The 104,349-nt window shown below is 41.9% G+C and overlaps 1 protein-coding gene across 1 annotated transcript; it reads right to left on the reverse strand.

Annotated features, from left to right (window-relative positions):
• Positions 1-30,023: 30,023 nt before the first annotated feature.
• BMAL2 (basic helix-loop-helix ARNT like 2) lies at positions 30,024-103,342 on the reverse strand. The gene is made up of 15 exons (XM_080661019.1): positions 103,070-103,342; positions 80,570-80,720; positions 72,176-72,333; positions 67,791-67,870; positions 66,087-66,179; positions 63,433-63,547; positions 62,195-62,338; positions 45,462-45,699; positions 44,916-45,022; positions 44,611-44,761; positions 43,341-43,399; positions 42,544-42,640; positions 34,835-34,913; positions 32,758-32,866; positions 30,024-31,053 (listed from the first exon to the last, which is right to left on the reverse strand). Exons 1-15 carry the CDS (start codon positions 103,299-103,301, stop codon positions 30,917-30,919), a joined length of 1,950 nt encoding a protein of 649 aa, XP_080517145.1. The 5' UTR covers positions 103,302-103,342; the 3' UTR covers positions 30,024-30,916.
• Positions 103,343-104,349: the final 1,007 nt, after the last annotated feature.

The raw sequence follows: 104,349 nt of genomic DNA on the forward strand, positions 1-104,349 counted from the left end.
TTGGCTCAGTGGATAGGGCGTCGGCCTGCGGACTGAAGGGTCCCGGGTTCGATTCCGGTCAAGGGCATGTACATTGGTTGTGGGCACATCCCCATTGGGAGGTGTGCAGGAGGCAGCTGATCGATGTTTCTCTCTCATCGATGTTTCTAGCTCTCTATCCCTCTCCCTTCCTCTCTGTAAAATATCAATAAAAATATATTAAAAAAAAATAATAATAAATAAATAAATAAATAAATAAATAAAGATGGTGAGTTGAAAGAAAGAAAAAGAAAGAGAGAAAGGATGTAAGAGGAAGAGGGAGTACGAGGAAAGGGAAAAAATCATGTCGTGTGCTATTATATTAAGGGAACATATTGGAATCCAAAACTCTTCCATTAGACCCTAAACCAGCCGTGAACAAACTACGGCCTGCGGGCCGGATCCGGCTGTTCTATCCGGTTCTCTTGCTCTCCCCTCCGCTCCTTTACTTTGAATTTATATTAGTTCACACAAACACTCCATCCATGCTTTTGTTCCGGCCCTCCGGTCCAGTTTAAGAACCCATTGTGGCCCTCGAGTCAAAAAGTTTGCCCATCCCTGCGCCTAAACAATAGTCGTGACAGGTTTGGAACTATAGAAATTGATAGAAAGCACATACAGTGAGAAAGAATAGGGTTGGTAGTGCCTATAGATTCACAGATACTTGGGAATAAAACATCAAGGTGAAGTCCCCTTATGTGGTGGTAACAGCATCCTTGTCCTTATTATCAAATATTCATCAGCTGCTTATTGAATCTAGGGCACTGCGCTAAATAAGGCAGAGGATAAAAGGATGTCCAAGACAGTCTCCCTTCAGTTTAGAAAAGAGAAATAGCACAACAGCCAGTATATATTGAATGGCAGATGCTGAGTGGAATATACAGTGAACACAATAGGATGTCAGAGCAAAGGGACCATTGAAAGGATGCCTACAGAGGGGTAGGGCAGCTTTTTAAAGAGTTTCCCATAGTAAGTGTGACTCAGATTGAATCTCATTTGGATAAACAAAGAATCGGAAAGTTTTCCAGGGAATGGGAACTGTCTTCAATACCAGTGTAAAGAGTTTGAACTGGAATTTGATGAGGAGATAGTTTTTCTGACTAATTTCATTGTACTTTATTCAATTGTTATTTAACTGATGTTTTACAATTAAACAAAAGAAAAGGCAATGGTAAAAGACATTTATATGAATAGTTATTTATAGCCCTATGTATATTTTTCTTTATATAGATAACTAGAGGCCTGGTGCATGAAATTCATACACTCGGGGTGGGGTCCCTCAGCCCGGCCTGTGCCCTCTCGCAGTCTGGGAGCCCTCAGGGGATGTCTGACTGACGGCTTAGGCCTGCTCCCCACAGGCCTAAGCTGTCAGTCGGACATCCTTAGGGCTGCCACAGAGGCAGGAGAGGTTCCCGCCACTGCTGCTGTGCTCACCAGCCGTGAGTATGGCTCAGGGCTTCTGGCTGAGCAGTGCTCCCCCTGTGGGAGTGCACTGACCACCAGGGGGCAGCTCCTGCATTGAGCATCTGCTCTCTAGTGGTCAGTGCTCATCATAGCGACCAGGCGTTCCACCATTCAATTGATTTGCATATTAGCCTTTTATTATATAGGATTTGCAGGCTATTCACTCAAAGGTTAAAAGTGGCTATTTCAGAGTGGTGGGAATGCTCATGAGTTTTCTGTACAGTACAGGTTTCAGAAAAGGAAAAAGAAAGGAAGACAGGTGGGAAAGCCTGCTGGCAACGGGAAGTCAGCGAGGATTCCTGTGTGAGAACATGCCATGACCCACAACATGCTATAAGAATGTAATGTCAGGCAAGGTTTTCGAAAGGAATGCAAGGTTTCTAAACAACCTGTTAGAAAAGAAAGCCGGGGTTTCTGGGCTGCTGGCATGGGTTTTCCAAGACAAGCCCTGTGAGATCCACTTCATTTCCTTTGCATGACAGATGCAATTAGTCTTTTCTGCACACAAAATCTAATCTCAAACATTTAACAGTTCAATTGACATAGAATGAGAAAAACGGAATCATTGGAAACCCAAGTAAGTAAGCCATAAGAAGAAATTTATTTATTTATTTTTTTTCACAAAGGAGGTAGAATACAGATTTTCTCATGTTCTTCCTCTACCTGAAACATTGGCCATCCTGCTTCCTAGGGGAGATGACAAAATATTACATTTAATTTTTAAGCAAAAGTTCTGGTTGAAGCGTTTTATTTATTATGTCATATGCAGATTTTTCACTTAATGTGTACAAGTGCTACAGACATACCTGGCATTACACGCTTTTGATTGCAAAGAGTTGAGCCCCTAAATTGCCTGAAGTCCTCAGTCACTTAAAGCCATGATTTTGGGACCTGGATGCCGGGGGCTGCTCAGAATGCTTCTCAGGATGCTGACTCCCCAGGCCCCCTGGTTGGCTAGGGAGAGCTTCTGATACTTTGAAAGTTCACAAAAGACTCTTGGAACTCAGGATGTCTAATCTATAATCTACGTCATGACCGGCTACATCACTTGGGAGGCCCGGTGCAGGGTGAAAAGGTGGGACTTCTCATTCAAAAACCATTAAGAATTGCAAGGCTCAGACAGCAGAGCACTAAATCAAGTGTGGGCCTTGTGTGACTGCGAAGATCTCAGGCCCTTGAAGTTGCTTTATAATGAGATCAGTACTATTTTAGGTTGTATTATATTGGAATTTCACTTAAGAGTTTGGGTCAGGGGAGGAATTATTCTCCTGGGTGGGGGAGGGGGGAAACAAAAGACAAAAGGAAAACAACTGACTTCACACCTTGTATTGGAAAGAATATCATTAAAAATCCCCATAAGAACAGTTTATCATTATAAGAATTCAAGCACTATAACAATATACAGACTGAAAATAAGAAAACCTTTTACTTGCCTTATAATCCCACTTCTCTCCCCAGAGGTATCCATGTTTTGATGTGTGTTCTTCTCAGACACATATATAGTTACATATTTTACTTTACATATCCAAATACTTTTTCGTATACCATTACTGTGCTCATTCTGCACATCCTGTTCTATCACTTGCTTTTCCTTCTCAGTGTGTCTTAGATCTTTCCATGTCAGTCTTATACTTCTTCATTCTTTCTAATCATTGTGTAATATTTCATGATATGGATGATCATAATTTCCTCTATTCCTGAATATTTCATTTGTTTTTGATTTGGCAGGGGGGAGGGTTGTTATTCTTATTATAAACAACACTCCAGTGAATGTTCATGTATGTGTCTCTTTTTATTTTTGTGGCCCAGCTTATGTGGCTCAGTGAATTGAGCATTGTCCCATGGACTAAGAGGACCTGAGTTCGATTCCTGGTCAGGGCACATGCCCAGGTTACTGGCTCAATCCCAGTAGGGAATGTGAGAAAGCAATCGATCTCATGTTTCTATCGCCTTCTCCCTTCCTCTCTATCTAAGAAACAAAAAAGAATATTTTTGTAAATACAAAAGTGTTTTTCTTAGATACACACCTATAAGTAGATTTGCTGGGTTGGGAGGAACTGAGATGCAAAAAACAACAACACACAAACAAAACAACAACAAAAACACACCCCACAGCATACATATTTTAATGGTAAAGTTAAAAAGTAATAGTTTATGGTTTAAAAAAATAAGATTGGTAAAAATATAAATTGTGGTAACCTTTGAAAAACAATTTGTAACTACATACTAAATGCACTGTGAATGAATCATATCTTTTGATTCAGCAAAGGTGCATCTAGGAATAATCAGAGATCTTTGCAAAACTATAAACATGTTCATAGCTGTTCTATTTGTAATATTGATACATATCCCAATATTCAGAAAATTTGCATCAAAAGGACCATATGCGTTCTTAAAATAATGAAAATCTTTTGTGTCATTGATAAGCAGATGCTGCTTGTACCCTTCCTTTGGGTACCCCTACATTGCCTGTCTCCTGGATCCTCCCCTAGAGTTCCCTGCCATTCAAACACTAAACTAAGGTTCATGCCAGGCACACAGTGTAGGGTATCCAGAACCCAGTTCCGGTCTGACTGGCTGGTCGTTCTGATTGGTTGGTCCATGCCTGCTGGCTGTTAAATGCTTTCTATGTATTTTGAATGCAATTCCAGGGGGAAAATGTGAAAGTTAAACAATAGGAATTGGTTAAAAGAATTATGACCTGAAGACCATGCAGCTATTAGAAATGGCAGTGGAGATCTGGGGGAGGGTGTTAATAAGGGCAGAGGCTCTGCATATGGGGAGTCAGAGAGTATACGGTAAATCTCTGCACCTTCTGCTCAGTTTTGCTCTAAACCTAAAAACTGCTCTAAAAAGTAGCCTACTTTTTAAAATGATGTTCTGAAGATATGTGATATCATGCCAAAATGTTTAGAATATATTGCCAAGTGGGAGAAAAAAGGCAGCATACAAAACAGTATATCTAATATAAGCCCATGGAAAACCCAATCTACTGATACTGATTCCTAGAGAAAGGCTATGAAAAACAATTACCATGTCAATGATTATATCTGGTTGATGAGGTTACAGTTATTTCTGTCATTTGCTTTGTTGCTCATCTGCATTTTCCAACTTTTTTTTTGCAACGAGCCTGACAACTTTCATATTTAGAAGAAAAAAAAAGATCATTTAAAAATAAGCGAAAACTAAAATTGCTTAGCCAGGAAAAGGCAATCTTTCTTCTTGATTTATGCAACATTTGCCATACTTGCTTGACTACGGCTCCCTGGGGAATGAGCCAAAGAGTAAGCCAAGAAGGCTGACAGAAGCTCAGCGAAAACATCTGTAGGGAGGGAGGCTGGGGGTGGAAGGGAGGAGAGGCCAGGAAACCAGCCAACATCCAGTCTCCTCTCACTTTGTCTACCTCCTTTTGTTCAGACAGTTCATTTTGGTGAGGCCGCAGGCATTTTTGAAATTCTGCAACGTGGGGAGCTGCCACGGGCAGCCCTGCTGTTCTTTCATGTCTGAGCACATGTGGCTGTGTTTCAGAGAATACATGCAAGGGAATGTTCCATTTCTTAGCTGGGCTTCCATCCAAGGTATAGATTTACAGAACTGTGTACACAGCCACTAAAATAACACTCACGTGCCCCAGCATGGGATGGGGCAGCAGCTTTTATCTCAGCAGGCTCTGGTTAGAGTCATCTTTTTATAATGATACACGTTTAAACAATAGGCAGCAGACCCAAACCATGCTGGAGCATCTTGACCACGCTTGAAAAGTTGTCATGGTCCCGTCCAGCCAGCTCCTGGAGGAGGCACTTCCAAGGCCAGGGATCTCCTGCGATAGCATGGATGCTCAACCCCAGAATCCCACCTGGTTGAAAACTTGGGGCCAATGGACAGATATGTCTCTCCTTGGACACTGAGCCGGGAGCTTGAAATACTCCTGGGAAGCCCAGCAGGAGTGGGCTGGGGCGCTCATGCTCTGAGACTGTGGGCATCAAACAGAACTCCAGCACCATGGACTTCACGGGACATATGTTACAACCACAGGCCTGGGAAGAAAGTTCCAGTTTCCAGAACAGGTGGTCCCTCATATGATGTGATGTCAGAAATGTGCCTTCCTTACCCTCATTTCCCCTAATATCCACCTTACAACTCAACAGAATAGCAATTTTGCTATTAAAGTTGTATCCTACATCATTAAGGAACAGATTTTACAAAATTATAAATATCTCTGGAACATGTATAGATTGTATCAGCTATGATCTCTCTCTCTCTTTTTTAATATACATTTTTATTGATTTCAGAGAGGAAGAGAGAGATAGAAACATCGATGATGAGAGAGGATCATTGATTGGCTGCCTCCTGCACACCCCACACTGGGGATCGAGCCCACAACCCGGGCATGTGCCCTGATCGGAAATTGAATCATGACCTCCTGGTTCATAAGTCGACACGCAACCACTGAGCACACCAGCTGGGCTCAGCTAAGATCTCTTAAATGTGATTGGATTGACTGCATCTCATTCATGCTAGCTCACATATGTTCCCTGCAGAGAGTGGTAGATGTGAAGTGACTTTAAAAGGCGGTGGCTGGGTGGGTGGGAAGGGTCCATTAAGGACCTTGCCTCAGGAAAGCAGGCCCAGAAGAGTTCTAGAAAGGAAGGCCAAGAATGAGGGTGTTGGAGAGGGAGGCTGATGGGGAACCAAGAATATATAGAGTCATCCTCATTACTCACAGATTCCATATTTGCGAATTGACTTACTAAAATTTCTTTGTAAACCCCCAAATACTCTTGGCACTTGTTTTAAATTAAAAATATGTTTTTATTTCTTTTAGAGAGAGAGAGGAAGGGAGATGGAGAGAAACATCAATGAGAGAAACATGGATCAGCTGCCTCCTGCATGCCCCCTACTAGGGATCAAGCCAGCAACTGGGGCATGTGCCCTGACCAGGAATTGAACCGGTAACCTCTTGTGAATGGGATGAAGCTCAACAAACGGAGCCACATTGGCCAGAACAATACTCTTGGCACTTTGCAGTCATTTGTGACCTTGCACAGAGCAGTGAAAAGCGAGTCCCCTGACCACATGCTCCCAGCTGAGGTTGGACAGGTTGCTGCTCTGTCTGCTCCTTTCAGCTCTTAAATTGTAAACAAGCATCTTTGGGGGACTATACAGTACCACATTTCTGCATTTTTGTGGGGTTTTGCTGACGATTTTACTATTTATAATGTCCCCAAACGTAGTGCTAAAGTGCTGTCTAGCGTTCCTTTGCACAAGAAGGCACCTTACAGAAAAATAACAGGTATTAGGTAAGCTTCATTCAGGCATGAGTTATGGTGCTGTTGGCTGGCCCTTCAACATTAATGAATCAATAATATATTAAATGCTGTGTCTTTAAATAGAGACACAGCCATAAATTATGTATTGATTGGTTGACGAAAATGTGACCATAGGCTTAAAGGAGCCTAACCCAGTATGTCCCCCTAGGAGCAGCAGTTCAGTGTTTGCCAAGTCAGTGTTCAGCAGCAATTCTACAGAACATAACTACTACAAATAGTGGGAATCAATTGCAAGCTGAATTTTGGAAGGAGAAGAAATGGTAAATAACTATTGTTAGGGATGAAATAAATAACTGTATTTGTATCTTCCTATTATTCATATGAGAAAAGATGCAGAAAGCCTCAGCTTGGCCATTTATAAAGTTTATCAAAACCTAGAATTCCTTATATCAATGTTTTGTAAAATTCTAAAATTTCTCTTTCACCGCCCCAAGGAATCATTTAGGGAAGCGATTCTTTTCCTCTGGGGATAACCTTGTTCATGGACATGTACTTGTACTCACTCTTTGAAGCCCGTGTTACAAAGAGGTCAAGAAACTTCCACCTAGAAGGATTTAGCCCATTTTATCTTAATATTTGCCTATAATTTTCATAATTTTATTTTACATGACAGGCTAAGTTGCTATTTAGCCAGCCATTTTTAAATAACTATAGGAACAGTTCTTCACCAAGGAGCATCATGTCTCACATGCCTGGGTAACTAGGGAATTCTCTGTTTCAAATTTGGATACAGACTCGAAGTGCTGCCCTCTCCAGAAGGACTCTGGACCACAGTCCTGAGTATGCTAATCTACCCATCCTGAAGGGTGGATTCCCAAGAACCCCCAGGGGGGTATAGGTTAACATGAATTGACACAACACATCTGTCGCGTAAGTTATATAGAAGTAACTGTCCTAGTCGTCCTAGTAGTGCTGGATGCTAACAAACTTGTCTGAGTAAGAAGAAGCCTCGCCTAATTGATAACATCCACTTATGGTGAGGACACAAAGTGGTTCAGTGAAAACCGGCATCAGGAGAAAAGAGGCCAGGTCAAGTGGTGCTTGTCAGACAACCCAGCCCTGTCTGCAGGGGTGGGGGTGGAGGGAGGAGTGGGCAGGAGATACTGAAGGAATGGGGTACTAGTCTCATACCCAAGGAAGGGACAAGAAGGCCTGAATCAGGAGTAGAGAGAGGATCAATAGCCTTCAGGGGACTAGGATTAGCTGACCAGGCGTGACCCTCAGGACAGGACAGGCTGAGGCTGCCCGGGGAAATGACCTCCACGGGCCTCTCTCCTGAGAGGAACAGAGGCGAGCCCTGGCCGAGCACAGAGTCATTCCTCGCTGCGTTTGACACGATTGCCTTCAGAGGCCGTCCTGGTTGAGGGCCAGGAGCTGAAACTGCATAAACAGAAAGACTGAGGTGAGAGAGGGAAGAGGGGCAGCACTCAGGGAGCCCACTCTGGTGTGAAAAGTCCTGGAGGAGAGGCTTAGCTAGACAGCCAAGACCCAGGCAGCCAGGCATCGAAGACAAACGGGCCCACCCCTTCCGGGTCTCCAAGAGGAGAAGGCTGGCTCTTTCAGAGCCTCTGGCTCTTCTGCAGGCAACTGGAAATACCCATCCAGAGAAATGGAATTAACAGCATGCAAGGAGGGAAGGGAGCCATATTGGTGTTAGCAGTGGATTACTCAATGGATTTATATTGAGGGTTTTAACTTTTCCCCCTTCAGAATTCTTTATACGAATTCTGTGTAAATCATTTGGTGTTATATTTAACTCAATCAAAGGCACAATAAAGTTAAACCAAATTTTCTCTATGCAATAAAAGCTCCCAGGAAAGCCAATCAGAGAGAGGAGCCTCATTATTCCTTCTCAGTCTTTTAATCCATACCCTTGGTAAGTAGATTCCTATTTTATTAGTCAGGCTCTTAAGAGAAACAGAGGAAGAGGATAGATATACACTGAATGGCCAGATTATTATGATCTCTGAACGCATAATAATCTGTCCACTCAGGCCCGGTGCATGAAAATTCATGCACTGGAGGCGGGGGTGGCGGGGGCGTCCCTCAGCCCAGCCTGCCCCCTCTCACTGTCTGGGAGCCCTCAGGGGCGGGAGGTGACCCGGCAAGCAGGGGAAGGCGAAGCCCCCATCACACTTCTGCTGCTGCCACTGCCAGCAGTGCAAGCCTCAGCTGGTCCTGGTTACCTGAGCCTTGGGCAGCCCTGAGCAGCTGGGCAGCCACCATCTGAGGCTTGCCTGCACCTTGGGCATCAGCTGGGCAGCCACCATCCAAGGCTTGCCTGCGCCTCGGGCCAGGCCTGGGGAGCTGGGGAGCTGAGGGTGGGTCCGGCCACACTGTGTGCCTGCCACCCCGGCTGGGCTGAAAGGACTGTGGGATTCCGGCAGCAGGCCCAAGGAGTGGCCGGACCCACACGCCTGCCACCCCCCTCTTCCGCCCCTCGGGGCTGAGGGGACTGGGTGCCGCCATCTTTGTGATGGCTTGACAGTCAATTTGCATATTCCCTCTTTATTAGATAGGATTAGAGGCCTAGTACATGAATTTGTGCATGAGTGGGGTCTGGCCAGCCTGGCCGGGGGAGGGGACATGGGCGGTTGGGCGGCCTGCCTGCTGGTAGAACTCCTGGTCAAGGGGGACAATTTGCATATTAGCCTTTTATTATATAGAATATACACTGAGTGGCCAGATTATTATGTGTTCAGAGATCATAATCATCTGGCCACTCAGTGTATATCCTCCTTTAGATATTGGGTCTTGTCATCCTCCATAATCACGTGAGTGAATTCCTCATAATAAATTTTGGGATTAGAAGACCCAAGTCTGCAGGCTGGAGACCCAGGGAAGCTGGCAGTATAATTCAGTCCAAGACCAAAGAACTGAGAACCAGGGAGCCAGTGGTATAAATCTGAGTCCAAGGGTAAGAGATGATGAGATGTCCAACTCAAACAGTGAGGCAGAAAAAATAGGCAAATTCCTCTTCCTCCACTTTTTGTTCTTTCCGGTCCTCAGTGATTGGATGATGCTCATTGGGAGGATAATCCACTTTAGGGAGTCCACCAACTTAAAATCTAATCTCATCATAGACACACCCAAAACATTTAATCTGGGCTTCTCATGGCCAGACAAGGTGACACATAAAATAAGCCATTACACCTGTATTATTCACAATTAATTCCAATATATTACTTGTTGCAAAGAAGTTCTTTGTAATTGAGAAATCTTGTCAAATTGTTTCTATGCATTATTTTTTCATAAGCACGTGGCAGGTAATGGATAACTTTGTTCCCTACACAGATAAAGGTAACTACAGCATAAAATGTTTGTTTATCCAAATGTTTTTTATGCAAAGACCAGAGCAAAGAACTTGGTTTGGATGAGCAGTTCGAATATTTTTATGACGTTTGTGATTTACCCAGTAGCGCTAGCATTATTCTCTGCTCCTGATCATGGAAGTAGGAGGTGGCATGGTCTAGTCTTCCGTTTAGCATAAAACTTAAGACAATGTGGCTTCAAGTTAAGTAATACAGTTTTCTGACCCTTAGGGTGTCTGAGATCTTGCGTGGCCTGCCAACCAACATAGAGTCAAGTCTGCAGTAGACAGAAAGTCCACCCCCTCTCCAACCCCTGCCTTCTCTTTCTCCTTTAAAATTTCCTTGGTCCTTTCAAGCATTTGGTTCTATAATTTCACCCTTTTCTCTTTATTAGCTCAACTGCTAGATAAAGTGTGAGAGTGGAAGACGGAGGGCATTAGAATCATATGGTTGGAGAATGAGGGTGGAGGATGTTAGAGTGAACTCAGGGTGGATTATCAATAAGACTACAAGACCTTTCTCAAGGAAAACTTTAACCTTCAGCTAGTATATCTTTTTTTTTCATCCTCACCTGAGGATATGCTTTATTGATTTTTTTAGAGAGAGAGAGAGAGAAAGAGAGAAACATCAATGTGAGAAACATAGATCAGTTGCCTCCCATACTTGCCAGACCAAGGATAAAACCTGAAACCTGGGTATGTGCCCTGACCAGGAATCGAACCCACCACCTTTAGGTGCATGGGACAATGCTCCAACCAACTGAGCCACCAGGCCAGTCTCCAGCTAGCATATCTTAAGCTGCCCCACCTTGAATCATAGTATAAAAAGTTCCCTTACTTTCATTTCTTCAGGATATTGGGGAAAAGAAATGGGGAAGGAGGAATTTAAAAATGTTAATCCCAGGGGTCCCAGGACCTGGCTGGGACTCCTTGCTCCTTGTTTAAGTCTTTGAAGACCAGCGTATCTGGAGGCCCAAGTCTGAGTTTTGTCTTTTTGATACAAAGCAGAGAAAAACACTGATTCCAAGTTGATTCTCATTTTTATCAATTTGATTGTATTTTTACACTGTGGGGAGAAAATGGGGGAGGGGGCAGGGGTAAATGGCATTAAATTTAAGTATGGCCAGGCTTTCTATACCAATGAATAGCATATTCTATTAAACTAAGGTCTGGCCACTTGGGAGAACTGAGAGAGAGGACCACTGGTTTAATGTTATAACTCTGACCTGACAGGCATTGTGTTCTGGGTTTATATCTATTATATCACTAATCCTGACAGCAGCTTCTAGGTTAGTTGCTGTTATTCTCATTTCACCAGTGGGTAACAAGTTCTGAGAGGTGAATTACTTGTCCAAGGTTCTACACCTAATAAGTGGCATAGCAAGAATTTACATTCAAATCTCTTTAAACTGGAAAGCTGATGCTTTTCAACAACAACAACAACAACAAGCATTTATTTAACCAACAACTATGTATTGAGCATCTGCTCTGTGCCAGGTACTGAGCTAGAGTAGAGAGAATGCAAGGACGGATAAACACACAGCCCTGCCCCCGCCGAGCTCATAGTGGTAGAAGGTGCACACAGATGCAGCTGCTAGTTGTGAGTAAAGATTATCGTGAGGCACAAAGGAGAGACACCTGGCTGCGTCTTTGGGGCTCAGAAGCATCAAACCAGAAAAAAAAATATGTCTACAGGAGCTTGAACATAGTGCTTCTCAATTTTCAATGTCAGTATGAATCACTCTGAGATCTTGCTAAAATGTACGTTTTAATTCAATAGGTCTGAAGTGAGGCCCAAGATTCTGCATTTCTAATAAGCGCCCAGGAGAGCTGGCGTCACTGGCCCATGCATCTCACGATTAGCTGTAAGGCTAGCTAGGAAGAGGAAGGGTTAGCCAGGTGAAAGGTGTATTGGTGAGAACTTTACCGGTAAGGATGCAGAATGTGCCAAGACTCAAGGAGAAGAAGAACAAGGTCAACTTCAGGGAATTGCTGTCGTCCAGATTCTGATAATTTCTGACGAAAGCCTGGATCGTAGGGCATGAAGTGGTGACAGGGCCTGGCGTGGGGCTGCAGGTGGCAGAGAGAAGTAAGCTGGGAGTACATTACGCAGGCCCTGTAAGACTTGGTAAGAGGCCATGTATAACCCCGAGGGCAGTGAGATGCCCTTAAATGTTTTCAGCTGATAAGCTCCTTTCTCAGATTTAAAAAAAAAAAAGCGAACTGGCTACAGTGTGGAAAATGCATTAGAGCAGGGTTGTCAGCCTTGTTGCTTAGAATCACATGGGGAGCTCAGTCCTCACCCCAGACAATTGAGAGATCTGTAAAGCAGGGGTTCTCAAAGCGTGGTCCTTGAACAGCAGCAGCACCTGAGACCTCGTTAGAAATGCAAATTCCCAGGCCCCGCCTAGATCTACTGCCTCAGGAGGGGCCCACATTCTGGGTTTTAACAAGCACCCAGCTAGCTCTGGTGCAGCTAGTATCTAAGAACCAAACATTGAGGGAGAAAAGTAGGGTGAGAAGAGAGGCTACTTTACCAATCAGGAAGCAGAGAGACCACGGTGTTATTGTCTCAAAGCGGGGCCATTAGGAGGCTAATTAGTCTTGGGGTGGTTTCTGGGAGTGTGCGTTAGCAAGTTACATTTGGGCAGGGACTGGCCCAACTTATAAACTAGGTCAGTGGTCGGCAAACTGCGGCTCGTGAGCCACATGCGGCTCTTTGGCCCCTTGAGTGTGGCTCTTCCACAAAATACCACGGCTTGGGCGAGTCTATTTTGAAGAAGTGGCGTTAGAAGAAGTTGAAGTTTAAAAAATGTGGCTCTCAGAAGAAATTTCAATTGTTGTACTGTTGATATTTGGCTCTGTTGACTAATGAGTTTGCCGACCACTGAACTAGGTAATTTTCTGTGTGGTGGACTGAACTGTGTCCCCCCAAAATCAAGGGTGGAAGCCCTACCCCGAAATGTGGTGGTATTTGAAGATGGGGTGGTTAGGAGGCAATTAGATTCAGATGAGATCGTGAGGGTGGGGTGGGATTGGTGTCCTTATAAGAAGAGACGCCAGAAAGCTCGCTGCTCCTTTCTCCCTTCCCACAAGCCAGAAGCAAGCTCTCACCTGAAATGGTCATGCTGGTACCTCTGTCTTGGACTTCCCAGCCTCCAAAACGGTAAGAAGATACTTCATGGTCTTACCCTCGAGCATGAGGTCTGAATGGGCTTCAGCTATAACAAATTGCACTTAGCTTGTGTTGCAAGTTACTGGTTTTGCAATTGTGGCTTCTGTTTAATCTTTGAGTGTCCTAAGGCAGTGGTATGAGTGATTAAAATGGAAACCTACAATAAAGTTGCCAGGTAAACTATAGGATGACCACCTCAATTTGAATTTCAGATAAACAGCAAATATTTTTTTCATATAAGTATGTCCCAAATTGTTCATGGGTTATACTTACACTAAAAAATTATTCATTAATTGTCTAAAATGAAAACTTAACTGGGTATTCTGTATTTTTATTTGCTAAAAAAAATTGATATGGATAATGAATGTTTACTGACTGAACGGTATGAGTCATTAGATGTGCAGGATGAGCGAGTGCTGAGCCATGATGCCTCACAGGTTTCTGGCTTGTAAACTGGGTGAATTCTGGTGCCATACGGGAAAATCAGGCACTGGAGGAAAAGCTGATTGGGGAGGAAGGGCAAAGTGATGAGTTACACTTTGGACATGTTGAGATTAAGGTCTCTCTGGAACATAGTGTCTAGAGGCCCAATGCACAAAATTCGTGCAAGAGTAGGCCTTCCTTCCCTGGCTGCTGGCACCGGCTTCCCTCTGACACCTGGGACCCGGGCTTCCCTCGCAGCCCCGGCTTCATCTGGAAAGACAGAAGGACATCTGGTCTAATTAGCATATTACACTTTTATTATTATAGATATAACCACATGGCTGTTGGGTATATAGTTCCGGAGCTAAGAAGGAAGATCAGAAGGGAATCGCAGGTCTAAGAATCATAAGCAGTAGTGTGGTAGGAAGCTCTAGGAGTGCTGAGATCACAGAAAACAGGCCGAGGAGAAAGAAAGAGGCCCAGGACTAAGCCTGAAGGAATTCCAATGTTGGAAAAGCCAGAGAGTTGAGAGAGAAACCTGGAGTGAGAGATCAGAGAGCTGAGTAAGGCAGATTCAAGGAAGGAGGAAGTCGCTCTGGTCAGTGCTGTTCAGTAGATAGAGCATCAGCCCACACACCAAAGGATCTGGGGTTTGATTCCAGGTCAAGGGCATGTACCTGGGTTGCAGGTTTGATTCCCAGCCCCGGTGAGGCACGTGTGGGTGTGTCTCACTTCGATGTTTCTCTCTCTCTCTCTCTCTCTCTCTCTCTCTCTCTCTCTCTCTCTCTCTCTCTCTCTCTCTCCCCCCCTCTCCTCTCTCTCTCTCTCTCCCCACACACTCACTCCCTCTCCCCTCACCCCCACTCTCCCTCTCCCCCTCCCTTCCATTCTCTATAAAATTCAATGGAAAAAATATCCTCAGATGAGGATTAACAAGAATAAAAAGGAAGGAGGAAGTGGTCTGTAGTGAGGAATGTCAAGAGAACTGCTGGAGACAACAAGAATTTTAAGGGAGGTGTGTGAGCCAAGCAGTAAATTGGAGGTGAGGAAGTGAAAGCAGAAGTGTGGCAAGTTACAAAAAAAACCCCAAAACAAAAATAAACCACCAAATAGCTTTAAAGGGGAGGATGGTTGTTGGAGCAAGACATGTGCCTATGGATAATTGTTTTGTTAATAATAAGAGTTATTAGGTTTAAGTGCCAACGGGAAAGTGGTAGAAAAGAGGGAGATGTTATGCCCTAGCTGGTTTGGCTCAGTGGATAAAGCGTCGGCCTTCGGACTCGGGGGGGGGGGGGGGGGTCCCAGGGGGGGGGTCCCAGGGGGGGGGGGTCCCAGGTTCAATTCCGGTCAAGGGCACATGCCCAGGTTGTGGGCTCGATCCCCAGTGTGGGGCGTGCGGGAGGCAGCCATCTATCTTATCAGTGATGTTTCTGTCTCTCTCTCCCCTCTCCCTTCCTCTCTGAAATCAATAAGAATATATTTTAAAAAAAAGGGGGGGGGAGATGTTAATACAAGAGAAGGGGATAGATTGAGGGGCCTGAGGCTTTGGGAGGATGGATGCAGAGCCCAAGAGAAGGGCTCTTTGGATAAGCAGAGGGAGCCCTCTTCTGTTCTGACAGAATGTCTGTGCGTGCTGGGACCTGGTAGGCGCCGTGGAAGGAAATGGAATTGTGGCAGGAGCTCTGTGCATAGACTTTCTCGCCTAAGTGACCTCTTTTCCTTTTGTGACCTGTTCATGCCTATTGTACTTATTGTATGGAATAATATAAAGTGATGGAATAAGAGTTTAAAATAAAATGATTGTTTTTATGAAAGCCAGTCTTTGAGAAAATCTTAAAAATGTAACTTGCTACTTTTTCTTTTCGTCAAAGTAGGTGTGGGCAATACAACTCTAAGAGTTTGGATGAAAAAACTGAAACTAAAAATCTAGTAGAATTATGAATTCATATTGCTTCATCAAAAGAAATTTAAATTAGATGTCACAAATGATAAATTAGTGACGGATTTCTGCAGAACTCCAATTAATGAATTCCCTCAAAAAAGGCTTGGTTCTAACCCAGATTAATAAATGCAAGCATACTAGGTTAAAACAAAGTGTTAAATTATACATGTGTTGGCCTGGCCAGCATGGCTCAGTGGTTGAGCACTGACCTAAGAACCAAGAGGTCATGGTTCAATTCCTGGCCAGGGTACATGCCTGGGTTGCAGGCTCAATCTCCAGTCGGGGGTGTGCAGGAGGCACATCATCATGGATGTTTCTATCTCTCTTTCCCTTTCCCTTCCTCTCTGAAATCAATAAAATTTAAAAAAAATACTGATAAAAAATTATACATGTATCATTTTCTTAGTGATTCCATTTGTTTTGTTTTTTAATATCTATTTTTATTAATTTCAAAGAGGGAGAGAGAGATAGAAACATCCACGATGAGAGAGAATCATGGATCGGCTGCCTCTTGCACGCCCCCTACTGGGGATCGAACCCACAACCCAGGCATGTGCCCTTGACCGGAATCGAACCCGGGACCCTCCAGTCCGCAGGCTGACGCTCTATCCGCTGAGCCAAACAGGTTAGGGCTCCCTGTTTTTTAAAATATTTTAATTTTTCAATCAGAATTGACATATATTGTTATTAGTTTCAAGTGTACAACATAGTGATTAGACATTTATATAACTTACAAAGTGAAGCCCCTGGTAAGTCTAGTACCCATCTGACACCATACATAGTTATTACGCTATTCACTATATTCCTCATGCTGAACTTTACATCCCTGTGACTATTTTTATAACTACAAATTTCTACTTCTTAATCCCTTCACATTTGTCATCCATTCCCCCAAACCTAACAGGTATGAACTGACATCTCATTGAGGTTTTGCTTTGCATTTCCCTGACAACTAGTGGTGTTGAGCGCCTTTCCATGTTGGCTATTCATGTCTTCTCTGGAAGAATGTCTATTCAGGTCCTTTGCCCATTTTAAAAATCAGGTTATTTTTTTATTTTTATTTTTTGCTATTGAGTTGTGTGAGTTTCTTGTATATTTTGAATACTAACCTCTTATCATACATATGATTTACAAATATCTTCTCCTGTTCTGTAGGTTGCCTTTTCGTTTTGTTGATGGTTTCTTTCACTGTGCAAAAGCTTTCTAGCTGGATTGTAGTCCCACTTATTTATTTTTGCTTTTGTTACCTTTGCTTTGGGTGTCAAATCCAAAAAAAAAATCATTGCCAAGATCAATGTCAAGGATCTTTCTGCCTATGCTTTCTTCTAGGAGTTTTATGGTTTCAGGTCTTACTTTCAAGTCTTTAAACCATTTTGAGTTGGTTATTGTATATGGTGTAAGATAGAGATTCAGTTCTATTCTTTTACATGTGGCTGTCTAGTTTTTCCAGCACCATTTCTTGAAGAGATTATTCTTTTCCTACCGTATATTCGTGGCTCCTTTGTTTTAATTTAATTGATCATATATTCATGAGTTTATTTCTGGGCTCCCTATTCTGTTGACCTATGTGTCATCTGTTTTTATGCCAATACCATGCTGTTTTGATTACTGTAGGTTTGTAATGTAACTTGAAGTCAGGAACTGTGACGCCTCCAGCTTGGTTCTTTCTCAAGATTGCTTTGGTGATTCAGGGTCTCCTATGGTTCCATAAAAACTTTGGGGTTGTCTTTTCTATTTCCATGAAAAATGCCATTGGAATTTTGATGGGAATTGCATTGAATCTGTAAATCACTTTGGGTAGTATGGACATTTTAACAATATTCTTTTAGTCCATGAACACGAATATCTTCCATTTATTTGTGTCATCTTTAATTTCTTTCATTAATGTCTTATAGTTTTCAGTGTATAGGTCTTTCATCTCCTTGGTTAAATTTACCCCTACATACTTTATTCTTTTTTACTTTATGGTAAGTGTGATTACTTCATTTCTTTTTCAGATAGTTTGTTAGTGTATAGAAATGTCCTTGATTTTTTTGTATGTTTATTTTATAGCCTATAAATTTCTGCATTCATTTTATTTTTTTATAATTTTTTAAATTTTTTTAATTGTTATTTTTTACATATGTGTCCTTATTCCCCCATAACCCTCCACCCCCCACTTATGCCCCACCCCCTTGTTGTCTGTGTCCATTGATTAGGCTCATATACATCTGCATTCATTTTTATCCTTTATTTTGTTAGTGTAAATCACATTAAATTTTTTTTGCATATGTTGAACATCCTTGTATCCCTAGAATAAATCTGACTTGATCGTTTTGAAATATACTTTTATTGATTTCAGAAAGGAAGGGAGAGGGAGAGAGAGATAGAAATATCAATGACGAAAGAGAATCATTGATTGGCTGCCTCCTGCACACCCCCTACTGGGGATCAAGTCTGCAACCCTGGCATGTGCCCTTGACCAGAATCTAACCCACAATCCTTCAGTCCGTAGGCCAATGCTCTATCCACTGAGCCAAACTGGCTAGGGCTGACTTGATTATTTTTAATGTGCTATTGAATTCAGTGTGCTAATATTTTGGTGAGGATTTTCCCATCTGTGTTCACCAGAGATTATTGGCTTCTAATTTTCTTGTGTTCTTATCTGGGTTCAGTTTCAGGGTAATGCTGTTTGGAAGTGTTCCCTCCTCATCAGTTTCTTTTGAGATGGATATATATTCATTCTTTTTTAAATGTTTGGTAGAATTTACCAATGAAGCCACCTGTTCCTTAGCATTTCTTTTTTGGGGAGATTTTAATTACCACTTCAATCTTCTTACTAGTTATAGATCTGTTCAGATTTTCTATTTCTTCGTGATTCAGTCTTGTTAGGTTTATGTTTCTAGGAATTTATTTACTTCTATGTTATCCAATTTGTTGGCATATAATTTTTCATAGTAGTCTCTTATGATTCTTTGTATTCCTGTGGGATCATTTGTGTCTCCTCTTTTATATCTGATTTTGAGTTCTCTCTCTTTCTTCTTGGGAAATCCAGCTAAAGGTTTTTTTGTGGTTTTTTAAAATATATTTTATTGATTTTTTACAGAGAGGAAGGGAGAGGGATAGTTAGAAACATCGATAAGAGAGAAACATCAGTCAGCTGCCTCCTGCACACCCCCTTCTGGGGATGTGCCCGCAACCAAGGTACGTGCCCTTGGCCGGAATCGAACCTGGGACCTTTCAGTCCGCAGGCCGACGCTCTATCCACTGAGCCAAACCGGTTAGGGCATCCAGCTAAAGGTTTGTCTATTTTGTTTATATTTCCAGAAGCCAGCTCTTTTATATTGTCTGTTTTATTTCCACCCTGATATTTTCTTTTTTTCTGCTAATTGTGGACTTAAACTACACATTAGATGCGATGAATCTAAAAGATATTTACAGAATATTCCACCCAATAGTAGTAAAATATACATTTCTCTCAAGCAAGTCATTTTTTTTTTCTAGTTCCTTGAGAATGGAGTTAGATTTTTTTTTTTTTTGTGACCTTTTTTATTTCTATGTAGGCATTTATCTTTATAAAATTCCTTCTTAGACTGCTTCACATAAGTTTTGGTATGTTTCCATTTTCATTTGTCTCAAGATAGTTTTTTTATATCTCTTTTAATTTCTTCTTTGAGTCATTGGTTATTCACAAGCTTGCTGCTTAATCTCCACAAATTTATGAATTTTTCCATTTTCTTCTTGTAATTGATTTATAGTTTCATACAATGGTGGTCAGAAAAGATGTTTTATATAATTTCAATATTTAAAATTTGTCAAGACTTGTTTTGTGGCCTAACATATGATCTATCCTGTAGAATGTTCTATTGGCTCTTGAAAGGAATGTTTATTTTGCTTTTGTTTGGTGAAATGTTCTGACAATATCTGTTAGGCTCATCTGATCTGATGTATAGTTCATTACTGATTTTCTGTCTGGATGATCTATCTATTGTTGGAAGTGGTGTATTGAAGTCTTACTTTACATATGTAGATATGTAATGCTTACTTTACATATATAGATACTCTTATATTGCATGCAGAAATATTTGCTAATAAATCCTCTTAATGAACTTATCTTTTCTCATTATATACAGACCTTCTTTGTCTCTTGTTACAGACTTTGGCTTAAAGTCTACTAGTATTTTGTCTGATATTAGTGTAGTTACCACCTGCCTTTTGGGTTTCATTTGCTTGGAATATCTTTTTCCATCCTTTTACTTTCAGTCTGTGTCTATCCTTAAAGGTGAATTGAATCTGTTGTAGGTAGCTTATAGTTGAGTCTTTTTTTAATTCACTCAGCCACTGTCTTTTGATTGGAGCATTTGGTCCATTTGGTCCATTATCATTTAAACTAATTATTGGTAAGTATGGACTTACTATTGATTTTGTTCATTGTACTGGTTGTTTTGTACTGCTGTTGTATCTTCCTCTCTTGTTCTCCTCATATGTGTTTAATGTTCTGTTATGGTATGCTTTGATTCCTTTCTATCTCGTGAGCATCTACTATACATTTTTGCTTTGTGGTTACCATGAGGCTTACATTAGTATTTTATAAATATTTTAAGTTGAAACCAACTTAACTTCAAAAACACACAAAAGCTCTGTTTTTGCACTCCCCCACTTTGTTTCTGATATCACAATTTACATCTTTTTACCTGTCTATCCGTTAACAAATTATTAGTTATTTTAATACTTATAAACATTTTTAGAGTATAAGTGATTTAGAGTATTGTAAATTTAATTATACATTTACTTTTACCAGTGAGCTTTATATTTTCATATGTTTTCCTGTTATTAATTAGCATCCTTTCATTTAAGCATGAATTCCCTCAAACTCTTTTAAACATCTTGTAAGGCTGATGAATTCCTTCAGCTTTTGTTTGTATGGGAAACTCTTTATATTTTCTTCAATTCTGAAGGACAACTTTACTCTAGAGTATTCTTGGCTGTCAGCTTTTCTTTCAGCACTTTCAATATGTCATCGCATTCCCTTCTGGCCTCACAGCTTCTGCTGATAATCTTATGGGGCATTGGCCTGCATGGAGAGGCCATGGCTCCTGGGTTCAGGCAGTGGAGGCACTGGTGCCCAGGGCAGAGGCATCCCTGCCACAACATCAGTAATGTTGGGCAAGGTGCTCATGGAGAAGCCATGGAGCTGGGGTCTGGAGCATAGTCAGAGTGGAGTGGCCACGTCTCTGGGGTATTGGGTATGTGCAGGGTTAGGGGAAGGGTGGCCCTGGTCCCAGGGCGGTGTAACAGCAGATCCTTCTTGGAAGAGGCATATAGCAGTGCCTCCTCTCTCGGGGGTCTGAGGTAGTGATGGCACGGACATTGAGGTCCTCATGGCAAAAGTCCTCTGCAGAGGAGGTCACTGGGGATTGCTGGCACGTACCACATGTTCATGGCCATTTCCAGTCGTCTCAGATATGCTGATCTCCCAGCAATCACTTTTGTGTGATTATTCTTGGTCTTTTGCTCCCTTGTGTTGCTGCAGGTTTTTAATTGGACTCTTGAGTGTTCCCAAGACTAGTTTTATCCATGGATAGATGTATAATTATTGGGGAGGGGAGGGGTGTGTGTGTGGGGGGAGGGGACAAAGCCTAGTGTCTCCTACTACACTATCTTGCTGACAGCACTCTGCATTATTCCCTGTTTTAATAAACCTTTTCAGCTAATCAAATGAGGAGTCCATACCACCTCAAATAAGAGGGTTTCTGCTTTATTTTCATGGTGAACATGCTGAAGTGATATGCAAGGTCATCTTTTATGAATATGGAAAAAGCAGTGACATAGAAAGTTTAAAGAAAGTGGGGGAGACCTGAAATAGTTGTTCGTGTAAATGGGAAATACAACAGGCTTTAGAAATCTGTGTAGCCTTATTCGTTCCATGCAATGCCTGAGAGGGCAGGTGAATACAGTCCATTTCCAGGACGGGCGCAATCTTACAACCTTGCTCTTAGCTAGCTTACAGAAACATACAAGGGCCAATGGAGAGAGCAAAACTATCTTTGGTCACTTTTAAATTCATAGCCAGCCTTAGGTAGGCATCCAGAGCTCACTCTCTCCCTGGCATCCACCACCCCATTTTTTCTACCCCTCTTCTCTCTTCGTAGATCCATCCTGAATATGCCCCTCCTGGTCAGGCCTGGGGAAAGGGCTGTTCCTGGCTCATTCTGGCAGGGAACGGGTGGATCCACTTGGTTGGTCATTCCTCACAGTTATAATTCAACCCTTCCAAACCCGCCCACATAAATTGTCTATTCTTCAAAGTGCAGTATTAAGGAAAAGCAAAACAAACTTGTTAACATTGAACACCTTCTCAATGTGTTAAGAGCTCCCCACTCAGGGTGCGGGTGGGAACGACTGAAGTGAATGAGGAGAAAGAAGAACCTCGTGCTGCCTCACTGAGGCTCATTGGTGTGAGACCATGAATTTATACAAACCTATGATTTTTCTCAAGTGGTATTTGGTGGTTCTACTGAAGGAGTGGGGTTGTCAGAGAACTGAACTGATGGCAGAGCTGGGATTTTCTGGAGCTGAGTGAGGTGGAAGGATAATGGGGGCCCAGGATTTGAGGACATTGACAAAGAGGAAAGAAATGATGACCTTAGAGGCCAGTCTGGGTATGGAAGGAAGACTGGAGCAGGAGGGGGGTGCATAAGGGGAGGGGATAAATAAGGGAAAATGAGAGGGATATAAGGCATTGTGGTCTTAATGAGGAAGAGAACAGGAAGATATTTTTCCTACCCTCTTTAACAAAAAGAGAAGAAAATGTAACTGTAGAGTAGTGGTTCTCAACTTGGGATGGAGAAGGGATTTTGTACTCCTCCCTCAGAGGACATTTGCAACGTCGGAGACATTTTTGGTTGTCAGTGGGGGTTGCTCCTGGCATCTCGTGGATATAGGCCAGAGATGCTGCTAATTCTACTGTGTGCACAGGATAGCCTCCCACAACCCCGAACTATTTGGTCCTAAACATCAATAGCGACGAAGTGGAAAAACCATGCTCTAGAGCAGTGGTCGGAAAACTCATTAGTCAACAGAGCCGCAGTTTGCCGACCACTGCTTTAGAGTGTCATTGCGATCTGAAAAATTAAGTGTCCCCCCTCCCCCCCCCAGTGGAAACATAACCCAAGATTTAAAAAAAAAATGCCTGGCTAGGGAACCCAGCTTTCAGCACAGTTCACATTGCTATGAAGGTGAATGTGAAGCAGGTGGGTAGATTTCAAGAATTCCTTGGAAGATGGTAGTTGTGACTAGAGCCTTTAAGCCACCCACCATGGCCCAGTACCAGCCACCTCTACATACAGACAGCCACCTACAGAGGCTGCCTCGGCCCCTGGATCTGCCTCATGGTGTGAGAAGTCTCTTGCATCCCTAGAGCAAAGATGCCCTCTTGTTTGGTTTTGAGGCAGCCTCTGTTCCTTTAAAACGTCTTCTATTTATATACGCTTGGATTGTTTTCATAGCTAGGGAATGCCTATATTATTTTCTCCTTACACAGCCACAAATATTAGTCAACTGCCTAGCTAAACGCTTATCCTGTTATTTATTTACTAGAGGCCTGGTGCACGAAATTCGTGCACGGGGTGGGGGGGGGAAGGGTGTCCCTCAGCCCAGCCTGCACCATCTCCAATCTGGGACCCCTCGAGGGATGTCCGACTGCCTGTTTAGGCCCGATCCCAGTAGGATCGGGCCTAAACAGGCAGTCGGACATCCCTCTCACAATCTAGGACTGCTGGCTCCCAACTACTTGCCTGCTTGCCTTCCTGATTGCCCCTAACTGCTTCTGCCTGCCAGCCTGATCACCCCCTAAACACTCGCCTGCCAGCCTGATTGATGCCTAACTGCTCCCCTGCCAGCCTGTTTGCCCCTAACTGCCCTCCCCTGCTGGCCTGGTCACCCCTAACTGCCCTCCCCTGCAGGCCTGGTCCCTCTGCAACTGCTCTCCCCTGTAGGTCTGGGTCCCCCCCAACTACCCTTCCCTGCAGGCCCAGTCACCCCCAACTTCCCTCCTCTGCCGGCCTTGTCACCCCTAACTGCCCTCCCCTGCTGGCCATCTTGTGGTGGCCATCTTATGTCCACATGGCGGCAGCCATCTTGTGTGTTGGAGTGATGGTCAATTTGCATATTACTCTTTTATTAGATAGGATAGAGGCCTGGTGTACAGGTGGGGGCCAGCTGGTTTGCCCTGAAGGGTGTCCCGGATCATGGTGGGGGTTCCCTTGGGGCATGGCAGCCTGGGCAAGGGGCCTGTGGTGGTTTGCAGGCCGGCCACACCCCCCGGTGACCCAAGCGGAGGCCCTGATATCTGGGATTTATTTATCTTCTATAATTGAAACTTTGTAGCCTTGAGCAGAGCCAAGCCTCCTGCTTGCTCCATGGCTGCAGCCATTTTTGTTGGGATTTACTTATCTTCTATAACTGAAACTTTGTAGCCTTGAGCGCAGGCCAAGGCAGGCCAGGAAGTTTGGCTTCCTCCATCGCTGTGGAAACCCAAGCCTCCTTCTCTCTCCAGCTCCGTGGCTGCAGCCATTTTTGTTGGGATTTATTTATCTTCTATAATTGAAACTTTGTAGCCTTGAGTGGAGGCCTGTGCCAGCCAGGGTGTGCAGAAAGCTTGGCTTCCCCCATTGCTGGGGAAACCCAAGCCTCCTGCTTGCTCCGTGGCTGCAGCCATCTTGGTTGGATTAATTTTCATACTCACTCCTGATTGGCTGCTGGGCGTGGCTTGTGGGTATAGCAGAGTGATGGATAATTTGCATATTACTCTTTTATTAGATAGAATTTATTTATTTTTGCCTTTTATTGGTTATTTATAGACCAATTATCTAAAACCAGGGACAAAAGAGACTGGATCTTTTTTAGTTCTTTTGTTTTCTTGAAAATGCTAGCAAATTTTCTTTTTGTTCTAAAAAGACATAGACCACTTCTGTAGTCTATCTCGCTACAGAGGGCATGTTATTTCTGATTGTCCCTTAGATGTTACATTTAGAAAACAAGTCTGTATTCTTCCCAAATGTGGGGAACTCCCATTGTTACTAAGATGACACAGAATGAGAAGCCTCACCATGTTTGGGTAAGAGAGGCCAAATTCACAACAGACGAGAACCAGAGCAATAGTCTCACACCTTAGCGTGTATCAGAATCACCGGGAGGACTTGGTGAGCTTCAGACTGCTGGGCCCACCCAGTGTTTCTAAATCAACAGACCCTGGGTGAGGACCAAGGATTAGCCTTTCTGACAAGCTCCTGTACGTGATGTTACGTTTCCTGGGATCACATCTGGAGAGCCGCTGCGCATTTGCACATTTATTTTGACGAGTTCTGTTTCCAGGTTAAGTTATATTTAAGAAATCGGCTCTGTATGTTTCAGCACCATATAGTATGTTACTCTGTTAGAGAAAAGCTGGATTTAGTTCTTCTAACAGGTATTCCTGTGAACACACATCTTAAAAGGAAAAACATCAAGCCTTACACTGTTTTGCAACCTTGCCCGTTCCCAGCAACTGGTGCTTTGATTTTTAATGACTTATTTCCTACTCAAAGCCCTGCAAACGAATCCATGCGCCAGTAGCTTGCTGCTGCCCTCCAGTAGCTCTCCGCCCACTGCCCCACCCTCCTGTAGCTCCCTCCATCCCCCCTGCCCCCCTCCTCATAGCTTGCTGCCCTGCCCTCTCCTGTAGCTCTCTGCACCCGCTTGTAGCTCACTATCTCACCCTCCTGCTGATCCGTGATCCAGTCGTTATGCTGTCGGTTGTTACGCTTCACGGCCTAACGACCATTTGCATATTACATCTTTTTATATAGGATGACCTGAAAAGGACCCATTTAATAAATGCTCACCAAAACTGTACCTATATAAACACATTAAAATCTAGAGTTAAAATAAGAGTCAAGCTCTACATTGTGGGCCTGAGTGGCCATGTTCCCCATTTGTATAAGGTACTATTAGATATCCATTAACAATGACATCATCCCTTTTGTTTAGTCATTCATTCATTTTTTAATCATTTTGGTTTACAATAATCACAGAAAATAGGACATTGTTGTAGAATTTCCTTTCTCCTCACTCTCTTGAAATTTTCACTCCTACTTTGAAGATGTGGTAATAGTTTTAAAATATTCTTATTTTCTATTAAAGTGTAAACAATTCATGGAGACCAAATTCCACAAGATGTAAAATAAAGTAACATTTTTCAGAGAACTATAAATCAAATGCCAGAAACACATAGCTAGACAAGATTTAAGACAACTCCTTACTGACTCTTTCTATGCATACTTACCTCAAGCAATGGAGAGTCCTTCAAGGTGACTACTGGCTAGATATTACACAGAAAAGGTGCCCACAGTTAAAAACGTGTGATATAACTTGTTACTCTCTCCACCTCCATATAAAACAATCAAAAACAAAGACTAGAGACTCACACACCTAAACTCAAAATCCTAGGAAATCATCAACTATGACGAATTGCAAGTTTCCATCACCATGCCTTCCTCTGGACCTAGGCCCGTGGTCGGTACACTGCAGCTCGCGAGCCACATGCAGCTCTTTGGCCCCTTGAGTGTGGCTCTTCCACAAAATACCTCAGCCTGGGCGAGTCTATTTTGAAGAAGTGGCGTTAGAAGAAGTTTAAGTTTAAAAAATTTAGCTCTCAAAAGGAATTTCAATCGTTGTACTGTTGATATTTGGCTCTGTTGACTGAGTTTGCCGACCACTGCCCTAGGCTGTCAGGGAGTTGGCTATTTTTCACGATTTCCCTTTCGAGGATGCCTTTAAATCCAGGTGTGGGCACGTGACCAAAGCCTGGCCAATCTGTACTTTCTAGCCTGCTGACCACAAGACAGTCCATGTGACCCAAGTTAATCCAGAGGCCCAATCAATGCACATCTTTATGTGAATCAGTAGGAAATGAAAAAGCTCTTTGCATTGAGACTGCCAGGTATAACAGCAATTATGTGCTGGGAACTTCTGAATGTCAATATGGGGAAGAAGGTCCATCAGAGGATAAAACCAGTTTAGGGGAAAGCAACGCTGAGAGATGGAAAGAGGAAGAGGCAGGAAGGGAGGAGGTAGAGAGACAGCATTGGTTACACTGGACTGAGATGTGAGCAGAAAGGAAGTTTCCTGGGGAAGCCACTGGTATTTTAGAGTTGTTTAGCAGTTAGCATATCCTGATGAGCACACCCACAGTTGTATATAGTGATGTAGTTCAATGCACCGCTCTGCCCAGTGGTTTGAGAACACTGGAGTCTGTTTCCACTTTATAAAGGCAGTGAAGGGATACGATATTTTGGAGGAACTTTAATATATCAAATAAAAAAATCCAAACTAGTAATTGTTATAAAATATAATTTAATTTCACTCTTTTCATTATTTACTACAAAATTTTAAAAATACCAATATACAGAGAAGCACGAGTGAACTGGAAAAACGCTAAAAACGGTATAAAAGACAAACCTAAGCTCAAGAATGCATGAGCAGTAACACACATACCATACACTCTCAGATGAGTTCAGAAAGCTTATTCTAGGTTGGAGGAGTTTTCTTTCTAAGGCCAGCGATTTACTAGGGCCACATCTGGAAAGCTCCCTAAACCAAAGTCCTTATCTTATGTGGGAAAAATCTTCTCTTAAAAAGCATTTGTCATGAAATAACTCATACCAGAGAGGCAGACGTATTCTAGACACAAAAGACATAAATGCCTCTCCTAAGCCCCATGGTACTTGGAAAAATTAACCTAATGAAAACAAAGCATTCTAGAAATGGAAAAGTGACACCTAGTGGCCACTTAGCAGTTTTTCTTGATGGCTTCTGATTATCCTAGCTGTCAGCCTTGCTCTGCCCATGATACCCTGCTTGGCAAATCTGAATCACCAGTTTTAGAGCCCAAAAATGACCTGCTTGAGTGGCTCAGACCTCTTTAGAGCGGGATCTGAAATGGCACCACCAAACATGGTTCAACAACTAGATAGTGGCTATTTCATTTCCCTGTGCCCCTGACTCTACAGAGATTCCTCAAAGAACATGACTCATAAATACAGCCTTTCCCCATGGTAACACTGTAATTAAGTACTTTAATCCCATTTATTCACCAAAAGTCTCTGGTCTGTACTGTTTTGTTTGTCTTTTGATTTCTCAATGGATTTCCAAATTTAATTACTACCATTAAGTGTCAACATATACCTTAAGTTTTGTTTTATTTGATTTCAGGCTATCATCCTGCAATAAAATATATGATCAAATTTTCAAGTTTACCAATTTTTAAAAAGTTTTAAATATTATACATGGATAGAGGTTCAGTTATTTGTACTAAATCAAGGATAAATACACAATTGTTTTTTAAACCACAGCATTTAGAGGTAAATATCATATTCATGGCATAACCTTTGATCTACTTTAGTAATATTCACTTAATAAAATGTTCTAGAGCAGAGCTGTTCAATAGAAATATAATGTGTGGCACATGTGCAATTTAAAATTTTCTAATAGCCACATTAGAAAAGTCAAAAGTAAAAATTTAATGTTTCATTAGATTCAGTATATCCAAAATATGATTTAAACATGGAATCCATATAAAACTGTTAATATATTTATATTTCTTTTTACACTGTTTGAAGTATGCTATGAAATTTACATTTACAGCCCTTCTCAATTGAAATCTACATTTAAAGTGCTCAGCAGCCACATATAGCTGGTGCCTATCACACAGGACCCCACAGTTCTAAACCCTAATGCGCAAGTCCTATGGATTAGAATCTCAGAATCAGAACTGGAAGTAAACTTGGAGATCAAATCTCTTGTCACAAATGAGGACACTGAGGTACAGAGAGTTTAAATGGCTTACCTGCAGTCACACAGCTAAATTTAGGCTGAGTGGGCTCTTCTGACTCTAGGCACTCCTCCACCTCACTACTTCACTCTAAGTAATTCTTGGGGGGGGGGGGAGGGGGAACACACACACAAAAAAATACATTGCTTTCATCCAATGTATAGAGATTTTCATCCAAGATTCAAGAAATTGGTAGGAGACAAAGTAATATTAAGCCATATAAACATCTGCCATTTGTAACAGCAATCAAATACAAACACAATGGGTTTTGAAAAAAAACACTAAATTTGAGATAGCTATGTAGTATCATACATGTGGGTTGGATTCTGGGTCCAGGGCAAGAAGATCTACAGAAAAACATTAGAATGGGTTATTAAAGGATCAAAGCATCCAACTGGCTATCTGCCAACTGGTCTATGGAGTAAGTCCTCTTGCAGCAGTCTGTCTCTAGAAACTCTGCCTCTCAGATCCTTGCATCATGGTTTGTCCCCTCTGCTTTTGAGGCCATCCAGCCACAATGACCTACCTGCAACCCCTGGCTAAGGCCAACTCCGCAGGCCAAGGCTAACCTGCCATAGTTCAGACCGCTGAAGTGTTATGTTTGTAAGGCAGGTCCATCTGCACGACTTAAGAGAACAGATGTGATCGTTCATGCTTCCTCAGACTTAACGACCATGCTTAGGCTGCTTCAAACCAATCTCCCCCCATTTCCTTGGGTTTCTTGGGCTTATTCTAAACCTGGCTGTCTCAAGTCCAGGAGTGGTGCCAACCCTCTAACACGTCTGGAGCACTGGGTCAGCTCAAGAGGATAATGTACCAATACGCCCTTGTCCACAGAGCCACTGTAGTCATCACGCTTGAAGGGAACACCTGCTTTTGGCTAATGCCTGTCGGTATGTTTGCCATTACCACACCTGACGGAAGTTCAATCTAGTACTCACAGCCTAAAGAAATGGGCTACATGAAATGATGCTTTGTTATGGTGAGAGGCTCAGGGCGGTCAGCTGGAAAGGTATAGAACCATCTAGAAAGAACACTGGATTTGAACCCCACACCTGAGCCTTAGGGTTTCCCTACCAGGTTCCCAGCCTATCTTACTTTCATGTAAGATAGGGGCACAAGAGAGACTATATGGGAACTTACTTGGTAAACTAGAAAGAGCTCTTAAAATGTAAGGTGATATAGAAATATGATCTTCAAAATGGTAGATATACCTAGAGTGCTTTAAATATTCTTAATTCTTGCACTCAATTTGAGCTACCTCTGTATTAATGCTCTCTAAATTTTTAATTATAGCTAGAAAATTGGTTTTTAAATTCTTTCTCATTGCCTCATATTTTTCAGGTAGTTACCATGTATATAAATGCCTTTGGTTACATGCAATAGTAACTCTAACTGCTTAATAATCTTTAAGGCCACGACTAGTTCTTGGATCAGTTAATCAATCATTTACCCAGTGAGCTCACTGCTTTCCCAAGTATGTAAAAAGAAACTGGTTTATACACAGTACACATTAAAAAATATATGAATTTAATTGTCTTTACACAAAACGTTTAATCTGCCTGGGCCTGTTTCTTCCTCTAAGATAATCGGTTACTACATACCATTTCAACATAGAAAACCTGTTCTATCTGTATATCTTGAGTGGTTACATTAATATGAAATATGCAAAAATTAATCATCAACATCTACAGCCCAGAATCTTTCCTGTTCTGTAAGCAAAGTTGAAAGTCTCTCAACTTTTCTTTTTCTGAGTTTTAAATATAAATCATCTCATTTAACAGCCACCTCAAAGTGCTCAACTGGGCATAAATATCCTGGCTCTGTGCTTGCCCAAGTCTACAAAGACTGAACATAGTAGTCACTGTGATCATGACTATAAATTGCATTGTCCCTTTAAATGTTCAAGTACTCACTGTTTTCTTAAAAAAGACATAAGCCCTGTCCTCAATTAAGGAAATATACAAGAAATGGAAATGTTCCAAATTACACAAATCTATTATTACAAGTCAATTAAATGAATCTGAGACCAAAAAAATTGCCAACATATTAAATTTCTCAAATTCAAAAAAAACTTCATAAAAAATAAATAAAAACAAAACCAAAGCAAGATGTATGTGATACTCTTGGTCAGAAATATTTTAGCAAAAAATAGCAGCCAGTGAGTTTAAAACCAGTTCGCTGAGTAAAGGGGTCTGTAGAAAATTCTGAGCAGTTCTATTTGAAGAAAAACATCACATTTCCCCAGACCCCTGTGAAAGTAGGTGCAAATCTATAAAAATTGGTAGAACCTTCATAAGAATAAAGGATAAAAAGAGTATCAATACAGTACAGAAGAACATATAGTTTTTTGTAAAGGAAATACTGTAAAACAGTTCTCATTTTTTTAGTTAAAAGTCAAATGCTAAAGGGTCCAGTGGATGTCGCTGAAGACTTCGGGGTCTCCCAGGCCCCCCTCTACTTCTAAGTAATTCATGAAGGCAGCCATGGCTGTGTCGTCATTGTCACACAGGGCATCAAAATCCAGCTGGGCACCACCACCTATAGAATAAAAATACAGGCCCGTGTAAGTACATTTGAAGGTTAAAAATGATTAGTATCAAAAAGGCAAAGCACGGCTAGAATGCCATACACTGCATTTTTTGAGGGCAGACTATAGGTCTTAAATTGCAAAAGCCAGATAAATTTGTTAATGGGTCACCTATTTTTATAACAATTTGCTGTCAGATCAATTGCACTTAATTCACTTGATACATGTAAGTGAGCTAGTGTATGAGTTTTTTAATAGAAAATAAGAGCCGGAATAGGTACAGACTCCCAGACAGCTGGAAGCTAGAGGCTGAGGTTTGCTTGCACGGCGGTGCATGTGCGTGTACTTGTGTGCAAAGGAGAAATTTAACTTTAACCTGCTTTGTGGGGGGGAAAAAAACACTTGTTTAACCCAAAAAATGAGAAGGCTGAGGCAAAGGGGAATGTAAAGCCTTAATCCTATATAATAAAAGGGTAATATGCAAACTGACCCTAAAAGCAGAATGACTGGAAACAGCCAGTCGCTATGACATGCACTGACCACCAGGGGGCAGACGCTCAACACAGGAGCTCCCCCTGATGGTCAGTGCGCTCCCACAGGGGGAGCTCAGCTCAGCCACAAGCTGGGCAGCACTAAGGATGTCTGACTGTGGGAAGAGGGCCTAAGCTGTTAGTCAGACATCCCCCGAGGGCTCCCGAGCTGCCAGAGGGATGTCTGACTGCCAGCATAGGCCCGATACCCCGAGGACTCCCCCCCTCCTCAATGAGTGCATCAATTTTCATGCACCGGGCCTCTAGTATTCTTATAAAAGGGGAGTAACCAGATTTTTTATTGAAAAAAAGGACCTAAGGAGTTACCATGGAAATGAGCTTTAAGTTAGACATAAGTACAAGGTTTTAGAAATTAAGGGTTAAAACATAGCTACAGGTTAACCAAAGTTTTCTAGATGTCTTTCGAAGTACAATAGAACTTAAGGTGATTAATAAGTGGTTCTGTGCACAGTTGATACCCAGATTCTTTAAGTTCTTTAATTTTCATTAACATAAAATTTCAGTAGATTAATGTCAGTTATGGGGAGTATGATACAGTGTCACTTGAATTTACTTGATGTGAACTTTGTATAAACATAGAATAAATAATTGCATCTTAAACTTTTTACCATTGGTACCCTTTAAAAATTCTTGAATTCCTGAGAGTGGACACTTTTTCCTGGATAGAAATACCTTAGTTTTATTTACACTGTATATATAGGAACAATACCCTGGATTCCATTGATAACTGAATATTCAATGACAGGTCTATTAAGTAATATACATTTTAAAATCCAGAGTACGGTTACTGCGTTTAGGATTTTGAATGGAAAAATCTTTTTTTTTTTTTTAAAATATATTTTATTGATTTTTTACAGAGAGGAAGGGAGAGGGATAGAGAGTTAGAAACATCGATGAGAGAGAAACATCGATCAGCTGCCTCCTGCACACCCCACACTGGGGATGTGCCCGCAACCCAGGTACATGCCCTTGACCGGAATCGAACCCAGGACCCTTCATTCCGCAGGCTGACGCTCTATCCACTGAGCCAAACAGGTTTCGGTGGAAAAATCTTAATTTTGACCTTGTTTGCTTCTCTAGAAATCTCCTATGCCTGAAAATATAGTGATGAAGGAGGAGTTTTTGGAAAAACAAAATGGTGGGCAGATGCCAAAGAAAACTTACCTAGGAGGGGTTCGTGACTGGGGGGAGCAACAGTGCTGTGGTTTTGCTTTGTGGCTTCTAGCTCCCATATTTCATATGGATTTAGTGGAATCGACTCCTTATTTGACATCTGGAAAGACAGAATGGTAAGTAGTAAGGTTCCTGCTTGACTGAAGTACTTCACAGTTACCAGACAGGGGCCTCTGGCAGCGCGGCCCCTGGCGGGCTGCATTGACTGAGTACTCTGTGCCTAAGCACCCCACGTGCATCATCCCATTTCACTTAAAAAATGTTGTGAGGAATCTGAGGCCTAAAGAGGCTAATATTCGTGCCCAATGTGTTAGAGTCATATATAATTCTTCCCCGTCTTCCTGACTCCAAAGCACACATTCTTCATAACCATAACTGAGTGTCTATACTACAAGAAAAGTTTGAGATGGGAAAGTTCTTGACCACAGTGCTTTGAGTCAGTTATTTGTTTTTAAAAAATGACGACAAAACTATATCCCATATGATACCACAAAGGGAAACAGTGCTTTGGAGTGGAGAATGGATTAAACTAGAGGATCTGACCAGAAAGTTATCATACTGTTACAGAGTTACAGGCCAAACAATCTAATGTACAATGTAGTGTATCAAAATAGAAAGTCATCTATAATAATAAAAGGGTAATATGCTAAATAGATCAGACGTCTTCTGGACGTCATTCCGGATGTCCTTCCTGACCAAGCCGGGGCTTGGAGGGAAGCCAGCCCAGTTCCCGGTGCCTGTGGGCAGCCTGAGGGAAGCCAGCCAGGGTCCCGGGTGCCTGCAGGTGGCCAGAGGAGGGAAGCAGCCTGGGTCCTCCTGGGTGCCAGAGGGGAGCTGGTGCCAACAGCCGGGGGAAGGAAGGCCTAATCTTGCATGAATTTTCATGCATTGGGCCTCTAGTTTACCTATATTGTCTTAAGTTGAGGTACTTTATTTATATCTACAGAACGCCTATATAATGTACACTACTTCGTGATTTTTGTTACAATGACTTAACCTCTGTTTCTAACAATGACTTAACCTCTGTTTCCGGCACAAAATGGGTACCCAATAAACATTTTCTAAATGTATAAAATTAAAAAATACTAGCCGAAAAGACTTATAATATTTTATGTAAAAATACATTTGCAAGTTCCCTTTTGCCCTTGGTCAGATTTAATTTCTCTTTTCTATTATATTCGTATACCACTTCGTTTATAGACCTACTTTAGAGCCTTTTATTGTCGGAGCTACATTAGAATTATGCTCCATGTGAGTTTTTCAGATATTAGCACTATGTTTAGTCACTTTTGTATATGCAGCAATGCACTTCAAATAGCTAGTATTTATTGAATTGAATTAAATAGTGTGTTATTCTTATCTTGTAGCTTATATTAAACTTTGTTACAGACCAAAAGGTGTCCACTTAATCCGCTGAATTGGAATAACAGCAGTAGTAACAGCTACCCTTTATTGAGCACATGCTGTGTATCAGACACTGTTAAGCTTTTGCTTGTTTTCATATTTAATCACTTAATTCAGGGGTCCTCAAACTTTTTAAACAGGGGGCCAGTTCACTGTCCCTCAGACCGTTGGAGGGCCGGACTACAATGTAAAAAAACACACAACTATGAACAAATTCCTATGTGCGCTGCGGGCCCGGGACGAGTCGGCTGCTAAGCAGGACAGGCAGTGGCACCCGGCGGGCCGGATAAATGTCCTCGGCGGGCTGCATGTGGCCTGCGGGCCGTAGTTTGAGGACCCCTGAAATTCATACACCATCCCAAGAAATTGGTGCCATTATTATCCCAGTTTTACAAAAGAGGAAATCAAGGCACAGAGTTTAAAAAATCGACCTGGGGTTACGCAGCAGTTAAGTGTCTGAGTCACAACTTCGGACCCAGATCATATGGTTCCAGCAACTTCACTCTTAACCACTATTCTACATGGCCTATTAAACCACAGACTAGCTAGAAAAGGGTTCATTTATTTTTTAAGAAGGCTTCCTTTCTCAGGAGAAATAATCAACAAAGAGCAAATTCTATTGTTCATTTATTTCATGAATATTATCACTTACGTTTGTACTTACATTCCTGCAGTTTATAGTGTGAGTCTCTTTCATTAAATCTGTTGGACTTGAATCACCAAAGGATGAAGAAGACTGTAACCTTTAAAAAGTGATACATAAAACATTTTCTGTACTTAATGTATTCTTAAAAGGAAATTTTCTCCTCTGAATATATCACAATCTGATAAAAATACACAGTGAAAGAACATGAGACTGAGTATCATGACAGTTTTCACAATAGACCAACTTGTTGGGTGCCAGATTTGTTTCTGACTATGGAGAGCTGAAAACACTCCATAGTAAATAGAAACATAAAACATAAAATGCTGAGGTAAAAGCCCATAAGTTAATCATGTTACTTATCTTAATATAGTGCATCACAAAGTAATAGAATAACATAACACACTTAGTTTAAATCAGGCATTCACATCAAAACTCAGTTCCTTATCAAGATAACCAAGCAGCAGAATTCAAAGATTTCCTAACATTTTGCAACCTTTAAGTAGAAAATGTGTGATATTTTTACTGTAATAGGTCATCCTCAGGGATGATAGACACATGGCAAAAATATAATCATACATGTTGATAATTAATCCCTTCAATAAGACTTAATTGTGTAGCCGAAACCGGTTTGGCTCAGTGGATAGAGCGTCGGCCTACGGACTGAAGGGTCCCAGGTTCAATTCCGGTCAAGGGCATGTACCTTGGCTGCGGGCACATCCCCGGTGGGAGGTGTGCAGGAGGCAGCTGATCGATGTTCCTCTCTCATCGATGTTTCTAACGCTCTATCCCTCTCCCTTCCTCTCTGTAAAAAATCAATAAAATATATTAAAAAAATTTATAAAAAAAAAAGACTTAAATGTGTAAAACTGACAGTAACGTATAATATACTATTAAGTGCTCAATTATGTGAAACACGTAATAGCATAAACATAACTTCATGTGTTTATGTATTCCCAAGATGGCAGTTGACAAGAAATTAAAGAGGGAGAAATTAATACAGAAATGGAATGAATTCGGTCTGAAAATGGAAGAAAAGGCCAGTGGCCTGTCTCGGGGTTTTCACAGGACAGTCAGTGTAAAGAGCCGGCTTCTCATTCTGTGGTTCGTGGCTTTCAATCACCACCTGCTCACTTGGCTGTGGCTACCCCTCCCCCTACACCAGATTAATCTTTGGAAGCATGGCTTTTTTCATGTTAATCACTGGGTAGAAATCTGCTCCTGACTTCCCTCCCTGCTTGACTTCACCTTAAACTCCCCATAGATCTCAGCAACCCAGTTCCTCTCTCAGTGAAGTCTCCTAATTGTTCCCTGAAACCACCATGCTTTCTCCCACCCACCTCTACACAATGGCTGAGGTGCCTCCATACATAAATGCCTTCCCCACTGCATCCTGGCCATTCTAATGGTACCCAACTGTCAACGTTTGGCTTAATTTCCACTCCTCTTAAAATGCCCTTCCAGCCCTAGCTGGTTTGGCTCAGTGGACAGAGCATCAGCCTGCAGACTGAAGGGTCCCAGATTCGATTCTGGTCAAGGGCACATGCCCGGGTTGTGGGCTCAATCCCCAGTAGGGGGTATGCAGGAGGCAGCCAATCAATGATTCTCTCTCAGGATTGATGTTTTTTTTTCTCTCTCCCTCTCCCTCCCTCTCTGAAAAAAAAAATTTTTTTTTTAAAAGCCCTTCTAGCATATATGGTCAAATGATTTTTTTTTAAATTAAAACTTTTTTTAAAATTTAATATATATTTATTGTTCAGATTATTACAATTGTTCCTCTTTTTTTGCCCAGAACTCCCCTCCACCTGGTTCCCACCCACCCTCTGCCCTTACCACCCCCCCTCACTGTCCTCATCCACAGGTGTACGATTTTGGTCGAGTCTCTTCCCGCACCCCTCACACCCCTTTCCCCACGAGAATTGTCAGTCCACTCCCTTTCTATGCCCCTGATTCTATTATATTCACCAGTTTATTGTTCCTCAGATTTTTAATTCACTTGATTTTTAGATTCACTTGTTGATAGATATGTATTTGTTGTTCATAATTTTTATCTTTACTTTTTTCTTCTTCCTCTTCTTTAAGAATACCTTTCAGCATTTCATATAATACTGGTTTGGTGGTGATGAACTCCTTTAGCTTTTTCTTATCTGTGAAGCTCTTTATCTGACCTTCAATTCTGAATGATAGCTTTGCTGGGTAGAGTAATCTTGGTTGTAGGTTCTTGCTATTCATCACTTTGAATATTTCTTGCCACTCCTGTCTGGCCTGCATAGTTTCTGTTGAGAAATCAGCTGACAGTCGTATGGGTGCTCCCTTGTAGGTAGGTAACTGTTTTTCTCTTGCTGCTTTTAATATTCTTTGTCTTTTACTCTTGGCATTTTAATGATGATGTGTCTTTGTGTGGTCCTCTTTGGATTCCTTTTGTTTGGGGTTCTCTGCGCTTCCTGGACTTATAAGTCTATTTCTTTCACCAGGTGGGGGAAGTTTTCTGTCATTATTTCTTCAAATAGGTTTTCAGTATCTTGCTCTCTCTCTTCTTCTGGCACCCCCATAATTCTGATGTTGGTACACTTGAAGTTGTCCCAGAGGCTCCTTCCACTATCTTCATATTTTTGGATTCTTTTTTCTTTTTTTGCTTTTTCGGTTGAGTGTTTTTTGCTTCTTTGTAATTCAAATCTTTGACTTGATTCTTGTGATCCTCTAGTCTGCTGTTAGATCTCTGTATAATATTTTTGATTTCAGTCAGTGTATGCTTAATTTCTAGTTGGTCCTCTTTCATATCCTCAAGGGTCTCGCTAAATTTATCAGCCTTTTCTAGAAAATTCTTGAAAAACCTTATAACTGTGGTTTTGAACTCTATATCCAGTCGTTTGCTTTCCTCCATTTCTTTCATTTGTGATCTGTTTCTTTGTCTCCACATTTTGGCTTCCCTGAGTTGATAAGTGGCTTTGTGTGGTAGTTGTCCTATGTCCTATAGGGCCCAGTGGCTCAGCCTCCCCAGTTACCTGAGGTGGACACTCTTGGTGCACCCCTTTGTGGGCTGTGTGCACAGTCTTATTATAGTTAAGCCTTGATTGTTGTTGGTATCACTGGGAGGAATTGACCTCCAGGCCAATTGGCTGTGAGGATCAGCTGTGTCTACGCTGGGAGAACTTCTGTGCTGGAGACACCTTTATGAGACAAGACCTGCAAAAGCCTCTGTGCTCAGCTTGGATGGGGCAGAGTCTCAGGGCAGAGCAGACAGCATTGGTTTCCCGTCAGCCCTGCCCTAAGAGGCCCCTGTATCTCAGTGTCCATCAGTAATCGCTGCAAGCACCTCTGAGAGAAAGCTGCCCTTGAGTTCCGCCCGCTGCCAGACAGTCCAGTTTCTCCCCGAATGAGTCTGGGTCCCCAGAGTCTTGCCTGGATCTGGAGTTCAGCGCAGTCGGGAGCTTTTGTCTCCCTCCCGCTTGAGAAAGCCAGCCGCGCACTCAGTTGCCAGTCCTCTCCACGCACATCTCAGTACCTCTGCCTCCTGCAGCTCCTCTGAGTCTCAGTGTGCTTTTCTCTTTCCTTCTAGTTGTAGAATTTCCACTCGGCCAGCCTTCCTGTGGTTCTAGATGATGTCCATTTTGTCTTTTAGTTGTAGTTTTGAAATTGTTGTGCGAGGCAGCAGTTTAGGTGTTTACCTATGCCTCCATCTTGGTTTCTCCTGAAGCTGGGGTGGATGCCACCAGGCTCGTGCAAATTCACAAGCTGGGTCCTCGGCGGCCCGAAGTGGAAGCGGCAGCGGCGACAGTAGCTCTGCCCCGGAGTCCCTGAAAGGAGACCGCGTGTCCTCGCCCCCCCGCCCCCGCCTGTGTCCGTCTGGTCAAATGATTTTCAACAAGGGTTCTAAGACCATTCAGTGGGAGAAAGGACAGTCTTTTTAACAAATGGTGCTGGGAAAACTGGGATATCCACATGCTGAAGAAGGAAGTTGGGCTATTACTTTACACCATATACCAAAATTAACTCAAAATGGATCAAAGACCCAAATGTAAGACCTAGAACTATAAAACTGTCAGCAAACAGCATAGAGAAGAGGCTTCATTACATTGGATTTGGCAAAAATTTCTTGGATATGATACCAAAAACACACGTAACAAAAGAAGAGATATAGTAGAAATTTTTCAAAATTGAAGACTTCTGTGCATCAAAGGACACTATCAATGAGAATGAAAAGGCACCCCAGAGATTGGGGGAAAATATTTAAAAATCACATCTAAGTGGCTAATATGCAAAATAAAGAACTCCTACAACTCAATAATAACACACACAAAAAATAACACAATTGAAAAATGGGCAAGGGACCTAAATTGACATTTCTCCAAAAAATATATACAGATGGCAGATAAGCATATGAAAAGATTCAAAACATCACTAATCATAGGGACAAATATCACAAATGAAACTCTGGACTCAGAAAACCACAATGAGATACCACTTCACACCCGTTTGGATGACTATTATAAAAAACACACAACAGAAAATAACAAGCATTGGTGAGAAATTGGAACCCTTGTGCAGTTGGTGGAGAATGTAAAATGGTGAAACTGCAATGGAAAACATAATAATAGCAGTTCCTCAAAAAGCTAAATAGAATTACCAAGTGATCTAGCAATTCTGCTTCTAGGTATACCCCAAAGAACTGAAGCAAGGACTAGAACTTACATTTGTACACCCACATTCACAGCATCATTACTCACAGTAGCCACAAGGTGGAAGCATCCAGGTATCCATCAAGACATGACAAATGTCTTACCAGTAACTTTTTTTTCAATTTAAACTACTTTTAATTTAAAAAATTAAATACAAACTGTACAAAAAGAAAATAAAAAGCAAAAATTTCTCTCTTCTACTTTTCCCATCCCACAAAACCTAGTCCCATTATGGGAGGTAAGAAATTCTGAATTGTCTGAAAAAATTACTTGTATTGTTATATATCATCCAGTTATAAGTTCCTTCTCTATAATTTCAAAATCCTAAATACCTGGAAACCAGAAAGATTTTCCATAATTCATTTAGCAGCAAAATCTGAATTGATCTGAACTCAGCAAAATCTAACCTGACTGGTATGAAGCTATTTTCTTTTTTTATCCCACTCTGTCTTACTACATGTATTTATAAAACCTCACTCCATAAATGTATTTTTAAGCTTTATGATGGAAAACTTTAAACAGATATAAAAGTAGATAATATAATGAAATCTCATATACCCACCAAACGGCTTCAATCATGATTCTTTCCCAATCTTGTTTAATGTATATACCCCAATATCTAATCTCCCCTGTCCTCCCTGACCATTTAATTTATAAATACTTCATTACAGAAATAATGATTTAATTAATTGATTATGGGGTGCTGCCCATGATATTCTCTGGAGGTATTACACATAACTCTTTAAAAACTGATTTTCAAGACACTATCTTTCTAAAATCTAAAGAAATTCTGAGTTCAAAACCTTTACTGCCTCCAGAGTTTTAGATGGGCAATTATGGGCCTATATACACACCTTTTTTTTCCTTATATACATGGGTTATTATACACACTACCCTTTTGTTATGTTCTTGTTCTTTTTTTTCTATTAACCATGTATTTTAAACAACTTTCCATATTAGTGTATATAAAGCTTCCTAATTTTCAACAGTTGCGGAGTACTCCATTGTATGAATATGCCATAACAAGTTATTGCTATGACAAATATTTAAATATTTAAAACACTACTGTAAAAAAAACGCAGCAATGAATAGTCTTGTTCATAGATATTTGCAAGGCTGTATAAGGCTATTTGCTCCCAGGGCAGAACGGCTGAGTCTAGGATTACATACACTTACGTTTCGGATAGGTGTAGTCAAGTTGCCTTCCATAGCAGCTGGACTAATATATCCCCACAAACAGTTTAAGAGCGACTGTTTTCTCACACTCTCACCAATATTGATTATCGAACATTCAAATCTTTGACAACCTTCTAAATGAAAACAGGCTTTTCTTCTGGTTTGTACATAGATGTTTTTAACTGTGAGTGGGGTTGAGCAATTTTTAGTTTCTTGGCCATTTGTATTTTTTCTACTCAGGTCCACTGTCCAACATTTTTTATTATTGAACTCTTTTTAAAAATTGGCTAATAACTTTATTCTTTATGTTATATATAAAGTTTAATACAGATTAAGATTATTATATAGTTATATAAAATATACAGTTTAATAATTTTATACTATAAACTCTTCATATATTAAAATGATTAGTCCATTTTGTCATATGAAATACACACATTATGCGCAGCTTATAATTTATCTTTTAACTTTGTTAAAATAGTTATAGTTGTGCTCAAGTTTTGAGTTTTTACATAATTTGTCATATTTTTTCTTCATGAATTCTGGATGTACGATGATCCAAACTAAGATTGTAACATTTATACCTGTGTTTAAAAATACTTTTATTGGTTTACTTTAAACTCTTTGATTTACTTGGAATTCATATTAGTATAAAGAATAAAAATGGGGTCTAGCTTTCTTCCTTTTCCCAAATCGTTTTAGAGTTATTATAATGCCCTTAACAGTTTAATCTATTTCCCCTTACTGATTAAAATGCCACTTTTACCATATAATAAATTTCCATATGTGTTTGAATCTTTTCTGAAATCTATTTTTTCATTAATCTATTTTCTGAAATCTATTTTTTTATTAATCAAAATGTTTTTGTGACTATAGTTTTATAATATAGTAGAGGTCCGGTGCACGAAATTTGTGCACAGGTGTGGTCCCTAGGCCTGGCTGGCGATCGAAGCACGAGTGTCTGTCGTGGAAGGGCAGGTCCCAGCTGACCTCTGGGCCCTGGGCAGCACCTGGGCCACTGGCCCCCCACGTACTCTCCTCCACCTGAGTCACTGGGCCCCTGCCCGGCTCCCTTAGCACCTAGGAGCCAGGCGGTGACCCCGCCCCCCACCACTGCCACTGGTCACCATCTGCGGGGCAATCGGCAGGGCGATTGGGCCCCACTCGTACCCACCTTGGCCTGGCGCTGCCTGCTCACCTGCTCCACTATCCCACCAGGGTCTTGCTCTTGCGGGGCCCATCGGGGCTGGCAGCGCCTCCACTGCTGCCCATTGCCAGTGCCACGTCGCCTACACCAGCCATGTTCTGCACCGCCCCCTGGTGGTCAATGCATGTCATAGCGAGTGGTTGAACATGTCATGGTAAGTGGTCGAACTCCTGGTCAAGCTCCCGTTCAAGGGACAATTTGCATATTAGGCTTTTATTATATAGGATTATAATAGCTGATCATTTTAGTTTCAATCAATTTTGGTTTTTTTTTTAGAATTTTGCTGGATATTCTAATATAGTTACTACCATTTGTTGGATTCTAAAAAAACATTTTGACTGGATTCACACTGAATTCATAGGTTAGTTCAGAGAACACTGACATCCTTACAATACTGAGTCTTCCCATTAAAAAACAACTTAATATCTGGAAAGTTATTCAAGTGATCTGCATTTTAACTTTTTTTTCCATAAAGTTCTAGATACTTCTTGTAAAATTTATATCTAACTACCTTTTTATCTGTTTTGTTGCTACTGTAAGGGTGATCTTCTCTTCCATTACATTGTTGAATTGGTTACTGTTTGTGTAGAGGAAACATTGATTTTGGAATATTGGTTTTATTAGCATAATAACTTTACTTGTAATATCTGCAAAAGATGAAACATTACCTTTGTAAGTCCAGAGCTTCATTTGCAATATCTGTGCCGATACTGCCAGCACCAACCACTGTGCCGGTGCACAGTCCAGGCACACCGACACAGGACTCTAAACAACAAAAGGGAAATTCAATTGAGAACTTTAAAAAAGTAAATATCTTTTGTTGATATATTTCTTTCAAATATTTCTACCTTTAAAAGAAACAGACTAGCTGCATCTTAAATTGTTAGAAACATTCATGCTTGCATTACCAACATAATTCATGATGGTTTAAGATGTTTATTCAAATGTATGTATGAATCAAACGTGTAGAGAGTCGCTGACCTGTAGCCTTTGAGTACAGACAGTTCCCACCCACTTTAATATCGATATGAAAGGCAGAGCAATATAGTTTATTTTTAATATTTCCTAATACTTTTATTTATGCAAGGGATATATTATGTAATTCCTGTGGTGAAAAACTGATACAAGCAAAAACTTCCCCTTCATGCTTTTTATTAATATGCCCAACAGATACTTTGAGTGCCACGAAGAACATGGAACTGTGCAGGCTGCCAGGGAGAGAGGATGGATAAAACACCATTCCTACTCTCAGAGAACTCAGCTGAGTGAACAACGAGTTGCAATACGACCTAAGATTATAACGGAGGTGTGACCAAAGTACTGTGAGAATTCTGAGGAGGATAACTGAACTCACAGAAGTCTTTTCAACTTCACCTTGGAATTCTTACCTCTCCAAGACAGAAAAAGATGGTAATAATAATAATAGTCTTGGTAATAAGTTTCCATCATCTAAAACTAAGCTTACCTTCCAATGATTGAGAGCTGTAAGGAAGTGACGATGTTCCTCCAGCCTCGCTGTGTCCCCTAGAATTTAGAAACAGCAGCAATGACATCTTCTTTAGATTGAGACACCCACCCAATTCATTGCCAATAAAATTGTGCTTTTCTACCATTTTTAAGGAAATTGTTAGAGTAACTGTATTTAATTTTTTTATATATGCATATTGTTAATATTACCACCAGACATTAAGGTATTAATGTGCTAAGTACCAAATGCTCAATTACCCTATAAAGTACATGCTGTCATAGTTACAAACTGTCAATTCATATATTAATGATAAGAAGGCAAGGGTTATTAGAACGGGTAACCGGATACTGCTGGAAGAGCTTTTGCTGCTTTTAAATAAAGCTAAATATTATAAATAAGGAAATAGGTTTGATGAAACATTGTAGCAATTTTTAAAAAGTATAGAAAAAGAATAAACTCAGAACAGGGCCATGCAAGCATATTGCGCAAATGAGGAAAAGCTGGCTCTTCCTTCAGGCTGGCAGCATAGACCAGGACTTGGCCAGCAGTGCTTGGGCTGGATTGCTGCTCATCCCTCCACCAAGTGCTCTGCACAGCCACCTGTGGTACCCCAGGCTTAGGAGACGTTCATGCAAAATGATATGGAGGGCAAACAACTTCTTACAGTGATATACAGTTTAAAGTCACATCCATATCACTTAGTGATGGGATAAGACACAGCCATGGAGGGTAGGAAGGAGATGTTTAAATAAAAAACTTCACTATCATATTTTATACTACGCAAAAAGGGATATATTTTATAAGGGCAAACTTTCAGCTTATCCTGAGAACTAATGCCAATAGACAGTGAGTGAATTACTCAATATACACTGAGTGGCCAGATTATTATTATCTCTGAACACATAATAATCTGGCGACTCAGTGTATATCCTATATAATAAAAGGCTAATATGCAAATTGTCCCCTCGACCAGGAGTTCGACCAGCAGGCAGGCCAGCCAACCGCCCATGTCCCCTCCCTCTGACCAGGCTGGCTGGACCCCACCCATGTACGAATTCATGCACCGGGCCTCTAAAATATATGCTGAGTGGCCAGATTATTATGCATTCAGAGATCATAATAATCTGGCCACTCAGTGTATATCTCAGTTGTAATATAAAGCCAGAGGGTCAGACAGTTTTAATGAGTTAGCAAGATGAGAAGAGGGAAGCAAAGATATTCAGTTGAAATTAATAAAATGTCTTACCAACATAAAAAAATTACTTACAAAATTAAAGTGTTGACAGACACAATATATTCCAGTTCTTTGGTCCAAGGATTTGTGAAACTAAACCACTGGCTCTTTAAAGTTACAAAAGAGCCATCTTTTACTCTGAATTTGTATAAATCTGTAAATATTTTCTCTTTACTCTGTAGAACTTAATAAGAAAAGATCATAATTAGTATAACGGTCTACCACTATATAAATCAAACTTTTGAGGATTAATTCACGTTTTGGATTTCACAGGAATGAGAAATTAAGAGTTGAAGCTGCAATTAAAACGTACCCAAACCTTACTCCTCAATGCCTACCTGCTTTGTGCTTGTTAGTCAAATTACTACGGTCATCTTGATGAAAATATTCATAACAAGAAGTTCCCAGAAGTTCCTGAGGCAGATATCCTAAAATTGCTGTTGCCCTGGTTTTAAAATAAAAAAGAAACGTGGAATTGGTGGGCAAATTCCCTTCCAGAATCCTGAAGGTCCATACAGGGTCAGGACAGCAGGGAAGTGGACTCGGGGATGAGTAACTCGGGGGCATCACTAACCCAGACCAGAGCTGCAAAACGGAATGGACACCCAGGCCCGAGGCTACTCCAGAGGACACCCAAACCAATCCATTGCCAGTAAAATTGTGGCCAGAGACCCATGCCCAGTTTCTGCGCCAATGGCTAAGAAATATTCCAAGTTTACATTTTGGCTTGAACAAATTCACTGATAATATCCATATTGTTATTTCATTTAAACTTTATTTCCTGTTTTGAAGCCTTAAGAGAAAAAGTCCAACAGTCCTAAGCCACATTTTAATCGCCTTAAATATCCCACTGAACTCTGGTCATGAAGGCATATAAATGTTACCTTTGGTCCACGTAGACAAATTTTCCATTCACTGCAAATCGGGTTATAAATTCAGTTGGTTTCACTTTAACCTCGCCACTGTTCTGTGGGACAGTATATGGATAGAATCTCCCAATGGCAACAAGGCAGGTGAAATTGCTGTCTTCTTTATTGTTCTTTTCTTCTTCCATTCCAATAATACTTGTAGGCCAGCTTCTCAAGTAACCAGTGCAGTGGACAGTGCAGAATTTCCTATGATCTAATTCAAAAGTTTTTTTTAAAGAGCATTTGTCAATTATATCTCAACTAGAGGCCCGGTGCATGAAATTCGTCCCTCCACCCAGCCTGCACTCTCTCCAATCTGGGATCCCTCTCACAATCCAGGACTGCTGGCTCCCAACTGCTCGCCTGCCTGCCTTCCTGATTGCCCCTAACTGCTTCTGCCTGCCAGCCTGATCACCCCCTAACCACTCCCCTGCCAGCCTGATTGCCCCTAACTGCCCTCCCCTGCCAGCCTGATTGCCCCTAACTGCCCTCCCCTGCCAGCCTGATTGCCCCTAACTGCCCTCCCCTGCAGGCCTGCCCCCCCACCCAACTGCCCTTCCCTGCAGGCCCGGTCACCCCCAACTTCCCTCCTCTGCCGGGCTGGTCACCCCTAACTGCCCTCCCCTGCAGGCTTGATCGCCCCTAACATCCCTCCCTTGCAGGCCTGGTCCCCCCCAACTGCTCTCCCCTGCAGGCCTGGTCGCCCACAACTGCCTTCCCTTGCAGGCCTGGTCCCTCCCAATTGCCCTGCCCTGCTGGCCATCCTGTGGCAGCCATCTTGTGTGTTGGAGTGATGGCCAATTTGCATATTACTCTTTTATTAGATAGGATAGAACTGGGGGGGGGGGAAAGATAGCATTTGAATCATTATGAATTCTTACATTTCTTACACTGACATGAGTTATAATATGCTATGAAATATTCAAATATGTATTTCATTGAAATCATCAATTGTGTTTAACCACTTTATTCTTAATGGGATAATTTCCCTCAGGAACTAAACTATAAGTACTGTATCAAAAAGTAAGCAGACTGCTTTAATTTAGGTTTAAACAGGTCTACATTTATTTATTTCTAAGTCAATTTTTAAAAATACTGTAATTTATATGTTAGAAAAAGTTAAACTTCATGCTCTCTTGACCTTAGCCACAAAGATACTGTTTTCAGCTTATTAAAATTTTGATATAATTTATATTCCTAAATGTAAAGGATAATTATGTATACATTCTTAAATTTCTTATGTTAGTATTTATAATGGTTATACTAGATTACAGACAAAATTTGGAGACCACTTGGAGAAATTTATAATAAAAGGTATTATAAAAATAAAATTTGACTCAAATTTCACTTTCAGAAAAAAATCCCAAGCTTAACTCACAGGAAAAGTTTGTCAAACAGGTCCAACTAGAAAAATAAAAAACTGAAGATAATCCATATGCTCAAATATCAGGAAATGCTTAAGAAAACAATGAAATGCAACACAGGTATAAAAGGCAGGCAGTCTACAGAGTATGACAACCCACAAAAAAAGTGACTTAAAGATTAAAAAGAAGAAAAAAAGGGCTGGTTAAAATTACTTCAACAGTGTGTGATAACATTTAGAAAAGACCAGGAGAGTCACTGTTTTAAATCGGTACTATCTGATAAGACTGTTACTACAACAATTCTTTTAAAAACATGTTTTTAAATAGAAAATGATATGGGCTGTCTTATAAAATAGCAACTAATAGTAACGGCAAAGATTTATAGCACACTTGATGTGCTATGCTCTGTTTTAAGTGCTTTAAATGTATAATTCATTTAATTGTCTTAATAGTCCTGTGAGCTGTTCTAATGTTATCCTCACTGTGTTAGGAAACTGAAAGTTAACAACAAGGTCACGGCAGGGAGGGTGGAGCCAAGGTTAACATCCAGACAGGCTGGTTCCAGAGCTCCCTTTCTGAGCCACGAATGCCCTGCTATTTGATGGTAGTGAGTGCTCTGTCACAGGTGTCCAAACAGCACTTGCCTGGATAATGGGGGGGGGGGGTGGGGAGGCGGTGTACAAAAAGGTATTCCAGTTAAGAGGAAACAGCCGCTGCAAATTGTGAGTCAAAAGATAATAGTCAGATGTGGCTGAAGCATGGTTTGCAATGGGGAATTGGCGACAGAGCAGGCAACAGTTTGACTTCTGTAAGCCATGCATAGGACCTTGTGTTCAACACCTAACACACATCACCCCCTCCATGGTCCAAAGGTACCTTAAACTACAAGTCATTCTCTCCTCCAACCCTGAACCAAGTTTATCACTTATCCCTTATCCTGTTTAATGTCACCATCATCAACCCAAGTAAGCAGGCTGTCACCAAAGACCAGAGAAAGAGGTCAAACAGAATCACAGGTGTCAGACACTGTAAACCAGATGGGATGCCCTTGAAGGGGTAGATGCTGGGAGGAACTGACAGCATCTGCCACACTTGCACAAGAAGCCAATGGATTCTGGATGCATTACTGTATGACTGATGATCTTACTAAGATAAACTTAAGAAATACCTAAGATGTTTGGAAGTAGTCACCCATCCTTCATCAACCTTTGATTTCACAATTTGAGATACATGATAAATTTTATTCTTATCTTAGAATCTTTTTCAAAGTATGAATCTATCACATTAGAATCAGGGTAGAAATAATGTTTTTAGTGTCACTCTTGCTTATTTTTTAAAACTTTTATTATGGAAAATCTCAAACACACACAAAATCAGAATAGTACAGTTGGCCCTTGAACAATGTGGTGACCAGAAGCTTTACCAATAACAAGTCAGTGAACACATATTTTGTGAATTATATGTATTATATGCTACACTCTTGCAATAAAGCTAAAGAAAATCATGAGAAAAATACATTGACAGTGTTTATTTTAAAAAAAAATCTGCATGTCCACACAGTTCAAACCCATGTTGCTATGAGTGACTGATGGCTAATTTTGGAAATAGCCTTTCCATAAATCTTAAATTCAGTTTTAATTATCATTAAAAGGGCTGTTTTCTACCCTGGCTGGTTTGGCTCAATTGATAGAGTGTCAGCCTGTGGACTGAAGGGTCCCAGGTTTGATTCCGGTCAAGGGCACATGCCTGGGTTGTGGGCTTGATCCCCAGTGGGGATGTGCAGGAGGCAGCCAATCGATGATTTTCTCTCATCATTGGTATTTCTGTCTCTCTTTCTCTCTCCCTTCCTCTCTGAAATCAATTAAGATATATATATATATAAAAAGTAAGTGAATTCTGTTTAAGAAAAAGAAGGGCTGTTTTCTACTCTCTTACTATTTAAATGTAACTAAGACAAAACTATGGAGTCAAAAGATTAGTGTTTGCTAGGGGTGGTGGTGATGAATAGGCAGAGCACAGAGATGAATAGGCAGAGCACAGAGAATTTTTATGAACATAATTTGTATGATATTATAATGATGGAGATATGTCATATATTTGTCTAAACCCACAAAATCTACAACAGCAAGAATGAACTCTAAGGTAAATTATGGACTGTGGGTGATTATGATGTGTCAATGTGCGTTTCATCCCTGGTGGAAAAAAATATATACTATTCTGGTGGAATGTGTCGATAATGAGGGAAGCTACGCATGTGCGGGGGCCAAGAATATATGGGAAATCTCTCTACCTCTCTCAATTTTGTAGCAAACCTAAAACTGCTCTAAAAAATAGTCTTATCCTGGCTGATGTGGCTCAGTGGTTGAGCATCGTCCAATAACCCAAGAGGTTGCTAGTTCAATTCCTGGTCAGGGCATATGCCCAGGTTGGGCTCGAAGGGGTGTGCAGAAGGCAGCCAATTGATGTTTTTATCTCTTTATCCCTCTCCCTCCCTCTCTCTCTCTAAAAAAATCAATAAAAACGTATTTTTTGAAATGGTCTTAAAAATAACAAAAAAAGTTAATGTAACATGTCATGGTAAAGGGGAAAAAAATACCTTTATTAACTTTCATCATTAATAGGGAGTGATCTTAAAATAGTCAATGACATTGGCTAATCATTACTGGAAAGAATGATTTAGTAGTAACCATATGAAAAATGTTTGTTTCACTTGACATTCTCCTTGGTTAAGCACAATCCAAAATGATCTCATGTGTGGGAAGTCATCCATGTGGCACACCAGGGTTCCATTGTGCAGTTAACCTCATCCTGGTCCAGGCATCTGTCTACATGTCTGTCTGTAGGCAGTTCTCCAACACCAGGCACTAAGAGGAAGGGCCTTGCTGATTGTTAACACATGCCCTTACCATTCCTTAGGCCAGACTGGCCTCATGCCTTTGGCCCACAGTGCTGGAGTGTCAAGTGAATACTTGGTTCAAGTGCTTGAGCAGATTAAAAAGTTCTTCTTTGAGAAACTATGTGACTCCCAAGTGCAGGCATCTGTGTGGCCCAGCTTGATGTGGGACCGAACCTCCATGTGTGGGCAGAAGTGCATTCCTTCAAGAGAAGCCAACCCCTAGATGTGTCTCCACTGCAGAAATTGCCGAGGGTGGCTCTCTTTCATTCACAGCCTTTGGCATCTAGGAAGCTCCTCTCATAGGTGGCATGGCAGAGTGGAAGGCATACAGATGTTCATGCTAGGTTTGATTCTGCCACTTTCTCTGTGATTTTAGACAAATTACATAATTTTTTAGGGCTTCTGTTTCCTCATCTGCAAAATGGGGTCGTCTGTACTGTTATGCAGATTCAATTAGGTACAAAATGCTTGGCATACAGATTTTAAATACTAATTTTCTTCTTGCCCTTTTATTTTCCTTTTTTTTTTTCTTCTGAGTCACAAATAATGGCTTTCATTTACTGAGTGCATACTAGGAGGCAAGCACTGCATTTAGCCACATGCAATCCTAACCCTGCTCCCTTGAGCTACAGTATACCTATCTTATGCGTCTGCGAGGACTGCCATAACAAAATACGTGGACTGGGTGAGTTAACCAATAGAAATTTACTTTTCTCACAGTTCTGGAGGCTAAAAATCCAAGATCAAGGGGTTGGCCGTTTGGTTTCTCCTGGAGCCTCTGCTTGACTTGCAGACAGGAGATTTCTCATTGTGTCCTTATGTGGCCTCCTCTCTGTGGGTGTGCATTCCAGGCGTCACTCCCTCTTCTTATGAAACACCAGTCCTACCGGGTCAGGTCCACACTCTTAGGACCTCACCTACCCTTCATTACCTCTTTAAAGGCCCTATCTCCAAGTCCCCTCACATTGGGAGCTAGGGCTTCCACTGCAACATGTGAGTTATGGGGAAACAGTGCAGCCCATCACCCCATTTTCCACAGATTGAGAGGAGCCTGCCTAAGGGGGCACAGTTGTTAAGCAGCAGATCCGACATTAAAACCCTAATGAATTCAGAGCCCAGGCCCTTTCCACTCTGTCCTAAAACCCGTTCACCAGCATGGCTGATGTGAGGCAGAACTTAGATGAGAACCTGAACATTGGAGGGACTTAAAAATATGTCAGTTCCTTCAGCTCATCACAGAATTCAACTGTGAATCAGCTTTTATTGACCATTTGCCAAATATTCCTAAAATATCTGTATTTTTTTCCAGTAAGATTATCAATATTTATTTCAAAGGAAAGAATTTTTCCCTGTCTCTCCTATAAATCTCAAGCTTCTAATAAATTTTAAAAAATCCTTTTAGAAACCACATGGAAGAACCAAAGTTTATTACATTCTTCAGGAATGATGTTTAGATTTTTTTAACCTATGACTATACACATGTGTTTTTGCTTAAGATTCAATATTTACAAGACTGCTTCAAAATACTATGACAGAATCACGTAGTTGTCTAAAGGATGTGTCATTTCTCCTTTTCGTATCTTTGCAAAGGGTTAAAAGACACACTTGGAAAGTATTATACTTCCAAGATTATCATCAGCAACTGACGTGGGCTCCCATAGCTAAGAAAAATCCACCAAGTTGTATTTACTAGGTGTACCGGTTAATAATGACGGATTTTGTAATCAAAGAAAACACGATAATTTCAAGAAAAACATCAAAAGTGTTTTATTCAAAGTAATGTCCATCGCTAGCTACACATTTCCCCACCTTTCAGGTAATTTGTGGATACCGTCCCAATAGAACTTTTCTTGTTTTGAGGCAAACCATTCAGAGACCCAATTTTCCACTTCTTCGTACATTTTGAAGTGCTGCTCAGAAAGTGCGTGTGCCATCGATCGGAACAAGTGGTAATCTGAAGGAGCAAGGTCTGGTTAATACGGCGGGTGGGTTAATACTTCCCAGGCAAGATCTTTTAACGTGTCTTTAACTGGTTTTGAAGTGTGTGATGGTGCATCATCTTGAAGCAAAATTACTTTGCCATGTCTTCTGGCCCATTCTGGTTGTTTCACGATCAAAGCGTGGTTCACATTGATTATTTGTTGTTGGTAGTGATCAGTATTCATGGTTTCACCTGGTTTTAGAAGCTCATAATACACCACACCTTCTTGATCCCACCAAACTTTGGCAGAGCATTCATTGTCTTCTTTCCAAAGCGATTTGGCCTTGCAGTCAATGTTGATGGTTGACCTGGGTTAATCCATGATTTTGTGCATTTGGGATTCTCAAAATAAATCCACTTTTCATCGCCAGTCACAATTAGATGAAAAAAGACTTTTTTCGTGCTGCTGAAGCAACATTTTACTGATGACTTTTCGGTTTTCCATTTGTCTTTTGTTCAGTTGATGTAGCACCCATTTTCCTTCCTTTAAAATCTTTCCCACTGCTTGTAAACTATGGGAAATTGTTTGCTGAGCAACATTTAATCTTTCTGCAAGTTGCTTTTTAGTTTGACACGCATCTTCATCCAATAATGCTTGTAATTGTTGGTCTTCAAACATTTTCGGTTGACCTGGACGTTCTTTGTCTTTCACATCGAAATCATCACTGTTAAAGCATTTAAACCAGCATTCACAAGTATTCAGCAGCACTTTTCTTCAAAATAAAGTAATGAATTATTACTTCCCACAAATGCTCTTTTTTTTGGCACAAAATTCAACATTTTTAAGTATAAAAATATCTATGATGTTAACACCTTCAGCGAATTTGACATATGAAGTTCTGAAGCTTGTCAATACAACAAAATAGCATACATATCAAATCGCATATATATCAACATATGTGTAACTCCCATCTATTGAAAAAAATTCACATTAACCGGTACACCTAGTATTCAGTCATATGCTGTCCTAGAATTTCACACAAAAATGAAATGAACAATCTAAGGTGACACAAAGAAGAAAGAGCCAGACAAGGTAGACTCCTACCACTGATTTGTGACTTGTAGCTCCATATTTCAAACCAAACTGTAAAGTGCCCATTGAATAAACACATTTATTTCCCATAAGCCCCCGATTCCTTTGGCTCCCACTAAAGAGCCTTTTCAGTTTTACTTCTGAGAACTATCTATAATAATAAAAGCGTAATATGCTAATCAGACCGGACAGCCAAACGACCTTCTGGATGAAGCCAGGGCTGCAAGGGTCAAGGCAAGCCGCTGCAGCTGCGAGGGCCGAGCCCCTTGCATGAATTTCGTGCATCGGGCCTCTAGTAATACAGAAAATGGTCCAAGTTGTTTGCTGTCTTAGCCTCGGCTCCCATGACAAACAATCACAGACTGGGTGGCTTAACCAATAGATATTTATTTCCTCGCAATTGTAGAGGCTAGAATTCTGAGATCAGGATGGGAGCATAGCTGAGTTCTGGTGAGGGTTCACAGATGGCTACCATCCAGCTTTGTGCTCACAGACTGTAAACTCTCAGGTGTCCCTTCTTATAAGGGCACTAATCACATCATGAGGGCCCCACTCTCAGGACTTCACCTAAACCTAATTATCTCCCAAAGATCCCACCTCCAAATACCATCACATGGGGCGGGTGGGAGTGAGAGGTTCAACAAATGAATTTTCGGGGACACAATTCAGTCCATAGCATTTGCTAAAAACTTCTTGGGATAAAAACTTTAAAAATATGTTCCAATTGCTTCTTGGGCGAAACAAAACCATTACAATGTAGATTCATTCACTGGATTCTTAACTATTCTTTGGGCTCTGAGTCAATTATGTGGTCCACCAATCAGGAACAAAGGACCGGAGACTGGTCACTTATGCCATCAGTAAATGTTGGAATATCTATGTGCGAGGAACCATGGAGAGACGAATCTCTCATTCCAGTGTGAGAGGCAAATATAAAAGAATATAATCTCAATACAGTGCAAAGGGCAGCAAATATAATAGATGCTCAGTTTTATGAACAGATTACCAAAAGTGGGTACCCAGGACTCAAGCCAGCCAGAAAGGGGAGGGTGTCAGGGAAGGTTTCCTGGGAAAGAGATGTTGCCTGTGCTTTCATGGTCCGGACCTGCTTGCATTCTCCATTCCTTCCAGCAGGATGGCCTGGGGCTGCTGCTGGTATTGTTTTGAAGATTTAAGCCTGGTAAATTTCTGGAAGGTGCCGGAGCCATCGGCTTGGCCGGCTTGATCTTCTCTTCCATACTGGGCACTTCTCAACTCAGGATTCAACTTTCATTATGGTGGGCAAGCATGTCATCAAGCTGCCCTCTTAAAACTTAAATGTGTCCACTGTTCATTCCTTAGGGTCTGCCTTATTGGGGAACACACCTTTTGAAATGTATCTCGAGGTTCTCCCAGCTGGTCTACATGTCTTCGCCCCCCCTCTAATATTAATAGGAACTCCTAAAGGAGGCATACCTAGGGTGTGTACTTTGGTTCTTCATAATATACTGCAGTGAAGGCAATGGTCACTGAGCTCTAGACCTAATACAACACAAAGCATTCTTCCTCCCTATCAGGCTAGGAGTCAGCTAAAGTGCAGAGATGTTTCCAGAGAGCACTGCCGAGACTCGTCTGTTATTTCTCTAATTTCTAAAGCAATGGCCTTCAAATATTTCTTATTTAGCATGCTATAAAAAATGTAGGCACTCTTTACATGTATAAATGATATACATCCACTTTGTACTAATATGTATATTCTAAAACAAAACTAAAAAATATGAGAAAAGGATAAAAAAATAAGAATTTCCTTTAAGAACAAATTCTATTAAAATTTGTAAAACTTTTTTCTTTAAAAATTATACATATTTAATAAAGCAATATAATTATGCTTTTTAAATTTTTAAAGTATAGTTGCCATACAATATTATTAGTTTCAGGTGTGTAACATAGTGATCACCCTGATAAGTCTAGTAAATGTCTGTCAGTGTATAGAGTTTTTATGATATTATTGACTACTAGAGGCCCAGTGCACAAAATTCATGTGGGGCGGGGGGTGTCCCTCCGCCCAGCCTGCATCCTCTCCCAATCCGGGACCCCTCCAGTAGGGTCCCTAGGCCTGGCCGGAGATCAGGGCTTTCCTTCCCCCAGCTGCTGGCAGCTGGCCCCGCCCCCACCACTGCTTGCCATCTGTGTGGTGCTCCACCCCCTTCCCCCCCCCCGCCCCCTGCCCCCCGCCACCAGTCGCCTCCCTCTGTGGGCAACAGGCGTGGGGTGCGATCCCTTGGCTGGCCTGGGACTCCCTCTGTGGGGCGATCACTGGCTGGCCCTGTACACCTGCCACAGCATTGCTGGCCGGTGGCCTGGGCCTCCCACTGTGGGGCAATCGATCGCAGGAACCCCAGATCGATCGCCCTGTAGAGGCAGGCCCTGCCCACCTGGCACAGCGCCACCGGCAGGGTAGCCTGAGCCTCCCTCTTTGGGGCGATGGCAGAGCCCCCACCCCAGTCGATCATCCTGCCAGCCGGTGGCCTGGGCCTCCCTCTGCAGGACGATCATGGGGCAATGGCAGGTCCCCCCAATCAGTCACATCGCACCCACCTTGGCTGGCCTGGCACCAGTGCGTGTCACAGTGTGGTCATCCGGGCGGTCATTCTGCTGTTCAGTCTTTTGGTCAATTTGCATATTACGCTTTTTTTTATTATAGATGTTCCCTGTTCTCTACATTACATTCCCGTAGCTTATTTTGTAAGTGGAAGTGTGTACCTCTTACGCCCCATCGGTTTGTTCTCTGTATCTATGAGTCTGTTTCTGTTTTGTTTGTTTTTATTTTTTTTAGATTTCACATAAAAGTAAAATAATACTGTCTTTGTCTGACTTATTTCACTTGGCATTAATGCCTTCTAGGTCCACCCATGTTGTCACAAATGGCAAGATTTCATTCTATTTTACTGCTGAGTAATATTCCATTGTGTATACATATACCATCTTCTTTATCCAATCATCTATCAACAAAAACCTAAGTTGCTTCCATACCTTGGCTATTGAAAATAGGGCTGCATATATCTCCTTAATTAGTGTTTTTGTTTTCTCTGAATAAATACCCAGAAGTGGAAATGCTGGATCATATGGCAGTTCTATTTTATTTTTAAGTTTTTGAGGAATCTCCATATTGTTTTTCATACTGGCTGCACCAATTTACAACAGTTCATGAGGGTTCCCTTTTCTCCACATCCTCACCAACACTTGTTTATTGGTTTATTGGTGATAGTTATTCTGATAGGTGTCAGGTGATATCTCATTGTGGTTTTGATTTGCATTTCCCTGATGACGGTGATTAGGAGCATCTTTTCTTAAGTCTAGTGGACAGCTGTATGTCCTCTTTGGAGAAATGTCTATTTAGGTCCTCTACCCACTGTTTAATTGATTCTTTCGTTTTTTTTGCTATTGACTTACATGAGTTCCTTGTATACTAACCTCTTATCGGCTCTATATCACTTGCAAATATCTTCTTCCATCAGTTGTCTCCCATTCAGGTTGTCTTCATTTTGTTGATGGTATGCTTTATTAATTTTTAAAACCATGTGATTTGAAGGTCTGGTTCTAACTTTACTTCTTAGTATTCTATTTTCTTTCTTTTTTTTTTTTTTTCATAGTACTTATCACCATCAGCAAGGATTTTGTTTTGTTCACTGCTCTGGCCCCAGCATATAAAATAGTGTTTGGGCCATAGTATGTTCTTAATAAATACAATTTTTAAAAATTATAGCAGTTCTTTTTTAACATGATACCATTCCTCCTCTACCCTATGTTCAATGACCTCATATAAGTGTCTTGAAATTAGTCAACATGTGACTATTTACATCATAGAAATTGGCAAAGCTATAAATTAGGACTTGAATTGTTTTTTTTTCCTGACTGTCTAGACCAGCCTTGGGCAAACTACGGCCCGCGGGCCGGATCCGGCTGTTCTATCCGGTTCTCTTGCTCTCCCCTCCGCTCCTTTACTTTGAATTTATATTAGTTCACACTAACACTCCATCCATGCTTTTGTTCCAGCCCTCCGGTCCAGTTTAAGAACCCATTGTGGCCCTCGAGTCAAAAAGTTTGCCCACCCCTGGTCTAGACCTATAAAAGTGACAAAATGTCAACAATGGACTAAGCTTAAAAGTGTGTACTGAATAATATTCCAGTATTTAAAAACCTATTATCATTTTCAGCAAAGTCACATATCATTGAAAAATGAGTGAAATTCCAACAATGTGTCTTCATGATTTCACTTTCATCTTACTTATTACCTAATAGGAAAATATCAACCAACCTTCTTATCAGAGCTACACTCAGAAAGCTGGTTATTCATCAGTAACCTGCACAACACTGCCCCTAGCCCATGTGAGCCTTCAAATCTGGTCCCGGCTGCCTCCCTTCCAAACACTCTCTTTGGCATCTAAGGTCTAGTCACCCTGATCTTCGTTGAGACCCCCAAAATATGAAGTTTTCCTACCTCAAGGTCTTTACCCTTGTCCTTTGGTCAGGAATTTCTTCCCATAGATTTGTGCACAGCTGACTCTTCCTCATCATCCAGGTCTCAGATCAAATGTCACACGAGAGAGATTCTCTGAGTTCTCTAAAGCAGCAGTCGCCAACCGGTGGTCTGCGGACCACTGGTGGTCCGTGAGGTCCCAAAGGTTGGCGACCGCTGCTCTAAAGTACTACTTCTTCCTAGTCCCTGTCCTCATTATCTTATTTTATTGACGTCATTGTACTGTCTGATACCTGAAATATTTATTAATTTACTTGTCAAATGGCTGCCTCCTGTCCCTCTGAGGTTCGCTAGAGCAATACCTTTATCTACCTCTTCCCAGTGTAGCCTTTGCACTTGGTATGGTGCCTAAATAGGGACTAAATAATTGCTGAGAGACCAGTTAGAGACTACTGTGTCAGGTAACGATCTCGGGCTTATCACTACCACTTTTCCTTAAGGACAGCCAATAGATAGGGAACTTTTTAGAAACGAGGTTGCTAAGGAAGCTGTGAGAAAATGCAAGTGGGGGAGAAATCTCCACCACAGTCTTGGGCACTGCTGCCAGAGCATCCCTTCTTCCCCTTTCCTTCTCCTGTGCTCCCGGAGACTCATACTGGAGAGACACGTGTAAAGCAATGGTTCTCAAAACGAAGAGAGAGGCTGAGATCAAACCTGTGAGGTTGTGAGGTTTAGGAAGCAAAGGGTAAGATGGTAGGGCACGGGTGTCGGATGAAATCAGGTTTTACAGAAGTAAAATGGTGACACTGAGCACTAGCCATGCACCCAGATGACTAAAATACTAGCACTAAATAAAATAAGTCCATGTGGAAACTCCTCTCTTCCAGAAGGAAAGATAATCTGCGATCTTTAAAACACTTAAAAAACTTTATCATTTTCGCCTCCATTCAATGTATAACTTGCATCAAACACCACAGAGATGTCAATCATGTTAAGGTAGCTGCATTGGCCGACATGTTTCTCTCTCATAGGGAATGCCGTCTGGATTAAGTGATTCAATTGTGGTTGTATTTACTCCCCAGGGCATTAGTTCGTCTCTAGTTAAATTCTAAGGGTAAAATGTACTACAGTCCAGGGTCTACATGGAGCATGACTCCTTGGACCATCCACACAGAAGAAATATTCCTGCCCTTGGAGAGTATTTCTCTATTATATGGCCATGCCCCAATATAAGATTAATCTGAGGAAGATGGAGCAGGAATCCTGAAATGATGACAGTAATGGTACTGACCATCTCTGCTCTGCACCGTCCTAAGTTTAGGTGCATTACTGCTAATAATATTCATGACGGCTTACATTAACACATATTAACTCATTTAATCCTGTTAACAACCCCGTGAGGGAGGTTCTGTTTTACAGTTGAGCAGAGTGAGACCAAGAAGGATTTAATCATTTATCCTAATTCATATAGTTGATCACAGGACAGGATTCAAATCTGAACAGTTTGGCTCCAGAATCTATGCATTTAGCCACTCTGCAAAACCAGACAGCCCTGTGAATATCCTTGCTTTACAGATAAGGAAACTGGGCCTCAGATGGATTAGGAAACTTGTTTATAGTCACACAACTAGCATCTACCGTGTTTCCCCAAAAATAAAACATCCTTCGAAAATAAGACCTACTTACAGGTTTCCTTCTGAGTGAAATATAAGGCATCCCCCGAAAGTAAGGCCCCCAGGCTCTGCCTCAGAATGAAAATTAATTTACCGTAAACTGGTCGCTAGGGCCGCCCCGACTGGCGTCTAGCAACCAGTGATGTTACGCGGAGTCCTGACGTCACTGCTGTGTGGAGGCGGAGCGGAGGTCGGAGTGAGCGGTGAGTGCGGGGTGGGAGAGAGGAGGAGACTTTCGCAGATGCGTGTAGAAGAACAGGAGGATTAGAGCGGACGGGACGCGGCGAAGGTGGTGAGTGCTGGTCTGTCTCTGGTGACACTACCTGATGCTCGTGGCCGCCTTCATGATGACTGAAGGTTCTCAGTCAGTGGCAGACCCTGCTCCAGCCCAGATCCAGGCCCCAGCAAGCCCAGTGACAGTCCCCAGGCAGGGCCCAGGGGGTAAATGTCTGATAAAGGGGTAGGGGGGATGTCTGGTGAAGGTGTTCAGTGGCACAGGGGTGGGAGGAGGGGGATCACTTAAAAAGACACAGGAGGATCAGAGGGGGCAATCAAAATGACACAGGAGGGTCAGAGGGGACAATCAAAATGACACAGGAGGATCAAAAGGGGTTACTAAAATGGTAATCCCCCCTCTGATTCTCCTGTGCCATTTTGATTCCCCCCTCTGATCCCCCCTGTGTCATTTTGAGTGATCCCCCTCCCCCCACCTTGATACCCCAATTCCTTTTTTTTTACCCCTAGAAATGAGCGCAAAAAGAAAAAGCTACTCCGTGGAGTACAAGAAAGGAATTGTGGAAGACTCTTGGGGCCAAAATCTTACTGCTTTCTGCAAAGAGAATATGTTGAGTATCCGATTGGTCCGAAAATGGCGAGCAGAGTATGGTAACCTCATTGAAGAGGTGGACAAGGGAAATGCTAAAAAGCGCAAGTGTGGATCAGGTCGGCAACCATTATTTTCCAAGCTGGAAGACCTGATCTGTGAATGGGTTGTTGACAGGAGAGCAAAGGCTTTGGTTGTGAATAGGGCTCAGGTTCAAGAATTTGCCCTTGCAATGGCACCACAGTTTGACATAGCCCCCGAAGACTTCAAAGCATCACAACACTGGCTGGATAATTTCCTTCAGCTAAGTGAACTGTCTTTAAGAAGATCTACAACATTGTTTAGGTTGGAAGATACTCAAGTTATTAAGCAAACACTTGCATTCAAGTCCTTTATTGATGATGTTGACTTCTCTAAATACAATCTTTCCAACATGATTGCTATGGATGAAATTGCAGTATTTATGGGCCAATCATCTCAAACAACAATTGAACAGCGGGGTGCCTCCTTAGCGTACATTCCCTCCACTGCTTACGAAAGTGCACGTATTTCCTGTATTTTGGCAATTCATCTGGATGGCACCAAAATCCCACCTTTAATCATTTCTAAGGGCAAGAAGGAAAAGATTGAATGTGTTTTGGGCGTTTTTATTCTTGAAACTGAAAAAGCCTGGGCCACACAAGCAGTTATAAGGAAGTGGGTCGATTTAATGCTGCCGCTTGTTATGCGAGGGAGCCAAAGAGGTCTGCTAGTCTGGGATGCAGCCAGCACTCACTGCGCTAAAGACATGAAGACATTTCTTCACGAAAGAAAAATAGATCAGATAATGATTCCTGCAGGAATGACGGCCTATCTCCAGACTCTTGATATTGCAATAAACAAGCCATTCAAAGACAATTTGCGCATGGAAATTAATGACTACATTGAAAATAGAATGGAGAGAAATCAGTGTGGAAACTTTGTGAAACCTAAACTGCAAGAAGTTGTGACTTGGGTGAAGAATTCATGGGAGAAAATCACTGACAGTTGCATTGCAAATGCACTGCGAGCAGGCTACCTTAACAAGAAGTACTCATTGAAAGACAGTGCTATTGCTAAACATGAGAGATTTGGTCCACTGATTCTGAAAGAAATGGAGTCACAAGAAATTCACCAGGAAATTCAGGAATTGGATTGTTATGATGATGTTCCAGAAGATGATGACATGACTGTCATTGAATAAATGAGTAAATTCTTGATACTGTAGGATTCACAGTTTGTCTGGTTTGTGTTGACAACTACCGTACTACCGTACCGTATACAGGTAATAAATTTCCTTTATTTTCATTTAACAATAAATGTGTACCGGATTCTTCTTCATGGAAAAATAAGACATCCCCTGAAAATAAGACCTAGCGTTCTTTGGGGGCAAAAATTAATATAAGACACTGTCTTATTTTCGGGGAAACACGGTAGTAGAGCAAACATTTTATCCCAGTCAGCTGGATTTCACAGCCTCTTCACCACAGGTCCACTGTGAGTTCAACCCTGAGACTTTAGAAAGCTAGCTCAGAGCTAAGGGCAAGAGGGAAACAACTGATGGTTTACAAACAGTCCCACCCTTAGGACTGCTGATTCACGCAGCTCTTGTTTCTTTATAGTACAGCATAAGAGTAAAGGGTTTAGGTTTGAGAGTGAATTTGCCTGTTTCACTTGATTCTAAAACAGAGGTAAGTATAGTGTTTTCACGGGTATTAAGACACTTAGCACAGTATCTGGCACAGAGTAAGGGCTTAATAACTGAGTATTGGTGATTATCACCTTAGGTGGTTGCCAAAAGCGACTCTGACCAAAACTTGTAAATAAAATGAATCTTGCAGCACTATATAAATATCCTTTTAAAAGATGTCAAATCAAATCTCACGAAAATTTGCATAGGAAATTCTGTATCTGATAGGTTAATACATTCTTAGGCAAAAACATCATGAGACACTTTGCAGTCCTTGAAATATAGCAAGTAAGTAAAATACATGAGTGTTAGGTCAATTCAAAATGTAAAGATCTGCAAGACAAGTCTATTAAAAAAATCACAAGAAAACAGAACTAGAAATATAAAACCAAGAACCACATGTCATAAAAATTAAAACTATACCTGGAACATCTTAATTAATCAAATCAGGCTCTTGTAATATTGCAGGGCTTTTTTTTTTTAAGACCTAACTTGTATATTTTAAAAGTAGTAACAGAATTTCATAACAAAAGTTTTATTTCCAGTTCTTCCCATTTGACAGCCCCCAAACTGTAATTTCAACAGCACCATTAAAATCTTGGGCCATAAAGAAAATATGTAATTACTTAATAAATTTTAAAGCTATTTCCTAAGGTGCTTTGGGCCTAAATCTTTTGCCTAAGCCATATACCTTATTTTTCCTGTACATAAAATAATTAGGACATGAACTTCACACCCACACCTTACATCACCTGACACTTCACAATGATACCTTTCTTCGTTGCATCGGGCAAGCCGTCATGCTCTTCTTTGACTGAGATTTTACGGCTCTTTATCCGACAGAAAAAGGACCGTCTGGAGCCAGAGCACACTCGAGTCCTTCTGCTATGGAAATTACTGTGAACTTGCAAACCCGCTTGCACAGGAGGAGGAGGAGGTAAGAGAATAGGTAGAAAAGAATATTTTTTAAGCAATTTTGAAATTTATCTCCTAACACTTTTCTAATCATCTGTTACATTTTTTATATATAGAAAACAGAAATGGTTATTTAAAACAGTATCACTGTAAGCCAGGAAGTGAAATATACCAAAAAATGTACTTGTCAAGCAATCATATTTTTGATAACTTACAAACTTTCAACTTATTTTTATCCCCCCCAAGGGGTGGAGCATAAAGATCATTTTAAATGAAATGAAATAAAAATTAAATTAAAAAGAAAAAAACCTCAATGTAATCAATGGCAAAAGGCATCATTATTTTATATTATAAATGATTACTTGGTACTAAGCATTTTCAGAGAAGGTAAGTATTTTCAGAGAAAATAAAGAATACTTACAACTCCCAAGCAATATTATACATGGTGTATCACAATGAATAGACCTAACCCATATCTACACTAATAAAAGAATAAGATGCAAATCGATCGTACCTTAGCAATGCCCACCAGCCAATCAGGAGTGAGTATGCAAATTAACCCAACAAAGATGGTGGGTTAATTTGCATGTGCAGGCACCAAGCGGCCGGGGGCGGGATGGGATGTTTGCATCATCGCCATGGTGACGACGCAGGCATTCCGCACCACCCCAGCCGCTCCAGGCCTCTGGGCAGCATGGGAAAGTGGAAAGGCAGCTCTGGCCGGAGCGAAGGCGGTGCTGGCAGCCAGGGGAAGGAAGGCCCGTTCTTGCACGAATCTTCGTGCATTGGGCCTCTCGTAAGAGAATAATTCTCAGCAATAGCTGAATAGTGAAAACGTCAGCAATTTTTTATCCCAAAAGATACTTTCTTGTAAAGATTTTATTAGCATACAAAAAGAGTGAATATGAAGCGACCACATTTTCCTCAAAGCATCTTCATATGAATATAGTATTTATTTTTATATGAATACAGGAATTGCCTATATAATTATATTGTTTTCAAAAATTCTAATTTTTCAAGAACACTGTATAGCTGTACTTTTAAGTACTAATTATATTTACATGAAATGGTAAGCACGCTGCGATGAGCACTTACTTTTGGCATCTATTAACTTTTCTCTTGGTGAAATGTCAGAAGACAGCTGTTCCTTTACTTTGGCAACATCTTTTGGATGTAAGAAGTCAAATAAGCTCTGTCCAGTCAAACTAGCCTATACATAAAGTAGACATTCATTTAAAATCATAACCATGATTTTCCTACCTTTCTTCTTAGACATAATACTTTCTTTTGTTAAAGTTTTTTTTAGTTAATCTCAAAGATGCATCTACTACACTGTATGATAGCAACAGTGTTAAAAGCAGGGTCATACCTGTAGATAGAAAAAGAAATACATGCACAGCCAGCCATAACTGGACACACACAAACACCTCGCCACTGGTATTCTGTTTACTCTTATTAATTCTTGGTAACATCCCCCCATTCATATATGTTACTTCTAAGTCATATTATGATTTATTTTAAACTTTACCCTTGGCACCCTAGCTGGTTTGGCTCAGTGGATAGCATTGGACTGTGGACTGGAGGGTCCTGGATTTGATTCCGGTCAAAGGCACATACTTGGGTTGTGGGCTCAATCCCTGGTAGGGGTGTGCCAGAGGCAGCCGATCAATGATTCTCTCTCATCATTGATGTTTCTTTCTCTCCCTCTCCCTTCCTCTCTGAAATCAATAAAAAAAATTATAAAAATAAACTTTACCCTTGGTACAAGTAAAGCGAGTATATTATAGTATCATATGGAAGTCACAAAATAACTGAATTTATGGTGTAACTTAGATTTACCACTGTTAAAAAAATTACCATACTATCAAAAGACAAAATCCAACCTGGGACACCTCCCACTTCCCATTCCACTTCTCCCAATATGCAGAGCATTCCCAGGTCTGGGCCTCTGCCCCATGGTCTCATCACCTGGAATTCATTACTCCGTCTCGACAAACTCCATTCCCTGGCCCATCAGCCAACTGCCTTTGATTCCCTAGATCAGTGGTCGGCAAACTCATTAGTCAACAGAGCCAAATATCAACAGTACAACGAATGAAATTCTTTTGAGAGCCGAAAACCGACTTCTGCGCATGGGCCACGAAGTTTCAATTGCACTTTACATGCGCGCCCGCACGTGGTATTTTGTGGAAGAGCCACACTCAAGGGGCCAAAGAGCCACATGTGGTTCGTGAGCCGCAGTTTGCGGACCACTGCCCTAGATTCCCTCTCTCAACCTAAAATATCTTCCTCACCTCTCTGCACATCTTAAAGCACAGTAGACATTCTACTTTGCATGAGAAATCCTCCCTGGCCCAGAGTGACCACCCCTCTTCTGACCTCCTTTACTTCCCAAGTACACATTCCTATAAAAGACAGAACACAATGGACCAGGCGATACAAACAGCCTGGACTGCTTGACAGTTAAGATACCTCACATTTTGAAAAGCTGGCAATCTGATTTATACATAGTTATTATGACTGGGTAATACAAGTCTACGCCCAGAACTCTGCTTTAGAGCAAATCAGGTTTCTGAATCTGAAAAGCTGGACTAGACCCTGCACTATGGGGATCCCAAAGTCCTCCTGAGCAGACACTGAAGTCTCTTGAATAGTCTGTGAAATGCAACGTCAGTGCCCAGTGGGATTGGACTCTATGTCCCTATTTGGACCTTCAGTGCTCCTTGCATTATCGATTATCTTAGCGTGTGTGATGTTCTCTATTTCCAATGAGAAGTCAGAATTATGATGTACTGCCCTGCTTCTGTGCCCCCAGCTATAACCAGCTGCATGATTCATTTGGTCCTCATTCCTTCTAAGTGCAGACTCATAATATCTTTGTTACTGAGTTCATTATCTATGTATGCCTTATCTCTTCAAATTTCCAAATTTTGGGGGAAGACCGGCTGACATTAATGGGAGTTATTTAAGACGAAATCTTTGGGCTATGTCAGTGGCCGGCAAACTGCGGCTCACGAGCCACAATGCGGCTCTTTGGCCCCTTGAGCATGGCTCTTTCACAAAATACCACGGCCTGGGCGAGTCTATTTTGAAGAAGCGACGTTAGAAGAAGTTTAAGTTTAAAAAATTTGGCTCTCAAAAGAAATTTCAATCGTTGTACTGTTGATATTTGGCTCTGTTGACTAATGGGTTTGCCGACCACTGGGCTATGTGATTTCTAAAAGGAGACCACAGGTGCTAGTTTATTCACTCTGTTGGATTATTTTCAGTGCTATCCTTTTTGGATAACTAGTTTAAGTTAAATGGTTTTCAGTGATGAGGACTTAAAGGAATTACACAGCTAGTTAAGTAGAAAATGCATTTCAGAGTTGATTGCCAGAACTGAGATCAAAAGTGGTTATGCACATTAGTAGCAAATAATTTGGTTCTCGGAGGAAGCAGAGAAGGGTGACTAACATTTTTCAGACACTCAAATATGACAGCCTTTACATCCTGAGAGACAGATATAGTCATCATTTCCACTTTTTATGGAAGAGGAAGCTGAGGCTCAGGAAAATGAAATAAAGGTCAGGAAGTGACCACTTGTCAGAAATGACAATCCATACTCACTCCACCTATCTGTGCATTGCTCCTGGAGTTCTTTCTAACTCGGCAGAACCTCATCCCACAGCCCAATCAGAAAAAGAACTCTGAAACCTGTTTGTTCAAAAAAACTAAGCATAGTGTGGGAAATATCCTTTTTTGCATACCTGATCATAATTAAGTATTTTGGAGACTGACTTAGAAATGAAGAGAATTTTTCCTCTTTCACAACCAACCACAAACAGGAAGCCTTCTGCAGTCTAGGATATAAAAATACAAAAGTAAATTTTTAAAATATCATTTGTATTTCTCACACACATCCATTCCCTTTCTGAGGAAACTGTTGTAGCAATAAAACCAACAGAGTGGTCATAAATGTAGTAAAATTAATTTTAAGAAATTTTCTTAAGATGTATATAAATAGCCCTAGCTGGTTTGGCTCAGTGGATAGAGTGTTGGCTTGCGGACCAGAGGGTCCCAGGTTCGATTCCGGTCAAGGGCACATGCCCAGGGTTGTGGGCTTGGTCCCCAGTGGGGGGCATGCAAGAGGCAGCCGGTCAATGATTCTCTCTCATTGTTGATGTTTCTCTCTCTCTCCCTCTCTCTCTCCCTCTCTCTCTCTTCCTCTCTGAAATCAATAAAAATAAAAAGAAATGTATATAAATAGATTTATAAAGAACATCACCTTGGACCCCTGTCTAAATAAATGTTTTTTTCACATGGGAAGTTCAGGGAACATTTAGTTAAATATTTCATAATGTAAAAATTACCTATACCAAATTCCACACTACTGAATACAGAAACTCTGTAGAGATACCAATCAGTAACGACTGCCTGTGGAGGTGTGGAGGTGGAAAGATGTGCAGACTGGGGATGAGGAAGGCATGGAAATATTTCACTGTAAATCTTTTTATACTTCTTGAATAATGATAAGCTATCAATCAAAACTAAGTTTTAAAAATTTTAATAGATGGCAACTTCCATAAACTATACCCAGAAAATCCCCTGTGAAGCAACCTTGGAAATGGATATGTATGGACAGAGGGTGAGTCTAGCACTCCCACCACATTTCTTAAACTATGTTTACCAACTAGAAACAAACATGGCGTGAATTAGGCAGGTGTGTTCTGGGGGTTATATTAAGTTATGGCTAAAAAAAAAAAAAGCACAAAAATTGGTGAGAAAGCTTCCGAAGCATACTATATATTTCACCGTCTTTAAAAATACTTTTGTTGTCTGTAAAAAATCCATTATATTCCTATCAGGAATATTATATTTAAATTCAGCTGTTCAAAAAGAGGGACATGAAGAATCTTTTTGTTTAATCAAACTATAGGTTAAAGCCCAGTAGTCATAGCACAAGATTAAGACACTTAGTCCTGGGGCAGGATGAGCCAATGACGTGGTCAACTTTTCCATGTCAAATAAACCAGTGAATAGACGGGTGAATCCAAAAACCCATGCCAAAGCATTGCCTAACAACTCAGTAAGTAAGCAGTGGCTGGCTAATGGGCAGAGAACAGGATCCTGAAGGAACAGCATACAAGACAGACAGCTCTGCAGGAGGTACAGGTAAGGAATAGATCCTACCGTATGGGAGGTGAGTGCACTCAGCAGTGTGAGGGGCTTGGCATTAAAGACAAGCCTTGCTCCATATTTTAGGAAGCACCTCGCTTCCCTCTCTACTTTCATTAGCCCAAACTAATAAGACATGGTTACTTGTGTAAGTTAAGTTTTATATTAAAGGAAATTTGGTGTAATGTAGAGTCCTGTATGTTTGTAATAGAAAGCAAACTAAAGAAAATCTGCCTCCCATTCAAATATAAACGAAAGGGCAAATACAACTTAGGCAAATATATTTCTTTACTTACCTTAAGGACTAGGTGTCTGAGCTCATTATCCTGAATAAATGAAGGTCGATAAATATCTCCTGCATAAGAATTTGTCATACCTAAAAATAAGTCAAAAAGTTACTAAAAATATAGTAGGGTTGGGTTGTGCATGTAGTAGGTACTCAATGAACATCAGCGATGGCTGCCACTGGTGAGAACAGTGATGGTACTTTCTCTTCTAGCGCATCCTGAGACCTCTTCTGTTATCATTCTCATTCTTTACTACTAGATTAAAAATCCCTGCATTTAGAATGTAAGTTCTTGGAACTACTATTCCTTTATAGATTAAAATGTGTAGATAGTAAGAGCTATATGTAAAAAAAAAAATCAACTAATACATCATCTATAACATTATAATAGGTAACAATATTCAAAAATCTAGTTATTTTTATATCTTAGCTTAATAAAACTAATCTCATATGAACTACCTTGAATGGGGTGATTCTGGAATTCTAAACAAATTTCATAGATTCACAGGATTTTGCATATGACCCTTTAAAGATCACATGGTGACTTCTGCTACAATACAGTAATATATATATAATAAATTTCTGCTAATATAAATAAAATAATTCCTTTTACATCCTTAGCACAGAGCTTGTTGTATTAAAATGAAATTCTCTAAAGCAACTGAAGAGCTAATGAGGAATTATCAGCTCAAAACAGGAATGCTTGAGGACATCCACCAATCCTGACACAGGAAAGCCCTTCATGGCCACAAGGGGGCGCAGGAGACAGTCCACCAAGCCAAGGTGTGCTGTCCCCAGATAACTCTGAGCGAGGGTGATTCCGAGGTAAATCAATGCTCTCTCCTTTAGACTTCCTAACCTCCTTACCACCAACACCCTCCTTCTGAGGACTGCAAGGAAAGTTGCTTTTGCAAGAGAAATTTTAACCACAAATTGACTCTTGAATGGATTTACAGCCCAAACTCACCAATTACCTAAGTGGTGGGAGGAAAATGAAGCCAGAAAATAAAAAAAACACATCTCTTATTATGATTTGGTAAAGTTCTCTCAGACTGGTAGCACCCCTAAGAATCTGGTATAAGCAAAAGAATATTTTCTCTTCTGGAATCTCCCTTCTGGGGAGGCCTCAAAGAATTCACTAAGTGATTTTTTTTTGTTACTACTACACAGCAGCCAGATAGGAGAGCATTGAGAAAGGGCTAAAAGATTCAGACTCTGAGTGCTATGCTAGGATTCAGCAATAAATCAACCTGAGCAAGGCAGGGACATTTCCAGGCTGGCCTGAAGAAGACGTGTGCCAGGGAAACCCTGATAGTATAAACCAGCAGGAAGGGGCGAGCCCTGGCTAGGTGAGTGAATGAGTAAGTGAGTGAGGACGTGCTAAGGAGAAACAGAGGGAGTCAGAGCAGAACTGGAACCAGGGTGAGGCGAATTAATAAAACACATGCTGTGATATGCTGTACACCTGCCAAAGATGGGCAGGTAACAAATATGACTAATTTCTGATGGCAAAAACAAATGAGGAAACCATCACTTACTTTTGTCACAATGTTCATCAGGTTAAATAAAAAGTCAACATGACAAAAATAATAATGATCATTATAACGAGAATAATCATTATAATGTCAACTACAGGCTCGATGCACGAAATTTGTGCAAGGGGCTCGGCCCTCACAGCCCCGGCTTTGTCCAGAAGGTCGTTCTGCTGTTCGGTCTAATTCGCATATTAGCTCTTTATTATATAGGATAATGATCAAAATACCAACTATTTCTTCTCCTCCTCTTACCACCACTTCCACTGTTAGTAGACACTGTGCTCACCTTGTATATGCATTATTCTTTACTCTAAACAACAATCCTATGAGACAAATGCATTATCCCTATTTTACAGCTATGGAAGTTGAGGATTAGAAAGTTAAGTCACATAGCTATTAAGTCAGGGAGCCAGGATTTGAACCCAGGAGGTTTGCCTCCAGGACCCACAGGCATGCACTACCGTGCCAGGTATTAAGACCACACACACAGAATGTCCACAGGTTCTCCAAAAGCACAGGCTGCAAGCAGAGCTACTCCAGGTGTGGTCTATAGACCAACGTCATCGGTCAACTGTGGTGAGACGAGTACAGAAATTAAGAATAAGCATTTTGACACCATCATAGAAATAATGTTCATGGCATCCCAGCCCATGAACATTTTCCCAATAACCAACTGTGTTGTATTTTACAAGGGATGGGGGTAGGAACACGTGGCCCTCACCCAGACAGTTTGAGAAGCACTGCTGTAGAGTGTAGTAAAAAAAAAAAAAAAAAAAAAAAAAAAAAAAAAAAAAAAAAAAATTATTTCACCATCCTTCTTTCTTTAAGGTAATTATGTACCGACCAAAATAACATGATCCACACACAGCCTCTGATGATCTGGTGTCTCTGGTCGGGGCGAGTTGGGGTGCACTCTGATAAGTGTGCTGGAATGCAGACAACTGCTTTTAGTCCTCTCGCTGTGGCGCACTCGAGACATCCTCACTTTAGCTCTGAAGGGCCACTGGTGAAATCTATGCTCTGTTCCAGAATCCTCTCTCGGTGTAGACAATGTCTCCTGCCTACCCTCCTCTCACTCATTCCTCCACTGTAACATTTATGCCATCAGATTTTACTGATCTCTTCATGGGTCCCTGTCCCTCAACAAGCCATGAACCCTTCAAGCACGGAGATCTTACTTCATTCAATTTCATATCCCCAGCACAGAACAGGAGCCTTGTCAGTAATCAGCTGGTGTTAGTTGAATTAACTGACTCATGGCTTCTCCCTTAGGTCCTCCTCCTTCGGGACATTGCAAATGTGAAAATTATTGGGTAATTTTAGGTTTGCAACCAAATGACCTCAGTTGAGCCTGCAAATGTTCATTGCTAAAAGATTTAAGGGAAATATTGCATGCAACTTACGCAAGACCTAGTAGTAGGTAAAAGAGAATCTTATTTATGTCATTTCACAACAGACTTATGAAAATAAGACCGCCAGTCATGTTCCCAACAGGAAGCCCGCCAGGCAGTATCCCAACACTTGAGCTGCTGTGCGTGGCACTGACAGAATCACGGGCTGCACTTCCTCTTCCCCAATGCCTCCTCTGCAGATCCGCACAGAGTTCTCGGGTGGAAGTGCATGTGCCATTTTTCTACCATATGTGGAGATCTAAGGAAGATGATTTAAAGTATCTATTTTTACAACTTGCACAAGTTACTATTAAACAGGCCTTTAATAGCTGTCTGTAATTTTACTTCCTAATTTGTATATGCTCGCCCTCCCCTACCTCGGTCAATGAGAATGGATTTGCCAGGATTTTTTTGTTTATTATGAAGTAAGATCCTCTTTGGGCTCCAGTTTTCACTGGAAGTCTAGGTTAACACTGTTCTCCCCTAAGTCACTTGGCCAAGTCCCTCTAAACAGATTTTCCTTTTCCTGGAATGCGATGTAGGAGGACAAATATCTAATTAAGAACCTTGGTCATCCTTTGTTTATTCCTTTTCTATAACTTTTTTTTGGGTGTTTTGTTTTTGGTGGGGTTTTGCTTGGCTCAAAAAAGAACCAAATTTCACCATAATCTTTTAGATCTTTACAAATGTGAACTTTCAGAATCTCCTCTGTGGCCTGTAGCTCACTCCTCTGCTACGTCTTCTCAAAATGAATTTGTGTCATTAACATTTCCATATCTAAAACTCAATTCTATTTCCATCATACTGCCCCTCCCCCAAGTTGGCCTGGGGTTACTCCCAAACACGATGTGATTTTGACCAGACACTTGCACGCGCGCACACACACTTCAATTTAAAATTCAAGGTCAAGTTGGGGAGCTGCTTGGGTCAGAAATGACCACGTAAACCCAAGAAGCAATAGCTAAGGGCCTCCTTCATCCAATGTCTAATACCAGTGAGAACCCCTTAGAAGAGGAAGGTGTGATGCATTTTAAGGTACTACTGCTTATAAATCTGAAGTTTTAAGAGAAATTGGCTGAATTTAAGATTATCTTTTCGAAGAATGGAAATCTGCCAATAACTTACAACTATAATAATACATTTCAGAACTTCTAAAATACTGAGAGGCACATAGGGCAGACATTGCTGTCTCTGTATTATATACATGGGAAAACAAGTAGAAATGTAAAGACTTCAAATTCACACAGAGCTGAAGATAAAGCTTTCAGCAGAACCAAGTTTCCTGACATCCAAATTAGCATCTTCTCCACATACAGAATATGGTCAAGCATCAGATTAATGTCTCCAAAGCTGAAAGACACCTTTGCATAGCATCTCCATAGCCAATAACAAGAAGCCAGACCAATCAGAGACCTCAGTGACAGGGAGGATGTCACAAAGCCAGGTGTGGAGGCCATGTTCAAACTCACCTTTTAGAGACTTCAAGTGCTGCACGGCCATTCTTAGAACGGTCAGTTTGTCCAGCTTCCGTGCCATGGGCTTGCACTGGGGGATCATTGCAGACAGTTCTTCAATCAGGTTGTTCATTTTATCTCTCCTCCGCTTTTCAGTTTGGCTGTGAGCTTCTCTAAGAAGGAAAAGAGCCTCCTTTACATGTCACATTCAGCAGCCCCATGGTGACCCAGAGGCGCGAGCCGGAGCCTGCGTGGAGGCAGCAAGTGCACACTGTTCTTCCCACCCATGGCCCTGCAGGTGCTGCCCGGGGAAGAGGAGGAGCTGCTGGGAACAGGAAGCGCACATGAAATTCACAGTGCCCTCAACCTCAGCCACTACCCTTGCTCCTTCCTTGCCCTACCTTATATCCTGACACCTTCAAGAACTAAGACATTTGTCTGAGAGCCAGGATGGGTGGTATTCTTGCTTCCCTCCAGTCTTAAAAGGAAGATGGGTTGCCTTCTATTCAGAGCTCACTCCTCTGTGATACTCGCTTAGGCAGTTATCAGCATCGTAACCTCATTCTCTTCCACAGCTCTTTCTCGGGGGTCTATAATGTGCTCCAGTCTCTGCCCTCTGTAAACACCCTTCCCCTAGTTGCAGGGTTGTTTCCTTGCTACTGTCTTCTTCTCAGCCAGCTTCGTAAAGGTGCGCAGTCTCCACTCAATCTCTCATTTCCCAGGCACTTCTCCATCTATTAAAAGTGAACCTTCCATAATCCCCGCTCCACTGAAACCATTCTAGCAAGGGTAGAATCCTTGGGCCACCCTTATCTTATGCCATCCCTTGAACTTGACACTGCTGACATTCGTCATTCTTCACCTGGCTTCGTGACCTCTCCGCACCTCCATCCTCCCTGCTCGGCTCAGTCCCCTTAGTCTCTCTACTCCACACTCTTCGTCTATCTTTAAACACAGGTTTCTCGGAAGATTTCCTACCTGGCACCACTCTTTTCTCACCCTATAGCTTTACCCTAAGAGATCTCACTCCCTCATAACTACTCATAAGCTACTTACTTTTAAATGCTTATTCGTAACCCAGTTCCTGACTTTTTAAAAAATGTATCTTAATTGTTAAAAGTTATACAAATGAACCTTTTCCCTCATTGACCCCTTCTAGCCTACCCTCTCCCCTCATCCCACATGTCATGCATCTTCTGTATATATAAAATCCTAATATGCAAATAGGCTAAACGGCAGAACCACCAAACAACCGAACAACCGGCTGCTATGATGTGCGCTGACCACCAGGGGGCGCACAAGGAACATGGTGGGCGTCGGCCACTGCGGAATGGTGGAGCAGGTGAGCGGGGCACTGAACCAAGGCGGGGTGCCGGTTGCTGTCATTAGGGAGAGCCTCTGGTGGTTACTGAAAATTCTTTGCTCCCGCACGTGCACCACGGTCCCACCTGGTGCTCACACCTGCTGCCAGCGCTAGTCCCACTGACACCCACTGCTGGTGCTGGAGCCGCTGCTTGCACCCGCTGCCGGTGCCCGGCGCCAGCCCCAATCACTCTGCACCTTCAGCAGGTGCGAGCAATGGCTGCCAGCCCAAGTTGCCCCTCAGAGCTTCTCCACCTCCCCCTGCTCCTGAGGGGCAATCGGGGCCGGCAGCCACCTCTCCCACCCACAGCCGGTGCCAGAGCCTCCGCTCACACCCGCTGCCAGCACCCAGCACCAGTCCCGATCGCGTGGCGCCGTCAGCGGGTTCGAGCTGTGGCTGCTGCCCCCAATCACCCCTGAGGGCTTCTCCACCTCCCCCTGCTTGGATTAAACTCTTTGGTTAATCTCTTCCCAACCATTTACCAACCCCCTGCCTTCCCTCTAAGATTCATCAGTTTATTTTGTTTAGATTCCACATATGAGTGAGATCATGTGATACTTGACTTTCTCTGACGTATTTTGCTTAGCATAATACTCTCCAGGTCCCTCTGTGCTGCCTCAAATGGTAAAATATCCTTTTTTACGGCTGCATAGTATTCCATGGTGTAAATGTACCACAGCTTTTTTATCCACTCATCTACTGAGGGACACTTATGATAGCTCATTGCACTAACCCAGAAAGCCTTTTAAACTCATGTTTCTTCTTCTAGTGACTTCCCTTTCTAGTCTATCCTGCCCACTACTTGCAGAATTATTACTTCTAAACAAATCAAACCATCTAATCCCATTGCATAAAACTGCCAAAATGCATTTCTCCACTGCCCAAGAATGGCCAAACTCCCTAATGACACCCCAAATTTCTCCTCATCCTTTCAACTCGTTTCACCTCTCCCTGTCTTTTCCCTACAGCTCCACATGTCATAAGAGCAGCAATGCCAAATGACCTGTAGTCCTCAAACATGCCACCTCACCTCATGTCTTCTCTATGACTTGCTCTTTACTAGGCTTAGAAAGTCTTTCCCTTCCACATTCTTGGGAAAATGCTACTCCTTTTTCAAAGCCCAGCTCAGGTAGTCTTCTGGGAAGCTTTCTTTGCCTGCTGTACAATTCATCACTTCCCTCTCAGCTACCTCAGTACTTTTTATGCCACTACTATATTTCATCAAATCTAAGCCACCATCAACTGTAAGATGCACTAATATTTAATGCATTACAAGGAGAGAGAAAAATGCTGCCAATTTAACAGGAAATGCCAATGATGATAAGACATTTTTCACAGATTATAAAAGGTAGGGGGAACTGTACATCTTAGATTTCACAAATTAGACTATTTTACTCTTCATATTTAACTATAAAGATTTGTCTATTTCTCCTCCAACACTCAGACCAGGACTTGTATGTAAGAAAAGTTTAGGGGAAACAACCTAATGGGAAAGAAGGTAAGTAAGTAGGAGACCTGCCTTGATCTATTTTTATAGGAACTTTAAAATACATGAAAGGAACTGTAATTTTTCTACATGGAAGTGGTGAGGAGCACTGACGGAGACTGTTGGAGCTAACCTCCCCCCAACCATCCACTCTTGGGCAATGCCACTCCTGGAACAAAATATGTACTTTTGGGTAAACTGGATGGAATGTGAATTATATGTGTGTTCGCATAAAATTTAGTTATCTACTCATACTTTGGCCTACTCCTGAGCAATTTTTAGATTAAAATTCTATGATTAAAAGAATGTGATAGTTACACTCTTGCTAGAATGGTCACCTCTTCTTTCTACCAGTATTTCCCATCAGAATAGACAGCAGTAACAGCGAGAGATGCCTGATTCCAGGAATGTAGAGCAAAGGAAGGATGTTATGCTCTCTCTCAGCGAGGGTTTTGAGGGAGGTGAGAGCAAGGCCACTGAAGAGAGCAATGAATGATAATGGTGGAAGCTAGGAAACTCAGAGAAAGGCGAAACAGCCAGTTTTTTAAAATAAGGTAGGTTACTTGGAGGTGAAATGAGAAGATTTCCAGGGGATTTTATTAAGGAAAGGCATATGTATCCAGAGGCTAGTTTCTGCTTAATAATTTATCAGGGCTCTGGTTCTTAATTCTGTATGCTGTTATTGCCACTCTGAATCATGTCAGTGTTTGGGAGAATTATATCAATAAAACAGAATCAATGGAGAAAAGGCAAAGCTGAGATCCGGCCATGCTGCCAGATGTAGAAAAAAATGTTGTTGATGTTGAAACAACTGACAAAAAATCCATGATGATGGATTCCTAATCAGATGTTGGTTGTAATTCCGATTTGTTTACAGCATGAATCAGCTTTTCTCCAGCGCTAAATGAAAATTATTGTTCTTAATAAACAGCTACTCTAAGAAAAATTCAAAGACACATAAGCCAAAATGTTATTCAAACAGACAAGAAAGGTAAAGGTAGCTGATAATCACTACCTCTTACAGCATAAGGTGAGAAAACCCTAATATTCATGAATCCATTCTCCTGACCTCAGCTTTGGCTTTGGCTAAAGGTGTGCATGTGTGGCCTTTCCGACCCACCGTAAACCATCCATACAGTTCAATGCCCCTGAAGGACTTCATGTTCCCTTGTTCACCATCTTCCATTCTACAAAAAGCAGGATAAAATGTCAAACTCCATGAAACAGCTTTTCAGTAATTCTTGAGGAATGAAGATGAGATTAAGTCCAATCAACCTAATTTCCTATTAAGTGTTTAGTAACAGATACTATCATGAGCTCCTAATGACCTGAAATGATTTCTACTGTTACATGAGCTGTTCTATGAAAGCCAAGAAGCACAACTTCTCTGTCAGGGAAACGACTACGTTAACTGACAACAATAACTGGTGCCCTAGTTAAAAATTATCCCATACCAATATATTAAGAACATAATTTTATAGAAATAAAGTTATTCTTTTTAAATCAATTGATGGCTTAACCAAAAATTGTATAGTAGCTGCATTAGAATGCCTGAAAATGCATTGAAAGTCTCAGACCTTTAATCAAAAGGAATTTATTTTGCCTAAAAATTCATCTGAATAAGAAATATTGAAAACTGAAAACTCTGATCACTTGCCAATAATATTAATTATCACATTAGTATATTCTGCTAGGGAATATACTATATGTACACATATGTGTGTATAAATATTTATATCTAAATATGCATACATGTGTCTGTATTTAGAAATTTAGTCACCAGACCACTACCGAAGTGAAATACACTAATGGTGATAGAATACTTCCCACATTAACAAATTATTTCCAAATGTGTTATTTTTCTGAAGGGGCATTTGAAAATTCAGGAAAAGCACCCATAATCTCACCTGGAAATAATCACAGTTAATATTAATGGGTCTCCTTCCAATCTCTTTCTAAACATGTATTTAAATACATACAAAAAAAAGGATGCCAGCTTCCCTGAAAACTACTTTCATTGCATTTTGAATAAAATGGAGGCCTGCTCCCTGAATCAACCACAGACAAATGAAATTGAAGGCAAATACAATCAACACATTCTCCAGATTTGCCACTTTTCCTACCTTCCTCTTTTTGAAACTTTCTTCCTTTGGTTTCTGAGATACTACTCCCACTGTAGGGCCAGGTCTTCTCACATTCTGGGTAGGATTCCCCTTCTTCCTTTACTGAATTTAGGCTCGGGTACCAGAGTATACACAAGTATCCTAGCCCCCGAGTGGCTGCGCCCATGCCAATCACCACACCTGCTTTCTGTGCATTCGCGGTGTCTGACTCTACCGCCAGGCCCAACCTCAACCCTCACATCCAACCGACTACTTGAAGATCCCATAAACATCGCATTATCATTGTGTCCAAAACGGAATTCTTCGTCTTCCCCTCAACCTCATGGAATGATACCATCATCCATCCGTCCAAGTCAGAAAACTCAAAGACACTTCTTATTTTCCTGCTCTCCCTAACAATCACGAAATCTAAAGAGAATCCATCTTTAAAATGTGTCATAATATGTCCCTCCCTGTCCAGGCCCTTCCTGTCCAGGGCCACGCTCTCAATACCTAATTCCTAGTAAAAGTCTCTCAGCTGTTTCCTCTACCTGCTGGGTTTTCCTCCTTCAGCCCATCCTCCATGCTGTTTTGAGTGATCCTTTGGAAAATGGATTACCTACTAGGATAGCTTTTTGTTTTTTTAATGGAAAGTAACAAGTGTTAGCAAGAATGTGGAGAAATGGGACCTTTCGTACATTGCTGGTGGGAATGTAAAATGGTGTAGCTACTGTGGGAAACAGTTTGGTGGTTTCTCAAACACTAAATATAGAATCACCATACAACCCAGAGTTCTACTCCTAGGTATGTACCCAAAGGAATCGAAAGCAGATACTTGTACACCAATGTTATGTTCCTGGAAGCATTACTCACAATAGTCAAAAGGTGGAAACAACCCAAATGTCCATCAGCAGATGAATGGATAAACTAAATGTGATATATACTAACAATGGAATATTAGTCAACCATTAAAAAGAATGAAATTTGAAAACATTAGGCTAAGTGAAATAAGCCAGTCACAAAGGGACAAATACTGTATAATTCCACTTATATGAAATATCTAGAATAGGCAAATTCATAGAGCTATAAAGTAGGCTAGAGGTTACCAGGGACTGGGGGAAAAGGGGCATGGAGAATTATTTAACTAGAGGCCCGGTGCATGAAATTCGTGCACGGGGGGGGGGGTGTCCCTCAGGCCAGCCTGCACCCTCTCCAATCTGGAACCCCCGAGGGATGTCTGACTGCCCGTTTAGGCCCGATCCCGGTAAGATCGGGCCTAAACGGGCAGTCGGACATCCCTCTCACAATCCAGGACTGCTGGCTCCCAACTGCTCGCCTGCCTGCCTTCCTGATTGCCCCTAACCGCTTCTGCCTGCCAACCTGATCACCCTCTAACCACCTGCCAGCCTGATTGATGCCTAACTGCTCCCCTGCCAGCCTGTTTGACCCTAACTGCCCTCCCCTGCAGGCCTGGTCACCCCTAACTGCCCTCCCATGAAGGCCTGGTCACCACTAACTGCCCTCCCAGCAGGCCTGGTCCCACCCAACTGCTCTCCCCTGCAGGCCTGGGTCCCCCCCAATTTCCCTTCCCTGCAGGCCCGGTCACCCCCAACTTCCCTCCCCTGCAGGCCTGGTCACCCCTAACTGCCCTCCCCTGCAGGCTTGATCGCCCCCAACTGCCCTCCCTTGCAGGCCTGGTCCCTCCCAACTGCCCTTCCCTGCTGGCCATCTTGTGGCGGCCATCTTGTGTCCACATGGGGGCAGGATCTTTGACCACATGGGGGCAGCCATCTTGTGTGTTGGAGTGATGGTCAATCTGTATATTACTCTTTTATTAGATAGGATAGAGGCCTGGTGCATGGGTGGGGGCCAGCTGGTTTTCCCTGAAGGGTGTCCCAGATCAGGGTGAGGGTTCCCTTGGGGCGTGGGGTGGCCTGGGCGAGGGGCCTGTGGTGGTTTTCAGGCCGGCCACACCCCCCGGCGACCCAAGCGGAGGCCCTGGTTATTTGGGATTTATATATCTTCTATAATTAAAACTTTGTAGCCTTAAGTAGAGGCCTGGGCCAGCCAAGGTGTGCGGAAAGCTTGGCTTCCTCCATTGCCGGGGAAACCCAAGCCTCCTGCTCGCTCTGTGGCCGCAGCCATCTTTGTTGGTGTTAATTTGCATACTCGCTCCTGATTGGCTGGTGGGCATGGCTTGTTGGTGTACCGGAGTGATGGTTAATTTGCATATTATACTTTTATTAGAAAGGATGGGTACAGAGTTTTAGACTGAGATGATGAAAAAGTTTTAGAAATAGACAATGGTGACAGTTGAACATTAAGTGGGACTAATGCCACTAAATTGAACACTAAATGATTAAATGGCAAATTTCATGTTATATATTTTACTACAATAAATTTTACTGCAATAAAAAAGTTTTTAAAGTACAAAGGCAAGAAATTTTAAGAAATGTAATTGGAAGCAAAGTTCTCACGCTTAAAATCCTTCCATTTTTCTTAACTACATTCAAGACTATTTTGAGATTCTTTTGTTCAGCAACCTTCAGGATCTAGTCCACGTTTATCCCTCAAGTCATAGCTCACCCTCCTCCACATGCACCCTCTGCTCTATGTGACAACCACTTGTTTCCAGATCAGCAGTGTGCTTTCCAAGCATCTTCTCTACTCCTGCTCTGAATCACTCATTCCCATTATTCATTTAAAATATAGTGTATCTCAACATCTCTAGAAAGCTGTCCTTCATTCCTGATCCCAATATTATTTAAATCCCCAACTTTCTTTGTTGCCATAATACCTAGGATCTCTAGTATAGCAGTTCTTATGATGTGTAATAATTATTTGTATCTTTTCTATTTGTACACGTTTCTGGGGTCTTATCTGTATCTCTCCCTCCTAGTCTAGTAGGTGTCACATAGTAGGTACTCAATAAATGCTTAATGACTACATTCCAGGGAATCTTCATCAATAACCCCTTTAAAGAACCAATTCTCCATTCAAAACCAACAGGGAAGAAAGGGTAAACATTCTTATACATTCTTCTTTGTTTACAAATATCTAATACTCTGAAGCTCCCTCAACAAAATCAATTTCATATCTAGTGACTGGTTTTCATGCCCCGAGTCTAGGAAGGATGCTATATAAATGATGAGTAAGGTGAGAAGCAAATTAGGAAGACAAGTCTCTCACTGTGACCATAAATATTAAACAAATTAACCTTAGGTTGTTATGTCTTCCAGACTCCACTTGACCCTCCTGGATACCTAATAACCTTCAGATCTGGACTGAAAAGTGCCAGGCCAGTCAATGACAGAGGTGGCAGTTGGATGGATACATAATTGCCCCTATCCAAATGCTACCACATTTAATAAATAAAATTAATGATTTAAAAACTAATTTCCTTCTTTTTGTCCCTAGAGTCAAAGATTTGATGGGGTTAAAGGAACAAATTCACTTACTGGGACAGATCCAAATCATTTTCTTTTCGTTTTCTTGGGAACTCTCTCACGTGTGGGCTGAAGGATCCAACAGCTATTGGTTTTGCCCATGTGCTCATATGATTGGAAACCACTGGAGCAATGAACTGGTTGTCTTCTATCCATACTTTACCTATGAGAGGTAAAAAGATAAAGCACAATCCTATATAATAAACAGCTAGTATGCAAATAGACCGAACAGCGGAACGACGAGTCGCTATGATGAGCACTGACCACCAGGGGGCAGACGCTCAACCAGGAGCTTCCCCCTGGTGGTCAGTGCGCTCCCACAGGGGGAGTGCCACTCAGCCAGAAGCCGGACTCACGGCTGGCGAGTGCAGCAGTGGTGGTGGGAGCCTCTCCCGCCTCTGTGGCAGCGCTGAGGATGTCTGACTGAGGACGTAGGCCCGCTCCCCCCAGACATCCCCCGAGGGCTCCCAGACTGCAAGAGGGTGCAGGCTGGGCTGAGGGCCCCCCCCCCCCACACAGTGCACGAATTTCGTGCACCGGGCCTCTAGTAAAATATAAAAAGATAAAAGCACAATAAGATACCTAATTTTAAACATTAACTTTTACTTTATATATATCCATATCACACATTTTAAATGGTTTTTCTGTCTTAAAAATATCAACTAAACAACATAACATAGAAAGAATAATTGTGTACATGTAAATATTAGAAATGTATTTGTTAGTCCATACTTTTAAATTTATTTTCTCAATCTAATTGTTAAAAAAATGAATATTGAAGAAAACATAGAAAACACAAAGAAAGTAGAAAGGAAGGGGGAATACCAAATTTCACAAACCAATGTTACTATTTAGAGATTTCCTTTTAGAATATCCCTATAGTTATCATTAAAGTAATTGAAAGCATCATGTATACTGTTTAATTTATACATCATTGTGATAACTTTACAGTGTTATTATAAATTCTTTATAAAATTATTCTAATGGCTGCATAATACACCATCATGTAGATGTGTCATAGCTTCTTAACTACTCTGCTGCTGTTAGAATGTATGTTTTTTATTTTTCACCATCACAAATATGTATTGTGGTACATAAAGCTTTTTATCTACTGCTTATTTCTTTTGAAAAGCATCCCAGAAATGACTTGACAAGGTCAAGGGACAAGAATATTTTAAACCCTGAATTAATAAATATGACAGTAAAACCCTTTTTGTCTAAAGTGTGTTTTTGTCTAAAGTGTGGTTTCTTACATGTTTTATGAAATATAAAAATTAGAATCACTAACTAAAAATAATCTATAGCCCAAATGTGAGCCTCCTTCACATATTAAAATGCATATAACAAGTTTAAACTCATTTGTATCCTGAATTATATGTTGAAAACATATAAGCAATATTTTACAAGGAGAGTGTAATCAATCTATAACAGTGGGAAAGTTTTAATATCTCTTTCAGTAACTGACAGTTTCAGCATTCAGGAATAATGACATAAAAGATCTAATCCACACAATGAACAAGCTTGATATAATAAACATCTAGAGGCCATTCCAAATCCCATGTTGTTTTAGAGTACCCATGAAGCATTTATAAAAATTGACAATATACTGGACCAAAACAAAGTAAATCTCAACAATTTCAAAAGATTGATATTATACATAAAATATTTTCTGACTACAGTGTAATTATTAGATAGCAGTAATAAGATAAGTAGAAAAAAACTTATATCTTAGGGAATTAAGAAATACATAACTAACTCTTGGGACAAGAAAGAATTCCATGTAAAATTATAAAATATTTTGAATTAAATAATAAAAAAATCATACATGAAAATGTGTAGAGACAGTGAAAGCACTGTTTAGAGGGAAATTTTAACCCTAAATGTTTTTTAAAAAAAGAAAGGCTAAAATGTAATGAGCTAATAACTTAAGAAATTAGAAATAAATTAGTAAATTAAATTCAAAGAACTAAAGGAAAGGAAATCATTAAAATAACACCAGAAATATATAGAAATACAAGCAAGTATAGGTCAAAAATGCTAAACATATTCTTCCAAAGATAGGAAAATCTAATAACCCTATGGCAAGATTTTTCAAGAGAAAATGAGGGTATAAACAAAAAGAGAAATAAGCATGGAGTCATAATTTTAGATGACCTAGAGATTTGAAAGACAATAAAATCTCATTAACAACATTATTCTAAAGATTTGAAAGGCAGAGGAGGTTTTTTTTGGGGGGGGGGTGGGCTGTAAGATCAACTGAAGGACTTGTACGCATGCATATAAGCATAACCAATGGATAAAAGACACTGGGGGGGGGCAGGTAAAGGCATGTACTGGGGGGAAGGGGAGGCTGGGGGGAGGTCAATGGGGAAAAAAAAGAGACATATGTACTACTATTTGTAATACTTCAAATAATTAAAAAAATTAATTAATTAAAAAATAAAAATAAAAATAAAATAAAGATTTGAAAATAATGAAAAAACTGCCAGAGAATTTTAACTAACAAAACAGAAGCAAAAAGAAATAAAAACTTGCCCTGGCCTGGTAGCTCAGTTGGTAAGAGCATCATCCTGATAGCCAAGATTGTGGGTTCGATCCCCAGTCAGGGCATATACAAGACACAACCAATGAATGCATCGATAAATGGAACAACAAATCGATGTGCCTCTCTCTTTCCTCTCTTAATCTCCCCTCCTAACCCCCAACACTCTTTTTTACAAAGCTTATATAATTTTGATATTAAAACCTATCTCACTCATGAACAGATACAAAAATCTTAACGAAATATCAGCAAACAAAATTCATAAATATATAAAAAGAATAACCCATCATGACCAAGATAGCTTTATCCCAGGAATGCAAGTCTGGTTTAATATTAGTAAATGTTGATCAAAAGGCAACATACAGAGAATGAAACTACAAGTCATATATTTTGATATATTTTGTTATACATGTAAACAACAAAGAGCTAATATCTAGAGCACGTAAACAACGCCTTTACTCTAATATGACCAACAACCCAATAGAAAACTGAATAAAAGGTTTTAACGGGCACTTCAAAAAAGAAATTCCAACTATCAATACACAAAGGAAAATATCTCCAATCTCATTACTAATTCAGGAAGATCCAAAGTAAACTATAGTGGTACTACTACATACCCACCTGATGGATGGCTACAATTGAAGAGTGTTGGTAACAAATGTGAGAATGTGGGGGAATGGGAAAACCATGCTTTGCTGGTAGGACTGTAAATTGCCACCACCACTTTGGAAAACTATTTCTGCATTTCCTAAGAAGGGTGAACACATGCACACAACATTTTTCAGCATTCCACTGCTAGGCACTCGGAGAAATTCGTAATATATCTTAGGAGACATGTACAAGAAATGTATTAACAGCACTGCTTGTAACTGAACGACAGAAATTAAAACCTGAGAACACTGGAAATTAATTTCCATCAACAGATGGATAAATTGTTTATTCACTGAACAGAATACTAACAGCAATAAAAATGAATGAAGTACTGATATTAACACTGATGAATCCCAAAATAATGCTGGGGAGTAAGAGTCACAGCCAAAAACACAACATGTTTTTAAAAATTTTTAAGTTAAATTGGTAAAATTAATCAATACTTTTTAAAGCAATATCTAAGAGATTGCTACACTTTACAGAAAAGGAAAGGAACAGTTAACACAAAAATCAGAATTTATTTTGGGAGAAAAAGTTCGATAAGTGAGGGACACATAGGGGATTTATAAAGAATTCATGTTCTACTTCTTAGCCTGGCTGTGAATTCTTGGATAGTTGTTGGGAAGAATAATTGTTGGTCAATAATTGTTGGCCACTTGGGAATTAAGTTTCTATTAAATAATGATATCCCAAAACTTCTAAATAGGACCTATTTGCAATCACCAAATACCACATGACGTTAATTATGGTTTCAACTCCTAGACTTCATTCTATCTAATAGAGTTTGAATGGCAGAACACCATCTATCTCCACAGAAAAATGGGAATTTCTTATTGATAGCCAATCAATAGGAAAAATTCACTAACATTGAACCATAGCACACTCTAGCACAGGGATGGGCAAACTTTTTGACTCGAGGGCCACAATGGGTTCTTAAACTGGACCGGAGGGCCGGAACAAAAGCATGGATGGAGTGTTTGTGTGAACTAATATAAATTCAAAGTAAAGGAGCGGAGGGGAGAGCAAGAGAACCGGATAGAACAGCCGGATCTGGCCCGCGGGCCGTAGTTTGCCCACGGCTGCTACCATATAAAATATCAGATCCCTCCCATCCCTCCACCCTCGAACACACATTCATGCAAGGACACACTTTCCCCCACGGAAGTTCAAAATAGAAATAAAATATTTTGTTTTTTGCCTCTCGTTTTAGGGGGCATGATCTTCAAGTTTCAATCCTACTTCCTTATTAACCTTTAAAATAAGAAATGGATTATCTGTAAACAAACAGAATAATATTCTTCTTTTCACAAAATCAAAACCTGGAGCTCTAAGGGTCTTTATGTTCCCTAATGAGTGGAGCACTGCCCCATAATTAGCTTTGTTCTGTGAAGTCTGGTTACATCAGTAAAAGCATATTCAAAACAGAGTGTTTTCTGTAAACAAAGGGGAAATATATGGGTTTAGTGGGGCCAATTAGTTCTGGATGAAAGGACCTGCTCTTTGGAAACAACCCAACCTTCATGGAGTGGATTTTTATTTGTTAGAAGGTGATTCCTAATTTAAAGAGTAAAGATTTCTTTTTTTATGGGGGGGGGGGGTTAAAATTGGTATATAACATTATATTAGTATCAGGTGTACAAAGATTGAATTTTTTTTACAGTTTACTTTCAGTCTCCACATATACTTATTTAGAAGATGAGACCGTGTGTTAGAAACTGAAATTCAGCTCTGCTTTTATATAACTCATTTTGGAGGTTGTAATTTCATGGTTTGATACTGTCTTTCCTCACCAAATTGGGTCACTTCTCAATGATGAAGGTAATACATGTTATTTAACACTCAGTAAAACAATTCAGAATTTAGACTGAACAAAGATACTGTTTTACAAAGGAAGTCTGTGATTTTTTTTTAAACGAGAGGCCCAGTGCACAAATTCGTGCACAGGTGGGGTCCAGCCAGCCCAGCCCCGATCGGGCAGATCAGGGCTGGGCCTGTCAGGAGGAGGAGATGGTGGGAGGTTGGCTGGCCAGCCCGCCCCAATCAGGGCCTGATCAGGGCCGGGCCAGCTGGGGGAGGGGCTGTGAGTAGGGGGCCAGCTGGCCCCACCCCCGAATGGGGTGGGGGGCCAATTGGGGGCCAGTAGCCTGGGGGAGGGGCCATGGGTTATTAGCCAGCTGGCCCTGCCCCTGATCAGGGTGGGAGGTTGGATCTGGGGTGGGGCCAGATGGGGGAGGGGCTGCAGGCTGATTGGGGTGATGGGGGCCTATTGGGGGGGGGCTGCAGAAGGTAAGAGCAGGGGTGGGGATGGCCTGGGGGAGGGGCTGCGGGCTTATCAGGGGCAGGGCTGGCTGGGGGGAAGGGCTGGGGGAGGTTGGCTGGCTCGCCCCACCCCCTGATGGGGCCGGTTCACTGGCTGCAGTGGGCATCATAGTGACCAGTCATTCTGGTTGTTACAGTGTTCCGGTCGCTGGCTTTTTATATATATAGATGAGATTACCATCAAATCTTGATTCACTGGATGTGCATCTCTCTGGTGATAGTAATCGACCTAACAATATTTTAAAGATCTACCATTTAGTATCAACTCCTCAAAGATGGAAATAAATTGTGGGAAATAAGCAGCTGTTTGGCAGTCAGAAGGAGGGGAGACCAAGTAGCTACTTGATTGAGGTTCATAATTACAAAGGAGTTCAAATTTAGAATTTGAAAGAAAATATACACATACAAAAACACACGTGCACACACATTCACGGACGTGCAATGGCAGGATGGAAAAAATACTTTTCATACAACTTAAAAACTTTTCTCCCATTACCTGCTTTCATTGCGAGTAGTGAGCTATAATTTTAAAGTTTACATAAAATTTCAATTATCCTCCGGGTAACTTTTTGTTGAAAACAACTTGTTCAACATAAACATTTGAGTTACTTCTTTAAAATATGAAAGTGGCCTGTGCTTCTTAACTTCTAAGAGTCCATGCCCAGAAAATCCTTTTGGTCTGGTCTATCCACTGCATATTGTTGTGTGTGTTTTTTTTGTTTTTGGTTGGTTTTTTTTTGGACAAGTCATTTAAAACAACCAAAACTGTTTCTTTAAGATGGAAGTAATTTCTTGAAAACCCCATTAGTCTGTGTTGGGAATCAAATAAAATAATATATTTGAAATGTGTTTGAAAATCGGAAGTTTAGTGATGTTAGGTAACTAGTCCAGCAGAAAAGAGTGCATTGTTGATGAGACACTGAGTTAAACATCTTTCAATATTTTAAATTGAAAAGAGTTAAGCTCTTTTTTTGAATTTTGAAATAAATTCAGACTTGCAAAAAATGCTGCAAAGAATTCCCATATACCCTTCAATCAGATTCCCCAAATGGTAATGTCTTACTTAAGCCCCAGTGTAATTATCAAGGCCAGGAAATCAATGCCAATACACAGGGTGGGGCAAAAGTAGGTTTACAGTCGTGAAACCTACTTTTGCCCCACCCTCTAGTACTACTAACTTACAGACCTTATTCAAATTGTTCCAATTGCCCCCTAATGTCTTTTTGCTGGTCCAGGAACCAATCCAGGATCACACGATACATTTAGTGTCTGTTATGTGCCCTCGGTTTCCATTAAACTGTAACAGTGCCTCAGCCTTCCTTTTCCTTTGTCTTGGAGATTTTTGAATAGCCTCCAGTTCCCAGATGCTGGGAAGGTGAAATTCTACAATAAGGAATCAGTTGTTTGTCAGATGTTACCTCATGACTAAATTCAGGTTAAGCATGTTTGTCAAGAATATCACAGAAGTGATGCTGTCCTTCTCAGAGCCTTCATTTGTACTGTTTCTGGTACTTTTTATTACTTCATTAAGATCCTGATCTTCAAAATTCCAAATGGCATTCAGCTCATGGAATCAACTGGAGAAGAGGCAGAGGGAAGATTTATGAGCTGCTCAATAGGCTGCAAATTCACGTATCAGAGAGCTTTGAGGACCATGTTATCTTTTATCCCCAGATCCTAGCACAGTGCCTGACACAAAGTACATGTTTAGTTTGTCGAAAGGATGAATGGCATTTCATTTCGTTACCCTGGACATTCAAAAGAGAATATGAAAGAGGGATGAAATAGAAACTTCCAGATTCCCCTTCCTAGGCTGCTGGGAAGGTGAAATTCTACAATAAGGAATATGCAATGTCCTACTGCACCCATTTCACAACAAAGAGGCCTACTTCCTACCATCACTTCATTTTTACTGTTTTTTCTCCCACTGAAGAGAAGATTCCCCTGGTTATCTGCTGGGGAAAGGGCACTGTGTGACACAGGATTTGGCAGTCTAAATTAGCTTTCCAGAAGGACAAGCAGTAATTGTTTCAGAGGTTTGTGCTAATGCGTTATAATGGAAACCAAACATTGTTTCCTTCCACTGGCACGGTGCTTTAAGATGCTGAGTCACATATGAGATAGAAATAAAGTATTACTTGGCACTACTCAAAAAAAAAAAATACTTTCTGCAGATAGTACTATACACAAGTTATAAAAAAGCTTTTCCTCAGCTGAGATGAAAAATATCCTATTATTTCACAGTATTTATTAAGAGTCTAATCTAGGTAAAGGATATGTTCTAAAAGATTACAATCTAGTACTTGTTTTCAAGAAGCTTATAATCCTGTACTATATGGTTTATGCATATGTAGGTACAAAGACATATAAACCAAATACAGAATGAACTTAGACCTACAGGGAGGTAACAATTTTATGCTGCAAGAACACAGAGGAAAGGACAATTAGGGAGAGGGAATAGCATTTAAAGATATTTTTTAAATGAGTACTTCAGGCTGAAAGAACACTATGAACAGAAGGCAAAACAAAAGCATTCAGTAAAATCCTATGTCGTCATTAAAAATGACATCTAGTTGTTGAATCAATGAATACATATCAGTTGGGTGTCAGAAAATGCATCTCCTGATAAAAAATTTGATCTGTAAACCTGGACTTTTTCCAAACAAGTTTTACCTTCTCATGTATATATAGTATATAACTGCTCGAGCTTTGACAACCAAAATATCCCACATTTTGGTCCTAAATTACTCTTTCTCCTAAACCAAACCATGTGATTCTCTCGAATTTTACCCATACGATGCTTTGTCGCTATCTGGTTGCTCTCTTTCAGCTATATGTTGGCTAAAAATCCTTTGCTGTGTGGTGTGATTGGACTACAGCATCCAAGAGCTGTCTAGTCCACAGAGAGGAGAGGAGAGAACTTTTATTGATAATGTTTTGATTATATGTTCATTGTCTGCACGGCTGTAAGACTGCATCAGCTTTTATTTTATACATTGGGCCTTTACACTGTTGATTCATTCATTTACATAATTTTAGAACTGTAACTGACATTATAAATGGTCTAATATAACACCCTCGCTTTCCAAGACAGCTGATTAGGGTATTTGCCCTTTATCAGGAAGAGGGACTACTGGGGCAGTCTCTTGACTCCCATACAGTCTCTTCCTGATTAAACCCAAATCTGTCTTTCCTATAGGCTGGTGTTAAGCCCCATCTTTGTCATTTCATACATGTGCATTTTTTTTTTTTTGTACATAGGTGCTTGCCTTTTTTTTTTTAAGTTTAATCTCCTTCTGTGTCACCCTCTCAGCATCTTTTTGCATTCGCATTATATCTAACAGACTAAGTCTCCTCAAAATATGCCATCTGCAAAAGTGACCAGCATGACATGTACATTTTCAAATCAAATGTCTCGCTGGCACGTTGAACAAAAAATAGCCAAGGAAAGAAACAGCAGGGAAGTTACTCACTGTGACCAAATAATATGGAGGCGAAGTGAGAACCCAAGTAAGAGTTACAGAGGAAAGCAAAAGGTTGACACCAGGGATGAGACAAGAATGGTGAGAATGGACTCGAACACTCAGCACACAGGAACACTGAGCTGGTTTGGGCTGGAGAAGGTGGCAAGGCTGCAGACAATGCAAGGGTGTCAAAGAGCCTCAGGGATTAAGCTGAGCTCCCTGCAGCATGGCCACCGGGCCTCATGGCTTAAAATGAGCCAGCAGGGATCTGGTTACCTATATGACACATTCTCCCCGCTAAGTAAGGAGGGGCCCGGTATTCCTCAGGCTTGCTCAGTGCAAAACCACATATATCTCAGAGCATGAATGAGGTAAGATGCGGATTTGCTTATATCACTCCCCCCAGACTATGTACCAGCAATGGCCTTACGATGAGCAGGTGCCCCGGCTCTCCTGCACAGTATATATAAGGCTCTCCCTATCTTCTCTTGAGGGCATGGCGTTCGGGATGGAACACAAACCAATTGTATGGGTGTCAATGGGAGAAGCTGAACACAGACAAACAGGAAGTTTATGACTTCGAAACTTTAGAATGAACTCAAAAAACAGTTCTCCAGTTTACAGCACAACTAGGTAGAAAGGAGATGGTAGGAAAAGAGCCGGTCTATTCCCATATTTAGATAGTCACCCGGTGAGTGAAACTTGTCAACTTGGTCCCAGAATGTCCTGCACATCACCAGTTCATGTTCTTCAAGTTACTACGAAGCAGACACTGCTACAGGGGCTGGGAATACAACGGCGACCACAGAGACTGCTCCTGCATGAGACTAAAAATCGAACAAATCCTCCTGTGGATCCTGGAGTTCCAGGTTTTACTCAAGGCTTGAGCACTGCTGGCGGTGCAATGAAGTGGACGGGAAGAACACAATTATTGGGAAATGGTATCAATTACGCACATCAGTGAATAAAATCTAGTACAAAATGTTGAAGTGTCAAGGTTACGTGGTCCATTCACATGCCTGTGTAACAGTCAATGCCAAAGAGGATATTCCTATAGATTAGAACAGTTCCTAAATTCATTCATGTATGCACACATTGTTTCTCATCTGATGGAGTGGGAAACAGAAAGATTTTCTTGGCTGTTTTCTTATTTATTATTTGATTCAATTTTAACTAGGTATTGCCTTTTAAATATCTGTTTGGATTTGGAAAAAACAAACTAGTTTTGCTCTGAAGATAAAAATCCCTATTTGGAGAAAACCCTAAAAAGATAACTGTTTTTTCTTTTTTTTTATCAATGCCACTGGAGAAGGCAGCCCTCCCATTAGCATTTAGCAAGCAAGGGGGCGTGGGCACCATTTGGAGAGGGAGTTGTAGTACTGCTGTGATATAACAAGGAAAGCTATAAACACTGTGTCTCAATTTAAGATGTTTTATCAAAGTTGGAGAGTAGTGAGGTATTTTAAGCCTCCATTGCAGCCTTGAGGGAAAAAATTGAAGATGGATGTGAAGAGATTTTAGGCAGGAATACCAGTTAGGAAGCCAACGGCCTCAGCAAACCAGAATGACCAGGAAGGAGAGTGGCAACAACGGGGGTGAAGTCACTACTGTGGATGAGACCATGGCCATTGCTGCTGCGCTACCCCTGCGGCCCGGACTCCCCACCACCCATTAAATGACCTTTTACTGAATCCTTCCAGGCCAGACCCCATACCCTTTACACACCTTATTTTATACACTCCTCACAACAACCCTGCGCTGGTGGTTTAGCACATGAGGAAACAGGCTCAGAGAATAAAAAAAACTGTGATGGTCTTTTTGCTGTGGCTCAGCTACAGTCCTCAGTTACCCAGTCAAACACTAATCTAAGTGTTGCAGTGAAGGTATTTGGTAGATGTGATTCAAGTCCATAACCAGTTGACCTTAACGAGGGAGAATCTAGATCAGCGGTCGCCAACCTTTCGGACCTCACAGACCGACCTCACAGACCGGTTGGTGACCCCTGGTCTAGATACTATCCTAGATATGGGTGGGCCTGAGTTAGTCAATTGAAACTTATACACAGAATAGAGGCTTCCCGAAGAAGAAACTCCGCCAGTGGACAGCCACCCCAGCCTGTGCTGAAGAGTGCCAGTCTGGGTTTCCAGGCGGCCTGCCCGGAGATTCCAGGACTGCTCAGCGTATCTCCACACTTGCATAAGCCATTTCCTCACAATGAATCTCTTAACATACATACCTGAGCCTGTTTTCTCATGTGCTAAACCACCAGCGTCGGGTTGTTGTGAGGATTGTATAAAATAAGGTGTGTAAAGGGTATAGTGCCAGGCATATAAGGTTCTGCTCCCCCAGTTGAACTCTGACTGACAGACATGCCAAGATCGCACAATCATTACGTGAAAGAGCTCAGAGTCTCACAAAGCCAAAAGTAGGGCTGTATTCCACAGAAGTTCAAGTGTAGACATCAATCAGCACTTCACAGAAATGGCACTACATCCAAACATCTAGCAGGCATTAACGAAATATCAAAAGCATAAAAGCTCTGGAGGCCAGTCTACCTGGGTTCAAACCCTAGTTCTGCTACTTACTCTGCAATCTTGGGCAATGTACTTAAATTCTCCGTGTCTCAATTTCCTCACCTGAAATGTGAAATAATAATAATATCTACCTGATAGAGTTGCTGGGGATTCGATGAATTATACCATGTAAAGTATTTGGACACCTAACTCATTGTAAATACTCAGTAAAGGTGAAGGATTGCTAACTATTTAGCAGAACCAATGGGTGAGAATGATCCTAGCTAAGCTTCTGAAGTAGGGAAAGGGGAAGCAGAAACACCCAGGATGACGGTAAGGAAGTCAGAGTCATGGGAAAGCAGTGATGATGCACACGGTAATCACGGTGATCGCAGAACTAAAGAATGCTTCCTTGACGAGGACTATTCTGCAGACGGCCAACGTTTCAGAGGCATTACAACCTAATCCAGGGATGGGCGGAAGCAAGAAGCAACAGTTCATCAGAATCTCAGTCCCACATCGAAACAGAAAAGTCTCTAACTTGTTCCGGGCCTGATTGACCCTCGTGCATAAAAAGAACACAGGGGTTAGTGTTTTCAACATCAGGTTTTCCAAAAAGCACAAAAACACATTTAGTTTTGGATGGTCTACACCCACATGTTACACATGGGACAATCCAATTCTTGCCAGTAATGAGTAAAGAGAAGACATGATTTGGGCAAGTATCAGGATTAACATTCATCAGGCATGAGTGGATATGCCAAAGTTGATACAAGGACCTATAAAAGATAGAATGGTTCCTAACATCTAAGGTGTCAACAAAATGAGACACCTTCTGTTTGAGGAAAAAAAATCATCAGTGTTCATAAAAAATATGTTTATCTTTTCAATGAATAGCAATTATTCTCAATAGAAGAAAGAGCCTTTAAAAGGGGAGGGGGGACTGACACTGCAAGGCAAATGTTCAAGTTCTACAAACTGAAACACAACGTAAGTTTTTAAGGTCATAAAACCCAAAGTGACATTTATGACTTTAATACTATCCAGGCATAACATGCCATCATTACACTAATGACCGGATCTAAAGCTATTTTCAGGCTCCTCCCAAGTAGCTAATAAAAATGTGTTTTGAAACGAATGAATAATGTGTCCTAGAGGACTTCTAAAATGTAAGGTGTGAATTTGACCACCCCTCTAAAGTCAGGCTGCTTTGCTTATGACAACATGTCCCCGACTAGGTAGCCACATTTATTACCGAAAAAAATTTGATAAGCCAAAATTCTAGTTGAAAACTAAAGAAAAGGAGAATTGTCCTCAAGAAGCCACTATCACCAGGATACATGGAAAGCTGGGTTTGGTCTCTCTTTTCTAGGTCAGTGTAGTTGCCTGGGTGACTCACGGTAGACCAGATAGCCTAACTAGAATGCAATAGTGTTTGTCACCATGGCAGTGTAAGCACAGGACCTCTGGGTACCAGGTAACTAAGAAAGGAAATCCAATTCTCCAACCAGGCCGCTGATAAGAGAAATAAAAGTAGAGCTGGAGATTGTGCCCAACATTTCTTTTTTCTTTTTTTAAAATAAATCTTTATTGTTCAGATTATTACAATTGTTCCTCTTTTTTCCCCCTATAGCTCCCCTCCACCCGCTTCCCACCCCACCCTCTGCCCTTACCCCCACCACACACTGTCCTCACTCATAGGTGTACGATTTTTGTCGAGTCTCTTCCCGCACGCCCCACACCCCTTTCCCCACGAGAAGTGTCAGTCCACTCCCTTTCTATGCCCCAGATTCTATTATATTCACATTTATTCTGTTCATCAGATTTTTTATCCACTTGATTTTTAGATTCACTTGTTGATAGATATGTATTTGTTGTTCATAATTTTTATCTTTACCTTTTTCTTCTTCTTCCTCTTCTTTTTTTTTTTTTAAATATATTTTATTGATATTTTACAGAGAGGAAGGGAGAGGGATAGAGAGCTAGAAACATCGATGAGAGAGAAACATTGATCAGCTGCCTCCTGCACACCCCCCACCAGGGATGTGCCCGCAACCAAGGTACATGCCCTTGACCGGAATCGAACCCGGGACCCTTGAGTCCGCAGGCCGACGCTCTATCCACTGAGCCAAACCGGTTTCGGTGCTTCTTCCTCTTCTTACATAATACCTTTCAGCATTTCATATAATACTGGTTTGATGGTGATGAACTCCTTTAGCTTTTTCCTATCTGTGAAGCTATCTGACCTTCAATTCTGAATGTTAGCATTGCTGGGTAGAGTAATCTTGGTTGTAGGTTCTTGGTATTCATCACTTTGAATATTTCTTGCCACTCCCGTCTGGCCTGTATAGTTTCTGTTGAGAAATCAGCTGACAATCGTATGGTGCTCCCTTGAAGGTAACTGTTTTTCTCTTGCTGCTTTTAATATTCTCTCTTTGTCTTTTGATCTTGGCATTTTAATTATGATGTGTCTTGGTGTGGTCCTCTTTGGATTCCTCTTGTTTGGGGTTCTGTGCGCTTCCTGGACTTGTAAGTCTATTTCTTTCACCAGGTGGGGGAAGTTTTCTGTCATTATTTCTTCAAATAGGTTTTCAGTATCTTGCTCTCTCTCTTCTTCTGGCACCCCCATAATTTGGTTGTTGGTACGCTTTAAGTTGTCCCAGAGGCTCCTTACACTATCTTCATATTTTTGGATTCTTTTTTATTTTTGCTTTTCCAGTTGGGTGTTTTTTGCTTCCTTGTATTTCAAATCTTTGACTTGATTCTTGCGATCCTCTAGTCTGCTGTTGGGTCTCTGTATATTATTATTTATTTCAGTCAGTGTATGCTTAATTTCTAGTTGGTCCTTTTTCATATCCTCGAGGGTCTCGCTAAATTTATCGGCCTTTTCTAGAAAATTCTTGAAAAACCTTATAACCGTGGTTTTGAACTCTATATCCAGTCGTTTGCTTTCCTCCATTTCTTTCATTTGTGACCTGTTTCTTTGTCTCCACATTTTGGCTGCTTCCCTGAGTTGATAGAGTGGCTTTGTGTGCTAGGTGTCCTATAGGGCCCAGTGGCTCAGCCTCCCCAGTTACCTGAGGTGGACACTCTTGGTGCACCCCTTTGTGGGCTGTGTGCACAGTCTTGTTGTAGTTAAGCCTTGATTGTTGTTGGTATCACTGGGAGGAATTGACCTCCAGGCCAACTGGCTGTGAGTATCAGCTGTGTCTATGATGGGAGAACTTCTGTGCTGGAGACACCCTTATGAGACAAGACTTGCTTCAGTGGGGCTTTGGTGCTCACTGAGTCTGCCCTCTGAGTGTGTCCCTTATGGATCTGATGAGTTGTAATCTGGATGGTCCCACTCTGACCCCTGGGTACACTGGCTCTTGGATCTCCAAGGAGGTGCTAATTTAGCCTCTGCCTGAGGCCAACCAGCAGGAGCTACGGAGAGATCTGCAGATTCGTCTTCTTTGTTTGGGTTTTGAAGGTGCCCAGATGAGGCCCAGCTGTGAAGCAATGCAAGCTGCTGTGGGGCCTTGGGCCTTCTTTTGGATGTTCTGGGTCTCACTGACTCAGCTGCAGTTTGTTAGGTAAGTTTAGAATTCAAAGGACCAGGCCATTCATATGCAAAAGCCTCTGTGCTCAGCTTGGATGGGGCGGAGTCTCAGGGCGGAGCAAACAGCAACGGCTTCGGGGGTGTGATCTCACGGCAGAGCAGACAGCAATGGCTTCCCATCAGCCCTGCCCTAAGAGGCCCCTGGGTCTCAGTGTCCCGCGGTAATCGCTGCAAGCACCTCTGAGAGAAAGCCGCCCTCGAGTTTTGCCCGCTGCCAGACAGTTCAGTTTCTCCCCGTATAAGTCTGGGTCCCCAGAGTCTCGCCTGGAACCGGAGTTCAGAGCAGTTGGGAGCTTTTGTCTCCCTCCAGATTGAGAAAGCCAGCCGCGTACTCAATTGCCAGTCCTCTCCACGCACCTCCGTACCTCTGCCTTCCGCAACTCCTGTGAGTCTCAGTGTGCTTTTCTCCTTCCTTCTAGTTGTAGAATTTCCACTCAGCCAGCCTTCCTGTGGTTCTGGATGATGTCCGTTTTGTCTTTTAGTTGTAGTTTTGAAATTGTTGTGCGAGGCAGCAGTTTAGGTGTTTACCTATGCTGCCATCTTGGTTTCTCCCAATGAAACTTTTCTCTAGATAGATGACAAAACAATTCTTAATCTTCACAATCTTTTATTCATTTAAACGCCTATTGATACCTACTCCAGAAAGTGCTCAACTTCAATTCTCTTGTACACTGATCTATCCTTTAAAATCTGTATTTCTGTAAAATATGCATGGCTTTGGTACTATCTAGACCAGGGGTGGGCAAACTTTTTGACTCGAGGGCCACAATGGGTTCTTAAACTGGACCGGAGGGCCGGAACAAAAGCATGGATGGAGTGTTTGTATGAACTAATATAAATTCAAAGTAAAGGAGTGGAGGGGAGAGCAAGAGAACCGGATAGAACAGCCGGATCCGGCCCACGGGCTGTAGTTTGCCCAAGGCTGATCTAGACTCAACTATAATCTAAGCTTCTTATATTCTCCTCTCCCAAGGGGGAAAAAATGAAGAGGTACTTTTCAGTAACTTCTAAGCCAGAGATCCTCTGTATCAGAATCAAAATAAGGGCATCTTCTGATGCTATCACACACAGGTGTTTCCCTGAGTGCTGGTTCACATTAGGACGCTGGATTCCTTTTGGTTTGTGCACCTTCACTAGGGTTTGTATTGGAAGTCAAGGCTGAGAGTATCTTCCAGCTTTGTCCCACAGAGCTGCATGGAAGAGTCTGAGAGCAAGCACACCTGGAGCAGGTGTCCACACAGAGAGTGCATCCGTGACAGGGACAGAGGAAGAACACAGATCATTATGTTGATGAGATGTTGGAAGTCTAGATACCTGCTTCCCAATGGACTGTAATGGGAATAAATGGAATAGTACTTGTGATACTTGTCTGAAGAAAGCGTGTGAAATGAATTTAAAGATATAAGCAGCTACTAGTACTTTTTCAGGGAAAAAAAGAGGATGAAAGAGAGAAAGAATTGGTCCAGACTGACTTGGAGTGAAAGCTATGGTTTAAGAGCCAATCACCTGGCAGGAATCAGGACCTCTGGGGTGTGTGTGTGTGTGTGTGTGTGTGTGTGTGTGTGTGTTTCTGATTAGAAATATGCCACAGTTAGCCTTTCAAGGTGATGCAAAAGCTCTGCTGCTGACCAAGGATCAAAAAGAAAATGCATGTATCAGTCTTTTTGGAGAGCAAACAAAATCCAGGCTTCCGTGTCAACTGTGCCACATCACCGAGGTGGGAGGGGAAGCCTCCCAGCACTAAGGATGCAACTTCAATGGCCAATTCTTCTTTCCCACTTTTCCTAGCTGGAGCCAAAACAACACATCAGTTCTTCCAAGTACATCACTGACAGTTTTCCACTTCCATGCCTAATCTCGGCCCTGAAAGGCCCCCTCCCTCTTCACTGCCAGCCCCAAGAGTTATCTATCCATCGGTGCTAAAGTTGGCACCTTCTCTGAAAGTCTTCTGTGAGTCCCTCCCCCATGAACTAGATACAATCTCTCCCAACGCTGGCTGGGGAGGCTCCTAGCAGTTAACTCCCAGAAGTTAAACTATAGATTTTAATAGGTTCTATCTTGTAATACAAATATTTTGGCTGCTTTTCACCCAGCGTAGTACATTTTATAAATTCTCGAACCCTTTTCTTGCTTTATCCATTTCTCCATCTCTGTGTGTTTAGTACAGTAGTAAGTATGCTTTTAATGCATACTTTATGAACCAGCCCTGCCCACACTTCAAACCAGCCATCATTCATTTAACATCAACAAACCTTTATTAGTCATTTAAAATAAGTGCAAGGAGTTGGAGGTCATAAAGTTAATAGGAACCAACCGTGCTCATCTAAGAAGCTGCAACCCAAGGTCTGAGTGAAGAAACCCACCTAAGTAACTGTGGCAAGCAGGCAAAAGTGTTATAATAGGCAGGCACATGCTCGCGCGTGTGTGTGTGTGTGTGTGTGTGTGTGTGTGTGCGCGCACGCGGAACCCTCTAAATTAAGTGTGGAACTTTTGTTTTGTTTTTGTTAATTCTCGCCCGAGGGTATTTTTCCATTGATTTTTAGAGAGTGGAAGGGAGGGGGAGAGAGAGAGAAACATCGATGTTGAGAGAGACTGTGGACTGAGCCTGCAACACAGGTACCCACCCTTGACTGGAATCAAACCCGGGACCCATCAGTCTGAAGGCTGACACTCTATCCAGAGCCAAATCAGCGAGGGCAGGTATTTTTTAATGTATTTTTTTATTGATGTCAGAGATGAAGGGAGAGGGAGAGAGAAATAGAAATCAATGATGTGAGAGAATCATTGGTCAGTTTGCTCCTGTACTCCCCCTGCTGGGGATCAAGCCTGAAACCCAGACATGTGCCTTGACTGGAACCCTGACCACTGAGCCACACCAGCCAGACTAAGTTAGGTATTATTTTTTACCCCCATTTTATAGATAAGGAAATTGAGGCTCGGAGAAGATAAATAATTTGGCCAAGATCACACAGCTAGTAAATAATCAAACTGGCAATCACACTCCCAGTGGTCTGGTTCCACAGTTCAGGCTGATTGATGTTCCTACACCAGATTTCCTCCTCCCCCTCCTCCTCCCCCTCCTCCTCATCTCCCCCCTCCCTCCCCCTCCTCCATAGGTAGATAAAAACAGTGACACCTGAGGCCCCGCCTTCAGGACTACAATAGACTTCTACAGCCCTGTCTGGAGGGAGGGCAGGGGCATTCCAGGTATAGCCAACAGCCTGAAGATGGCAAAGGTTAAACCATCCAGGGAGAGGAGATCCCCTTACATAACCAAGTGTAGGCCACATAAAGTGGAGAGGTTTGGGAGGAGAAAGCCAGTGGGTGGTTCTCCACTTTCCCTGTGATATGCTCGGAACCTATGGTAAAGTACATACATTTCTTACCTGCTTAAGAAAATAAACATTGTAAGTAAAACATTTTGAATGCATTTGAAATTACTGTTTTATGACAATAATCTTGACTCTCAATTACAAACATCCAATAATGCAAACTATGTTGAGTGGAAGACTGACTCTACATTTCCCATTCCTCCAGCCTTCTCTGTCTTTATCTCTCTGTGAAGATGTTACCTAGAGACTTAAACCGCAAGAATAAAGACTAGAGACACTAAATACCAATAATTTTCTTAGATAAATGACAGATGTCCTATCATGCCAACCAACACTTCAGTATGTTCAAATGAGAATTTTGATGTTATATTACTGGACTGATTTAAATATTTTAAGAAATGTAAAAATATTTTAAGCATGGTGCCAGGTGGGTAATGGAAATATCAGGGGGAACACTTTATAAAGTATACTAGAGGCCCGGTGCATGAATTCATGCACAGGTGGGTTCCCTAGGCCTGGCCGGCGATCAGGGCCCATTGGGGCCATATCACCCAGTCCCGATCAGGGCCCAGCCAATTAGGGCCTGCTGGAGGCGGGCAGGGGGGTGGGGGGGAAAGAGACACGGATAGGGGGAGGGACTGAGGGAGATTGGCCGGCTGGCAGGGGAGGGGAGAGGGGGGGACCATAGGGGGTGACGAGGGGCTGGGGGAGGGACCTCGGGAGGTTGGCTGGCTGCGGGAGGTTGGCTGTGGGAGTGCACTAAGAGTTTAAATTGTAGAGTCTTCAAAGTTCTCAAAGCCTCCAGCCACGAGGAATGAGGGAGACTCTGGGCAAGGTGAGGGGTACAAGAAGGGCTGCCATACCAGTTAGCAGACTTGCAAAAACCAGGACAGGAAATCACTGGCTCCCAGATGTCTCAGGTGCACTAGTCTCTTGCAGAGCCCTGGCTCACAGAGTCCCTGATGACAGTGCAGGTGTTGACTAATGGCCCCGATGCCAGGCACTGAGTAAGTCAGTTCTCACAATGGAAGCTGGAGGTCTTCAGCTAAATGGTACCGTTGAAATGAGCGCTTACCAGAATGAAACGTCATGACCTGACTTACAATTTCCTGAACATTCCATGGTAGAGGGAGAGATTTCGAAAGGATGTTATAATCACTGTTCACAGCACAGAAAGAGATCTTGCTTTTTAGAACCGGGGAGTCTTTCCACAAGGAAAACAGGAAAGTGAAGTGCTTACTATACTAATATTTCAGCTTCCCCTAAACATTTTAAACATTCAATTTGATTTTCCTTCCTGGAGTCAAACTTTGATAGCATGGCAATCCCTCCCTTCTCTCCCCTCCCTCCCTCCTCACCCCTCCTCCCCTCACCCTTCTCCTTTCCCAGTGATCAATCCTTTCTTACACTCTCACTTGCCTACCCCTTCTCTCCCTCTCCACTCTCCTCTGGCTCTTTACTCCTTTCTCCCCATCCCCTACCTTCACTCTCTCCTCCTTTCTCTTTTCTCCCCCTCGTTCCTCCTCCCCATTCTCTCTTTTCCTCTCTTTCCTCCCCCTGAAACATGTGAAAAGCCCTTTTAGTCCATCCTGGTTAATCTTGAGTACTGCAATCCTGCCTGACATTTTGCCTAAGATCCAGCCCAGGAACAGTGGCCTATGCAAAGCTGACTGGAACCTGACTTTTCATTTCTGAGTCACATAAATTCAAGCCACTAGAATGGCAGACTGACACCTCAAAAGAGCTGGGTCGGATAACATCACAGGCGAGACCATGGGATGGGAAGGAAAGGAAACTGCCCCACAGACCACCTCAGTCTGGAAAATGTGCTGCTCCTCCAACACGGCCTTCTCCAGACCTCCAAGGATTCCAGAATCATTGACCAGGAGGACACCCAATCACTTGGCAGCTTGCTTAACCTTAGTGTTTACCATGAGCCTGTCAGAAAAAGTGAGCAGGCGATTGATTATGTTAGCACCAACTGATGTTTGGTGGCCAATCTTAAAAGGGTTTCCTCCCCAATGCCAGTTTTAGATTATTTCAGTGAGGGCCTTCATGTGAAACTGCCTAGGAAAAAGGAGTCTGCGGGGGTTTTGTGTAAGGAAAACATGGCCCTGTATTCTGACATAGAGGCCTGTTTCGTTTTTCCCTCCTGGGCTGGGGGAACTTGCAACACTTTTTTCACCCTCTTTAGCTAAAGGGTGTCTGGAAGTGAGCACATGGCTCGTTAGCACCACCCAGTGAGACAGGAAAGGAAGGAGAGGAGCATGGGCAGTAGCCACAGACTTGAACTCCAGTTTTGACACTTTCTGGCTCTGTAACTGTGGGCCGGCCTCAGTTGTGAGAGGGCCCAGTCTCGTCTCATCTGTGAAATGGAGATAACACCACCTACACGGCAGGGCTGCTAGGAGACTAAGGAAGGTATTCCTTATGAAAAAATGCCTGGTACATAATAGGACCCCAATAAAAATGCTGGCCCTCCCTGTAACTTTGCTACTTTTACCTAAGAAGAATTAATTTTGATCACTCCCTGAGTTCATATTTGGTATTCAGATAAATAGCAACCAACTACTTGTCCATAAAACGTATCTGGTGAAATCTGCTTTTTGAATTTGTGGGTACATTTTCATCTTTTCTTTTCTTTTCTTTTCTTCCCTTTTCTTTTCTTTCTTTCTTTCTTTTTCTTTCTTTCTTTCTTTCTTTTCAGTAAAGCCTAAATATTCTTTCAATTTGTCTAAGTTTAACTTGTGAGGGACAACACTTTCTTAACAGACTAGATAAAATACATTAATTTCACAAAGCAAATTGGAACTTTAACTATATATTAATCTAATTATATTAAGCTAACATTTATGGGGCACTTACTATTTTCCAAGTATTGGGCTAAGCACTTATATGTATTTAAATGCATTTATATCTCATTTAAACCTAACAACCCCATAAGACATACTATAATTATCCCCATTTTACAGGTGAAGAAACTAAGGCAAAGGGTAAATAACCGGGGTGACACTCAGTCACAGGCAAGAGCAGAGAGGGAGCCCCAACTTAAACTGCATTCGCTTTTCAAAACGGCGCTCACATCTTTCTATCGTCCAGAAAGCCTTCAAATATTCAAATGAAAGAATCTTGGCCATCTCCCCATGATCCAAATTCCCACAACTGAATTAGATTTTCCAAAACGCCTCCCTGCTGTATTTCGGAGAAGAATCTAAACTCATCACCATATTCCAAAAGGAAAATGAAGATTTAATCAACTGCTTCCCTGAACTTCTCTCTGCCGGTCTTCCTTTAGTTATTTCTGTGTGGTTTTTTTCTGCCTCCCGTGTGTCTTAAATAGCAGATATTTTATAATCATCCGATAACTGAGAACAGTCCCACGGAAGAGACCAGACAATGTCGCCAGTGAATACTACAGAGAGGAAGAAGACACCGCTTCGCTTCCAACTCAGTTCACAAAACTCCACAGAAGTACAAAACTAATCCCACCGATGGCTTTCCTAAAGCTGCAGAGTTAGGCAGGGCTGTGCGGGAAACGGGGTGGACCTGCTCCCACGCGCTCCCCTGCCCGCCCCGAGGAGGAGCAGTTTTTGAAGCGGGGAATGGACGTGAATAGTTCCAGTTCCGCGGGGACGGGCTCGCAGAACCCGAGCTCCTTCAATGCCTAATGACAACTTTATACGAAAGAAAGATGAAATCGAACAAGTCCGGCAGCAGCCCCTGCAGACGGCGAGGTGGGCGCCCAGTGGTCGGCGGGGTGCGGCTGCTCGCCATCACAGGGTGGATGGTCCCCCGCCAACTCACCATCGCCAAAACGTCCAGCCCGGGACGACGAAACCCGGCTGCGGACAGACCGAAAGCCGGCGACGACCGCAGGCGCTACTCCCCACCTCCCGCTCCCTGGGGGCATCGCACTTGTGCCCCAAGGGACGACCTTGGCTCCGAGGCCAGCAGGAGGCAATGCCTGGCCGATGTGAGCTGCCAGCAAAGTGTGCCCACCTGGTGCTGCTCCGCCGGCTGCTCGCCCCCACCCCCAGCCCGCGCGTCCGGCGCCGCGCCCCGACCTGGGGACGCTGGCCCGCACCCTCACCTCTCGCCGCAGCCTCCTTCGCCGCCGCCATCGCAGGGGCCGTGGGGCGTGCTCCGCAGCCCCAAGGCTGGCAGCATGGAGAGCCCGGAGCCCGCTCTGCGCCGGCCCAGGTGGCGACCTGGAACGGAGACTCGGGCACCCGCGCTCCGCCAGGTGCCGCGGCCGCCGCCACTGCAGCCCCCGGGTGCGCAGCCAGCACCGAGTTTCCGCCGCGCGCCGGGCTACGGAGCATGCGGACTGACCCGCTCGCCGGTCCGGGCGCCGCGGGGCTCGGCTGGAGCGGGACCCGGCGCGGGGCGGAGTCACAGCGGCACCGCCCCGCCAACCCCGCGGCTGGAGGCAAAGTGCGGCGAGGCTGGCGAGGTCGCGCCTTGCGCCTCTCGGAAAACCCGCCTATGTGAAACAGGTTTTCACGGTCGCTTTAAGATTCGTGGTCTAAGTGTTCCGAAGGTTGGAGCTGTTTCCCTTGGGGAAAAGGCAAAGGATGAGTGGAGATCGTTGCTCGAGGAGGAGGGGGTAGCGGGGCAGGGGCCTGCGGGGGGCCGAGGCGGGGAGGGTGTGGCGGAGGGAGGTTGTCCCCTGCACTTTTCTGCCTCGGGAAGAAGAAAGGTTTAGCTGCAGAAACGAGGGTGTCATGACTGAGAAAGCCGTTTCAGATCCTGAACCGGTTGGGTAAATCCAGAAGCCAGATCCTTCCAGGATCCCTTCATCCTACGCCGAAAACGCCGGCTCGCTCCCCGGTCACTGGCCCCTACACCTGCTTCTTGGTTACAGTTTGTCTAGTAGAGGTGGTGGAGGAAAGGAACCGCAGAGGAAACACTAAAGCTTTGCTTCAACCAGCCTAAACCTATTCACTACCCTACCGGACTCTTTATTATAGTCTTAACTGGCTGCCTATGACAGTGTCCTCAGAGCTACTTAGGGCTGACCCTGGGTGAGGGGCTGGAAGCGTGCTCCCCGTCAGAAGTAGGCAGGGCGGGAGAACACTGTCACGGTCTTAAGTGAGGACTGGGATTATATGCTGCTGGAGGTGGAAGTGCTAAAAACTGTGCTGTCTTTAATAAAATGCACCGACACATCCTAATCAAAACCACTCTTTGAAACATCTCCATCCTAGCTTTGACTTGGAACTTCACCTGAAATCCACCAGTACCAACTTCTGCTGGCAGCTCAGAAGGAAAAATTCCAGAGAGCCTGGCAGATATTCTTAAAATCTGGTCTAGGGTTCCCTGCACGTGTTCAACCCTAGCTTTCCAGACAAGTACACTGTTTTGAGATAC

Source organism: Plecotus auritus (genome assembly GCF_963455305.1).
Source record: "Plecotus auritus genome assembly, chromosome: 3".
NCBI lineage: Eukaryota > Metazoa > Chordata > Mammalia > Chiroptera > Vespertilionidae > Plecotus > Plecotus auritus.

Bases quoted from the DNA above. Each gene is read 5' to 3' on its own strand.
- BMAL2 (XM_080661019.1), bottom strand. From the start codon at position 103,301: ATGCTCCGTAGCCCGGCGCGCGGCGGAAACTCGGTGCTGGCTGCGCAC. The intron at 66,180-67,790 runs GTAAGTAAAGAA...TTTATATCCTAG, and splicing joins TCAGACACCTAGTCCTTAAG to ACTGCAGAAGGCTTCCTGTT. The intron at 34,914-42,543 runs GTAATGTTTCAT...CACTTTTTAAAG, and splicing joins GAAGCTCTGGACTTACAAAG to GTTACAGTCTTCTTCATCCT.